The sequence below is a fragment of the Sphaeramia orbicularis genome, chromosome 14, assembly GCF_902148855.1.
Source record: "Sphaeramia orbicularis chromosome 14, fSphaOr1.1, whole genome shotgun sequence".
NCBI classification, from domain to species: domain Eukaryota; kingdom Metazoa; phylum Chordata; class Actinopteri; order Kurtiformes; family Apogonidae; genus Sphaeramia; species Sphaeramia orbicularis.
In genome coordinates, this window is record NC_043970.1 from 12,120,498 (window position 1) to 12,264,676 (window position 144,179).

Sequence of the window (144,179 nt, forward strand, 5' to 3'; positions counted from 1 at the left end):
TGCTGAAGGGACAGCTCCTCTTCACTTCTGATTGGCTGAATGACTTCCGGGTGCAGCCTTACGTATCTACGCAGCTATCTAACACCTGCTACAAACTGAACCTATTTTGAAATTGAATGCACCATTAAGTTGGTAAATTTCCAAGTAAACATTTTAGCCAAACCTAGGACAATACAAATAAAAGGAGGGGTGAGTCTGATCATTCAGGGTGCTCCACTACATCTTCACACTGTCTTTATAAAAGTACATTAAAGCAGCATCTGTAGTCTGTAGTTCCCAAAGTTGGATCATTTTAACCGGTGAAGTGGAAGACACTGTTACCTCTGCTACTTGTGTGCCTCACTGTACCGCACACACACTCCAGCACACACACCCCCCCTCTGCCCCATTAGTTCACCGTCTCCCTCAGTCACTTCAGCCGGAGTCCACCACCATGGCACAGCGCACCGGGAACTACCGGGACCAGGCGGAGGACGACCTGCCCGTGTACCTGTCCAGACCCCGCTCGGCAGACCAGGTTCCGCGGCAGAAACGCGGCGGCTTGTTTTGCAGCGTCCAGGACGCGTTTGAGAGTAAGACCATAGACTTTGACGCCCTGAGTGTGGGGCAGAGGGGCTCCCGGACCCCGAGGACTGCCAAACGGGAGACCGGGCAGGAAGCGAAGAGCCCGGCAAGTGACCACGGGAGCTCCTCCGGTGTGGAAAGGGAAGGAATAAAGGCTGAGGTCAGAAGCAGCGACGGAGGAGAGGTTCTGCAGGAGCAGGGAGAGGAGAAGGTAAGGAGAGGGAACTTTAAACCACTGCTGCAGCCTGTGGAAATGACACGAGTGGGGTGGACATTGTGTCACTGTGGTACCTGTTTTATTATACCAGTTCTAATCTTGTGGGGCCATCCTCTGTCCTTTTCTTGTTTCTAGATCACTTACCTGTTTTTATGTGTGAGGAAGCACCAAGTACATGACACAATGACCTGCTGTGGATTTAGTTATGATGTCATAAGCAACTGTAATTTCCCTTCAGAAATAAACAGATTTCAGTCTTCCTCCTGATAGATTGCTGCCATCATATATTCAGTTTTCGATCCAACACTATCTCAACCTAGAAGAGATATAAGCTTCTTATTTTACTTGTGCACATGTACATACTTTCGCCTCCATTCTGTTTGGTTGGACAAATGAAAGGCTGCCGGTATCTTCAGTTGCAATGGTTTTCTGTGTTTTTGTAGTGATTCTCTGTGGTTGTATAGTACAGGGTGTCCCATAAGTCTCCATACATAGGAGACATAATACATTCCATACATATATGGTTCTAACGTGTATTTCTTTATATTTCTTCTTTATAGCTCTTCAGCAGTGGAGGACACGCATTGAAATGTGTTCCCGACAAAATGGCAGTCATATAGGGCATATTATATAAATAAAAATGGTTTATGTCAAGAAACGTTTATTTTTCCTATGTATGGAGACTTATGGGACACCCTGTAGAAACTGCATAGCTGTCAGGTGGTGCTTTGTGTTGTTGGTAGTCACAGTGCTAACAGTAAGGGGTGGAAGCAGCAGTGGAAGCATTAACAGTAATGTTATAGGCCTGAGGAGGGTCTGGATCAGTATACAGTGGCCACTGACTGGTTCAGGATATCAGGTCTGTAACACTTTCACCAACAGAGTATTCTTTCCAAATGTTTTCTAAAATATTTAATATAAAATTTAACTGCTAGAGAGTGACAAAGTAAAACTAAACTGATTTTTTTTCCTGCTGGTCACCTTCAGACATGCTGTAATTTCACCAACAATGAAATGGAGACAAACAAAATAGGATATGATTCATCAAAAACCCTTCCCAAAAATGTTTATATTATTATTATTATAACACATGCTTTTCAGTCTTTACTTAGACTTTTGCTAAGCATGCATAGTTTTTAAAATAATACACTAGAACTACTGCATGAGCACACATCATTTTACAAGTGGTTTCATATAAAGGTCAGTCTTCTTTTTCCTGGAATCATTCTAGTCTTAGTCATTTTATTTGGAACTTCTGATAAGTGACTGAGTGTTTCATCTTCATTTTTTTCATTAATTAGATTTCTGGTCAAAAAGAAGACACTAATATCTGCCAAACTGGGCTTTGATTGACATGTCCGACAGGTCACTCACCTTCAGAATTAGACATTCAGAGCTTCTTTTTAATTCAATTAATAAAACACATTATCCTGACACACAGCTAAACTGTCGTTGTAGTCAGTTACACTAACAAGACTATAAAATTACATTGTTAGACAGTGCTTTGTGAAGTTGACCAAGCTACTGCGTCAGTAAACTAGCATTAGCATTAGCTCACCCATGAGGCCCCCAGACATCTCTGACCCCTTGTGCTACTGTAGCTCAGCCCCTTTTATCCAAATATGGATGAGTTTGGGCTCCAAAAGGCCAACATGGCTATAGCCAATGAAAGATGGAATTCAAAATGGTCGTTCAGAAACCCAGTAGGTGAAGTCACAGTTCCTCAGTCCACAATTTATATACAGTATATGGGAGGATCATATACATATGCTCATAAATATATATATGAATATGTTCAGAAATATGTTTTTATTAGTTGTCCTGCTCATTTTTTGCTCAAAGTGGCTTTTCATGTGAACAAAGAGTCATGTTTTTACAGTCTACATCTGTCTGTTGCAGGTTGCATCCAGTGATAAGGTACTTTACCATCACCTGCTATGTCAGAGTGTAAAGCAGGATTAATATCCACATAACAAAAAAATCTAAGATGAAACAGAGTGTAACAGGGTGAGGATGAGGGGGTCAGTGGGCTACAGTCTGCAGCTGCACCTCTCAGTAAATATCACACACTGAACCTTTAAGTGTGGGCTTTTCTTCCCACACTGCCTACAACAATACCCACTGTTTACACCTGTGAGTTTGTATCTTTATTGGTATTATTTACTATAATGTTTGGTCAGTTGATACTGTTTGGAGCAGGAATACTGGACCGATATCACTCTCTTGGCAACAAAAATGATGATTCATATCTATCTGACTTCCTCCATGTTCCTCTCACAGAATTTTGGCTCAGAGAGGAAAATAACTAGACCCATTAGACAAAGTAAAAGGACATAATAGTGTGCACTTATTGACTGTATGCATCCTCAAGCTCTTTACCCAAACTTGAACCATGTCAAATAAATGCTAATGTTCAGCGTAAACCTAATACTAACCCTAAATATAAAGGCAAGTCTGAAGCCTCAAACAGTCTTTGATAGTCTCTCTGAAGGTGAGGACGGGCCAAAATGTCCTCACTTTGCAGACCAGGTCTTTACTTTGCTGATTCGATGAATGATTTATCAACTGATTTTTGAAAAGCAGGAAATGGTTATGAATTTGTTTGAGGTCATACAATTTCATCTGATACAACGTGATTATCAGAATTAGAAAAGTTACTTTATGTAATCCATTCATGTGCATGGTTGACTGAAGGTGAAATAGTTTTTGTTTTGATAATGTTTAGAATATCACATCATTAGGTAACAGCAGAATGACGACACAAAGCGGGAATCTGTGAAATTCTCTTTTCATCATTTTATTACTATCAGTGTAATGTCCTAATTGCTGTATCGAGTTTTTCAAACCAATTCTGACACTTCTAAAATTATTTTCTTTAAATAGGAAACTATGCCCTAATGTGACAGCTTTGACTTTCTTTTGCCTTTATCTTTTGAGCCTATAAATCTATAAATTCCCAGGGGTACAAAATGTGATATAAGTATTTTTTTATAGGTTAATATTCATACCAAACTTGCTGTATGGAAATGAAAAATGGGGTTTTCATTTTATTATCTGAAACTTGTCCAAACATTTAGATTATGTGTTGAAAATAGCAGCTTTAGTTTTTTTGTAAATTGAATAAATAAGCAAACTCTTGTTGTGCTACGGTGGCAGTCGTTGTCTCCCAACATTAATTCAGAGGTGACACAGCAGTAAACAGAAGTGACAGACCTGCTGTGAGACACAAACACTAAAACTAGACAACTGTCTGAACTCATAAAAAGCTGTTCACATCAGCAGTTGATAAAATGTTGCTTAATAGTCATAAATTTTACAAAATAAACATAAACCCATTTTACTTTTTTATTCATTTTTCTTATGATAAAACAGTCTGTGTCATTTGTGCCTTGATTACTCCTGAGCTGTTATTGATTTACTGTTACAGCTGTATTCACCCCAAAGAAAGAAGTGTTTTTAACTTTACATCATCCTAATAATATAATGAACTCCCAGGTCTAAAATGAACATGTTGTCTTTGACTGCCTTCATGTAACAGGTCATTATACGGTGATGTAGATGTAGGATGTGCTCCCCCTCTGTGTGGCAGGCAGCCAGTTTTTCCCCCCTGTGGTCTGATATTGAACTGCAATATTGCGTTTCCTGAAGCTCAGATGACTCAGCATAAATGAGACAGAGGTTTAGGCAGTGTGAGTCTGCATGAGGACGTCAGTGTGACAACACACACTGGCAGTGCTCATTCCTCTGATATTAACCAGTACGCTGTGGATACTTTCCAGCTCTAAGGGCAGTGGCAAACAGTCCTGTCCATTCCATCTGATCATCAGTGTCTATTCTGTGCATCAGATAGAAGAGCATCTGTTTAACTTTGTATTAGGGTCAATGTCACTATAAGGTGCCTTTCAGACTTCAAAATGTAAAAAAAAAAAAAAAAAAAAAACTTTCCATTTAACTTTATGTTCAATGTGTTAAATCAACTGTAGGCTGTTAGAAATGCATGTTTGTCAAGCTCCTATATTTTCAACAATTTTTTAGCAAGCACACAAAGTACAAGCAGACCACAAAATATGAAACAAATATGTCCACCCTGTCACCGTTAAATACAAAAATAAGTGACAGATGGACAGTTTTGGCTAAAGTTAGCATTTAATGATAACTACATGTTGGACCTTGAGTTGGCAAAATAGGTCATCTTTAAAGACAACTGTGTTATGTTCAACAAATATATTTTGAATTTCTGAAAAGTTTTATATTAAACAATGTTTTATGGTGACAGGGTGACCGTGTTTACATACAAAATCAGGGTTCCCGCAGGGTTTTAAAACGTCTTAAAAGTCTTGAATTTACAAATCTGCATTTAATACTTTAAAAAAGTTTTTAAAAGATATTAAATTTAATGTGGTAGCCTAGGTCTTAAGTTACGTTGCCCTAAACTTGTTGTCTGTAATATGTTTAAATGTGTCTGTTAAATGTCGTGGAACAGTGGGAATCAAGGCGTTGGAGTGAATAAGTATGTCTTCCTAAACTCTAGGAGTCACAAATTTTTGCCAGTATGGCTATGAAATGGGCATTAAATTTTGTTCTAAGTGTTCTCAAGAAGGTCTTAGATAGACTTAAATTTAACTTGTAGAACCCTGTAGGAACCCTGTTAAATGTAAATGTAAATAGTAAATGCTCTCATAGACTACGTTTTCTCCTCCAATGAAGACACTGAAAATGGTGAGATTATTAAAGGAACGATTCCCCTAAAGTGACAGGCTGGACAGCAATTTCAAAGACGCACATAGAATGTTAAATATTATTATGAAAATAAAATATAAATGATTAAAATGACTTGTTTATAATGACAACATCTAAAAAGTATATATATTTTTTTATTCAAACACTCATCAATCTCACTAAAGTTAGAAAGGCAGTGTGAGGGACATGCACAAATCATGAACATTCCCTCAAAGAAAACTATGAAGTAATAAAATTACATTCAAGAGGTTTAAAATTGTATTGTTATATGTTTAACCTAAGAGTTTATCCATTCATAATAAAACCTCAGAATTTCATTTTTTTGCAACGTGTTCATGGTGACAGTTAGATTCTGCTGTGGGACACCAAAGGTTCCTTATAGTGATATTGACCCATTACATTGATTCAGAATGCAAATATGATCCAATGCTTCCCTCCTGTGTGTCTAATTAATTCAATCAGCTGCTCTAGTGGAGTGACGGATGGGGGCGTGGTTCACCAGATGTCCACGGGACCGGGTTTAAGGAGCGGCCAGGCTCTTTGTTCCTCTGCGCTCACACTGAAACAAACCCTTCACACACAGACACACTGATAAACACAGATATGATCACTTCATGTAACTTCTGTAAACTGAAGTGGACATTTTTCAGTCCGTCATGTGGATCCACCAGGCTGCCAGGTTTTCTGGTGCAGCTTCAATGACCTGACAGAATCCTTTCTGCATCCCTGATCTGTCGGCCCCCCTGTCTGTCTGTCACTGTCAGCTGGGTAATATGGTCTGCAGAGGCAGCAGGCCTGCAAACTCCAAGTGTTGTTGATGCATTCTCTGATGTAGGAGAGTGCTGAGGTAATGCCTTAGTGCCTCACTGCCATGAAAGGACATGTCAGCACACTACCGCTGTGTTCTTTTGTAGCTTGAGGCAGCAGGAAAACAGTTTGTGTCCATTCAAGTATTTTATTTGACTAATAAGTATGTGGTTATACATGTGTTGAATGGTCTATTATTATATATTATTTTAATTTAGTTATATATGAAATTCAATCTTCCAAATATGTTTAAAAGATCAATAGATTTTTTTATTGTAATTTATTGATATTTTATGTTGTGTGGTTGAAAGTATTCATTTTGTCTCTCTAAATTAAATTATCTCTTGAACAAAATACTCTTTGCCTCTTCCTGAAGTACAACTCAGCTTTTTCATTATCATCTCGAAGAAACAAATCAGTGTAAACAGTGAATAATTTACTAAATAACGGCCCCTGTCCCTTTACACAGAACAGTAAAATGTGGATGTTTAACCTCCTAAGACCCAGCTATGGGTTTTCTGTCCACATTTGTGGACAAGAATTTCACGACTTTATACAAAAAAAGAAAAGAAAACTGTCCATCACAAAGGACATTCCATAAAAATTTTAAAAAACTGCATCTGAAAAAACTGTTGCGTCATGATGTTTCCAATATAGGCACTTATTTAATAAAAAACAAAAAAAGCTTGTACTTTGCTGACATTTCCTGGGTCTCAGAAGGTTAAGTGAACGTATCCAGATGAAGTATCGATATAATATATTAAAAGTGAGAGTTCACAGTTGATGCAGGTAGTGCATACACACACTGACACACCCTCTGGGGGTCATGTGCATGTTTGATGGCCTCAGAGCCTCATTATGGGTGCATTAGTGAGGAAGGAGAGGGGTGGAGGGGCGACTGGTTGAGTGGAGGGGGGTCCACTCAAGCTCAGACAATAGAGACACATGGCTGGGTGTGTGTGTGTGTGTGTGTGTGTGTGTGTGTGGACTGACATGTAGGGTGTGTAATGCTGTGGACAGTCCCTAACAGCTGCTCCTTTACCCCCCCCCACGCCCCCCGTTCACAAAAACAAAAACCCATAAACTACAGTCCACGCTAATGATTTGCAGTGTAATTATAATTACAAATGTACTCATTGACAATTTATGTGGTTTAATAACTTTCCCAACTTCATTGTAGTTACATTAAATGCATTACAGTGAGGTGTTTTGGTGGCTTGATGACTTTAAAAACTACCAGAATTTCCTAAATGTCTATCCATACACATGGTATCCATTAAGATTGCTGCCGAGCAATAGGATTTCAAATAACAATGTATTAGATTTAATCAAAATAAATGTAAATACTTTGTGTTGATAATCAGATAATCAGATGACAGTAATGAGCGTCTGGTTTCTGGTTTGTATCATATAGAGTTTACAAAGTCATGCTTCTCCTTTTTCCGGTTAGCTACATGATGTCACATCATACAAATCATTACTGGTGTTCTGCCCTGATAATGGGAAATGTAATACATGCCAGATATTCTCTGATCAAGGCCGATTTGGTTATATGTTACATGTAGACTAATAAATGATTATGTATGTACAAGAATAAGTTACGTTATTCTTGTATATAGTTGGTACATTGTCTTTACAAATGTTTATTCCTTGTTGTTAGCTATTCCTTGAGGTTTCCTTGAGGGTTTTAAGGGCATAAATAAGATGTATTATTATTATCATTATTATTATTATTAGTAGTAGTAGTAGTAATAGTAGTAGTAGTAGTAGTAGCAGTAGTAGTAGTAGTAGTAGTAGTAGCAGTAGTAGTAGTGTTGTTATTACATATACATTGTCTAGATATATGAAGGCCTATGTCTAAAATGCATGAAATAAATAAAACAGGGCCGTTCAATTTGGTGAGAAGAAGTCACATAGCAATTGTTATTGTCAATATTACAATACCAAATCAAATTTTATTTACATTGTGCCAAATCATAAAAAAGTCTCATTACACTTTACATTTAGAGCTGGTTAAGACCAGACTGTTGATATTGATATGCAGTTGTGATTTGAGTCTGGTTATCGAGGAAAATGCACAGATTACTCTTCCCAAACAAAACAAACAACAGTGACTTATATTTGTACAGATTCCTTAATCTCACCAGGCATGTATTGGATTATTAAAGTGCAGCCTTTATGGATAATGCAACTGCACTGATACTTGATTGTGATTAATTATAGAGATGTAACTTATTGTTCCGTTTCTTAAATGTGCCATGAACTGTTTGTATAGCTATGTACAGTCATGGTAAAAAAATATTAGACCATCAAAAGTCATCAAAAACAATGGTTATGCAATCAAGTACTAACTCCTGTGTGTATCATGTGACTAACACAGACAGAAAAGAAAACACAGAATGCCTAAAAGCACTGTTTTTGACAGTACAATGCTATAGCTATGGATGTAAGAATTGAAGTGATTTGGGTTATTATAAAACAAAACATGGAAAATGGCTGGATATCAGCTCTGAAATTAAACTCCTATGAGCTATTTTTGTTGTTCTCATTATATTTGTCCAAACAAATGCACCTTTAGTTGTACCAGGCATTAAAATGAACAAGAAACTGAAGAAAACAAGGGGTGGTCTAATAATTTTGGTATATTTTCAGATGTACATGTTTTTGGGGCAGCTGTGGCCTAGAAGGCTGGAGTCGGCTTGTGACCGAAGGGTTACTGGTTCGATTCCCCGGACTGGCAGAAAATAGCTGGTGGCGGATGTGCCCTTGAGCAAGGCACTTAACCCTCCCGACTGCTCCCCAGGCGCTTGATATGGCAAACCCACTGCCCCTTCTATCTGCATGTTCCAGTGGTGGTTAAAAGCAGAAGGTTTATTGAAAGTCTTACTCGTAATAGTAAAGAAAATGATCCCAATGAACTGGCTGAAGCCCCCCCCCCCCCCCCAACATAACGCAATGGATAGACAAAGCAAAAAAGGTTGTTATTATGGAAAAAACTACTGCAAGATTACAACTGAAACTAGAAAAATTTGAGAGAAGATGGAAACCAATAATTCAAGCAATACAAGAGCTCTAAATACCTCTTTTTGTTTTTAATATTGCTTTTTTTTTTTTTTTTTTTTTTTTTTTTTACTTACACATGCTGCTTTTTGGTAGCTCAATTATTTTATTCTATTTCTTTTCCTGGGTAGCACCTGTTTTGGTTTTGCAAATACACTTATCTGTGCTGGTGGAATATTAGAAGTCAGATTTCAAGAATGTTGTTGGTATCTGTGTAAATTATATATGACCTTGACATGTTTTTGACCTGTATGTAAAAGGTGTAGTATAAGTAGTTATGAGTGAAAGTAATTTGACATGGATCGAGTGATTTGTAGACTCAGGCTGGTGTGATTTTTGTACATCTTCATGTGTTTTATATTGGTGGAATAAATAAAAAAGTAAAAAAAAAAAAAAAAAGCAGAAAGTTAATTCTGGTATGTGGTGCATGTCTACGCGTGTCTATATACTGACAAATAAAGAATCTGAATTTTAAATACCATCTTTATTCGGACGACACAGTAATTTACTCTATTGCACCCTCTGTTGTTTAGGCTCTGGATGAGCTTCAGACTGCCTGTAATCAGCTCCAGGTTTCCATGTGCCATTTGAAGTTGGCCCTAAATGCATAGAGGACAAATTTTATGACTTTTACAAAAGCTTGTTCTCAAAACGTAGAGCATAACAGCATTAAGACCCTGGTAGGGGAAACCATTGAAAAAGTGCCACACTACAAATACCTGGGTATCTGGATTGATGATAAACTGTCTTTTACACCCTATGTGGAACATCTGTTAAAAAAGCTTAAAGCTCTGCTTGGCTTTTTTTTACCGTCATAAATGCTGTTTTAAGACTGATGTTAGAAAAAAGCTTGTACAAACCACATTTCTAAGTGAGTTGGATTATGGGGACGTCATTTACAGGAATGCAGCAGCAACAACTCTCCAGTGTCTGGACACAGTCTATCACAGTGCTTTACGTTTCATTACAAATGCTGCATTCAGGACCTATCACTGTGAACTGTACGCTCTGGTCTCATGGCCTTCGCTAAGGCTCAGGAGGCAGCAGCACTGGCTTAGATTTATCTCCAAGGCTGTACTGGGCAAACTACCCCCATATCTTTGTCACCTCCTGTCTCAATTCACCAGTGGATACAACTCCCGTTCATCACATCGGCTCCTCCTCAGAGTCCCCAGAGTCCACTCTGAACGTGTAAAACAGCTTTTTCTTACGATGGACCTTGCTCATGGAACAATTTGCAAAACTCACTTCAGCTTCAGCATTTCATAACCTAGCGTGAATTCAAATCTTTTCTGTCAAACTGTCTAACAGAAGTGTGTGTCTGCTATTCTTAAACTGGTTTTAGCTTTTATGTTTTTAGTCATTTTATGTTGTCTTAATTGTATGTAGCTTTATGTTCTGTTACTTCATTTGTATTGTACTGATGTGCCTCTTGGTCAGGTCTCCCTCGAAAAAGAGATTCCATCTCAAGGGACTTCCTGGTTAAATAAAGGTTAAATAAAAAATAAATAAATAATTTCATACAAAAATATAGCTTATATTACATTTGTGTATGTCGTGGCATGGGTCTACAAACATACAAACCATTATAAAAGTACATGTGCATGCTGCAGACAATCTTAAACATGTCTATAAATGTTTTACAATGAATGTGATATGTGCAAGTAAAAATGTGTGACAGCTCAGTAATGCAGACAACTGGATACTGGCTGCAGACCTCCAGCTCAGCAGCTGCGCCCTCTGGTGGAAAGATTTCTCCACTGCTGCTTTTTTTTTTTTTTTTTTTTTTTTTTTCTAATGGAGCCGGCTGAGGGAGGGGCCGAGTGCCTGACTGGACCATAGACGCTCCTATAGCACTCTGCAAAGCACTTTACATCGCACCGACAGAGGGGCGACCATTCCCTGAAGCTTCCATCCAGGCGAAGGCCGTCGCAGCATCCTTTACAGAGGGAATAGCATTTTTTTCTATCAAAGACCAAGCTCGGTTTGAAGGTGGAATCTTACTAAAAAAAAATGTCTTATCAAGGAAAAAAGAACATCCCAAAGATCACAGTGAGTACAAGAGCAGGCTCTGGGAACTTTGATGCAAATCACTGCATTAGGTTTGAGTTTAATGCTGTCGTTTCACATCCAGGATTCTTTTACGTGTGGTTGTTGTTTTTTTTATTGTCAGGCTTGATTGCAGGAAGCCGCTGAAGGGGAGAAAAAAAAAAAAAAAAATCCGCACAATGAGACGGCATGACCGGCTACCATAGTGACAGTCAGGCAGAGAGCTAAGGCGTTTTCTTAAAGGTGTCCTGCATCTTCTTTGTTGAAGGACTCGGTGCATGTGGTGAACCGGCTCGCCCATTAAAAAAAAAAAAAAAAAAAAAAAAAAAATCACTGATATTTCTGCCAGGGCCAGTCCTGTCAGCAGCACATACTCACCACTATAGAATGATCTGACCGCACTCACATGTTTATTGTGACTTTAGTGTATATTTAATATTTAACATTTATTTTCTTCTTATTTATTTTTATATTTTTGACAGAAATGCAGAGATAAATCCAGACCCAACTGATCTTGATCTTAAAGTGATATTTCTTTTATTTTCCAGGCTGCTTGTTGTAATTTATTTCTAGTAAAAGTACTTAGATGAGGATGTTGACTACTACTATTCCAAATACTAGCCTATTATTTCTTAAAATGCCCATTCCTTTTGGTTCCAAGCAGCATGAAATGGTTCTCCTGCAGACTCCAGGCTGGTGCAGAGGAGAGTGAAAGGGAGAGGGAGTGGTGATGGTGGTGGTGGTGGTGGTGGTGATGGTGGTTGGGAGGGGGAGAGAAATACACGCCCCATTCCTGATGAGCTGTGATAAAAACCCAGCCTTGAAACAGGGCACTACTTTCTGCATCAGTAAGGAGAAAGATTCAGACTCCCTGTCAGAGCATCTAGGGTGGAGGTTGAATTCAGGGCAGAGTGGTGTTACACACAGCCAGCTGGATGATGGTGTGTGTTACAGCTGCAGAGACACTAGCAGCCCTGCCTTTCTCACTCCCCCTCTCTCTATGTGTGTGTGTGTGTGTGTGTGTGTGTGTGTGTGTGTGTGTGTGTGTGTGTGTGTGTGTGTGTGAGCCTGAAAAGCCTGGCTGCCAGCTTTCATTGTTGCAGCTCCGGCTGCAGTCGGGGTGTGTTACTTGGGCTGTGGGAGACACAGCCTTTGTCTCGTCTCCGCCACTGATATTACACCAATAAGGGGCAATTTGGGGGGAAGAGCCCTCAGTCATGGAGGTCTAGTATCCCCTATCTGAATCCTGGCCATGTCAGTATTGTTAAACTAGGACATGTTTCTATATTATGCTAAAGTAGGCCACAGTTTTCCACCTCGTGTTTTCAGTCATTAACAGAATGGGAAATTTCATTTGTTGCTAACCCCCTATGGAGAGGGTGGGATGGTGCTTCTTTGGTGGTGCTATTTTTACACATTCAGAAAATGTGCATCTATGACACTGCAACAAAAAAGTCCAGGACTCATCTAGATGAGATCCTCGGCTTCTCTTAGTTTGATTATGAGGCAAGAATTCACACATTGAAAAGATTAAGAGAAGTGAGCTGTGTACAGTTTGTTAGCCTCAAGATACATGATATCTGAAGTTAAATATTTCACTTGTGGCAGTGTTGTAATCCCCCAAGACAAGCTCCATCCGTTTGTAACCACTAGACTAACATACAGCTGTTACCACAGAACAAAATATGTTACTGATGCCTTGACCAAGAACAGAGTTTAGCCTTCCACTGATTTATCTCACAGCAGATAAAGTAATTGACGTTTAACTGTGATGTAGCACAGATTAGACACAGCTTAATCAGTTATTCAGTATTTGTTTTTAATGTGTTACAGCTGTTAAGTTTATTTTCTTGAGATTTCTAGTTTCTGGTTTTAGTACTTACTATTGGTGAGCTCTGTACGTTTCAGAAGGTTCATTCAAAATGACAAATAGACTGCAGCTACTGCCTGTTGCTTTTTTAATCAAGAAAAGTAAAAGAAAGGTCAGCTGACACAGTCGTTTTTATCACATAAGTACATACAGTGTCTGAATCACCCTGTTCCAAATCTGGGCTCCATCCATACCAATAAATACAGTTAAGTGATTGCAAAATATTGGCACACAGATTAAATTAGTAGTCCTGCTAAAGGTTCATCATAAATCTTGGTATAAGTGTAATATTGTGAAAATCTTTAGGATTTTAACTTGATTTTGTGATTCTGCCTTGTTACAGCAAATGCAGCCACTACAACATACCATAATGCAGGTGGCTTTTTAACTCTGTCACCAGAAAAAAAAAAGTCATTGTATATTGTACACTATCCAGGACTTTGACGTAGGTAGTTTTTAAGCCCAAAAAATGCTTTGGATAAGGTTAAGAAAAGATCATAGCTCAGTGTGTGACCTTTAGTGACACCTACTGACAGTGACAGAGTTTCAGATGGAACCAGTCTGCCCCCACCTCTCCCTCCCCTATGGTGGCCACTAAAAACAACATTTCTTTGTTAGAACCATTGTTTGCTTTGTCCGTTCTGGGTTTTTTAGCTAGGTGATTGTAATACATCTTAACACTAGATACTATCTGTTCTAAAAGTCTGGCTTGAGCTACTATAGAAACATGACAGACTCTGAATGGTGACCCACTCCATCTGCAGATAGAAACATCTCATTAAAGTAAGAAAAACACAAGAGTTCATAATTTCAGGTGATTATACACTAACATAAACAGAACTAATTTCTGTAATTAGATCCACATATTTTTTTACACACTGCACATTGATGAATTAATGAATACACTGTGAGTCATTTTTTTCATATCTCTAATGTTTCTCCCTAAACCTAACTAAATGCAGGTGTCATTGTGTAAACGTAACCATAAAAATTCTTCAATAGTTACATGTGACTGTTTCTGACACAGATGAAAAAAGACAGACATTTTCAAAGCACTATGAAGCGTAGCGTATGATGGGGTTCAGAGACACAGAGATTGTTGCAGAGAAGCAATGGCAGGATTTTATTTTTGTGGTTTTGGCTTGTAAAATTAGATCCAGGAATGCTTGACCAAAAATCTATCTTTTTTAGTATTAAATAGTCCATGTAATCTGTAGAACTGAAAGGCAGTTGTTAAAGGTATGCAGCTTGCCTTTCATGAAGTTGCATTTCTTTACCTTTGTACTAGTAATATTTGAATACAACACTAGAGTAGTATTTTTACTCCTACATGAACAGTATTCAACAACCATTTTAGTTTCATTATCACCACTGATAGTTGACAACTTCCAAACACTTCAAAACAGGGTCTAACTAAAGGACCTACATACCTGCTTCTATCTCCCCCTCCCCTCCCAGACTTTCCCACTGTATTTCCATACTACTCCAGTCCTATTCCAGCTGTTTCCTTATGTCTACACTCAGCTAGAGTGGCTCTGTCAGATTTCTAGGTGTGGTTCTTCCCTTCCCTCATACCCCGCTCACAGTAGCCTCAGTGTTGTTCCAGGCTGGTACATGTCATCAGTAATCCCCTCCAGCTGGAATAAGCATATGTGGGCGTGAAACAGGGGAGTCAGACGGTGGCTTCATCCGGGAAATGAAACCCATTCCCCCCTTGTGCCACAAAAAACGGGGTCTGCCACACTAGACCACCAGACCGTGCCATTGCCATGCAGGATGCAGCGAAGCAGGGCTCGAGAACAAAACAAACAAACAAAATACCCTGTGGCCACCCAGACGTTCCTGTGCAGCTCACCATGGCAACCAAAAATACAACTGAGATGGAAGGAAAACACACGACTCTTTGGATTGTCATGTGGTGATTTGACACTTGAATTCAGTCACAAACAGACGCTTCTCAGTCTTCTTGAAGGAGAAAGTTTTTAATTCAACCTTTCTGGCCCAATCACATCCAGATTTGTGTGTTTATTAGTGTTTCCGTGGTTACATCAGGACTTTGCCACCCATAGGTTTATAGGTTTAGCCAACAAAAGCACTTTAGTCAGAGTTACGAAAGATTGTGGTTTGAATTGCTGTAGAAATTAAAGGTTTGATATAGAAGATTCACATGTCTGTTTGATGCTGCAAGCATCTAATGTTAGCTCCATTTCTAAGGCACCAGCGATTTTGGTTGCCTACATCAATGATACCAAACAGACAGAATACTGAGATAAATATAGAGGCTTTAGATAGTTTCTTCCACAAAAATCCAAAGGCTTGCGCCCTAGTTCTTTATTGCCTCTCTCGTGTGACTTTACAGCTGAAAGACTAGCTATCAGCACCTAAACCGAACCACTAAAGTAGTTATATGTTTGCATATGGTATAATTTCATGGGAAACATGCTCGAAAAATGTTATTATTGTGCCAGATATGCTAAGATTGTACACTTCTATCATTTCCAGAAATGCACATTGGCAACTTTATTTTGGGTTAGGCCTGTAGGAACAAAATCAGTCCTTTGAGTATGAAATGGTCCAAGTGAAGGTCAGGTCAGTCTCAGGAGGTTTAAACAGGTTTAAAAAGGACAGTTTATGGTGAACCCTAGCCCATGAGTTTTACGTTTAGGCCCGTGTTTCCAAAAGATAGGCTAGTGTTGGGATCCAAAATGGATGGTGGGGCAGTTTTTGTTGGTTTGCCAACTGGTGATGGAAAATGTATATCATTATTATGGATTATCTCAACAAAGCCACATGAAATGTGGAGGAAAATGATGATAGATACAAAAACACAAGAAAATAAAAGAGACGTTCAGTTCCGTAGTGTTTTGACGGTAGAAGAGTCAGTAAAATGCAGCTCTAATGCAATTCGTGATCCATTACTGTAAGATTTGGGTCCCGAGGAAGCATCAAATTTGTCTCTTGGTTCTTGTATTTAAAAAGTTTCTGTTGACACTAGTTTAAGCAATAAAAGTGCTTTGGCTAGACTTCAGAAAGTATGATTGAGCTTTGAGTGTATTATAATATTGTAATTGTAATAAATTTACAACATGTCTATATTAGACCAAGCTCTTGTGTTTTTTCAAACCCCTGCTTTTGGTTCAGATACACTGACATTATACAGGGCTAGGCTCATGTAATTAATAGGGGTGCTTGACCAAAAATCAGTCCTCTGTGGAACAAATGGTCCGGTGACCTGGTGGTCTGGTCCGGTTCACAAGGTTTAAGCAGGTTTAAAAAGGAGGGTTTATTATTCATCCTGTCTGGACAAACCCTAACCCGTAGGTTTTTAGGTTTAGGCAATAAAAGCACTTTGGAAAGGGATGGGAAAATATTGTGGTTTGGTTTGAATAGTAATAAATTTATCCATATTAAACTGCTAGCTTTCCCGAATCCCTACTTTTGGTTCAGATACACTGACATTATATGTGGTCTATAGAAACTGGTGACTGGACTGAACTTGTAAAATTAGATCCAGCATTGCAGCAACCAGAGATCTCTCCTCTGAGTATCAATGGTCTACGTAACATGTATGTTCTAAAAGGCAGTTCTTATTAAAGGTTTAAATGGATTTCAGAAGTAGGGTTTATTATTCAACCTGTCTTGCCCGATCAGATCCAGATTTGGATGTTTCTTGGTGGTTCCATGGTTACTGCAGTTGCTACAGCCTATCAGAAGATCAACATTCCAGCCAAGCAGGACCTCTCTATACGACTTTGGCTGGCAGGGCCCCCGTAATTAATTTAGATTGATACATCTCATTGTTTTCATTTTCCAGATTGTGAAAAAAAACCTGTGCAGTTTTCAGTTAAGAGTAAATATTTTTGCTCACTAGGCAACAGGGCTGAAGCAGAGGCACTGGTGCACATTCAGGATGACTTCCCTCTTCCACTGGTGGCTGCCTGCCTCCCCTGCTTTTTCTACCCACCCACACAAGGGTCTCTGTCATAGCTAATGGAGGTCCCTCCTTTCACGTCCTCCTGGCGGACATTGGCCTGTTTTGTAATCGTGGACTTTTCCAGGATGAACATGGAACCGATTTTTAACACCAACAAAGTGCCTATTAATAATCCGCATCCCCGTTTATGAGCACTTTCCCCTTCAGTCTAGTCGGTGGAAAATAGTTGTCACTGGATATCAGCATAGTAGTACAAGAACAACATCCTGCCGTCTATTTTTGATTACTGCTGGCTTGTGTAACAGAAAATGACAGTTTCCTTTGCAGTGAGAAGTGCTTTATTTTTAGAGATGAATGACAAGATATATTTTCCCCCTTTTGAATTTTACTCTAGTCTATGAGAGGCGCTTGTCAAAGATGTCGTCGAGGCAGGAAAAGGAGCTCCATTACTTTTCCAATTCCTACAAGATCCCAAAATAGCTCTTTGGGGTCAAGTGGCTAAATAAGAACACTTCTTTAAATCATATCAGTCTGACATTCACAAGTTCTGACAATCCACTTTTTTCACATATTGTGGCTGACCTGAGACAGCTGTGAACTTTTAAGAGCTCAATCCTCTTTTTGACTTGAATCCTTCTGTCTTCTACTTGGAAACATCAAATTCTCCGCTTCATTCAGTCAGTGTTGATAGTAGGTCACAGTCATGAATGCACACATGTGGAAATATAAAGTAGGAATCATTTTAAGTCCCAAGAGTCATAAATAACTCAATTATTTCTCAGGTAATTGGATTTTTATGTGACATATCTTAAACTCCGTCGACTATATGGAATGTTTTGTTTAGTTTTATAGATATGTTTGGTTAAGGCTGCTACACAATATCTCAGTGAACTCATACTTGCCGTGTGGTCATTTGACAGGGTTGTAACACGTTCCATTAGAATTTTATGACAGTGATACAGTTAATTATTCCCAGCAGTTGCTATGTAAACTTCAGCAACTGAGTATTTTTCCCCTCTTAAAAGTGAATTGACTGTGATTGACATGTGAGGACATGCTCTGTGACCCTGAGAAGGTCAGGATAAATCAGGATCAACATCGTAATTGATTTCTCTGCTCTGTCTTGCTTTCTCATGTCTGTGTAGTCAGTGACTTCAAGAAAGTCAGTGCTTTCCATCTATTATGAGAAAGATGATGCCATTGAATGGATCAGAAATATCAAAGGCAGTTACAGAGCATTGTGCATGAATGGTTAAATAGTCTCACACTACAGTCAGGCCTACACTGAACCAACAGACAGACCCATTTTACTGTGGGTAATGAAGTAAACATTACAATAAGAACCAGCTGGAATCAGTGACCAACAAGTTTCAGATGAAAGTGTCTGGTGTTAAAGCTGCAGTATGTAGGAATTATGTTCTAAGTAATTATACAATTGCCTTGACTGTCACCAGACATTAAGGAATCATGTTCATTTCAAATACTGATATCACTGACAGTAGTTGTCCAGCCAGAATATTTGCTTTTGAAAAGCTCAGTGTCAGCCCCGAAATGATGTTTATGTTGACATCGTGTGTTTTGGTCTGATGCCCCGCCCATCACCTGTCTGCCAATCAGAGTCAGAAGCCTTTCAGCATCCAGGTTGCCAGTTCCCAGTGGGCTGCAGCTGGAGCATTTCTGATCACAAATGTCTGACGTTATTAAACCTAAAAGGACTCTTATTCCCAAATACATCGTGACAAAGTGAGAAATAAAACAAGGAGATGTAGGAGATGACTTTGAAACATGGAGACTGCTGAAAGAGGCGAAGGATTTGAAGACCGACGGCGGCTCTGCCTTAGTCTGACCACCGGTAAAAGCCACTCAGAGCCGGGGTCGCGGCCTCTTCACCCGGTCCCTTCTCCCGGGGCCGGGCTGCAGTCTCTTCTCCTGGCCCCGGTGAAGAGACTGCCGGTCCGGGACTGGTGAACAGACCGGGTACCGCTGTAGGACTTGTCTCTTGCCATGGTAGCTCCTTGTAGTTCAGTGTTTTCTGTGGAAGTGACCTGTGCATTTAGCGGTGTGTAATCCCAACGGGGGGGGGGGGGGGGGGGCGGTTCAGTCAGGGGTGGGTCGGTAGCTTGGCGTCCGTGGTTCGGTCGGCGGGGGGGGGGGGGGGGGGGGTGGTCTGGTGTCCGTGGTTCGCTGGTGGTGGTGGGGGGTTAGAGCGATCGTGCGGCTTGTAGTAAAAGTGAAACTTAAGACTCATTTCCCTTTTCTCTATCTCCTGAATCTTCACAAAGTTTCATTTGAGTGTGCAGGACGTTTGTTCTGGCCTGTTATATATTAGACTGATGTAGAATAAGTCTGGTGATGATTTTTTTGTATGAAATTTATGGTGTGGTGGCAAGGATTAGTGGAAACGCTAGTAGTAGATGCTCATGTGGGATCTGGCAACCCCTAGCCTGGGGGGAGGAGGAGAGGATACCACGTTCTACAGTATTGTGAATGTGATTGCAGTACCAGTTTTGGCCACAATCCTACATACTGCAGCTTTAAGTTAATTTCCAGACCATTGCACTTTCAAATGTGGTTTGAGCTCACAGACCAGTACCCACGACTGGACCAGTGGTGAGAATGGATTAGATTGTATTGATAAGCATACAGTGATTCTGTGTCAATATCAGTCCAATTCTTTATTGATTCCCTTACAGAATACTGATCAATTTTCCATGTGGAGAAAAAAATTGGCCTACTTTGGTTCATATTTCTCTGTGTACACAATGACAGGGGTGTGACAAACATGAACTCCACCCTTCCACTCTGCATTTGCTCAGTTGCTAAGATGAATTTTGAGAAAAGGGCTGGTGTCTCTGCTGCTTTAAATGGTAAAAAAAAAAAAAAAACCTCACTGTGTGCATCTCTAACCCTTTGATGGCTTTTTGGCAGAAGAATCATTAAGAAGAAAAATCATAAGTGCATCCACTACTGTTGAGTCATGGCCAAAAACATGATTTGAGAGGCCACAGCAATTCAGATCAATTCATTTCTGTGTTTAAGTGATCATTTGTACCAAACTTGAAAACATTTCCTCAAGGTGTTTCTGAAATATCCTGTTGTAAATGAGATTGAAACTAGTGAACCTACACATAGAAATGTGTCAACAGATCTATAAAAAAAGAATGAGACGAAAGCCCCCCTTATACATGCTGTCAGTGTAGAGTAGTGGTATTAGACCAATGTGTAACTTATTGTATGTCACTCCATATCAGTAAACTAATCAAAGATCATGGTCAGTCTGACCCATTGAATCAGTGAAGACTCAAAAGTCAACCTGATACACTTGCAGCAAGAACCAACCAAAACAGCACTGATTTTGTGTTCTTTATGTTGGAAATATTGCTAGTAGGGAAGGCAGATGCAAGCCTTCAGTAATCATGGTTTTATGAAATGCTAAGCAAATGTAAAGAGAAGTTTAGAAAGCTAACGAGAAAATAAATGTCATGCATTTCCACAAACTGGTTTGCAGTGAATGAATTGGGATGTGTAATGTTGTTGGAAGATGATAGTGTAGGCTGGGGGTTCCCAAAGTTAGGTGCGCGTACGCCCAGGTGTACTTGGAAGAAACCCAGGGGGTGCTTGAAATTTTTGGGGAAAAATACATTAAATAAGGCATCATGTACCAAATACAAAATTAATAATAAATTAATGCCGAAATATAAAACACTATAAATATATTCATAGAATAGTTTTATTGCCAGTCATCTTGTTTAAGCTTTGGCAACATTTTAAGAACATTTCTATTTCATATTATTCAAAATGAGTTTATTTGAGTAGCTAAGTAATTAATTTTTGTTGATGAAAGGTTCATTTATTAATTAATGACCTTTTTTATCAATGAAAAGGGGCACTTTTCAGTTTATATTTTGCAGACAAAATTTACTTTAAAATTGTTTTTATTTTTTTATATATTACAGTTAAATTTATGCCGTTGGTTTACAAAGTTTTGAAAATATAAACAGACACCTTTGGCACAGGAACAAATTTTGCCAATTTTTTTTCAATCAAAAATGCTGAAGCCAGAGTTGGGGGTACTTGGATAAAAAAGTATATTTCAGGGGGTACTCCACTATAAAAAGTGTGAGAACCACTGGTGAAGGCTATGTTACACATGGTTCTATTAAACAGAGTAGCTGTTTTCCATCCACACTGAGGAATAATGTGGCCATCTCATCAGTCCACACTACCTGTTGTTCTACAAAGCAAATTTTAGCTTTTTAGCTCACCGGCTGACAGGCCAAGAGTTACTGTGAAGACGTTGTGTCCAGCGTTATCTTCATCATTGTCCTAGTTTTCGTTGTCATCATCATCTTCATTAGCAGTTTTTTCTAACATCCTCTCTGAAAAGGTTGAAAGGTTAAAGGTTGGATTCATTTCAAGTTTTGTATGGAACTTCCTTGGGGCAAGGTCTACAAAGCCTTTTCACATTTTTGAGATATTGTTATTTTTGAATTTTTTACCATTTTTTAAAAATATTAAACATTTGCTTTAATTATAATGGGCTATATTTTGATGGCTTATAACATGGAAATGGTTACAGATGTCAATATAGTTACTATTGAACACTTATAGGAAGTCATATATGGACTTCAATTTAGTTAGTTGAGTTCTCCTCCAGTGAAAGGACTACCCACTTCTGTTGGGAGATTGTCATCAATACCACAGGACTCTAACATAGTAGCAAAACCTGACAACCTCACAAATTCAACTTATTTATTCTTGGTAGAACATGCTGGTGAGATACAGGGACATTCATCCTATTTTTATTGTAGCATCTGGTAAACAGATCAGTCACCTGATCAGTCACAAGTTTACCAAGTCAGAAATAATTTGAAAATGATGCTTCTCCTGTATGTGTATATTCTTTTGAAAAAACAAACAATAAAAAACAAAACTAGCTCAAGCTTTTTTTTTTTTTGTGTGTGAAATTTTGATATTTTTATAATCATTTCTTTGTGTCAAATTTCAGTATGTGCATTAAATCCAAACCTGGTGTTTCAAACATTCATCACAACTTCTAAATCTGTACCATAGCAATGGCTTAATAAAACCTGGAACCATATTTTACCTGAAGCAGTCGTTTAAAACAGTGTTTTCTGTCCCTTCTCAGATTTAGGATTCAAAATTACCACAATAGCCACTGAAATCATTCTCTCCACAGCATGTCAAAAAGGATGCCAAGCCAAAACCAGAGCTGCAACAAAAGTGAAAGTAGCATCGTGACTGTTCTGTTCATTATGTGAATAATACTGTCTTGTTAATGTTTTAACAAAGGCTGAGGTTTATTCCTATGACCACATAATAATACAGACCAGCAGTATCCATGTCACACAGACCAGACATCTTAGCAATGCATCAGATTATATGGAAAAGTAAATCGCTACAGTGGATGATGATGAACCATACCACTTGTCATATACATCACATTCTTGTAGGAAAAGACAAAATAATGCTGGGGAATCAGTTTTGTAAATGAAAAACTCATGATGTTTCAGATGGTACCATGTCACTGGCACACAGTGATTGCATAGTTGTGGCAACACTGCGAACCAGCATACTGCCACATTTTATATTCTCTATGAAGCGTTGAAGTCTACCATATTGCCATTTGTGGCCAGATTACATGAGTGCTGGTTACTGGAATAGTTTGTGGCAAATTCAAGTAAAAAACCACCTTAAATGTCAGTTTGCGGTTAGATTTATGAAGAATGATTAAGAAATGTTACATAAAAACGCTCTGTTCTCAGATTAGGTGTTTATGAAAAACCTTGACAGTTTGCATCCACCATGTTGCCAAACAGCAGCTCTACTTGTACTTATGCTTTGTGTTGTTGTTGAAAAGCTTTCACATCTTCTCCTTGTTGCAGTTGAAACAATCTGTAACATTTAATTTGTTGTCATTTAACTTCTTTTTTTTTATCTTATTTTCCGTTGAGGAAACAACTGGGCTATGTAACATCAAATCCAGTCCGCAGTCATAAATTCTATTACGCATTTCATTGGTAAATGTACTGTGGACTCAGCAGGACTCAGCAGGCTGACAGCTGATGAGTTATAATGGAAATGGAAGGCTATTGATTGTAAAATGACTGTGGTCTCTTGAACGCAGTTATAGGCCAGTGGGGAGATAGGAATCAAAGGGAAAGGCAAATATCAGTGTGTGGACAGAGACCGTTAACACACTACAGTAGGCAACCCACAGAACAAACAGCCAAAGAAATAAAAGTTTTAGTGTTGGTAATCTTTAGATTGGAGCAGCTGGAACTGAAAAAAATGATGTATCACATATCTGTTTTAAGATATCTAAAAATGACGAGATGTGTTATGTATTTTGTTCACATGTTGGTTAAACAGTGTCAAATATGTCCAACATTGTGCCATTCTATAATTGTATTTAGTGTAAAGTAGAGCCCGACCGACTAATTGGCCTGCTGACTGATTATAGCACATCACCAGTTAATCAACTTTGGACAATATGTAACCGATTGGTAACTTTTTTTTCTGCATGGAGTAGGGATGTAACGATTACTGGAATAATGATAAACCGCAGTAAAATTGCTGACAGTTAGTATTACCGTTTAAATTCTAATTATCATGATAACTGTGTTTGATTACCGCACTTTTCTGGAGAAAACACCTATGTAAAGATCTGCTTTTATGTCAAATATCTGAGTATAGTTTTAATTTATTACAATTTTGATTTTATATTCTGAGTATTTGGAACCAATATTCACTTTTAAAGTCTTTGAAAAGGTTTCGTTAAGCATCTTTGTGTTATTTATGCAATAAATTATATACATTTTTCAAATCAAATTTTATATTTTTTTGTGTTTTTTGTCCTTTTATGTTTTTTATAGTGCGTTAAAGTGAAAAAATAATAGACAGATGACACAGATGAAGTTGTGCTGAAAAAACAGATACCAAACATGGGTATAGTAAACATTTGTTGATACAGTATATAAAGGCAAAATCAAAAGGACTGAAAAACGGACAAAATAGGCTCAGACCACTAAGGGTTAATATTTGAATGTTTCTGCAACAGAAGGTACATTGTGCCAATTATTTTATTTGTTTTTTTTGTTTGTTTTTTTTTTCCAAAATACAACTTGGTTAAATTATTTCACTGTGTGTATAAGTACTTTTTGAATATTTTGAGCCCATTTCAACAATACCGCGATAATAATGATAACCGTGAAAATTTTGGTCACAATATGATATGAAATTTTCATACCGTTACATCCCTAGCATGGAGATTCTGTTGCTTGCCATGTGTGTGTCTGTGCTGCCTGGAGAGTTAGAGGAATAGTTTAGCACTGTCACTACCTCAATCACGGACCGCTATCCCCACATACACACACACACACACACACACACACACAATCACGGACCACTACCCCACTAAGACTCCGACACTATTCACCCTCCACCCGTCCGTGCGCTTCCTGTGTACCTCACAATTTCACTCTGCTGGTGCATCTGGGTATTAATACTGTATATTAATTGTTGCTTTCATTTTAAAGAATGATTTACCAAACAATTTTATGTCACTACTTATAAAATATAGACACATCTTTTCCCAAAAGTCTGCTCTCCCCAGCATAAAAACTACCACATCTACAACTCATGGTTCCCCACAGGTCACATACTAGTCTAATATAAGACTGTTATGCTGCATTTTAAAGTTGTGTAAATTATCTTTGTGAGATAAACAAAGATGCAGCTGTTAATTCACAGGTCTACCATTATCTAATATAAGACTATTATATCATGTGTATATCAATGTTCTTTTTTCATAAATCGGCTGATATATTGGTTATCGGCCAATATATCGGATATTGGCTTTTTTTTTTAGCCAGTACTGGTATCGGCATGGGCCCCAAAAATCCCATGTCACTTGGGCTCTAGTATGAAGGTCTGAGTTTTTGGATGTTTGTCATTACTTCTGTTGACAAGTGTCGATGAAGCGAAATTAATCCTAATAATAACTAGAAGCAGTTGGAGAGCGCAGACCTCCGCCAAGGCTGATCAGTGGCCCCCCCCCCGTGGGCCCCCCCACCCCCGATCACCACCAAAATTTTATCATTTCTTCCTTATCCCATTTCCAACAAACCCTGAAAATTTCATCCAAATCTGTCCATAACTTTTTGAGTTATGTTGCACACTAATGATCAGTGGCCCCCCCCGTGGGCCCCCCCACCCTCGATCACCACCAAAATTTAATCAGTTCTTCCTTATCCCATTTCCAACAAACCCTGAAAATTTCATCCAAATCTGTCCATAACTTTTTGAGTTATGTTGCACACTAACGGACAGACAAACAAACAGACAGACAAACAAACAAACAAACAAACAAACCCTGGCAAAAACATAACCTCCTTGGCGGAGGTAATAATAAGTAAAGCAGATCTCATGTGGTGTTTGTGTTACTGTGTTACTTGGACAGTAAATTACATACAGCTCATCAGACTTCAGACTCTAACTATGTTAGACTGTTTTTCACAGTGTAATACATGACATTGCTGTCAGGTTGCACGATGACAAAGCCAGGTGAATCGATCAGACTAGTTTAAGCTCCTACACTGGACCAGAAAAACTGCTAATTGAACGCTACTGCATTTGCCTACTTATGTCACTATTTGCATTGCAATATATTAATCCAATAGAGAGCTAATTTACTGATGTATATCATTATCTGTCAAGTTTATGTGTGACCTGTGGCTAATTCTAGCCGTCAAACTAATATGTAGCATAATATCAAGCACTACCTAATGTGACTCATGCTACATCGTAATGTGAATAGGATCAATATTAAAAAGATGTTGATTGTTTTGGAGTCCTTTATGTTCTGGAAGCAGCTCATTTGTTGGCATTAGCTAATTCCATTTCCATGCACAAAACAGCTCACGATAACAGACTGTACACTGATTACTTTGTAAAACTTCTCTGTGAAAATTCTTGTGCTCACTCAGAAATTTTTCAGGGCTTCTCTTCTGCTCTTCTACAGTAGCAACAATCTATAACACAAGCTACCATTAGCATAGAATTGGATGTTACAGATTGAACCTTTAATACACTGCCTCACCTATAATTATTATTTCTGTTTTAGTCATAGGTTTTCAGTGCTGGTGAAAACATTTCCTTGACGACACAAACAAACTTCATTTGACTGAAAGACCTTTGTTTGCAGAAATAATATACAATGTGTAACAGAGTTAAAACTGGCACTGCTTGGGTTTTAAGGAGGTTTCTTTTTTGGTTCAGAAAAAAAGTTCTTTGTGTTCTTATTTCACTTTCTCTTCAGATTTTAGATTGTGCTTTGTGTGTCTTGGATCTGAATGACAGATATAGGGCACCATGGTCCACAGTATGATCTGTACTGGAGCTGTGTTGCAGCCACTGATGACTGTGTGTTGTAATGTGTTGTTTCAGGGTGTGGTTGCCTGTGAAGACTCTGGGCTCTGTTTCACACTACTCCATCACCATCTCTGTACACAGACATGAACGAGAACACATTTGGAATACACACACAAATGAAGAAGCCGTCCAACTCCGCAGCCCATCCCATTTGTTGCGTGTGTTTGTGAGCTCAGCAGTTACTGGGCTCACTATTATTACATACATATCCCTTTTTTTCCTAAGGTGTAAAGGAGGGGCTGCACTTCTTTCTAGTGATGAAATACTGGGTGAACGGCCAGGGGTATAAATCACTTCACACACATGTGCTCATGGGAGTATTTGAAAGTTTGCTGCTTCTAGCAAGGATAGGAAATCTGCACGGATGAGGTCATACTTATTTAGTGTTTCATGTCTTTGTGCGGTCAGTAGATAAACCAGTAACTCATAAATCAACTGCCTAGTCACCTAAACTACCCAACAACAGCTCCTGTCCACCGTGTCACCCTCCACCATTACACATACTCTGTACTTCAGTCCGTTATCTATCCAACAAGTCAGCAAAGCCATGCGCTCAGATTCCCTTCCTCCCCAGTCTCCCACTCCCTGCAGTCAACCTGTCACCATGGCAACGGCCTGATAGAGTCAGTCTATGGTGCAGCAGCAGCAGCAGCGGATTTGATGTCTGACTGTGTGGCGTCATGGCAACGCCCTGATCAGACCACATTACGAGATGCAAGGTTGATGGGTTCCTCAGATCTATCGGGGCTTTGTAGTTATTTTCTGAAGCAACAAAACATAGTGAATGTGTAAAATTCAGTGACACGTGATTTATTTCCTCATCCTCATAAGAGAAATCTTACTCCATTAAAATCAATACTGCTGACTCATACTGTTTTATGTTTTATGTATATGCTTATTTTGCATGTAGATGTTGATAAGGGCAGTGCTTTGGTCACACTGGTGGACTATATTGATCCCAGTGTGTGTGTTTTTGTGTGTTGGGACATTAATACTGGAATTATACAAGTTTAAGGTGTTTGATGTTTGAATATTACATCCAAACATTACATTTTTAATTAAGATACCTGTGGACTTTGAATAAAATTGTTATTTTTGACTTTGACTTTTATTTTTGCTTTTTTGTTCCGAAACCTTATTTATGAACTTATTTTATTACATATTAAGCATATTTATATGGGTACAAATTTTGGCTGCTCTGCTTGAAATTGTTGTCTGTTGGATGAGTCGTAGGTTTACCATACGCACTGAGTAACATTGCATAACAAGATCCAGATAAACATGGCTTATGTAAATCCTTGATCAATCTGAAAGCTGCTTTTGTGTGACAACACACGACTGTCACTGAATTCAAGGAAATTTTAAAGGGAATCATGTGGAATGTAGGCCTCAGTCAAAGGACCTCTGTTTCTCTGTGTTTTATATGTTTTCCAGTTCTACATCTTTTTGTCTCTAATTGCCTTTGTTTGTTGCTTGAGTTAATACAGGGGTTGGACAAAATAATGGAAACACCTTAAAAAATCAACAAAATATAATTTAATATGGTGTAGGTCCGCATTTTGCGGCAATTACAGCCTCAATTCTCCGAGGTATTGATTCATACAACTTGTGAATTGTTTCCAAAGGAATTTGAAGCCATTCTTCAGTTAGAATACCCTCCAACTCTTTTAGAGATGTTGGCGGTGGAAATCAACGTCTTACTTGAATCTCTAAAACTGACCATAAATGCTCAATAATGTTGAGGTCTGGGGACTGTGCCGGCCATACGAGATGCTCAACTTCATTAGAATGTTCCTCATGCCATTCTTTAACAATTCTAGCTGTATGGACTGGGGCATTATCATCTTGAGGTGAAGGTGTTTCCATTATTTTGTCCAACCCCTGTATTTGCATGTTCTTATGATTAAAAAATAAAGAAATAAATAGATACTTAGTCATTTTCATTTATTGAAGACTCTAGCTGAGGCTAAATTGCAAATCCAAATGTATTTTTAGACTGTATTATAAGACATTGTGTTTACTACAATTGGTTCCTTAATTTGTTGCTGAATTTCTCAGTGAGTATACTTACATCATATGATGTTTTGATTTTTGCTTTTGTTATGAAATAGACAACGTTTCTAATAAGCATAATCTAATTTTACTAAAATTAAACCTAGTGTTTTTTCAAAGTTTTCGACTGGTGGCAGATTTTCCACTGTGTGATTTCAGCCTCCATCCTTTGTTAATTCAAATACCATCTTGAAAAGGTCAGCTTTTCCATATGGAATATTTCCATTTAGATAATTTGCTCAAAAACGTAATATCCTCTGTCACCATGTTTATACTAGTGATGTAGAATTTTCTTTGGAGCGTCCATCTCTCATCTTTACCACTGCTTAGTGTAAACGCTAACTGTGCAACCTGCAGGAAAACACGCAAATTATATTCATTTTCCAAATGTGCTTCATACAAGCCCAAAGAAACCTCATAAGATCAGAGCAATTTCAGCATATCCCACATGTCTGAATCAGGAAATGCTCTTTTTTTTTTTTTTTTTTTTAGAAAAAAAAGCCTAATTCAGAATATCTAAATTCAATATGCTTTTTACATGACACTGGTATGAGTATATTAACAATATGCCATATTGACAGTGATAGTTTAATGCTTATGGTTTTATAAACATCCTCACTGAAGCATCCACTACTCAGCACAGACACACCCACAGAAGGAATGTTTAGGAAATGTACATACATTACCGTATGTCTTGCTGTAGTTACACCTTTTGAGTCAGTATTAAATAAAATTGTGTTGGTAGGTTTTTAGAATGTGCATAGTAAAAGATAGCACATAACGCATGTGTTAATACTACACAAACAATGTGCTAATGTTCACATATTTTGTGTTAACCTCCGTGACAACTTTTTTTTTTTTTTTAATCTCATGACAAACGTCCCAGATCTCACACACTGATGTGTGAGAATTTTGCACCGTTTATGTCCTTCATACCAGAGAATTACTAGGACTGTAGGTATCATATGTGTTTTATTGTGATTATGCATATCTGTGGTTTGTAGAGACCTACAGTGGAAATATTATGTTATGGTGAATGGGTCAGCCTTGTAGAATGAGATTGAAAACCTTTTACCAACAATCATTCCTTTAAATATCAAGTGGTTGTGTAGGTTTATGTAAGTTTAATAATGATAAACTGAACATTTACATTTACGGTTAACATTTTTACAATATGGAAAATATTATCAACTGAGATCCACTTTTTGTTGAAATAAAACATAATGCAGTAAGAATATTTGCAGTTCTTACAGTTACACTGGAATGTGCAGTATAAGGGGTATGTAACCACTTTGTTCTGCTTTTAGAGAAAGAGTCGCACAGCTTTGTCTCAGCAACGCAGTGTCACTGGGATAGATAGACCCACAGACAGACAGACAGGCTGGTCAACGCTTCAGCTGTGACTGACATGTTTATGTAGGAAATGAGTGACAAACAAACCCGTTCACTTCCTCACTGTGAATGAATCACTGAATGCAACATTGTTCTGCTCCTGTGAGTGGAAAAAGAATGACTAAAATTAAATTCAGCAGAAATTAAGACACATTGTCCTGTTCTAATAACTGTATAACACACAAGCGATCTGAAAAACTATATGTATGTTCCTCTAGTTGAACATTTCCACCACAGAATTTCATCTGGAACTCTAATGAACTTCACCGTTTGTTTTCCTGTTTCTCTTTGTCTCTGCAGAGCGACAGGCTTCTGATCAAAGGCGGCAGGATTGTGAATGATGACCAGTCCTTCCATGCGGATATCTACATGGAGGATGGCCTCATTAAGTAAGTCCTGGACTGTCCTGGTTTATGTTCTGCTTTTATCTACTCCCAAGTCCTTTCATCCTTTGACTCTTTCTCTGGGTCATCATCCTTATTATTTTTTTTTTAGTAAGGCGTATGTTTTCTATCCAGTCCCTTTTCTGTTTCCTTTAATCACATTTTGAAGGTATTTTATGTCATTTTAGTTACTTTAACAAATTTGATATTTTATCTTCTCTTTATCTTTCTATTGTATTTATACCTTTTTTTTCTTGTACTGCTGTACATTTGAATTTCACCCTTTGGGGATCAATAAAGTCAGTCTTATCTCAGTGTTTCCCAACCAGTGTGCCGCGACACATAAGTGTGCCGTTAGAAGTCATCAGGTATGCCGGGGAAAATGATCCAATTTCACTTCATTGGTACTGTAAGCAACGGTGTGATATAGATACATACGACTGCACGCACCAGTGATCCGCTCTGCAATGACAGTCTCCTGTTTCCTTTTTGCAAAATAAAAGTGAAAGTGAACCGTCCCCGATGTGGTGCATTCTGTTAATAAAGCCCCCCTCACTAGTGATGTGCGAATTAGCGAGTTACCCACAAACCCCGGGTTGGGATGGGGGGGTGGAGTATGCCTCGCATACTATTATACGACAAACCTCAATCCAGGGGGATCATCCGAGGGGACACTGACACACCACTCTCAGCTTTCTTGTTCTAAACCCCACCCCCCCTGAAAAAATAGAGAGACTCAGAGGTGTTGAGGAAGATTCATGTGCATTTTTCTTCAATTCCTGCAAGAATATTAGCTTTGAGTTCAACTAAACAGGCCCAGGTTTCACTCTGAGTAAGTAAATAGAGACTAGATTTACATTATATTTCAATAAATACATTTTTTGTGACGTTTTTGTTTGTTGGTGTGCCTTGTGATTTTTTTAATGTAAAATATGTGCCATGGCTCAAAAAGGTTGGGAAACACTGTCTTATCTTATCTTATCTTATCTTATCTTATCTTATCTTATCTTATCTTATCTTATCTTATCTTATCTTATCTTATCTTACCTTATTGTACCTGATGCCAAAACAACAGCATTCAATCAAATGGAGCTGAAGTGATAACATGCTCTGACCTCTATTTTAATGTGTTAGAAGGAGCATGTCCTTGTCCCATCAGACTGATAGTGGGTGTTAAATCCCCTCCCTGTAGCCCTCTCCATCGGTCTATCCTCGCACTCGCTTCCCCTCCTGTCCTGTCCCCACTTGATTTTCCAGTTATATTGTCTTTGTCCCTACTGCCCCTTTAGTGAGGCAGCTCAGGCAGAGGCGCCCACACGAAGCCTGTTGCATAATAAACACCCAGATGCCTATTGGGCCAAAGCACTACACTGGCAAACTCCCAGAGCCGCTGGCCTCTGCCTGTCTGCAGTCTGTCCCCTCTAGGAAATCTGAAGGGCAAAATGTTCAAGCGTTGACACGGTGACAATGTGCAGCTTCAAGCTTGTCTGCCTGTCTGACATTATTTTGGGGTTAGTTTAAGGTGAGAAGTGTGTTTTCAGAAAGAGGTCACTCTACAGATAAAATCATGGCTCAAACCAGCTCTGGAATCTGTGGCCCATGAAATAAAAGATAAGGCACAAGGTTATTTAGAAGCTCAGCTCATGAATCCATCTGCAGTCGATGCAGTTTCATAAAAGTGCTAAACTGTTAAACTGTTAAGCCGTGTGAAACTGCTTAGACCACTTTCAATAGAATAGAATAGAACAAAACAGAACAGATTAGACTAGACTAGACTAGACTAGAATAGAATAGAACAGAATAGAATAGACAAGAGTAGAGTAGACTAGAATAGAACAGAACAGAACTGAGTAGAGTAGAATAGAGTAGAGTACAATAGAATAGAATAGAATAGAATAGAATAGAATATCTTTATTTGTTATTGTAACACACACTATGAAATAAGTGCCGTCCAGTCTGTTCATCATATTTAAAACCTACCATAAAAACACAAACAAAAGCAGCTAAATAAAAGGTTCAGATAAAATAAATAGGTAAAAAAACAAAAATAGGACCAATGGCCCTGTGGCTTACTGGCCAAATTAAAAGCTTTAGGAAATGTATCCAGATGCCATTTATTATCACCCAGTTCTGCGTATTTATTATATGACAGAAATAGCCCATGTTTTGGTCATATTCCAATCAGATCTGTAAAAATTCAAATTCCAACTTGATATCATTGATACTTACTGATTTATTGGATCAATCCACTTCCTATCTCTTATAATGGGAACATTTTTCAAAGTTGCACCAAATCCAGAATCAGATCTGGACTGAAATAATTTCAATACCTGGTGCTGACATCATCATACAGAAGCTGTATACCAAGTTTGAAGTCAATCAGAACCGTAGTTGGGGAGAAAAAGACGATTGAAATGTTTTCCCCATAAGAGCCCATGTTAAATTTTCCGTAAGTTCCCGGATCCAGAAGAAGATCCTGATCAGTATGTGGCCATTATGTTTTGGTCATATCCCCATCAGGTCTGTAGTGTAGAAATTTTAAGTTGATATCATTTATATTTACTGAGTTATTGCATCGATCTACTTCCTATCGCTTATAATAGGGACATTTTTCAAAGTCGCACCAAATCTAGAATCAGATCCGGATCCAAGTAATTTCACTAACTTTTGTTGACATCATCATAAAGAAGCTGTATACCAGGTTTGAAGTCAATCGGAATTGTAGTTTCGGAGAAGAAGACGATTGAAATTTTTGTAACGGACGACAGACTATGACGACAACGACAGAGGCCTCATGACGACAATAGCTTACGGCCTGTCGCCCATTAAGCTAAAAACACACCCGAAAACCCATCACTCACACACGTAAACATTCTGTTATTGTACTGATTCCTTAAAGAACATATTGCACATCATATGTGTTTTTCTGTATTGAGTGTGTTGATTGCTGTTGGGTAAAAACTGTTTTGAAATCTGTTTGTCCTTGTCTTTATTGTTCTGTATCGTCTGCCTGATGGCTTGTCCAGGGTGTGACTTGTCCTTTATAATGTCCTGTGCTTTTTTGAGGCAGCAGGAACTGTGTAGTGTGTGTAGTCTGTTTGAAAAGGAAGACTTAGTTTTATTTTTATCTACCACCTAGCTAGGTGTACACATTACATAATTAACATACATCTATTGAGGGACGTACCGATGTAGGAGCCTGAGGGGACATGAAGTAACAAATAGTTGTGAATCACATTTTTACTTGTGATAAACAATGAGAGACAGGCAGACCATAATGTCCTCGCTGTATGTGTATGTGTCTTGTCTGGTCATGATTTTGTCAGACCAGTTGCAATTACATTAGTCTAGTGAAGGTTTTATAAAGATAAACTCATTAACTTATTTTAGTCAGTAAAAGTACCATCCTTACAACTAAAATAATTTAATGGTACCAACACTTAACAGTATTTCACCGTGAGGGAAGTGATCCAGGTGTATAATCACGGAAAGACTAACGGATTCGTGATATTTTGGCTTTCACTCAAGTTTTACGAATTTGATGAAAAATTGGTGACAAACGTCATACGCAGCTTTAAATCTAAATAACACAATACAATAAGTAATGTTTTTTGAAAATGAATTCTAAAAGATATCTTAAAGTGATTGCATTTGAGTATTTGCTTCTTTTATTTTTTGTGCTAGACAGCACAAAAGTACCCAAATGACAAAAAGTATTTCCTTAAAGCATGTGATTTGTAACACAAACAAACATAGAATAAAGTCATACTGCGTCCTACCTGCAAACCAGTGACACTGTGACTAAAAAGAGGAAACTGTAGCTCTTTATTTGTGGTTTAATGATACTGTGGAAGGAGAAATGCTCGTGTTAGGTACTATGTCAAAGGTAACTATTCCGGGAGATACTGATATTGGGGGCTAAAACAAGCTGATGTCCAATATATTGGCTGATATATGAAATAAGAACATTGATATATACATGATATAATAGTCTTATATTAGGTAATGGGGGACATGTGAATTAACAGTTGTATCTTTGTTTATCTCACAAAGATAATTTACACAACTTTAAAACACTATATAATGCTTTTATAGTAGACCAGTATGTGACCTGTGGGGAACCAGGGGTTGTAGATGTGGTAGTTTTTATGCTGGGGAGAGCAGACTTTTGGGAAAAGATGTGAGTCTATATTTCATAAGTAGTGACATAAAAATGGTTTGGTAAAGCATTCTTTAAAATGTAAACAACAACTAAGACACAGTATTAACACCCAGGCGCCTGCTTAATGAAATAGTGAGGTACAGTGGAAGCGCATGGACAGGGATGGGGGGTGAATAATTTGTAAGATGGGTGGGGGGGTAGCGGTCCAGGATTGTCAGAGCAGGGGATAGCGGTCCATGATTGTCAGAGCAGGGGATAGCGGTCCATGATTGTGTGTGTGGAGTGGGGGGTGCGTGATTGTCAAAGTGAAACTGAAACTGAACACGCTTTACTATTCCTCTAACTCCCGATACGGACTCACAGGAGCAGAGCGAATCTCCGCGCAGCAAAAAAGTTAATAAATTGGTTACATATTGACCGATGTTGATTAATCGGTGATACACTATAATCGGCCCCGTCGGGCTCTCGTGACTTTTTCCAAATTACTTTCTGGTCATTATTTAACTCAGTTCTCAGAACAGTTTCCTGTAGGACTAAACTGGACTGAGTGGTTTAGAGGGTTGAATTTACCCAGAATTCAACGTACTACATATGATATTCAGTAAGTAAAGCCCTACAGAGTGGACGCATGTATCTGACCTCTGAGTCACTGCTCTGGTTCTGTGTTTCTGCATCATACTGTACATCTGACAGTGTCATGTTCCCTTCTCAGGCAGATCGGTGACAACCTGATTGTTCCCGGTGGGGTGAAGACCATCGAGGCCAATGGGAAGATGGTGGTTCCTGGTGGCATTGACATCCACACCCACTTCCAGATGCCGTACCGTGGGACCACGACTGTGGATGACTTTGCCCAGGGATCGAAAGCTGCTCTTGCTGGAGGCACAACCATGATCGGTAAGACCACGGAGGAAGGAAACCGAGGACGTTTACTAAAGTTTGGTAGATGAGGGTTAAGTACTTGGTAGCTCTTCTACGTTATCTCTCTATTTCACTACATATCAGAGGCAAATTATTACTCCAAAACATCTATAGCTTTAGTTAGTTTCCACTCACAGTTTTCCATTCCCCTCATGCCCAGTGGAAAACTCTGATGCATAAAGTAGTTCAGTTGAACTCAACCTTAACCCTTTATAGGGCACTCATAGAAATACTCTGAAATTCAGAATTTCAACCTTTATGTGTTATGGGAGGACATAACAAGACTTTAGTACTTATGTGAAATTTGTCCAAATTTTTTATTGTTATGTAGAAAATCAAGGTCAATGAAGTTACCATATTCGATTCCTTACCTGTAAGTAGCAAAAATAAATAAAGCCAACAAATGAATATAAAAAAATACAAGAATAACACATATTAGGTGAAAGGAACATGTATTTTAGAACATTAGAACATCACTTTTAGAGCATTACAACAACATAAGTGCTGATCCAGACCCCTGTCCACATCCACATTCTCCCTTTGAACATCATTCCTTACATTAGTACCATTACTTCATGGTACCTAACAAAGCAGGTACACTCACTGTTCATGCAGAGGTGGACCTTACAGACCCTGGAGACCACACTGGACCTGAGATTGTTCCCTCACTGTCCTCACTGTAACTGTTGCTGTCACTGTCTTGTAATGTATTCGGAAATTACCAAAAATAGTCACTTGCCCGATAAAGGGTTAAACATATACAGCAGTGAAATATAACATTAATGCAATGGTAAAATGAATCAGAATCATCCAACGTAATAGTAGAATACTGGCAGAGACCAGATGACTGTTGAGACTTTCAGTACTTTTTGCTGAAAATAAGGGTGTGAATGTATTAAACATATTTCCACAATGCGGTATCTGTTTTTGTACTTAGGCAAACATCTGAATACTTCTTCCACATTGCTAGAGCGTCATCTGTGAAGTTGAATGAATGGTCTAAAGCCAAGAATAAAAGAAAAAAACAGGCGAGGTGGGAGGGTAGGGAGGGCAGAGACACTGACAGGATAAAAGAGAGAGGGATGAGGAGCAGTTCTGGCTTCAGCGGGTTTCATCGCGGGCAGTTGTCCAAGAAAAAGACGATACAAAAGCCTGCGTTTTGAGGGGAGGGGGTTGAATTGGGGAAGTGGAGTAAAATGGTGCCACGGAAACAGAGCCCCAGTCTGTGTGTCTGTTTTCATGTTTGTCTGTACAGTAGGAGCTTAGTATGAGCTTGTTTGTGAACTTTGTGTCGCTCACAGACCAGGCGCGATCACAGCTAACAGCTGGTAGATACCCCCGCCTCATTAATGCCATTAAGTTCTTTAGAGCTACCCGCTACTCTGCTGCTAGTCCCAGTGTGTCCTTGTATTCACACACACACACATTCACTAACAGGCGTGCTACTGTAGTAAGCTCTATTCACTGCCCCATTCATAAAGGGAATTACATTCCACTAGGGTACGTGAGAGAGAAAGTGAATAAGTCCACTATGGTTTGAATCTTCCTGTGGGTAATAAACACTGTCTTATAGCTTTAGTTTCTCGCAGATGTTGTTGTGTATGAGCGACAGTAAACAAAAATCAGCTCAGACGGTTGGCATAGTAAACAATAATGTTTTTTTCATGAGTAGTGTTTCCAGCATTATCCTATTAACATGCAAAGAACAGCATAAGCAGATTGGGTCGTCTTTAATGAGATTAAGAAAGGCGGTCAGGTGGCGAGGCAGCGGGACGCGTTGTTTTATTACAGCTGAGTAAGATGGGGCAGGATGTAGTCATGGCTCTTACAGTGGAGATTTACTTAGATCGTTTCAGAGAAAACAAACTTACAGTCGCTGCATTATTATTAAAAACCATGCATAATTAAATATCAAAATTCACTTTCTCTTTATTTTGTTGTTCATTGTGTAACTATTCACTAGGATTTTATGTAAACTTATCACTATTAGTATTGCTTACTGACAAAGAGTTTGCATTGTATGTGTAACAGTTTATTTTGAATGGTTTTCAGTGTCATCACATTCTGAATCATAACAATAATCTTTTAAAAATCTGAATATTTTTTTCTCTTAATTCATGCAGCAAACAATGATTTTCAACAGATCATCACTAGAGTACATGTAACAGTACAACTAGGAGAAAAAAAACACCAGAACTGATGTTAAATTGTTGAATCTCAGATAATAGTATGATGAAATAGGAATAGATTACATAAACATTTAATGTGGGTGGACTGTCTGAATAAAGTGTTATCTTCAGAAATCACATATCACATTCTATAGGAGCTTTGTGTGTGTTTTTTAACACCCCTGATCAACAATTATATATTATTGTCTTGTTTTATATGTTCTCACCCTTTAAAGACAGTCTGTGGTGGCTTTTCCATTGGACATCTGTGCAAAACTTTACCGATATTTACTAAATGTTGAAAAAACAGAAGTACGTACTGTCGGTTTTTTCATTAAATCACAAATGTGATGATTTGTTTATTTATTATCGCAAGATGACACGAGATGTCATTCTATAAACATGGTGATGAACATAAATATCACATTGATTTACAGATATATTTATTATTGTATATTACCCCTTTATCCCGTACTAAATTCAAAAATGTTTCAGTTTCCTGGTATGTCCACATATACCATGCCATGTTTCTAAAACTCTTCTTCTTCACTTGTAACATCTGTCAATATCTGCTTTTTTTTTGTTCACGTGGCTCTAGTTACAGAAAAAGTTCTTTCCATTGCAGTTTTACGCGATATACCAATTTTGCTACACTCGAAAACCACCTCTTGCCAGCCTAAAAACTTTTCATCAAAAAATGAGAGTTTTGGCGAAATTGTCATTTTCCATTAGGCAAATTTTTATGCACAAGTTATATTCGCACAATTTGAGGGTCAATGGAAAAGCGACTTGTTATGCAAAGATTCCAAATTGTTTGTGCCATTAATAAGTAATAATAATCAAAGTTAGGGACAGGAATTGAAAAATGGAAAATAGAACTGGTTTCAAATTGTCCAGTTTGTCCAAATTATATGTCTCTGAGCATCAATGTTGGCTGTTTTTTTTTTTGACAAACTCATCTGCACAACTGGAAACTTGCATTAATATTTTTGTCAGAGATGAAGACATGGTCTGAAGCATGGCGTCAATTTATAAAGAAAAGTGAGAACAGTTAATTAATGCCCAATTTTCAGTAATCAGGTAGGAAACACTAACATTGTGTAAAAATATTTTATGCATAACAAGAGCTTAGAGATGATAAACACTTGTGTTGACATTTAAAATGACTTTTTTCCACAAAAAATATTGATCAGAAAGGAAATCGATACAGAATGAATCCAATAAGCAGAATCAGTAATGTACTGGTATCGATAACATTCCAGTCCAAATTACACTGAGTACCTGTGCCTTTAATGTCAGGTGTAGTCAGCTGAGAATTAACAACAATCCATCATCATTCTTACATAATCAAATAAAAAACAATGGTGTGATCATTTCTGCTGTTGAACAGGCCTTAAAGTTTTCAGTGACGAGGCACATTCTCATTCAGAATGTGACATGGCATGACTGGACACCAGCAGCAGACGACTGCAGAAACCCAGACAGACAAACGGTTATGTAAGACAAGACAAAGTGGAAACAGCAGCAGAAACATCCTGACAGCTCCTTGTCTTCTGTGTCTGTCCTTTTTATGTCACCTGACTTTTCTTATTTGTTTTTCCTCCTCTCTCACATTTTTCACTTTCTTGCTCCCTGTGTGAAATCTTTTTGACCTGTTTTTTTTCTCTTCTTTCTCCTTTGTGTGCCTCTTTCCCATATGACCCATGTTCTCCAGTGGACCATGTGATCCCTGAGCCTGGGAGCAGCCTGATGGAGGCCTACGACCAGTGGAGGCAGTGGGCAGATGAGAAGGCCTGCTGCGACTACTCTCTCCACGTAGACGTCACCCACTGGAATGACAGTGTCAAACAGGAGGTGGACACCCTCATCAAGGAAAAAGGTGGGTGGTGTTGATGTATATAACTAGATTTCCTGTGCACTGTCCCACCTTTTCACTTGTTAACAATGAAATGACAAGAAAACTGTTATTTCACTGACACAACATAGTAACGTTACAGTTATTGGTTTGGCCATATCAGTATTTGGAAAACCTTCGTACCATAATCTCCTGTCTGTGTAGCTGGTCTTGTCAACTCATCAGACTTGATACAATCTGGTCTTGGGGCTGAACTGGTCTTGGTTTACAGTGGTCTTGGTTACAATACTAATTGCAAGGCCAATGCTGACACAAAAACACAAAAGTCTGGGACTTGTATCATGAGATTTCGATAAAAAAATTAATTTCCTCTAATCGTAGGTGAGGTGTGCAGTCCTCCTACCCAGGACACACCCCTGAGTCTGTCATATCATAAACATACTAATCAAGACTCACCATTCTCTGATGTTAATGTTTGCTAACATTAGCCCTCAGACTAATGTTACATTAACACGGCACACATTTCACTTCCCTTTTGCTCTTGCATTGCATCAGATCCAGGCATTAGCAGGGATGTTAATGGCTCAGATCAATATTGTTGAGGGGACCCTGGAGGGGAAAGTCCTCCACCTTAAAAAACAACAAAACAAAAACCAACTCAAAAATGTTGCTTTAACTCATGTGAATATTTAATGATGTAAAAAGGCCCACTGAAATATACAAGTCATTTAAGTGTACACTAGATGTAGAATATTTTCGCTGCTTTACCTTGCTCTTCGACAGCTCTTTGTGATGGGAATTGAAGCGCTGAAGTTCTCTTCAAAGCCACCACATTCTCTTAACAATAACAGTCATTTTATACACAGACCGTATCTGCTTTGATTGTTTAGTTTCTTTTTTGCTGCTGTGTGAATTTTAGTGATTGGTTTGGATCCAAATTAACATACTAACCATCTGAGGCTGAGGCTCTACAGTGTAATATAACAGCTTCAGTTCCCTGTGGAAAAGAGAGTGTGGTTTCACATGTTCCCAGTCAAGGGCAGATTTTATGTATCTCCCAGTTTTTATACGTCTCATAACAGTGAAGTCCAGCTGAGTCTGCATCACTTTAAGCTTTGTTTTGGGCCATTTTCAACCCAAGAAATGCCCGTCTTTATAACTTTATTGACTATTTTTGGGCACCACAGTGGTGTAATAGTAATTACTTCCCTGTCAAAGGTAGAAAATTCCATGATCCATTTCCAGTCTTTCTGGACTCTTTATGTGTTGAATTTGCTTGTTCTTTCTGGGTATGGCTATGTGGCTTTCATCTTGTTACTCCCATCATCAAAAATAAGTGCATGTAGGTTAATTTTCTGTGGCTGCAATCAAGGTACTGATGAAGATCTGGAGTTGGTCCCTGAACGCCTTCAGTGGCAGCACACTGCTCCTAATGTGTTAATGATAGGAACTGTGTGTATTTAGATGGGTTAAATGCAGAGGCTGAATTTACCTTAACCTGTAAGACACTAATAAAAGTTAAAATCAGAACTGACAGAGTCATGTAATTCATTTTACAGTTAAAAACTTGTTAAAGTATGCAATACCTTTTTCAAAAACGATTATGATTTTTAAGGAGCCACTCATTGTCTAAGTTCACCAGATTCTCAAAACTTGTAAAAGTGTCTCCCAAAGAAAATAGAGTTCTGCAGATTGAATTTACCTATTTAGGTGGGTGCTGAACAAATCCTAAAAAGCAGCATTTCAATCAAAATTAGAATTTAGTTATTAACTTTCGTCTTAATCTATTTTTTGTTCCTTTTTCTTAGGTGTGAACTCATTCCAGGTCTACATGGCTTACAAGGACTACTACCAGATGAGCAACAGTGAGGTACAGTAACTTCAGTTCAGTTTAGATGTCACCAGTAAAGGTCCACATCTGTCTGAGCGAAATAAAATACAATTATATTATTTACACCATTCATCTCACATCAGTTACGATGAATATAAATCTGTAGAACTGGTCACTGATACAAGGTACAAGATTTCTTCTGAACTGTGGATACGTAAGTGAGGAAAAAATGAATAATTATGACATCCAGTTGGAGGTGAAAAATCATATGTAAAAACCTGTGACCTAAAATAGACTTTCAGAGCAGCATAAATCTTTTTGCTTTATCCTTATGTAACTTATAACCTATGATGTACTGAGTGAGTTCATGGTGGAAAAACAAAGTGAAAGTCCAGACAGAGAGGCAGGACTCTTCATGTTTCTCATGCAGCCTTAGCTAATTCAGTTTGTCAGAGGAGCACATGAGGCAACTGAAATAGTCTAGCTTGAAAAACTGATGTCATGCCGCCCGTTAAAGAACTGCGGTGCAGCGGCGTTACAGCTGCAGCTCATCCCACATGAGGTGAACGTTAATTTCTGTAGGCCACACAGAATAATTGTAGTGTGTCGTGGTACACATCATGTAAACTGTGGACTTCTTTTACTTTATGGCTTAAGGTCAACCTCTAAAAAAAAAGGAGTGTAGGATTCATGTGTAAACAGTGGAACAACTGTGTAATCTGAATGTGTTTCTGTGCGTTCTCTCCAGCTCTATGAGGTCTTCACCTTCTTGGCAGAGAGAGGAGGCATTGCTCAGGTCCATGCTGAAAACGGCGAGATCATCGCTGAGGTAAAAAAAAAAGAAAAGAAAAGAGAAAGAAAACACTTCCTCTTCTGACTTTCCTTTGCCCCCCCCGTTGCTCTCTGTAATTACTTGTCTCATGTCCTTCTCTTTGAACTGCTGTTTTAACTCTGTGTGATTTATTTCGGTTTAGTTCATCTTCATAGTCAAACCTTATCGCATTGTATCTCCACTACCTTCAGACTAAACACACTGTCACTGATGAGAGGGAGGGTGTGTTTCCCGTAGGACAGTAATATAAGGGTGCAGTTTATACAGGGCTGCCCTGCGTTACAGACAAAGCAAAGTGAATGAAGTGTAATAGGTGGTGGATTTAGAGGAGTGGAGCTCTCCAGACCATGCCTGGACTCTGTCACTGTGCGTGTGCATTATGTGCTAAATGTGTGTTTTTGATGAATGTGGTTCATCTCTGATCCCAGCCATCATTTCTGGGAGTCTGATTTCTATCAGTTAATTTAAAGTTCAAAAAGTCAAAGTTTATTGTAGCCGAACAGCCATAGAAAGTATGTCTCTAAGGGCTGTTCATAAAAGTCAAATAATAAACATCTGCAAAATATAAAAGGTGGCGTAAAATACAATGATGCAAAACATGCACATAAAATGCCAGTGCAACCCAACCTGGACACAGATGAACACATGCACAAAGATTAGTAACATGACACACATAAAAACCAAAATCAGACGGTTAATTTGGCTGAATATGAGTACCTGATGGTATTTTTGACTTAAATTTAGACTAAGGCTATGTTCAGACTGGAGGCAAATGTGGACGAAATCCAATTTTTTGCCCATATGTGACCTGTATGCAATCTGTTAAACACAGTTTGAACAGCACAAATCCAATTTTTTCAAATCCAACCATCCATCATATGTGGTCCTAAATCTGATATGTGTCTGATACTTTGTAATGCGACTTCAGTCTGAACAGCCAGGTCACATTTATCTGACCTTTACGTCATTGAAATGCGACAAACATCACAGTTCAGCAGTTGGAACTAGAAGCACTCGGAGAGCGCAGACCTCCGCCAAGGCTGATCAGTGCCCCCCCCCCGTGGGCCCCCCCACCCCCGATCACCACCAAAATTTAATCATTTCTTCCTTATCCCATTTCCAACAAACCCTGAAAATTTCATCAAAATCTGTCCATAACTTTTTGAGTTATGTTGCACACTAACGGACAGACAGACAAACAAACCCTGGCAAAAACATAACCTCCTTGGCGGAGGTAAAAATATATTTACTTCTGTAAACACACTGCATGCCTGTGTGGTCACGTATTACATCAGGACCTCTTTTGCGCATGGTTCGCATTCAGTTTATACTCAAAACTGATAGAAGTCACATTTAATGTGAAATATGAACAAGCACACAAAAAAAAACGGATTTCACCAAAAAATCCGAGTTGTGCATTAAACGCTGCTGTCTGAACGTAGACTTAGACTTAGACAAACTTTATTAATCCACAAGGGAAATGACTCGGTCACAATAGCTCAGTTGCATACAAAAACACTCTTGAAAAAGCACTAACAAAAAAGTAAAGTAAGTGTGAGGCGATAAAAGCAATGAGTAATATAAATAGAATAGACTAGTAACGCAGAAAAAAGTCAACTATGCTAGCTACATTTCTCTGGATAAAGTAGACAGTTCTAGAAAAAACAGGGTGAATAAGAACAAGCCCTGTCACCTACTCGTGCTTTACTTTACTTTGTTTCTGGAATAGTCAGAGGAGCGGCATTTTACAATCATAGAGCCCTACCAGTACATTAAAATAAAGCTCAGTTTAAGTTAAAGGTTTAATCTTGCAATTACATCTAGTGTTTACAAGGAGCCAGTGTAATGATATGATCAAACATGTCTCAGGTTCTAGATTATATCATGACTTGTTCAAAAGCTCAGACAGAGAGCGATTGTTTAGACTGGTGTGTGATAAATGTTAGTGGTAACTTCCAGTAATACTGTTAGTGATGAAAGAAAAGCCAAATTGACTTCACATGTTAATCTTATTCTCTTGTTATATTTAATTCAAAGGCTCTAACTTCTCTACAGTAATAAGTAAAGTCTTCATTTTTCAAAGCAAGAAGGACAAATTATGAAGTTGTGTTTCTTGCCAGTTATTCTATCAGTATGTTCCAATTGCAGATGGATGTGTAAGTGTTCTTTTAGAGTTTGGGTACTGACTAGCACACCTCAGCTGTTCACAAATAGTCCAAAAACCTACCTCTTATTTCCTTCTCTGAATCACTTTTCCTTGACCACATGACAAGGAAAAATGGAGGAAATAGTCTGTAAATTTTTACACGACTAGAACTTTTCCTCGTAACACACTATGTCTGCGTTATAATGAATGACACTCTGGACTGATTACACAAGGAGGTGGATTTGGACGACTTCAGAACATGTTCCATAGCTATAACCAGCTACAACCAAAAACCTACTGACATCCATTCACAGCTGTGGCTCAACCACAAAACATAAACACAGATCTACATGTAATCTACACAGATACTCGACAGGTTTTGGATTCTCACAGCTTTCCCTCTTCAGCTTGGCCTGATAAAACTGCACACATCCTCACACATTCTTTAAAGCCAGAAAAATAGAGGTAGAATGATTTTGGAGAGTTATTAAAATTCAATAAATCAGCTTTAACTCACTGTTGGAACTTGTGCTATGTAAGTGTTCATATGGGTCATACGTACAGGGTTACCGTGGTGTCTTAAAAAGTCTTGAAAGTCTTGAATTTACAAATCTGTATTTAAAAGAAGTCTTCAAAAGGTATTACATTTGGTATGGTAGGTCTTGAGTTGTGTTGCCATAAATTGGTTTGCTGGATTGTGTTTAAATGTGTCTGTGAAATGTCCAAGCTGTAAAGAGAGTAACACTAGACTACTCAGTTCCACTTGTTTAAAACTGACAATTTATTTTGAAATTAGGAATCAATTATCGCTAACTTTGCAGCCCCTGGTGAGAAATGATCACAGAACATTCAGCCCGACAAACACACAGCTGTTCATGCACACACCACCTGAGAAAGCTGACTTTGGCAACTTTAAGGGATGAGTCACAAGCAAAAAGTAAGCATGAGGAAATGCAAATGTAATAATTCCTGGATGGACAAAAAAATCATTCTTGATGTGGTTGACACAAGTTTCCCTAAATTCTTGGACTCATGACTTTTTGCCAGTGTGGCCGTGACATAGGCTGTGAAATAGCCATTAAATTCTGTTCTAAGTAGTCTTAAAAAGGTCTTAAAAAGACTTGTAGAAACTTTAACTTGTAGAAACCTGTAGGAACCCTGTGCCAACATGTTGCTATAAACTAAACAGGCTAACAGTTTGTTTGATGTGTGTTTTTCAGGAGCAGGCTCGGATGCTGCAGATGGGTATTACTGGACCTGAGGGACACGTGCTGAGCAGGCCCGAGGAGGTACATAAATATTACTGTAGATAGACAGTATTTGTAAATAAGTTATTTTAAATGATCTGATTTCACTCAATTTTGTTCCGATTTTCCACTGTAGTGATAATGTGTTGAACATAAACATGCTGCCTGTTTGGCCAGTGCTCTCAAGAGCCCACTGCGGTCAGATAATTAAAAGACATATGCAAACAGGCCACACATAAACACACTGCTACGGTCCGCTCTGATGTTACTGGACTGCTTTCCAAACACACATTGTTCTTGTTACACACATGTGGTCTCTGTACGTAAGCATACAGTGAAAATTCTTACATTCCACCCAAAATCTTCCTGCTAATGTTTCTTCAGCAAACAGTGAAATGAAAGCCATGCTTCCAACTCAGCGTCTTGTCTGTCTTCGGTCTGAGTGGGACTTTCCACTCAGAGTGAAGTGGTCCCGCCGGTGTCGTAGTGTCATGCAGTAAAACAGAGTCTTAAGAATCAAAAGCCTGGAAACATAATCTAACTGAGCGGAGGCCAACGTGGATTAGTGCTTTATCTGTGCCTGGCGTCCTGTTTGGTTTCAATTTATTGGTTATTGGACTCATGTTGTGTTTGAGGACTAGAGCAAAACAATCTGTGTTTGCGTCACCTTTCAAACTACAAAAACTTGTATGGACAATTGTTTCATGTGTCAGCCTGTTTGACTTTTTATGAGAATCTTTTAACTATTCCTGAATGAAAACATATTGCTGTTGACAAAATGGATATTTTAGCAACTAGCCCACAGGTGCCAAACATGTGGCCTGTGGGCCAAAACTGGCCCGCCAATGGGTCCAATGCAGAAATGACCCTTAACAGATAAAGGTGTCAGAATCACTGTAGTTCAGGTTCCACATACACACCAATTCAATGTGAAGTGGATCAGACCAGTAAAATACTATCATAAGAACCTATAAATCAGTGTTTTTCAACCTTGGGGTCAGGACCCCATGTGGGGTCACCTGGAATTCAAATGGGGTCACCTGAAATTTCTAGAAATTGATTAAAAAAAAAAAAAAACCTTACTAATAAAAAATATATGGTGAGTTGAGAGAGACAATCCCAGTCCATAAAAGACATGATAAACTGTGAAGCTGAAACTGAAGCACTGTGGTACTGTTTATCTTTCAAATGTTCATTGTGGTCAGTTTTAAATGCTGCAGCTCTTTCATAATTCATAGTTTGAGTTCTTGTTTGTTCAGTATTAATTGTCAGCCTTGTAAATCCAAGCTGGACTGACTGTACATATCCTGACCAAGGAAAATCAAATTCTCACTTTGTGCAGTAATCTACACCTGGCTTTTCTGCCTCCATCCATGATAATATACATTATATAGACTAAATGTTGCCTAAAATGAACGTTTATTTGCAACATAGTATAACAAACTATTACATGATCAAAAACAAATTAATTTTGGCAAAAAAAAATGTCTCTGTTTTGAATGTCTGGGGTCGCCAGAAATGTATGATGTTAAAATGGGGTCATGAGCCAAAAAAGGTTGGAAACTACTGCTATAAATAATGAAAACTGCAAATTTTCTTATGTTTTGGTGTAAAAAAAGTAAAATTACATAAAAATGCTCACATCTACAAATTATCCTTTTACAATCAATGTGAATAACCTGAACAAATATGAACAACCTGAATTGTCTTAAGTATAAATTTAACAATATTCTGCCTGTTATTGAATGTTTTGTGTATTTGTAAATCCACTGTGATCTGTAAGTCATAATGCACATGTGTAAATGATGAACTGAGACATAATATTGTTAAAATTGCACTTATTTTTCTTAAAATGTTTCAGCTTGTTCATGTTATTCAGATCATTAAGGAACCTTTATACATATAAATATTTTTGTTACATATTTTTTACTTTTTCACTGTTATTATTTTAATGATCCAGCCCACTTCAGATCATATTGGGCTGAATGTGGCCCCTGAACTAAAATGAGTTTGACACCCCTGAATTAGACTATAGATGTCTTTAGAAGTTTGTCTTTAATCCATATAGTGGACTACAACATGTAAGAGAACTCAGCGTGTACTGTTTATTTTCACACTATTTTGCTCATGTGAATACACTTGCAAACCCACCATGAATAAAACCATAACTGAATAAAACTCTATAATCACCAGTTTATGAAGTAAAAATTATAAGCTTCCACTTGTCGAATTGGTCAAAAATGATTTATTGAAATAAAACAGCTTCAAAAATACTTAATGTTCAGTGGGTAAGATATTTTAGGAGCTTTATTTAAGAAATTTGTAATGGGAAAAACATTTCCAAGTTGACCACAATATCCTTTTTCCCGTGTAGCTAGAGGCGGAGGCGGTGTTTCGTGCCATCACCATCGCCAGCCAAACCAACTGTCCTCTCTACGTGACCCGTGTCATGAGCAAGAGCGCCGCTGACATCATTTCACTGGCCCGGAAAAAAGGTAAAAGCCTCTGATTTCTGAGACCGCGTTCATGCAGATATAGTACCTGCTGCAATATATTATTGACCTCATAAGGTGATATTTCTGGCTTTTGCACACACGCACACACACGCGCGCGCGCACACACACACATACACTGCTGTTCATAGAAGAAGATTTTTGTGTCTTCTCGGTCAGATCTCATACAAATCGCTGCTCAACAATAAACACTCAGGTGAAAGGATTCCTTATGTTTGCATAGGTAATGTTTGTAATAGGGCTGCACGATATTGGAAAAAACTGACATTGCGATGTTTTTTAACACTGCGATTTATATTGCAATATGAAAAAATACTCAGGAGGATATAACAGCTGAGTTGTGTCGACGTAAAAGGCCAGAGAAATTAGTTCCAATCCAATTCAACTTTCTTTGTAAAGCACTTTAAAACAACCACAGTGGACCAAAGTACTGTACAGAAAAATAAATAAAAAACAAAGTAACAGAGTAAAATACAAGACTAGATTAAAGGACATAGAACAACTGTAAAAATAAAATTAAAACTTAGAAAATTAAAAAACCAAATAAATACATAAAATACAGAAGAATAGATAAAACCTACATAAAAGAATAGAATACAAGAATAGATTAAAACATAAAAAGCTGTACAATTAAAAACAACAACAAATAAGAACAATAAACCAATACCAAATAAAACAACTGAATAGAAATAATACATTCAAACATCTCACATGGTTTGTTACTTGTGTTACCTCTTGTTGCGGCAATAGGCGCAAGACACTGTCGCCACAGAACATGCGTTTCAGTGTCATCCTTCTTGTAGCTGAAATATTTCTAGATAACTGACGTTGCTTTTCTTTTTGGCACCAAGTCTTCATTTTTGGTTATTTTTTTCTTTTGTTCTTGTTTTCTTTGTTCTGTTGTTACCAGTGACTCACTCCATGTGTAGGGACGTGGTCTGCTTCAGCAAACTGATTAAGAATGATTGTGACGCAGTGTGTGTCAGGTACCCAGGTTGAAATTAGATGAGAACATGTTGAGTTCATTTATCTCCTACATCGCAGAACCTGCAGTGTGACTATTGCACATACGTACATTGCGATGACGATGCTCAAACGATATATTGTGCAGCTCTAGTTTGCAATGTAGGTAATGTTAGTGGATGAAAACAAAAAAAAAACAAAAACAAAAAAAACGCAACGTGTCATTACTGTCACAACGGGGAAAATGAGAGGACTCAAATGCACAGTACTGAAGGGAAAAAAACACAAGTTTATTAAACATAAATGAAAACTAAACAGACACACAAAACCTGGGTCAGAGTCTGTAGAGGAAGATGGATAAATGTCAGGGTTATGGAGTGGGTAATGGAGAGGAATGGACCAGCACTGCATGGCTGCAAACCTAAGCCTTAAATAGGCTGGGAGGTGATTGGCCACAGCCACGCAACGCCAGCAGGTGAGTCCAATAATGAGGAGATGAGGAGAGGGAGGAGCTGAGGGCCACACAGGTACAGATCATGACAATTACAATATAACAGGTGGATGCTCCTCTTCCATGTAAAGTCAGTCATTGATTAAAATGTGTTCTGAATATTGCATTACTAACCACTGAATTTCCACATTTAAAACTTCTGTGAAGAACTCCAAAGTAAAATTACTAGAGATGGTAAATGTTGGAGGGATTGTGGGTACACTCCAGCAGACCACTTCCATATTTTTTGGGAATGTCCTAAAATCGCCCCCTACTGGACAGACTTGATGGAGAGCACTAAACTGATGACTGGGTTACAACTGGACTGAGGAAACAGGACAGATACCTACTGCAAATATTACTGGCTGCTGGCAAGAGGTATCTAACCCATGAATGAATGAAGAACCACTGACACTTTTGGAATGGACAGAAATAAAAAAAAAAAAATTAAGTTTACCATATGGAGAGTATAATTTTTTTTTTTTTTTTTTTTGAGACATTGTTCTGAAAAATGTGAAATATACTGGAAAAACTAGAAACAGTCCCCGAATCAGAGTTTACAGTAACTGCTGGTCCTTTCCCACTCCTAATGGCCAATCTAATTATTCATTTTATACTTTGGATCTGGTGAAAACTGTCTCACCTCGAACAAGAATTTATTTATTTTTTTTTTAATCCAATGCTTTAGTTGGTGTGTTGTTGTTGTGTTATTGTTTCTCTGTGCTGTTAAAATTAAAAATATCCAATTAATAAAATTGCCTTCAAAACATAAACAGTATTTGCTCTGAAACACTTGAGGTTGTGTTCGCTGAAGGAAGAGAAGCCAACAGGAATACTAACTAATGTACTACTGCGGAAGGAAATCTGTGTAAGTGTACGCAATATTTACAGTAATTTCACCACATTATTATAACATCAGGCAGCTTTTTCCCAATCTCACCTGATGTCTTTGACAAAAACAGTAATTTTACCACACAGAACACAGGAGTTTTTAATAAGTTTGAATAACAAACAAGGCGTTGACTCTAAAGATGTTTACTTTTGTGTTGGAAGCTAAGTACCATACCTAGAGGTGGGTGATATTTATCACCTACAATAATATCGTGAATGTTGATTTGACAATGTGCAATTTTACATGATCGAATATTCATACTGTCTCGAAAAGAAAACAATCGGACGGTAAAGGGGAGGTGCATGAAAGTCCTCATTGGCCGAATGCGTGCTTCAGAAGCCAATCAGTGGACAGGATTCAGTCTGGTGGGGACTCGGCAGCACCCTAAACACAGCATCGTCTCACATGGAGGAAATATGCAGGAGTCTCTGTCTCAGCGGATGATTTCATAGCAGACGTGGGTCCACATCACTAGCCTGGAAATTGTTCGGTTTTGACCAGACTGATGTCGGTCAAAATAATGTTATATGCAAGACCTGGGGTGTCATAAAGGGGATGTAAATGTAACAAATTCATGTGGAGGGGGTCCAGTGGATACAGGTTAGAAGTTGTGAAAATTTCATGTAAGATCGGCTGTATAATAGAGGAACAGAAGGTTGGAGTTGGACACTGAAAGCATGTTAGGTTTCACTTTTGTTTCACCCCAGCGTTAGTTATGTTAGTTATGGACCGCACATCCATGTATATAACTACTGCCCCTACCCCACGTACATAACCCCCCCCACACACACATGTTTTGCAGAAGATGTATGAAGCAGAATAGAATAGAAAATAGAATAGAAGCTTTATTTGTCATTGCATAATAAATACAACAAAATAGCACATGCCACCCATACAAAAAAAAACACAAATACTTTTCATGCTACATTCTTCTCACTCATAAATACATTCAACAAGCACAACAAACACACCGAAACATATCAATATTAAAATACTACTATATAAAAGTGCAATTATATAAAAAAGTGCATCTATATAAAAGTCCTCTGGCTTGGATTTTAATGTGCTGGTGACTATAGTGTGTGTTGGTGGTTGAGGGTGTGGATGGCTTTTGGAAAAAAACTGTTAATGAGTCTGGTGGAATGTGATCTGAGTGACCTGTATGGCCTTTAAAAACTAACAAGAACTGTTGTTCTGAAATGCTTTGTCTATCCATGGATGTCCTGGTAAGCAAGTAGAATTTTACAGCATTTTTTTGAATTAAAAAAAAAAAAAAAAAAAAAAAGGGAAGAAAGAAAGAAAGAAAGAAAGAAAGAAAGAAAGAAAGAAAGAAAGAAAGAAAGAAAGAAATTCACATTTTAAAGGATATTGTCAGATTATCGTTATCGGGAAAAAATTTTAAAAATAATTGAGATTAATGCATGTTAGCACTCTGTTTTAGCAATTGAGTAGGAGAAGTATAGTAATGTTATAGTTAAAGGGGAGGCCTTATGTTATATATGACTCCACCACTGCCCAAAAAATGTCATAGTTTAACACAAATAAACATGTTTAGAGACAAATTTCTATTTTCTTGAAGTGTCCCTTTGCACCCTTCATGGATATGCTGCTGTCTTTGGCTGTGTTCCTCGACTCTAGTATCTAAACCACAAAAAAAGACATCAGATGGAACGTAGACCAGACAGGAATCATACTTTGTTTTGTTACATATGAAGGAAGAAAACGAAGCCACATTCAAGCCACAGTAACAAATGACAACTTAATGTTTGACGTTTCAGAGGTCAGGGATGTTGTAATCACTGTTAGATAAATGATAAAAGCCTTTTAGTGAGAATTAACTGTCAACAAATTAATCAGGCTTGACTGGAGCAACATATTGTTTAAATTAAAGCCAATAATCAGTGAATTAAAACAGTCTGATATGCTGTACAGTTGACACTCTGGTTCTTTCTTTTCCAGGAAATGTTGTGTTTGGAGAGCCGATCACTGCCAGTCTGGGCACTGATGGGACACATTACTGGAGCAAGAACTGGGCCAAGGCGGCTTCGTTTGTAACATCACCCCCTCTTAGCCCTGATCCCACCACTCCAGATTATCTGAACACCCTGCTGTCCAGGTAATTCACATTTTTTAGAATCATATGTTTTTATAAAATGGCATGCATAGATTTTAATGACCAAGGAAATGCAGTTTGTGTGTAAATAAACTGGTTGTTTGTCCTTTCATTCGTCAGTAACACATCGTAAAATACATAGTAACAGTAAGTAGTGGCAAAGTACTAATAATGAGCTATCTAATCTAATCTAATTTAATCTGTTCTAATCTATTCTAATCCAATCCAGTCCAATCAAATCCAACCCAGTCAATTCTAATCTAATCTAAACCAAACCAATCCAATCTAATCCAGTCCAATCCAATCAAATTTAATCTAGAATAATCCAATCCAATTTAATCCAATCTAATCTAATCTAATCTAATGTATTCTGATCTAATCTAATCTAATCTAATCTAATGTATTCTGATCCAATCCAGTCCAGTCCAATCAAGTCCAGTGTAATCTAATCTAATCTAATCTAATCTAATCTAATCTAATGTATTCTGATCCAATCCAGTCCAGTCCAATCAAGTCCAGTCTAATCTAATCTAATCTAATCTAATCTAATCTAATCTAATCTAATCTAATCTAATCTAATCTAATGTATTCTGATCCAATCCAGTCCAGTCCAGTCCAATCAAGTCCAGTCTAATCTAATCTAAATTTATCTAATCTAATCTAATCTCTTCTAATCTAAATAAATCACGATTGGTTTATTTACATGCTTAAATTACATGAAAAAGGAAAAACACAAACACAATATTTCAGAATAAATGTTATACATGGACTTAAAGTGTTATTGTATTGTGTGTATTGTTATTGTAAATATGAAAACATGACCCATGCAGTGGTGTAAAACTGTTCAAATACAGGATGAAACTCAGGAGTTTTGCTCTGTTACAACTCATCAGCACTGGTTACACAACTGCTGTTTGGAAAGTCAGTTAGAAGGAAAAGCATTAGTAACAGTTTGTACTGCAAGAACAAACTTTGGCATGGGACATAATTCACTTCATTCCAGTCCTGGTTGTCTTTTTTCCTGACTGCAGGACAATAACAGATCGTGCTCCTGTGCTGTGTCGATTCTATCATTGCTCGGCCTTTTCATAATTTTCCTCTTTTATTTTGTCCCAGTGGAGACCTTAGTGTGACTGGCAGCGCTCACTGTACCTTCAGCGTGGCCCAGAAGGCGATTGGCAAAGATGATTTCACTCAGATCCCAGAAGGTGTCAACGGAGTGGAGGAGAGGATGGCTCTCATCTGGGATAAAGCTGTGGTAAGAACTAGTTTTCTTTAAACTTTGGATGAACAGATGGATGTGGGAAAAAAAAAAAAAAAAAGACTTAGCGATTTTCTTTCTAGTCTCTAGGCTTTTTTTTTTTTTTTTTTTTTTTTTTACATCTGCGGCCTGTTTTCTGTTCTTCAATATGCACTTTGAACTGTTTGTTATTTTGCAGTCAAATCAGCATCTTGTTCATCTCTGTGGTCTCTATTTTTGAAGGTCTTCTTCTCTGCCTGTCTTTTATCTCCCATCACTGTTTCTCCTACAGTTCTCCTCTGAGCCTGTGCTTTCTTTTCCCTCCAGTTTGAGTTCTTTGGCTTGTCTCTGCGTCAGGTCTACTTTATCCTTTTAACATCTGTCCTCCTTTTCACCCTCGGACTCAACACACTGCTTATATTTATTTTCCTTTCCTTTTTTCTTTTTACCACTGTGTCTGTGTACTGATAATAAAGACAGAGTTTGCCGTGGTAGACAGCTGTGGACCTTTATACAGACGTTTTAAAGTAAAACAGACTTAGTACCTTCCTGAGGGCAGTTACTGGAAATCTCAGGTCGCACCAAACTTGGACTGAATTCTTATATAATTTTGTAAGATCAATGCAGTATGTTGATTCTATGAAGAACCCTTTGGATGTAGATTCAAAAATGTTAGTATACTGAAATAGTGGACAAGTGGAAAAGTTTATGGACTGGAATATGTAGTTAATCTAGAGCAGGGGTGTCAAACTCATTTTAGTTCAGGGGCCACATTCAGCCCAATTTGATCTCAAGTGGGTCGGACCAGTAAAATAATAATTGAAAAAAGTAAAATTATATTATGATCAGGTTTACATCTACAAAGTATCCTTAAAAATTTAAATAACAAGAACAACTTGAATTGTCTTGAGAAAAACAAGTGCAATTTTAACAATATTATGCTTCGGTTTATCAGTTTATCATTTACACATGTGCATTACAATCACACAAAACATTTAGTAACAGGCAGAATATTGGTAAAATTGCATTTACTTTTCTTAAGACATTTCCGTTTGTTCATATTTGTTCAGGTTATTCACGTTTTTTGTACAAGTATAGTTTGGTGATGTGAACATTTTCATGTAATTTCACTTTTTTACACCAAAAAAAACAAAGAGAGAATTTGGGGTTGTCATTATTTGTAGGTTATTATGATAATATTTTATTGGTCTGACCCACTTGAAATCTAATCGGACTGTATGTGTCTGTATGTGGGACCTGAATTAAAATGATTTTGACACCATTGATTGTTAATATCTTCAGTGTAATTTTTGCATTTCACAAATTTAATCCGCAGGCCAGATTGGACCCTTTGGCGGGCCGGATTTGGCCCCCGGGCCGCATGTTTGACACCTGTGATCTAGAGAGTGGAGAAACCATGTGACACTGAAACAGGAAGTCACTTTTCATTTAACCATCTCATTCTTAAGGGTCTTTGCTTGAGTCTGGCACTTTTTCTGTCACCATCTTGGGGTTTTTTTGGAAACAGAATTGCCCACATTTATTCAAAACACGTTAGAGGTGGAGCAAGGGAAGAAACTTGCAAATGCTAATTTACTGACACCAACCAGACTGACTACACTTTCATGTTAAACTTCCCCACGCAACATTTCAGTTATTTGTTAAATGTTGGTCAGTTGAGGTTCAATTACATGTAATGTATGAATACACTGATTAGAATGAGATGGCAGATGACAGAACATATAATGCAACACCACATTAACCCAGAAAGACCCAAACATCCACTGATCTAAACACTTTAATATCTGTTGATCCACTAATCCTATCAATACATGTCAATAATTGGTGTAAAATACAGTTTGTCGTCTTGTCATGGTCATCAGCTATGACCCATTTGGATGTTCAGAGGCTCCATCGTTACTGTGAAAACACTGTCATCTTCTACAACATTGATTCATTAGTACAACCCATAGAGATGGATCAATGACAGTGGATGGACACACTGGATTTATGCTTGGTTAATGAAATATTTTGCTTAAAAGATGAATTTTTATTCAGTTTTCTGTGTTTCTGATGTTATAATGATCAACTTTAATTTGAGCTAACATGAGCATCTACATGGTCAGAAAATGAAATATGAGAAAATACCTGATTTTCACTGAAAAAATACAAAATACAGAGGATGATATTATAATAAATGGGGATAAATCACTTAAGAAAGATTAAATAGAGAAAAATTCATCAGGGAACTGCCACAAAAGTAGCTCTGGGTCTTTATGGATTAAAACTAACATTCACCACTATAGTCAAGTTACGTTAATGGGTACAGTTTTCAGATTAAGTACTGATAAATGACATAATCTTTTGATGTTTTGTTATTGGAACCTTTCAACCACATCTATATACTATTTGTTAGCAAAAAGAATGCTAAATTAACAGCGGCTCTGGAAGTCTGACTCCGTAGCCTAGTGAGCTGTCAATCAAAGTCAACACCCATCTATAATTCACAGCAACCACATCCTTAATTTTTCAAAACATAGATTTTTAATATATAAAAAAGTGAGTATAAAGAATATATAGAATGAAAATTCACCCCTGTACAGTTATCATAAATGGAGAAATTAAGTGCAAAGACCAGGCTATAAACAAGTTTATTTCATGCTGTTTTAAAATGGAGGTCTACAGGGGTTGGTTCACTTTTGGAGGTCTGGAGGTCTACAGGGGTTGGTTCACTTTTGGAGGTCTGGAGGTCTACAGGGGTTGGTTCACTTTTGGAGGTCTGGAGGTCTACAGGGGTTGGTTCACTTTTGGAGCCAACAGTTTCATTTTTCAGCCGTGGAGGCTTCTTGGTCTTTGGTAGTGGGCAACTACCAACAACAGTTGTTGAATAAATGTGGGCAATTCTGTTTCCAAAAAAACAAGATGGTGACAGAAAAAACGCCCCTTATGAATAAGACAGTGTTTGAGTGTCACATGGTTTGTCCACCCCCCCCTCTTTAGGAGACTAGGTACCCTTATTCTGTCCCTTTCATTCCAATAGTAAAAGTGAATGTGATTTGCAGATTCAAACAGATTTTTTCACCCTTAATGCATGCACCGCTCCATCCTTGTATATAGAGGATCTTTGACTGAAGGCTTCAAACCACTGGTCCATAAACTTGTCCACTATTTAATTTTATGAATATTTTGGGATCTACATCCAACAGTTTCCTCATAGGCTCAACATACTGCTATACTATATATAGTTACTATGTAATTAATACAGTTATGACTTACTGTTTACCTTTTTTTGCTTGTTTCTTTCTAGACTACAGGGAAGATGGATGAGAACATGTTTGTGGCAGTCACCAGCACCAACGCAGCTAAGATCCTGAACCTGTACCCACGTAAGGGCCGGATTGCTGTGGGCTCTGACGCCGACCTGGTTATCTGGGATACAGACGCCATTCGCACCATCACTGCCAAGACACACAACTCGGTATGTTCACTATGCACAGGTTCTTTTATTTTTTTGTTTGTTAACACTCTAGCAACAAAACCATTGGTTGAATTCGTACCAAATTGGGTTTATAGTTTGCCTTTGACCCTGAATAGATGTGGTTACATTTTGGGAAAAGTAGGTCAAAGTTCAAATTTGTTATGAATTTTTTAAAATCTTTTTTTCCTATCCCATTTGCTTATAAAAGCTGAAATTTCAGATGTCTGTAAAAACATCAATTTAGTTTCAATTTACTTCAAACATGGCACATATATAGAGGCAACCGATATGATGACTCAAACCACATGCATAGACATGATGACATCAGCTGGATTGATGCCAAAATAAGCTACAATACGTGTGAGGGGCGGGGTTTATTGTGCCTGGAACCACTTGTTCTTTCTACAAACAATTTGAGAGAAGAAGTACTTGAAGATAATTAAGGCCTCTTCAGACTTGATTATGTAATCTTTACATTATCAAACTGAGCAGGGGTGTCAAACATAAGGGTCCAGTCCAGTCTGTGGGAGGAATTTGTGAAATGCAAAATTTACACCAAAGATATAATCAATTAAAGGTGTCAAAATTATTTTAGTTCAGGTTCCACATTCCATCTCAACTTGGTCAGACCAATAAAATACTATAATAGTAACCTATAAATAATGACAACCCCAATTTTTTTTTACTTTACTACTTTAGAGTAAAAAAGTTAAATTACGTGAAAATGCTTACATTTACAAACTATCCTTTCACCAAAAAAGTGGAATAACCTGAACAAATATGAACAACCTGAAATGTCTTAAGAGAAGTTATGAGAACTAAATGTTTTGTGCATTTGTTGTAATGCACATGTGTATATGATAAACTGAGGCATAATATCGTTGAAATTGCACTTATTTTTCTAAGAAAAATTTTAGGTTTTTCTTGCTATTCACATGCTATTTTTTTAAAGGATAGTTTGTAGATAATCAGTTTGTAAACATTTTCATCATGTAATTTTACTTTTTTTGTGCTGTTATTAATTTACTGGTCCGGCCCACTTTAGATCATGTTCAGCTGTCTGTGACCCCCTGAACTGACCTGAGTTTGACACCCCTGGTCCAGAGTAATGAACAGGGTCTGGACAGTTTAAGTATGTTTAGTTGTAAGAACTGAGATCAAATCAGTTTGATGAAAAGGCAGATAAAGGGTCTGACTAGAGGACTAGAGTAGAATGAGTAGTACTTGTGTAATTGTGTCTCCATCTGTTAGTGTGTGTGAGAGAGAGAGACAGATAAACAGAGGCACAGAGAGAGAGAGAGCGAGAGAGAGAGAGAGCACATTTTTGAGCAGCTTCCAGAGAGCTCTACGTTCCCCAGAACGGAAATGAAGTCTCAGTGGATGTTTGCTGCTAATACGACTCTCACTGTATTTGCCCCATGATCAGCTCTCGATGTAAAGTCAAACATCACTTAATCCAAAAACCCTTAGAAATGCATGAAATAAGGATTTGTAAAAGTATGGATTAAGCAGATACACGGGATAATCCCATCACAAACTACATACTATGAATGTCATGGATGCAAATATTTTCCAAAATGCCGTCCAACTACAGTTACTCATGCTGTGTATAATCAGGAGGCATTTCCTCATACACCATGGATTTCATATCCGATGTCACATATTTTACTTGTACATAACCACATTTTTCTTGTGATTGCAGCTGTAATGGGTTGACAGAATGACATTCAATGAGCAGGATTTTGTTAAATACTAACTTTTCAAATACCTTAAGATCCCCAGAGATCTGGAACATCTGCTGAGATCAGCGTCTTAAGAAAGGCCCAGTTTCATAAGAAGAAAACAGTTGAGGTCATGAGATGTTGGATTTCATGGGAAATATCTTGTTCTGCTGGCCTTTTGAATCTAACCTGTCAGTGCAACATCAACTCCTCTGTTTTCCTGAAGTCTCTGCTCTTTTGGGATTTAATCTGTGTTACAGTGGTGACGCTGTAGTGCTGCAGTGTGTTCATTTTAAATAACTGAATATTAACATTTTGGTATGCAATGTGACAACCGAATCCACATCTTGGTTTTGTCATAGATGCACATGTAAAATCTGATTTATTTGAAATACTTAATTACTTAAAGTACTTAAACAGTAGTGACAAGTAGTTTTCAAATAACTGAAAGCCTAGAATATTAATTCCCAGAAAACATAGGCCTGTCATGTTTTTTTTAGCATACTGTAGAAAATTTTAAGTTATTTGAAGGTTTTTACTTGAGTCAGTCTTCTAGTTTAGTTTTACAAATACATAAGTCTTCACATTTTTCTACAATAATTTAATTTTTCCACATTAAATTTAAAGTGTGAGATCTCAGGAATGACTGACAATTTCCTCTAATTTGCCCAAAAGTTACTTTCGATATATGGATAAACAGAAGAATATTTTGTGAGCCAGAGGTCAAAAGTCAAGGTTGGTGTGACCCAACCTTTGTACAAGCCGGTACAGCCCATAGTGTTCCACAGATGAACTCCACAGTGTTCCACAGATGTAGTCCACAGTGTTCGACAGATGTGGTCCACAGTGTTCCACAGATGAAGTCCACAGTGTTCCACAGATGAAGTCCACAGTGTTCCACAGATGTAGTCCACAGTGTTCCACAGATGAACTCCACAGTGTTCCACAGATGTAGTCCACAGTGTTCCACAGATGACGTCCATAGTGTTCCACAGATGAAGTCCACAGTGTTCCACAGATGAACTCCACAGTGTTCCACAGATGTAGTCCACAGTGTTCCACAGATGACGTCCATAGTGTTCCACAGATGTAGTCCACAGTGTTCCACAGATGTAGTCCACAGTGTTCGACAGATGTGGTCCACAGTGTTCCACAGATGAAGTCCACAGTGTTCCACAGATGAAGTCCACAGTGTTCCACAGATGTAGTCCACAGTGTTCCACAGATGACGTCCATAGTGTTCCACAGATGTAGTCCACAGTGTTCCACAGATGAAGTCCACAGTGTTCCACAGATGAAGTCCATAGTTTTCCAAAGATGAAGTCCACAGTGTTCCACAGATGTAGTCCACAGTGTTCCTCAGATGAAGTCCACAGTGTTCCACAGATGAAGTCCACAGTGTTCCACAGATGTAGTCCACAGTGTTCCACAGATGAAGTCCACAGTGTTCCACAGATGAAGTCCACAGTGTTCCACAGATGTAGTCCACAGTGTTCCACAGATGACGTCCATAGTGTTCCACAGATGAAGTCCACAGTGTTCCACAGATGAAGTCCACAGTGTTCCACAGATGTAGTCCACAGTGTTCCACAGATGACGTCCATAGTGTTCCACAGATGTAGTCCACAGTGTTCCACAGATGTAGTCCACAGTGTTCCACAGATGAAGTCCATAGTTTTCCACAGATGAAGTCCACAGTGTTCCACAGATGTAGTCCACAGTGTTCCACAGATGAAGTCCACAGTGTTCCACAGATGTAGTCCACAGTGTTCCACAGATGAAGTCCACAGTGTTCCACAGATGTAGTCCACAGTGTTCCACAGATGAAGTCCACAGTGTTCCACAGATGTAGTCCACAGTGTTCCACAGATGAAGTCCACAGTGTTCCACAGATGTAGTCCACAGTGTTCCACAGATGAAGTTCGTAGTGTTCCACAGATGAAATCCACAGTGTTCCACAGATGTAGTCCACAGTGTTCCACAGATGTAGTCCACAGTGTTCCACAGATGAAATCCGTAGTGTTCCACAGATGAAGTCCACAGTGTTCCACAGATGAAGTCCACAGTGTTCCACAGATGAAGTCCACAGTGTTCCACAGATGAAATCCACAGTGTTCCACAGATGAAGTCCATAGTGTTCCACAGATGAAGTCCACAGTGTTCCACAGATGAAGTCCACAGTGTTCCACAGATGAAGTCCATAGTGATCCACAGATGAAGTCCATAGTGATCCACAGATGAAGTCCACAGTGTTCCACAGATGTAGTCCATAGTGATCCACAGATGAAGTCCATAGTGTTCCACGGATGAAGTCCATAGTGATCCACAGATGAAGTCCATAGTGATCCACAGATGAAGTCCACAGTGTTCCACAGATGTAGTCCGTAGTGTTCCACAGATGAAGTTCGTAGTATTCCACAGATGAAATCCATAGTGTTAACCAGAGGCCAGAAGAGCTGAGATGGACCAATTAACAAGGAAGTCACATTGGGAATGTACCTGGAAAGATACTGTTTATTTCACAAACATTTGCTGAACTATGCTTGGATTAGTGCAGATTTTAGTAGTCATAGTAGAAGTAGTGCCTAGTTTTCAGACAGAAACATCTACCTTATGATGGTTCCTGGAGCAAGATCTAGAAGTAATGCAAGTACAGCATGTTATTTATACATGTCACACACACACACACACAGATGCTGGATGTACAGGTTAGTGTACCTGGCATATGTGGGTAATCAGGTCTCTGTCCTGACACCAACCCCTCAGCAGCAGAGGAAGTGTCCACACAGGCTATTAAGGCTTCACCAGCCCAGTGCACTTCCTGTTTATTCAGAAATAGACCAGTTAGCCCAGAAGATGACAGGCAGCTGTGGGAGATGGGGGAGGGTAAAAACACTGAAAATAACCTAACAGAACAAGAGGAAAAGGATGACAGCAGCATTTGCTCACTTACATCAAAAATATTTTACTTACAATATAGATGATGTTTTTGATAAGCATTGTGCGTCATAAACAGATGATCTGACAGCGGTGTCAGAGAGTTGTCCAAGATCATGATAGTGTTGGATAATTCCACTCACCCACTCCATTTGGTGCTGGTCAGGACAGGAACATATTAAGTGAGAGTCTGATTCCACCCAAATGCATCACTGAACCACACAGGAAATCAGCCTGTGGCCATCAGACTGTTTAATGCCTCATTATAACCACTTAATTGGAATTCAATTTAATTCAATACTTTATTGTCATTGTATAAGAAAAAGAACATGAGATAGTAGTTCAGGCACCTTTCAGGCAGACATAGCAAGACAAATACAAAAACAAAATTAAAGTACATCTCCAAAGTGCAATGAACTAGCATCAAACATAGAACAATGAATGTAACAGTGCAGCAGTTCAAGTGAAAGTACAGGTGGGTGGGTGGGGGATTATGGAAGGAGTGGGGTGTATGAAGGGTGCTGCATCTACAAGTCCAGTTCACAGATATTGTAGTTATGTGGGAGATGTGGTGTGAGGGGGTTGGCTGGGGGTGAGACTGAGGGTAAAGTGTTCAATCAACAGCCTCACTATGTGGGGGTATAGGCTGTGACCCAGTCTGCTGGTTCTGGTCTGGATGGATTTGTATCTTCTACACACAACAATATTTTTGCTCACTTATTTTTTTTTTGTTCAAAGTGTTTTTATTACATATTGAGTCATCCAGAAAAGCCTAATACAGTCATTATTATTATTATTATTATTTATTTTTTTTTTTTTTTTTTATACCCAAACCCATGAACATTCCCACCCTGTTGCACCATAAAAAATGATAATTAACAATAATAATAAATAAATAAAAAAATAAGGAACCCAGATATTAGTCACAGACTTGTATTAATAAGACTATTCGGCAATAAGTGAGGGATCTACCTCTTTTATGTGATTCAGAACAGGTTGCCAGGTACTGAAAAACTTATTGGCACATCCTCTTATAGAATATTAAATTTTTTTTTCCAATGTTAAATGATGTAAAAGATCCAGAAACCAAGATTTAAATGTTGGAGGTTGTTTATCTTTCCATTTAAGTAGTATTAGTCTATGAGCTAGAAGAGTGGCGAAGGCAATTAGATTTTTAGATTTTTGGTTAAAATGAAAAGAATGTAATGTAATGCCAAATATTGCAATTGTTGCCTCAGGTTCAACATGAGACCCTGTTACATTAGGAAGAAATTTAAATATAGACTGCCAAAAGTTTTTCAGTTTTGAACAAAACCAGAGCATATGAGACAGTCTGGCCAGTTCAGCTTCACAGCAATCACAAGTATACAGTATAGAAAGAAATATACACTTCTTTATGTATATTTCTTTCTATACTGTATATATATCGCTATACCCTAAACCCTATATTCAGACTTATATAGCTATATATGTATGTTTGTATATTTAGAGCTTTATATATATGTATATGCTTTTCTTTTTTGTTGTATTGATAATTTCTTTCCAGCTACTTTTTTTTATTATACTTGAATGGAGCAACTGTAACACCCAATAATTTCCCCCTGGGATTAATAAAGTATTCTGATTCTGATCCTCAGTGTAAAGGTACTATGGCAGCAGCTTCAAACTCTGTCTCCAGATGGAGCAACAGAAAGAACTGGACTAATAATATGCTTTCTCCAAATGTGGAGTAGATCCGTTGAGGATCCGTGGGTTCTTACATAATGATGTCACCCCTTCATTTCCTGCTTGACATCCATCCAGATAAAATAACAGCAGAGGACCAGAAAATAGCAGCTCCCAGCTCCAATAAATCCACCTTAATGGATAGTCTGATGCAAGGCCAAACAGGAGCAGTTGTTTTTACCAGTGCTCTGTGCTGCCTGTCCTCTTTAAAGTAACTCTGTGTCTTCGTTTGTTATCAGTTTAATCCTCCATCTGGTCTGCATTGCTTGTTGTTGTAAACACAGAAATACATATTCGGAGACATAAGCAGGAACACACACTCCAAGACACACACTGCTCAGCCATGACATCATGTTTGGCACACACTAGGTCTTAGTTATGTCCTGTTCTGGCCTGAATTTGGACGGCAACAGAAAACAGGGCCGTGTGCAGAGGAAATAAGCAACAATGGAATGAGGGGAGGGGGCCATCACAGATCACAAACACATAGAGAAAGGAAAGTAGCAGCAGGGAAAACTGGAAGAGGATGAATAGTTTATGAGGATGAGAAAAATGAAAGGGACGAGATAAATCAACTGAGAACGTGTGAGGTAAAGAAATAAAGAAGCTAGAGGTAGAGAGACGATTTAACGGCAGCTGTTTGTACACGTCAGAGAGTAAGAAATAGGATGAATGAAGAAGAGTGATGTTTTTTCTTCCATTTGCTTTGTTTTTTTCCCAACTTTATCTGATCTGTTCTTAGAAGGAGCATTCAGGAGGTTTTATATAGCTGTTTTTATTTTACTGTTTATATATATATGTATATGCCAAATACACATCTATCTATCTATCTATCTATCTATCTATCTATCTATCTACAGATTCACTGAAAACTCCTCTGTACATTTTTTTTCCAAAAGCAAATTATTTCATTTGGTTCTTTCTGTATCTCTAGGTAATAGGTCATATTGTCATGCTTTTAGCATTCTCTCATATTTAAGTTTTTTGTACTACATATTGGTTAAGCTCAGTGGCTCAAAAATGCTAATCATGAAAAATTTGAAAACAGAGAGAACAGGAAAAAACAAAAACATTTGCTGTCCAAAGTGTTCTAAGTATTCCAGACATCTGTTTAAATTCCTGGAAATGGTCTTAGTGGAATTGTCTTTTTTGTAAACTAACAAAGTAAATCTTAACATCAACCACATAAAGTCCAAAGACATGCAACAAAACTAAAATGGATAGCATATGATAGTAAATTTATGCCATCCAAAATTGACCAAAACTATAAATATTGGGTAACCAAGGGAGTTACAGCTTGGTGTGTTCTGGAAAATAGGCTGGAGAGTTTCCAAACTTTGGCACAAAAATATCAATTTGAGAAACATGATTTTTTCCGTTATCTTCAAATGAGAGACTGTTATAAAGGGGAAATACAGGTGGGACCCTCCATGGAAGAGAGCGATGTGATTCAAATCATGACTAAAGCATATAAACATAGTAATATTAGGATAATCTCAGCATTATATAAAGCTTAAATAAATCTCCATAAGCAAACAACTTACTATGTAAAAGTGAAATGGGAAAGAGAATTTGACATAGAAATTGATGATATAGATTGGCTAAACATGTGGAAATTGCATCGTACAACTACTAGCTCTCAGACATGGAGGGAATTTGCCTGGAAAAATCTTATAAGATTTTTTATTTCACCCAAGTTTAAAAGTAAACAGTTCCAGAGGCATCAGGAATGTTGGAGAGAATGCGGGGAGATGGATGTTGACCATTCTCATGTTTTTTGGAAATGTTCAAAACTTTCAGAATATTGGGAAATGATCTGCAATGTCCTATGTCAAGTATTAGGGTACACAATTCCAAAGAAACCTGAAATTCTTTATTTATGCAACTTTGGTGATGGCACTATACGTGAATACGATAAATATTTGGTAAAGGGGATGTTGATAGCTGCAAAAAAATGTATAACAAGGAATTGGGGGAAGATGAACGTACCATCAAAGGATCATTGGATAACTACGATCGAGGACATATTTCTAATGGAAAAACTAACACACAGATTGAGACTACAAGAACCACAAATGAACAAAAAGTGGAAAAAATGGACATTATATAAGCAAAATAGTTGATAAGACTGCGCTACCCAGACTTATTTATGTTGTCATGTTTTTTTTTTGTTGTTCTTTTAAAGCTAATAAAATATAAGTTAAAAGAAAAAAAAAAAATCTTAACATCAACACAAAAATGAAGAGGAAATGGTATCAACTAGCTAATTTCCCTTGATTTAAATGTGTGTTTAGAGGCAGTTTAAGCTCTTCTGTAACATAATTAAAGAATATTCTTAGGTGTCATCATTCCATGTTTGAGTTCTTGTGGATGTTAAGATGGGCACAGGATAAAATCTACTGTGTACATCATTAACCCAATAAAGACCCAGTACTACTTTTGTGGCAGTCCCTATATGATTTTTTTTCCTCTATTTTTAACTTTTCTTAAGTGATTTGTCACCATTCATTCAAATACTAGCGCGTTGACCCATGGCGATCCATGGGTTTTAGATGTAATAGTTTTTATGCTGTTGTGTATTCGTGCATGCTGTACTGTATTTGTCCAGCAGTCCTGAGTTCTGGGTATAGCAATGTGATTGTAAGGCCATTGTATTCCAAAATTACTAATATCTCCCAAAATTTTGGTCCTATCAACTTGCTGTTTTGCTGCTGTCTTCCTTGACAAAAAATACATGTTTGCCAGACTGCAGCAGTCAGCTCTTTTTGGATTTTGTGTGAATCCCAAGGCACACACACACATGCACACAGAGGCCACTTTGCTTTTATAATATAGATTATGCTCAGTATTTTGCATTCTTAAGTGAAAATCAGGTATTTTCCAACATTTAATTAACTGATCGTGATTGATGACCATAAAAGCTCAAATTAAAGTTGAGGGTTATTGTATCAGAAACAAAGAAAATGGAGTAAAAGTGACTTTTCTGGTAAAATATATCATTAACTGAACATAAAAACAAGTGTGTCCATCCACTGTCATTGATCCAACTCCATGGGTTTTACTGGTGAATCAATATTGTAGAAGATGACGGTGTTTCCATGTTCACTATGGAGCCTCTGAACGTCCAAATGGGTCATATCTGATGACCATGAAAAGATGAAAAACTGCATTTTACACCAATTATTTACATGGATTGAAAGGATTAGTGGATTAGCAGGTGTTTAACTTTTTATATCAGTAAATGATTTTGGTCATTGGTGTATGTTTGGGTCTGTATGGGTTAAAAAGGTGATTAATATACAAAAAGAATCCTTAATGTCTCTTGTCTGTCCTCAGGTCATGAAGAACACTTAAATATATCATCAGTTATATATATCTGTAATTCGTTTTATAGAAATATATGAATCAGTAAATCACCCATTTACCCGTATTAAAGCTGTTCATGGTTCTCTTGGTGAACTGTGTGCCCCTTTGTTGTGTTTCGCTCCTTAGGCTGCTGAGTACAATGTGTTTGAGGGCATGGAGCTGCGTGGAGCCCCACTGGTGGTGATCTGTCAGGGGAAGATTGTCCTGGAAGACGGAAACCTGCACGTCACCTCTGGCGTGGGGCGCTTTATTCCTTGCTCTTCCTTCCCGGACTTTGCTTACAAACGTGTTAAAGCCAGAAAGCAGGTAAGACTTTAGTGCATTTATTTATAATTTTTTTTTAGTTCACAGACAAGTCTTTGTCCTTTGCATGAATTTCCAGAAACTTCGAATTTCGGACTATTCGTTTGGGGTTCTTTGGCTTTAACGTACAAAAGGACTACATGGACAAATCATTAAAAAGTATTACTGTTTTTCAGGTATTTGAGTATTCATTTTTCAGACAGCATTTTACTTTTACTTCTGTTTTCTGTTTTATACGTCTGAAAATCTTCATAACGTGTAGTTTGTGTCGTCTTTGTCGTCGTCTTAGCAATTTCTTCAAACATCTTCTCTCACAAAACTACTGCTTGGATTCATTTCAAATTTTATATGTAAATTCCTTGGGACAATGTCTACAAAGTTTCTTCACAGTTTTGAGAAATTTGGATTTTTGACTAATTTTGAAATATTAAAATTTGCCTTTACTTATAATGGTCCATACTTTGATGGCTTTTAACAGAAATGGTTAGAGATATCAATATAGTTAATATTGAGCTCTGATAGGAAGTCATTTATGGACTTTCATTTGGGTCCATGATCTTTGACCTTGACTGACATTGAAGGGTCAAACTCAAGGTCACCAATGGCTACATTTCAACAGTCTTTTTCTCCAAAACTACTGGTTGGATTAATTTCAAATGGGCCATATTTTTATGGTGTATAACATGGAAATTATTATATATATACATCAATATAGTTACTATTGAGCACTGATAGGAAGTTATATATGGACTTTCATTTAATTAGTTGAGTTCTCCAGTGAAAGTACCACCCACTTCTACTGGGAGATTAATCTTCTGCATCAAGACCACGGGACTCTAACATAGCGGCAGAACCTGACAACCTCACATATTCAACTTGTTATTGATTCTTGATAGAACATGCCGGTGAGATACAGGGACATTGGTCTTATTTTTTTACTGACAGTATTATCTCATCTCTCCATAATTTGGTACAGCTTCTTGGCATTTCTCTTACGTGAGAAGAGGGACCACCAGGTACTATCAGAGATCATTTCTATTATCACTGTCACTGAGGTTTTAATTGAACTTAAGCCACTAAACATGATACTTACAAATCACAGAGCAGTTGGTCCACAGTCATCGCTCTGTCAGTGTGTATGTGTATCATCATGATGTGACACAGTGCACTGAGCTTCACTTTAAGAATATTTCTGAATCAACTTTGCAGATTTTCATATCAGCTCTGCCTTGATAAACTAACCACAGATTTGAGTCGATATTCTGTATTCTATGTACTACTTTATTCAAGGCTAAAAAGATCTTACTACAATGTTTATACCCTTCCCTCCCCCTTTGGGGGTATGGTTTTTGGTTTGGTTTGTTTCTTTGTTTGTTTGTTGACACTTAAGTAGAAAAACTATTGGTTCAATTCATACCAAATTGAGTTTATAGATTGCCAGTGACCCAGAATAGATGTCATTACATTTTGGGAAAGGTAGGTCACAGTTAAAATTTTTTATGATTTTTAAAAAATCTTCCCATTTACTTATAATGGGTGAAATACGTGCAAGAGGTGGGGTTTGTTGTGCATGGCACCACTTGTTTCACAAATTATATTCAATTTCATTCTTTCCTTCATTGTTGCATCACTTATGGCTGCAGTGATAATGAAAACAACATCGCAGTAGTTTACACAGTGTTGCTGTGACAACCAAACATGCTGAGGGAGTATCATACCTGCAGTGGAAATGCAATACACTGGACAAACTGAGACAAATTGTTCCAAATCAAGCTCATACTGGCAGTGGAAAAACTGCAAAAGGCTTAATGCATTTTGAGCTGAATTATCATTTATTTCTGATCCATATCACTGTGTAATTTCCAAAATTAAGGTCCAGATAGACAGGACACAAAAAGACTGTCAATGAAACAGTCAAACATGACTAATGTAACAGGATGAAAACAACTTAACAACAGGATCAAGATGAGTAAAGGAGACTGGACTGTGAGGAAAAGGCGCCATAATGTCACATAACTGTTTACTAAAATTTTTTATTGTATTTGAAATTAGAATGTTGTAATAGCCTTGACATTATTTGCTATCACATGAAGATCAGTTTGCTTTGCCTTAGGCCTATTTATTACTGTAATGCTATACTGTCCTGTACCGTACAGTACTATACTATACTATACTATACTATACTATACTATACTATACTATACTATACTATACTGTTATATGTATTTCAGAGTTTTCTCCACTTTTATTGCAGTAAATTGGAAGCAGTGGCTATACTTTTTTCAGTATCTTTTAATAAGTATCTAGAGTAAAGAACTTCTTCCACATTTGTTGTTTTTAAAAAGCTGCATTGAAGGTTACAGCAAAATACACAAAATGACATCTATGTCGGGCAGAAACCTCGTAAGGCTATTTTTGGTGGTTTTGTTTTTGTTCTTGTTGTTTTTTTGGGTTTTTTTGTCATAAAATGATTCTACTGGTCAGTCTTCACATTGTCCTGACAGTTTTTGAAATATTTAACCAATCAAAAGTGTTGAAAACGGCTTGTGACTTTCCTGAAAAATAACCCTTTTGGACATAAGAGGTTTCCACCCAACAGCAGCAATGAGCACCTTAGAAGTGGTCGCTCAGTACCATAATTGTTGCCAAACTATAAACAAACTAAATGGAAGGAAGCATATTTGTAGCTTTAGAGAATCATTCTTCTTAGGTGACACACTCCAGTCAGTGAAGAGAGATAAGAACTGAGAGGATCAGGAGTGTTGGGAGGCAGGTGTCAGGTGTCAGGACTTTTTGGACAGTGAGTTAGAAGGTTCTGGAGGTCAAGATGAACTGGAAGTAACTGTGTGATGATGGAAAGAAAACAGGGAGGCAGCAAAGTGGGATGTGGGGGAGATAGACTAAGTCTGACATCAGCCTCCAAGGTTCAGCCGCAGGGTGCTGGCTACGGTTACAAGCTGTAATGTGAAAAGGGTCCATGCAGCCAGGGTGGTCCGAGCTTTGTCATCATAGTTTTATAAAGGATGCAGCCACCTTCTTAGACCTACCACACACTTAGTTCAAATCAGTGCCAGGTCGGTGAATTGTTAGAGTCACAACACTGATTGAATTGTGCTGGAGGTTTAAAGTAAAGACAGATCAAACATAATTAAAATATAAATATTTTTATAGAATGTGATATTATATTCTAGTGCAGAGTGGTGGTGCACAGCTGCTTACCCACCACGTCCCAGATCTGGCATCATTAAACATTTTCCACAGTATCAAAGGTCAATGAAACATATGAAAAGTGGCCACATTTAACAGTTTCATTTATAACACTTTAAAACAGACATTACTTTTGGCTTGTCGCCTTCTTTCATATGGTCATGGAGATTTCCTCATTTCCTAATTCACCGCTGGCTGATGATGAGATGCTGGAGCTGTAGTAACAGTGTGCTGTTTATCTTGGTAGAAGTTGCTGTTATGCCTTCTTCATTTCACAGATGTCTCTTTTCAAAGCAGGACAGAGCTTCCAAAGTTCCACTGAGTCATGGTACTGACAGACTGATGGACAGACACACTCAGTTACAGCAAAATATTCAGATCTTGCTTTGGAAATATGCAAATACTGCCTTTTGAGCTCCATTGTTTTTGAAGGTTTTGCTTTCTTTGTGTATAATGTGTCCCTTCTAACCAACTGATAGACCATGAGCTATTGTGAAGGCCAGTGTCAACTGCGTCGTAGTCGTGGTCTTCATTAGCAGTTTCTTCAAACATCTTCTCCGGCACAACTATTGGTCGGATTCATTTCAAATTTTATATATAGCTTCCATGGGACAATGTCTACAAAGTTTGTTCACAGTTTTGAAAAATTTAGATTTTTGATTAGTTTTTGAAATCTTCAAATTTTGCCTTTACTTATAATGGGCCATATTTTGATGGTTTATAACATGGTAATGGTTCGAGATATCAATATAGTTACTATTGAGCACTGATTGGAAGTCATATATGGACTTTCATTTGTGTTCATGACCTTTGACCTTGAGTGACATTGAAGGGTCTAACTAAAGGTCACCAATGTCTACATTTCAAAAATTTTCTTCTCCAAAACTATTGGTCAAGTTTCATTTTGTATGTAGCTCCTTATGTAGGAAATCATATATGGACTTTTCATTGAATGTCTTGAGTTCTCCTCCAGTGAAGGTACCACCCACTTCTATTGGTTGACTGATCTCCTGCATCAAGACCACAGGACAACCTCACAAATTCAAGTTTTTATTGATTGTTGATAGAACATGCCATTACAGGGCCACTGGTCCTATTTTTTATGTTAATGTAAATGTGTACATCTGGTTCTAAGCATAAAAACTGAATAAGTTCCACAGTGACACAAGAAACCATATAATACATAACTCGTTTTGTGTCCGAGTCCGAGGCCAAAAGGGTACCCTCTCCCGGATTGGAGAAGAGTCACTGCCCCAAGTGGAGGAGTTTAAGTATCTTAGGGTCTTGTTTGCAGGTGAGGGAAGATTGGAATGAGAGCTCAACAGGAGGATCAGGGCAGCGTGGGCAGTATTGCAGATGCTGTACCGGTCTGTTGGTCGATCTGCGTTCCTACCCTCACCTATGGTCATGAGCTGTTGTGACTAACATGACAAGATCGTGGATCAAAGTGATGGAAATGAGTTTCCTTCGCAGGGTGGATGGCCTCTCCCTTAGAGATAGGGTGAGGAGTTTGGCCATCAGGGAGGGGCTCAGAGTAGAGCCACTGCTCCTCCACATCCAGAGAAGCCAGCTGAGGTGGTTTGGGCATCTGCTCAGGATGTCTGACGGATGCCTCCTTGGTGAGGTATTCCGAGTGTGTCCAACCAGGAGGAGACCCCAGGGCAGACCCAGGACACACTGGAGGGACTACGTCTCTCGGCTGGCCTGGGAATGCCTGGGAATCCCCCTGGAGGAAATAGTAGAGGTGGCTGGGGAGGGGGAAGTCTGGGCCTCTACTCAGGCTGACCCAGATAAAGCGGAAGAAGATGGATGGATGGATGGATGGATGTTTTGTGTTACTAAATACTACGTGTCAGTCTGTGTTTTCACCTCTGTCTTCTGTCTCTGTCCGTCTGTCCTGCAGCTGGCCGTCCTGAGGGCAGTACCCAGGGGAATGTACGACGGCCCTGTGTCTGAATTCTCCATGTCCCGTGGTGGTACCCCCTCAGCCTCAGCGCGGACCTCTCCCACCAAACAGCCTGTCAGAAACCTGCACCAGTCTGGATTTAGTCTAGCAGGTAACCCTGCACCCTGCGGTGAGCCCAGCTTCTTAATACAACCCCCCACTCTCTGTCACCCAGTCCTACATTTCATCCACTTTGGTTTGCTCTGATTTATGCTGTGTGCAGTCGGATCAAAAGGAGTGTGTACACCACCACCGGTACTTGTCCATGCTGTGATGTAAAACATGTCGTGTGGTCTCAGCATGTTGTTGCTCTCCATGAACGGTCTGTTTTACAGTGCTTATCTCTGAGGGTCTGCGGAGACAAAACAAGCATGTGAACAAACCTAATCTCTCATTATTGTGTTTCATAATTTATTTCATGGACAGTTTGACATGCCTTTTCCTGTGGTTTATCATGCCTCTTTTAAATACATGATCCAGTGTTTATATGGCAGTTTGTTTGTGCATGTCATTAATTTGTCTAGTTAAGTTTAATTAGGATTAATGTGTCATACTGAATTTATTATGTACAGTTTGTCAAAGTTGTCTGTTTTTGAATCAGCATGATTAGAGGTTAAGGCAAAGTGAAACTTCAGACTGCAATTTTAGCTGCTCTCATTTATACTGTGCCTAATCTTCTTAACTCTGTTACATCAGTCACCCTTCACTGACTCACCTCTTAAATATTTCCCTTCAGTCTCCAACAAAACTCTAACATCTAACTTGTTCCAGTATTTCACACTCCCCTTATAATTGCTCTAGAGGACTTTTAGATCTGGACCGGCAGCTCCGTTGGAATATAATCTGTGGTTACATTTCTCTATTTAAATCATGTTTTGACCTAAGGCCCAACATGGTACCCTACACATAACTTCACTCCAAACATCTGGACACGGTCTATTAGGAATCCTATTGTATTTGAGAGATCACATCTGTTCGATTATGCAGAGCTGCTGAATGACACTCTGATTATGTCCATATGTAAAGGTCAACACTGGATTAGCTGAGATTTAGAAAACAAGTGTGCAAAATTGTTTTTGTCAGGCTACCAAACAGTGAAACTGTGTGTACACAGTGAAATCACAAACCAGATCGTCAGTGTTTCCACTGTTATCACCAGAGCAGCAAAAACTGTTAGCTCGTCATTCTGTCCCTTCCTGACACAGTACATGTGGAACCTTATAACAATGAGAGCAACCACGTAGAACAGATGCACATACTGTACGTACAACATCTGAAAGAAACAGAAACACAGTAACTCGAAGAATGACTGTGACTTCCTTCAGGGTCATGACTTGGTTAAATTAACTCATAAAGACCCAGTGCTACTTCTGTGACAGTTCCCAAATGGATCTTTCCTTCTATTTAACCTTTCTATCATCTGTATTTTGAATTTTTTTCAGTGAAAATCAGGTACATTACTATATTTAATTTACTGATCATGTAGATGTTCATAAAAGCTGAGGGTTATTATATTGGAAACAGGGAAAACTGAAGCAAAGATATCAATAACTGAACATAAAAACAAGTGTCTCCATCCACCGTCATTATCAAAATCTGTAGGTTTTACTGGTGAATCAACATTGTAGATGATGACGGTGTTTCCACGGTAACTACAGAGCCTCTGAATGTCCAAATGGGTCATATTCGATGACCATGAAAAGATGACACATTGATAGGATTAGTGGATCAAAAGGTATTAAACATTTTAGATCAGGAGATGGTTTTGGTTGATGGTGGATGTTTGGGTCTTTATGGGTTAAATTTATTTCTGTTATTTTAAAATGAAAGTTTATAGAATGATGTTTAGCCTGGGGCTTTGTTGCAACCTGTCTTTACAAGCATAATTGATGTGTGGTTCCACATGGATGTAAAAAAGATGATGACTTCCACTGGAAAGAATTTCTACAATGAGGTACATAAATTAGAAGGGAGTTGGACTGCTCCTGGTTTCCCAGGCTTGTAATGGTCGTGTGTGTGTTAAAGAACGTGACTATTTGTGCATGGGGGTTCTTGTGTATATGTACAGTATGAATGTCCTCCCTCAGAATGACTCACTCTTCTATATACAGTATTTGTGTTTTTTCTCCAGGGCCACCACCTGCAGAGTAGATTTACTTGTCTGGAAGGAGATGGGATGGTTTACTTAGATCCAGTTTATCATGGCCTGACATCATTGGACTTTCCATTTATATACTCAGTGGTAATTTGTTGCAGCAGACACCCTGGCTCATCCTTTGGAAACACCGTGCTTTATGTCAAACCGGAGCTTCTTTTGTTAATATTTCAGCAGCACTTTTTCAGCACATGGTTTGTTCAAAATGTGACACATACCATACATCACAGACAATAATAATGTGTCTTGCAGAAACTGCTACCACCTGGAAAGTAATAAAGTAATAATAATTATTTGTGCTGTGTGACAGCCCAAACACTGTTCTTCACAGCACAAGCCTGAAGAGAATGACACACAGCTACTATATATTACAGTAAAGTAAAAACAGCAAATGAATATTTAATTCTACAAATAACTCGATGTATTTAGACTTGTGATGTCGAGTTCTCTAATTTAGCAAATGGGAAAAGAGCAGAAGGAAAGACTCTAAATCCTTTTTGCATCTGTTTTATCTTCCCTCAACAGAAAGCACCAGCACAAGACTAATAACAGAAATAAATAAAAAGTATTAAACCAATTTCCACTGTAACAGCACTTCTGCTTCATGTGGATTCCTGGAAACTAGTCTTATGTGTTGGGGGGAATAAAATGTAGATTCACATCTACATTGATTGAGCATCGGGTGGAAATTAATCAAATCAGAAGTTAAATTAAATGAAATATTTTCTTTCCTGTAAATTTTTTGGTTTAAATATCTGAGAAAAGCCTATTTTTAACACAAGTTTAAAGGTGCAGGAGCCCAAATCAAGAGGGAAAACTCCAGAATCTGAGAATATAAACATTTCTTCTGCAGCCATATGTATAAACTAGTGCATTGGCCCATGGGAATCCCTGGGTTTTGGAAGCAGTAGAGTTGATAAAATGGGGAGCAGAGTTTTTGTAGAAGTTGGTCCTAAGTTATGCAACGTTTGTATAAGCTTAGTGGTGTAACATGCAGATTAAGAAGGAATAGAAAGGCCCTCATTTTGTTATGTATTGAAATCCCAAGTAACCGAAAAGAATGCATTCATAGTGATGTTAAATATGTCTTTGAAAAGGTTTTACATCATTAGTTTGACTTCATCACATTCACATTACTTGATGACTTGACTAAGTTTGCTGGTGTAACACACAGATTAGAAGAAATAGAATGGCCCTCATTTAGTTTAGTATTGACATGGACGTGGACCACAGACTTTTACACAGGACTGAAGATGACGATTTATTGTGACTCACTTCCGGTCCTGTGAGTGGATCTGAACTCCGGTTCGTCTGAGTCTGTGTAGAAAGGTCTGTCACCGTGTAATGGCAAGGGGGGGGGGGGTCCGCAGGGGATGTTAATGGGTCAGCTGTGACCGGGGACTGGTGGAGTGGAACCTGGCCACAATGAACTTGTTAGTGTGTGTGTGGTGTCCGGATGTAGATCCGCTGAAGTCAGGTCCATTTGATTGGAGTTGGTGCAGAAAGGTCTGTCACCGTGTTACAGTGGGGTGGGGGGTCCGGAGGAGGATGTTAAGGGGTCGGGTCTGACCAGCACAGTGGAACCGGGCCAGAGTAAGAACCAGGCTAACCCCCCTCTCCTTTGCTGCTGTGAATGGACTCTTCTACAGGCCGCCTGTAAACCCACTGTACTTTTCAAAAGTAATAACTCCATAAGTATTGGTCGAATCAATATGCAGTTTTCGCCTGTCTGATCCTTGACCCAAAATACATTAGTACTCCAAAAGGCACAGGTTAGTTCTGTCCAGTTTTCAGTTATAAAGCTGATACACATGCACACACGCACACAGAGGCTACTTGGCTTCTATAATATAGATGTAGATGAGCTGCCACTGTGACATGATGTAATGGAAAAGTGAAGCCTCTTTTCCAAATATCCAGGTTGAGACACAGAGTAGAGCCGTGGAATAGTTGTGCAGTAGCAGTAGAAGTGTCCAGGTGGCATTTGACAGATTTTGACCAGATTTAACCTCCCTACTTGTCTGGAAATTGCTGTGATTTGACCAAATTAGGGCATCACAAGGTAAATTTGAACATAGGCAAGTAGTACATGCAGAAGTGATTTGGAATACAATACGCTGATAAGAAATTATTGTGCCTTAATGATGCTAAAATACTAGTAAGCACTATAGCTCTAAGAGATTTTCACATTTTTGCTCTATAAATTGCACTAAATTTGCAAGTACTGCATCTGTTAGTGAATGTTGAGGCCTTTATGTCATTAAAAGTGGCTTAATGAGAGGTTGTCATGGACGTTGAACTTCATCATACTGAACATGAACACTCATCCTCTCCACAGTAATAAACTATTCCCAGTAATAATCTTTTCAGGAACATGGAATAGGTACTGGTGCATGCATGCAGAATCTGAAGTGTTTGAACGTTTTACAGAAAAACATACCTTGGTCCAGAACCTGTCAAGACCAAAAAATTTTCCCTTGACCTGATGTGTGTTGTGTGTCATATTTTACAAGCTGAAAAGAGAGGATAGAAAAGTTTCTAACAATGGAGACATCTGGGAAACTTCTGGACAAATAATAATAATATGCAGTAGTTTTCCAACAAAAATTAGTGTGTGCTGGTGATTTGGTCATCCAATGAGTTTCAGAAATGCTAGAAAAGAGCACAAGAAAGTGGAGGCAGACAGGGATGATCCTTTTCATTGTGCATCTACCTCTGTTGATAACACATTCATGACTATAATATTTTTCTCAACCTTGGTGTAAAAGGGGGCTGACTTAATGGAAATGTTTCTAGAGATAGAGTTAATTTGGTGGGAAGGTCATACGATGAAAGAAGAGCTGAGTTTGAAATCTCACTACAATATGTGAGACTAGTGGTGTTGACCTTCAAGTCATGTGACTGTGGTTTAGTTTAAGAGTTTTAGGGTCTAATGTTAGTGTTTAGTTTTTACAGGTTGCATTTAAGGCTCAGAAATCATATTGGTTTCATTTGTGAAAATTATTTAGCCAAACAAAACATGAGTGAATTAGACTTTTTATTTATTTATTTATTTATTTATTTATTTAGCTACTGAGCTTAGTTTCAGTGATAATCCAAAAGCCATTGGAACAATCCACTTGGCCTTTGCTGCAGGGAACTGGGACAATACTAGCTTCAAGTTGGGCCTATAAAAATACCTCACCCTTCTGTAGTCTCTTATAGTCAGATCTATCTCTACATTCCATAAGCTCCACAACTGTAGATGCATCTGACACCCTTCACTATCCTTCTACAGGGTGTCCCATAAGTCTCCATACATAGGAAAAATAAACATTTCTTAACATAAACCATTTTTATTTATATAATATGCTCTATATGACTGCCATTTTGTCGGGAACACATTTCAATGCGTGTCCTCCACTGCTGAAGAACTATAAAGAAGAAATATAAAGAAATACATGTTAGAACCATATATGTATGGAATGTATTATGTCTCCTATGTATGGAGACTTATGGGACACCCTGTAGAATAGGGGTCCAAGTTATGTGGGTTGTTTGGTTAGTTCTTGCTAGTTTAGTGCAGGATCCTGTGACATTGTCCTGTATTTTTTTTTTTGTATCTTGGAAGTTGTGGTTCTTTCGTGCAGAGCTGTGAACTGTCAAAGCAACAATACACAGATCACTGAAGGAAGATGAATGACAGGCCTGACACTGTACACAGGATGTACTCACTGTTACTCCAGAGGAATACTTCCATCAGACCAGACTATCCCTGCAGCACCTTAGGACCTTATTACCTGAAATCAGCTCAAAATGACACAGTAAAATGTATTGGCTCATACATGAGGTTGTCCTGACTACAGACTTGCATAAGCTTTTACTGTATGAAGGCAGATATTCAAGCTTTCTTTTACAAAGGCAACCTGGTCAAGAGGTCAAGCAGCACGCACTATACCATAATGAAAAACAGTTTAAAAGATCAGTGATATCAATACATTTAGAAATGAAAAAACAGGCAATAATTTAGTAACAACACAAAATAATAAGAGTTTTTTTTTTTTTTAATTAGCCCTATCAGCCCTCCCGCGGGCCGAAAAAATTACATTAATATTCATCTACTATAAAAATATAATAAATCAGGACAATGGATGTTTTTTTCAACTTTTGCTCAAAGTTTAGACCCTAATGTTAATAAAAGTACATCAAAAGTGTATTTTAGTGCAAACTTTAATGTTCAAACATAATTTTTAATCTTTGTGGGATGAAATATACGCTATTAAAAATCTCCGACACAAACAGTTAATTTATGCATATCATCGTCAATCCAGCCGAAAAAAAAACAGGCGAGGATAAAAATTCTAATTTCTCTTTTAGTTTGTTGCAGTTTACTCAGGCATAGTAATAGATACAATATTTTAGACAATGGGAATAGATTCTGTGAGGTCTCTAAATGTCCATAGACACCAAGAACATCCATATGAACCTTATTATTACAAGTATTATAAGTAATTCTTCATTTACTTTGGGTATGTCTTTTTAGGCATTTTTCCCCTGAAAATATGGTCAGGGTTAAACAGGTTAAACTACATTACACTTTAAAAGTTTTGTCAAAGTACAAGATTTGGTTGAGGTCAGCAAACAATTGAAAGACATAACAACTGTCCAAAGGATTCTCGCTTTCTATTCAATAAGACAATATGAAAAGTTTGAATTGAGATGAGTTCTGGTATTTTCAGTTCCGATTGAAGAGTATTCCAGGTAGAGGGGCTTCCTTATTTCAGTTTGAACCCTGGAAACATTCAGATGATAAATATCACATTTCTGTAGGGCTTAAGGGCTGTTGGTTCTTTGAAGAAGACAAGATAGGTATGATGGAACTAATCCAAGAAGAGCCTTGTAGGTCAGTGACAACCTATTTTCATGGATATTTCCCCACTTCTTTTCATTTTCCACTTTAAGATTCAAAATTCAAAGCATTTTATTGCCATGTATACGGTAAAGAAACAGGTTTCCCAGTACAATGAAAATCTTACTTTGCTGTCCACACTGAATGCCAAGAGAATTTAAAATGTATAAAAATTGAAATAGAATAATTTAACCAGGAAATTAAAACAAACAGAACAAAGTGGCATTTAAGAATGGCATTCAAAAGAAAATGAGGATAAAAATATAGAGAGAGAAAAAAAGAGAAAAACATATTTTTACATAAATGTGTAATATGTGGGTAATGGTGCAAACTGTTAGAGGTAAATAGTATATAACATGTGCAAAACTGCCTGAGATAAATAAGATGTTCAATGTGCTAGACTGTCAGAAATGAACAGTATGATATAGATATGAGGTGCAACACTTCGATTATACTTGAGGTGGTCATTAAAGATTTACCTTTCTATATGTTCCTCCTGGTTTGTCCACTGGTGCAGCAGTACAAACCCCGAAAATCTTCTTAAATGTGTCTCCATTGTTGTTCTGGTTTGCATTTCTCCTTTCCATTCCTTACCCAATGATGTCATTACTTCCTTTCCATGTAACTCCTTATATCTTTCTCTCCTTTTCTCCTCTCCAGGTCCCCCCACCCCAGACGACATCCCCATCAGGCCTGCTGGCCGGCGTATCGTAGTGCCCCCTGGTGGTCGCTCCAACATCACATCCCTCAGTTAAATTGCCTGGAAGGAGAAGAAGGGGAATGGGAAGGGGAGGGGGAGGGGTTGTGCATCCAGAACACGACAGCAGCCAGAGTGCAGGAGTAAAGGAGGAGGGGAAGCGAAAGGATGCAGAAGACCATGATTAGTTAAAAAAAAATAAAAAGAGCAAAACACTGAATCCTCATGCCTTACCTGTCACAATGCTACCTTGCTCAGATGAGAACAGTGTCCCTTTTCCTGGGGAATTGAATCCTTGGACCAGAATGGAGTGTTTAAAGGTGTTGTGTTGCTATTAGAGTGTGATTTACATCAGAGTACAATACACAAAAACAATGTTCACCTCATCTCCTCTAAGTAAAAAATACACACAAATATGTTCAGTTTAGCTTCAAGGTCCAGCCATACCACAACGCTGAATAAGAAGTAAAAGTGCATACTCTTACATCAATTCAAAACAGAAAATAAAACTTGTCCTTGAAGGAAAACGGATACTGCTTTTCTCAGAATGATGCTATGGTTGGTTCATCCTGTTTGGCTTTCAATGTCACCCTGTTTTTCAGTAGCCTGCTCTCTCCATAGTCAGCAAAACATAAACACTAGATCCCACACTAGTCATGTAATACCATGCAGTACCATTGGTTAGCTCTAGGTGGCATTGTATATATGGTAGATGTGATGTAGCTTTGTGAATGATGTTGTTGCAGCCTGTTTGGGTTTACTGGACCAAGCTGAAGGTATTCATCAGACCTGAGAGAAAGGAGGTGATGTGGGACGTGGAGCTGCATGGGCCGCTTTGACAACGGTGACGTGATCCATGATCCTGTTGCACCCCCTCCCCTTCTCTGAGATGCTTGATGAATACCGTCCCCATGATGTACTGATTGCATATTTATTCATGTTTTTAAAAAAAAGGAAAGATAAAGGCAAATCTGCTTAAGAAGATTTTGAGACAAAATAGTAAAAAAAAATAAATGTGAAAGAGTTTTTTTTTTATGATTTATCCCTGTAATCAGTTTTTATTTCCTGCACTCTATCAGAGCTGTACAAAGAGTCCATTTGCATTGGCTTGTAGTGTATCGCCTTTTCATGTCATTTTAAAATCATCTTGATGAGGAGAACGGTGGAAGACGAAGGAAACCTTTTTCAAGACTAAACTCAGCTGTCACCCGCAGCTTAAGTGTAACTTGTAACGATAAGCTTTGCGATAAAGGGCAAGTACTAAAAAAAAACAAAACAAAACAAAAAAAACAGATGCAATGAGATGATGATGTAACAAAAACCTGCTTACAGATAACAGTATTTTTACCTCAGGCTTTGGTTTGTCATTCCTCATCATGGGCTCTAATTTAAGAAAAGGAACAGACCACGTTTCCCTTACCAACCCAATTTAGTCATATGAAACCAGAACTAATACAATGTGTCTCTGAAACACTCTGGATCTGACTGTGTTTGGGAAGGCGGTGCTCTTATTTTTTAGATAAATTCATATCTCTGCTGTTTTCTGATAAGGCAGAGGATTAAAGGTGCAGCAAGGGAAGCTTTTATTTTGTCACATTTGTAGGCATGAGAGGGAGGGAGTTGGCATTTTTACTGAGGCAGTGTTGGGTCAGATTCTGTGATGGGCACACTGGTGGTTTGTTGTATTTATGTTAGTTTGACAACCTTGTTATTTTTTTATGTTGTTTCTTTTTTTTTTTTTTTTTTTACTGTTGTATCAAAACCCAGAGATGGCAGGTCAAATGTGAGGTGTGTTGTGGAGGTATGATTTGTTTCCTGAATAAACATGAGTTGCAACTGACTGACGACTCTTTCATTCTTCAGTTTTACAATAACAAATGGCTTAGGGCAGGAGTGTCATACTTGTTTTAATTCAGGGGCCACATGCAGACCAACATGATCCCAAATAGGCCATTCATTTATTCATTATCTGAACTCACTTTATCCTCACTAGGGTCGCTGGAGCCTATCCCAGCTACTTATGGGCGAAGGCAAGGTACACCCTGGACATGTCGCCAGTTTATCGCAGGGCTGACATATAGAGACAAACAATCACTCTAATATTCACACCTATGGGCAATTTAGATTAACTAATTAACCTATCAGTGCATGCTTTTGGATGGTGGGAGGAGGGCAGACTACCCAGAGAGAACCCACGCAGACACGGGGAGAACATGCAAACTCCACACAGAAAGGTCCCACCCCCATCGACTGGTGTTGGAATCAAACCCAGGACCTTCTTGCTGTGAGGCACGAGTGCTAACCACTGCACCACCGTGTCGTCCAAATAGGCCAAACTAGTAAAATAATAACAGTGAAAAAAGTCCAATTACATTATGAAAATGTTTACACCTACAAACTAACCTTTATAAATGTGAACATGAGCAACCTGAAATTTCTTAAAATAGTTGCAATTTTAACAATATTCTGTCTCAGTTGATCATTTACACGTGCATTACAACTTACAGATCACAGTGGATCTACAAATACACAAAACATTTAGTAACAGGCAGAATATTATTACAATTACACTTAGTTGTCTTAAGCCCAAAAAGAATGAAGACAATGAGACAGAAAATAGGTCGATCTAAAGTACTAAAGACATTTAGTTCTGTAGATAATACTTTGGCCTAAGATGCAGTTGACTGGGTTTTGACTCCTGGCTCTGGCATTTTTTTTCCTGCACATTTTTAACTGGGGGAGGGCATTGCGCCAAGGATATGGGCCAGTATGTACATAAATCCACCGTTGAGTATTAGTATCATTACTGCCTCCGCCAAGGAGGTTATGTTTTTGCCAGGGTGGGTGGGTGGGTGGGTGGGTTGGTTAGCAAAAGATAACTCAAAAAGTCATGAATGGATTTTCATGAAATTTCAAGGAAATTACAAGGAACAAATTATTACATTTTGGTGCTGATGGGGCAGGGGGGGGGGGGGGGGCAGATCTGCCTTGGTGGAGGTCTGCACTCTCTGAGTGCTTTTCTAATTAATATTAGTATTAGTATTCATATTAGTATTTTTGATCCTCTTAATAAATTACATGATGAAAATGTTTACATCAACAAAGTATTCTGAAAAATGTGGATAACACAACCTGAAATGTCATAAGATAAATAATCATTTTAACCATATTCTGTTTATCATATACACATGTGCACATCTACAAAGACACAAAACATCCATGCAGAGAACAGTGATGTTAGATGGGTCCCAATAAAAAAAACCAAAAACAACATGAGATGAAGTCTATGCCTTTAAAGGATGTTCCATTTACAATAAAATGTTTAGCTACACTCACAAACAGTTCAATAATACTGAATACATTTGCTGCTTGGTGAGAATCTCACTCACTTCTGGATACAAATATTTCTTTTCTTAGAAGGACACCTTTGTGCGGTATTCCCAACCCCTCACACCACATTGCTGACTCAGCATTACAGAGGTGGAAAGAAAGAAAAATCCAAACAGTTGCTGATTTGTACATTAATGATACATTTGCTAACTTCTAACAACTAAATGAAAAATTCAATCTTCCCTAGTATAGTCTCCTCAGATTTCTACAAATTAGGGACTGGGTTAAGGAGAAATCTAAAGAAACATTCCCAGATATCCCAAAAGAAACTCCTCTTGAAATCCATTTACGTAACAAATTATGCAGTTCAACAAAAATGATAGCATCTTCTATATATGGTATCATCAATTAAAAGTTACCTGTTTATGAGAAAACATCTACAAAAGGAAAATAGTAAACAGACCTAGACTGCGTTTATGAGGAGGTAGATTGGCAGGATTTATTGGAACAGGCACAGACTGTGTTAATCTCCACAAAACATAGGCCAATTCAATTTAGTATATTTCACAAGACATACTACACTTCTTACAGATTACATAAAGTTGACAGGAACATTTCCTCCAGATGTCAGAGATGTAAAGTGTAAATCTTCTAAACATGCGATGGAATTTCCCAGTGATAGAAGAATTTTGGAAACTTGCCACTGAATTAACTTCAAGGGTAAAAGGAATTCAAATTGAAAAAGATCCAGAACTGTAGATTCTAGGGGAAACAAGCTCTGTTTATGTGACCTATTATAAGAAATACTTTATTTTATTTGTAAGCACTGCAGTGAAAAAAATGTATTTAAATGTATGTTGGTTAAACATGTTAAAAACTGTTGCATCATGCTGTTTCCAATTAAGGCAATTATTGAAAGTAAAATGGCCAAAATGTTTACTTACTGGGTCCCAGGAGGATATTTATGGAACTGATTAGAAACCGTAGTTTAAAAAGATGTACTTGCATTAATCAAACACTAGGTGTCCCCCTGAGACCATGTTATGTCCATAGGGGGCGCTAACTGTTCAAACTGACCTGGAAACATGGAAGACACAATAAGGCAACTAATAGACATTGAAGGTTAAAAATGACACCCAATGTATTCGAAAATTCATTTAAATGTTAAATATCATGTATTTTTATTCTCTATCAAATATTTTAAATCTAAAAGTTATTTAAAAATACCGTCCAAATGTGATTCTAGTTCCAATTTCTATAATAATATATCAAGTGAAATTTAGTAGTTAAAGCTCTAAAATGGCAGATGTGGTTGCATCCATTTTTAATTAATTAAATCATCAAACATCATTGGAACCACAAGTCTGGGTCTGTATTAATATACATAAATTTTTTGTTTAAATTTTTGTTAAATCTGGATCCATGGATCAAAGGACGAGATAGTAATTTATTCTTTGGAATATATCATCCTGATAAGATTTCTGGAATAAATATGTATGATTAATGTTGATGTAAAGAACTTCCTCTAATTATAAAATTCATTTTAATATAAAAACACATGAAAGTATGAGGACAAACAAGATAAAACTATTTATTATTAAATAAGTGTACTTGCCACCTAATGAGACAACTGGTTGTTAGCACCATTAGGTTACCCAGGTTATGCTAATCAGGTTCTGGGTAATAAAGACTCGTTTGTGGAGTGAGGGTTAGGGTTAGGTGGTTTGTTTTTTTTTGCTTTTGGTCACTGGTGGATGTTTGGATCTTTATGTGTTAATGTTCTTTAAAGGTCTATCATGACATTTGTCATTATTGTTTTGTATCCCAGACCTCTGTTAGAAAAGAAACACCTGAATTCAATGTGTCCCAATACTTTTGTCCATATAGTGTTTGACAGAGGCAATTGTGAGGCTATGAGGCTAATGTTGTGTCACTTCTCTCACAAAAACCCCTAATGCAGTTTTACACAGGAGGTATTCCTGAAAGACTAACACTGTTTCTCAAGTTGAATTCCATTGGTATATATCAGTGTTTTTCAACCTTGGGTCGAGACCCCACATGGGGTCGCCTGGAATTCAAATAGGGTCCCCTGAAATTTGTAGTAATTGATTAAAAAAAAAAAAAAAAAACTACAACTTTCTAATAAAAAAATATATGTTGAGTTAACTCACTCAAACTCTGAAGCTGAAACTGAAGCACTGTGGTTCTGTTTATCTTTCAAATGTTCATTGTGGTCAGTTTCAGATGCTGCAGCTCTTTCATAATTCATAGTTTGAGTTATTGTTTGTTCAGTATTAATTGTCAGCCTTGTAAATCCAAATTGGACTGACTATACAAAAGGAAAACAAAACTCTCACTTTGTGCAGTAATCTCCACCTGGCTTTTCTGCCTCCGTCAATAATAATATACATTATATAGACTAAATGTCATCTAAAATTAATGTTTATTTGCAACATAGTATAGCAAACTATCACATGATCAAAATCAAATTAATTTTTCTAAAAAGAATGTCTCTGTTTTGAATGTCTGGGGTCACCAGAAGTTTGTGATGTTAAAATGGGGTCACGAGCCAAAAAAGGTTGGGAACCACTGGTATATAAACTAAACTGCACTGGCTTTCAGCAGTTTAGCATTGTCTGAAATCAGTATGTACATACCACAGCCCAAAAAGATGAGAGCTTTTGTACTGCTTTCTAATGGTTAATCAGCAGAGCAGTGGATTATCTGCTATTGAACTGAACCCATAAAGACCCAGAACTACTTTTGTGTCGGTTCCCAACTGAATTCTTCTCTTGATTTAACCTTTCTTAAACAATTTATCACCATTTATTATCTGATTTTCCCCTATATTTTGCATTTTTCACTCTAAATCATGTATATTTCTATATTTAACTTAGATGTTCAGGAAAACTCAGAGTAAATTCAAAGGTTATCATATCAAAACAGAGAAAACTGAAGAAAAAGTGACGTTTTTGGCAAAGATCAGATTCAGACTCATTTTGTCTTTTCCTTTTTGTAACTGACTGAAAACTAGTTAAAACCAGTCAAAATTTAGATGACAAAAAAAAGAAAGATAACATTAACTGAACATAAACCAAGTGTCTCCATCCACTGTCATTGATCCAGCCCCATGGGTTTTACTGGTGAATCAGTGTAGAAGATGATGGTGTTTCCACGTTCACTACAAAGCCTCTGAACGTCCAAATGGGTCATATCTGATGACCATGAAAAGATGAATAACTGCATTTTATACCAATTATTTACATGTATTGATAGGATTAGTGGATCAGCAGGTATTAAATAGTTCCTCACCACAACTGATTCTCTGTCACATTTCTTCAGACACTTCGTAAAGAGGCAGCTTATAACTTGGTATAAAGTAAAGTATAAAGACATGTCCTTTTACTGTTTGTCCATATGTGTTGGTACAGATAAACACTGATTGTTTTTGCATCTGCAAATATTAAAAGTATTTGATAATCATGAAATATAGGTTTTATCTTTTTAAGAAGGATTCAAAATGCTCCAATGGATGAATGCAAAATATATTACAGATGTTTGTACGCACTAAACTACATAATACAACACACGACTATTATTCATCATTCCTCCAAAAATTATTTATATATAGTAGGTTATTATTATGAAGCTTAAAATAAAGTATTAGAGATCAATATAGTAAATTTCAATCAAAGTCCAATGGCTGTGCAGCTTTAGGAGATGCCTTTCTCCTGCATCAATCACATATGAAATAGTTATTCACAAACTAATGCAATGAAGGAAAAAGCCTTTTGCATCTTCTGCAGATCGGCAAAACAAGATGTAACACTTTATGTCAAGGTGATTTAATTCACTTTTTGTTATTAAGTAATCAGACCATTATTAGTCCTTATAAGATGTTTATTAACAGGCTTAGGTATTCAAGAGACTACAAAAGTGTGAATAAAGCACCATAAAAATATTTATTGTTGGATTATTAGACATTTACAAGCACTTATAATAGACTTTAACATTTACTTCTATTACAAATAAACTTTTCTTATATTTGTTTATTAGTGTTATAAATATATCACATAATTCATAGCTTTAACCAGTTCATCTGCAATGTCATTGGTAAACCTTAACTAGTCTTAACTTGACTGGTTGAGAGGGATTGAAAGAAATATCTGATATTTTTACAACTGCAAAGACTTAAGTATGAAAATATGGAATGCTTTATGGACATGGGCACCTGCCTCTGGTAAAAATATCCATACTTTACAGAAAACATATACAGAAATTACTACAAAATGTGTGCATTTTAGAGCCCAATTATAGCCTATCACCGATTAATCAACATCGGTCAATATGTGGCCGATACATTAATTTCATTTTTTTGCTGCACGGAGATTCTGTGGCTCCGTTCCTGTGTCTGTGCTGCACACTGCCTGAATACCGGCACACAGACCAGTGAATGCACCTCTCACACTCACTCGGCTGCAGCAGAGAAGGAGAGAAAACGGCGAAAGAAAAACTGCACTTATTTTGACTTTGTAAAACAATGTAACACTACACTTTAGTGCCCCATGAGAAAAACGTCCTTGTGGAAACACACTGCCTGGGCCAAAGAGAACATTCTAGTTTTTTTTCACGCAAGTTTTAGAGAGCGTATGACAGCGTTTTAACGTTGTGTAAGTTGCATCTCGGAGAAATAAACAAAGACATATGCAACTGTTAATCAACATGTCCACCATTATCTAATATCAGACTATTATACAGTGTTTTAAAGTTATGTAAGTTGCATCTTTGTGAAATACACATATATGCAACTGTTAACTCCCATGTCCATCATTAATATCAGACTACTATGCAGCGTCCCACTTCACTTCATACTGTCACGCAGGATTTACCGGGGCTCATAAATTCATAAGTTAATGTCTTCATTAAAATAATTTTGAAAAGGTTCCAAGTAATGTATTTAGTTGTAATTTTATGTATTGCATGTTTTGAAAGCAGCTACATTGTTACATAAAATGTAGTTTAGTCGCTTGTATTAAGTCTGATAACGTGATACATGTTTTGATTATTTCTTATTTTGTTTGTAGACAACTTTTTTTCACTTTTTAATGTTTGCTTCAGCATTTATTTTTGAGCTGTTTGCAAATACCCAGTGGCTGCTGATGGAACTTTTCATTAGCGAGTAAATATGACTAACTGATATTGGTAAGATGTTTTTGTGTGTGAATAAGCCTTTTAAAAACACATAATGTATTAGTTTAAAAACACCTCACATTAGCCTATGTATTATCACTTTTAGCTAAATGTAGCCGCTTGATTTTACTTTAAAATGGCCAACTATAGAATCAAATCCTATGCTAATAACCAAAATGCATTAAATGTATATATTTTCATTTCTCAGGCAGAGGGGAAGAGTAAAGTGTGGAGCCACTTTACTAAAGATTCCACAGGTGCGAGATGCAAAATATGCAGTGTGCAAGTTAGCCAGGGCTCCAGCACCTGCAAATCAAAGAATACCACACATTTGTGGCAACACCTAAAACAAAATCACAAAGAGGCATTTGATGATGCACAGGCAAAAATGGCACAGGCAAAAGCACCAAACCACAGCCAGCACAGTGCACGATTGTGCAAGCATCTGACAAGAGCACAAAGTGGGCACCAAATGACAAGAGGTCAAAGGACATGGACAAACTCATCATGGAGATGATTGCAACACATATTCTCCCTTATTCAGTTGTGGAGGGCATTGGATTTAAAAGATTGCTGGCAAAAGCAGAGCAGAGGTATCAAATGAAAAGTGAAAAGTATTTAAAAACACCTCAGCTCATGTCTAAAATATACACAAAAGTTGTAGGGAAGATCAAAGAACTTCTCTCAGAGGACAATGCTGGAAACTGCATTTCCTTCACAACTGACTGCTGGTCTGGATCCACCAAAATACTCATGAGCTTGACTGCTCATTTCATAGATCAACCCTGGAAGAGCATTCAACTTGGATTAATGTAAAGGCCATGTCAGGGTCCCACACAGGGGAGTACATCAGCCAGGTCTTTCTAACCATGCTCCAAGAATGGGATATTGACACAGAGCGTGTCCACTTGGTACTGAGGGACAGTGGTGCCAATGTTGTGAAAGGCATGAGGATGGCACAGATTCCTGATCTGAGATGCACTGCCCACACGCTTCAACTGTGCATCAACGATGGGCTCAATGCACAGAGGATGGTAAGACACATGTTGGCCAAAATGAAAAAGATTGCCACACATTGCAACCACTCGGTTGTTGCACAGCAACGGCTCTCTGCCATCCAAGGAGGAGGTTGGGGTCCCCCAGCATTCAATACTCCAGGCTGTGTCAACCAGATGGAACTCTATGTTGCACATGCTCAGCAGGATGTTGGAGCAAAAAAGAGCCATCACCACCTATTCCAGTGACCATGGGCATTTTGTGTGTCCAACAGCAGAGGAGTGGGATGTGGCAGCCAATCTGTTTGAGACCCTGACACGACTGGAGGAAGTCAGCAATGAACTGAGCAAAGCAGGTGCCTCTGCCTCCTGCATTATACCAAACAGCAGTGTGCTGAAGCAGCCACTCATGTCAGAGGAACCCACCAGTTGAGGAATTCAAACCCTCTGCAAGACCATGCTGGAGAGCCTGGTGAAACGGTTTGCAAAGGTGATGGGATCCAAACAGGTGGTACTCGCACGTCTGCTCGACCCACAGTAAGAGGAATGCCCTTTGACATCAGAGACTCTAGCCCAGGCCAAAGCATGGCTAACTGAAGATGCAGGCACGCCAGCACAAAACACACCACAAGACCGTGACACCAGCGAGGATGAAGGAAGCCCCAAAAGAAAGCGAACTGGTCGTGTGCTGGACAATCTCTTCAATGAAATGCTCAGCCCATCTGGTAAGGAAGAGGCTCCAAAGGGTATCCTGGAGGAACTGGACACATACCTGCAGGAGCCTGTCCTAGATAGAAGAAGAGGGGACCCACTGAAGTGGTGGAATGAAAACTCCAAGTGATTCCAGGGATTGTCTGTTCAGGCCAGGAGATACCTCTCATGCCCTCCTTCCTCTGTGCCAAGCCAGAGGGTGTTCAGCACAACTGGCAACATTTATGATAAGAGGAGCTCCGTCAAAGGAGAGAATGCAGAAAAACTGTACTTTTTGCATTACAACTTGCCGCTTTTAAATTGGCAGTACTGATTACAAAACTGCAACACTGGGAGAAGTGGACTAGTTCATTGTTTACAGTTACAATTTTGCCTTTTTTAAATTTATCCATGTTTATGGTTTGAGATTTGAGCAACTTTATTTTTTTTTATATTTATTTACACTGTATTCTGGAAATACAGTTTGCATTAGTTTGCCTTTTGTTATTTATCTTTGTTTACAGTTTGCCTTTTGTTACTAATTATTGTGTTTACAGTTTGCCATTTCTTATTTATCAATGGGTTTACAGTTGACAGTGTTACTAATTAAAGTTCATTATTTTAATTTAGTAGTCATCTGCTTCTTTGTGTTCAATCATATTTTGAGTATTATAAGAATTTATGTTCATGTACATCAGGGGTGTCCAATCCTGGTCCTCGAGAGCTACTATACTGCATGTTTTAGATGTTTCCCTATTCCAGCACACCTGATGGTCGTTATCAGATTTCTGCAGAGTTTGATGATAGGCTTATCATTTGAATCCGGTGTGTTGGAAGAGGGATACATCTAAAACATACAGGATAGTAGCTCTCGAGGACCAGGATTGGACACCCCTGATGTACAGTATATATCCTATGTATATCAAGATATCGGCTTTTCTTTTGCCCCCAATATCGGTATCGGCCCCAAAAATCCCATATTAGTCGGGCTCTAGTGGATTTGGCCATTTTTATCATAGCTGACAGTTGATAGTAAAGGATCCAAAATGGGGTACAAATGATCAGAGTGAAATAGTGCAAATAACGATATGACAAATGACGTCCTTTATAATTCAAATGGTCAAATAGTGTTCTCTGGAAGAGTTTGTAAATATTGACCTATGTGAAATGCAGAGGCCTTACAGAATATGATGCACCGCTGCAGAGTGAACTACCAGGCAGTAGAGAAAGGAGTTCAAAGGAGTTCAACATAATGCAAAAACAAAATAAACCTAAAATTTACTATTTAACAAACAGCATGCTTTGAAAATACATTAAATATATTATATCTTTGAGTTGAATTGAATTTCAGTCTGTTTAAGTTATACCACAAACTAACGAGAAATAATCTCTTGGAGTAACTCAGTTAAGCTTTTCAGTTTGGTTGCTTCCACAAATGAGTCAAGTTTTCTGTTTTGTAAAAGCATCAGTAGTGAAACAGAACAATGTACTATCATACATAACGACAGCATAACTGTAACAGAACATATCACATACCATATATTTTTCAGTTTTTTGAGTATTTCCATTGTATATATGTGGCCGAGTGGCGAATTAAAAGAATGTCAAAACTGACTAAAATTGTTAAAAATGCTGACAACGCCATCTAGTAGTGGGACTAGGACAAACTTAAAACCACAGGTTCAATAACAAGGGGTGAGCAGTGAATTAAAACCAAGAGAATAAAAGTGTACAATAAAATGTATCACATAAAAAGATAAAAATGCAATAAACCCTAAAAATTTAAAGGAGGCAGAGCTAACAAATAATTCAAACATTCATGAAAAAAAAACATAGCAGGCGACATGGAGGTTAAACTGGAGATCAGTCTTATCTTAGGCAGGGGATGAGGCTCTCCGTCTTCTGCGTCAGTCGATCCAGAAGCTTATACCGATGGCCTCCTGCTCGTCGCTGCCGCTGGCTCCTGTTCCCCGGTCCGTGCCTCGATCCTGTCTGTCTGTCCTACTTCCTGCGCTCGCATCTCCATCCAAGCTCCGTATGGACCCGACTGCGTCCGCAGCTCTGCCCGTCGTCCACAGCTCTGTCCGTCGTCCACAGCTCTGTCCGTCGTCCACAGCTCTGCCCGTCGTCCACAGCTCTCTGGGAGTCTCCTTCTGTGGTCTTTTTATTCCTTTGTGTGCCCCACTTTCGTTTCCACACTGCTGTATTAATTGGCAGCAGGTGTGTTTAACCAGTTGTCCAGTCTCTCCTTCATTGACTCCCAGGTAGTGGGTGTGGCCTCCCCTTCACTTATGAACTGGAACACACACTTTACACAGCAAAACAAAGACAACAAACTAAACACATGCAACGGAATAAATCAGAGCAAAAATAATAAGAGCAATCACACTAAACATGCAAATAAGGGATAAAGAAAAACAAATTCACCTGCCATCCAATCCACATTGCACCCGGCACCTATGGTTTCCATGAAGAGTGGTGAGTCCACCGGAGGACGGGCCCACGTCGCTCCTTTGGGCTGGGCCCGGCTGGGCCCCGTGGGCAAAGGCCCGGCCACCAGGCGCTCGCTTTCGAGCCGCAACCCCGGGCCTGGCTCCAGGGTGGGGCCCCGGCTGCGCCACGCTGGGCAGTATCACAGTCCTTTCTTCTTGATTCTTCATAGGGGCTTTTGAACTGCTCTTAGTCTGGCCCGTCACCCAGGACCTGTTTGCCATGGGAGACCCTACCAGGGGCATAAAGCCCCTGACAACATAGCTCCTGGGATCATTCGGGCGCTCAAACTCCCCCACCACGGTAAGGTGGCAGTTCAAGGGGGAGGTTTTTTTTTGTTGGTTTTTTTTAAATTATTTAATAAAAAACAAAAAAAGCTTGTACTTTGCTGACATTTCCTTGTGAGCCTTAGGAGGTTAAAGGTGCGGGAGACTTTCGTCACCAGTTTTTCATCAAGTCTGTCAAACCCCAGTCACATCCTCAGTATCACGAATCCGTAAGTCTTTCTGTGACTAGTCACCCGAATCTCTTGCATCACGGTGAACAATTTCGAAGTGCCATCCACCATAAACAAACCATTTGTTTACATTCAGAGGCAGGAGGTAACTCGGGCATCTTTGGAATTTTGTCGCAACGTGCATTGTGGGAAGTGAAGGTTTGGCTGGAGGGAAGCGGAGCTCAAACCGTTTCCTCGTCGGGTTTGTTGCAGCTGCCGCTGCCAGGCGGAGCTCCAATTGCTCCGCTTCCCTCCAGCCGTTTCTGCGTTTCAGCGGTTGGACGGCCGCTGCCGCTGCTAGGCGGTTGCACGATCCTTCGCTTCCCACAATGCACGTCGCAACAAAATTCCAAAGATGCCCGAGTTACCTCCTGGCTCTGATTGTAAACAAATGGTTTGTTTATGGTGGATGGCACTTCGAAATTGTTCACCGTGATGCAAGAGATTCAGGTGAGTAATTGCAGAAAGACTTGCGGATTCGTGATGCTGAGGATATGACTGGGGTTTGACAGATTTGATGAAAAATTGATGACAAAAGTCTCCCACAGCTTTAACCTCCTAAGACCCAGGAAATATCAGCAGAGTACAAGCTTTTTTTGTAGCTTTAAGCCAAATCAATTCGAATCAAACCAAATCAGATCAAATCACTTTAAATTTTGAGCTGGTCTAAACCAGACTCTGAAGCCAAATCAATTCGAATCAAACCAAATCAGATCAAATCACTTTAAATTTTGAGCTGGTCTAAACCAGACTCTGAAGCCAATTTACAGAAACCCAACAGAATCCTCCAGGAGCAAACACTTTGTGCGACTGTGGCGAGATAAAAAACTCCCTTTAAGTGGAAGAAAAACCTCGAGCAGACCCAGACTCTTGGAGGATGGTCGTCTGCCGTGACCAGTTGGGGGGGGGCAGAGAGGGAGAAAGAGGGGAGAGAGAAGGAGAGATGGGGGGGGGGGGGGGGGGGGGCAGAGAGGGAGAAAGAGGGGAGAGAGAAGGAGAGATGGGGGGGGGGCAAGGAAGACACAGACAGAGAGAGAGAGAGGGAGAGACAGGAGGGAGAGGGGAGTCAGACAAAGAGAGAGAGAGAGAGAGAGAAAGAGGGGGAGAGGGACAGAAAGAGAGAGGGAGAGAAAGAGAAAGAGTGAGAGGGGAGAGAAAGAGAGAGAGAGAGAGAGAGAGAGAGAGAAATGGAGAGAGAAAGAGAGGGAAAGAGGAGAAAGAAAGAGAGGGAGGAAGAGAGAAGGAGAGAGAGGGAGGGAGAGAGAGGGTGAGAGAGGAGAGACAGAGTGAGAAGGAGAGTGGGAGAGACAGAGACAGAGAGAGAGAGGGAGAGACGGGGGACAGAGTAGGGTGGGGAGGGGGACAGAAAGAGAGAGAGAGATACAGGAGGAGGGGGTCAGAGAGAGAGAGGGAGAGAGAGGGGGAGAGAGACAGAAAGAGAGAGGGAGAGACAGAGAAACGAGGGGGAGAGAAAGAGAGAAAGACGAGAGAGAAAGGGAGGAAGAGAGAGGGAGAGAAGGAGAGAGAGGGAGGGAGAGAGAGTGGGAGAGAGAGGGAGAGAGAGAAGAGAGAGAGTGAGAGGGAGAGACACAGAGAGAGAAAGTTACAGAAATAGAGAGGGGAGGAGAGAGGGAGAAACAAAGAGAGACAGAGAGAGGGAGAGAGGGAGAGAGAAAGAGAGGGGAGAAGAAAGAGAGGGAGAGATGGAGAGAGAGGTGAGAGAAGGGTTACCCGGATAACCGGAGGCGGAGGGTGGGGGGTGGACCTCTGCTCCAGCGTGGTCGGGGCCCCTGGTCAGCCGGAGGTGAAAGGTGGGGGGATGGCCCTGCGCTCTGGCTCGTTGATGGCAACTCTCCGCCTCTGCTTAAAACTGGCCAGTTGGGGCACTGGGGGCAGTCGGGCCAGTCGGACAGCCAACGGCGGAGGGCGAGGGGGTGCCACTGCCCTCCGGTTACACAGACGCGGAGGACAGGGTGCTGCGACTCCTCTACAGTGTGTCGGACGCAGAGGGCATGGGGCTGTCACTCCACTCTGTATCATCAAACGTGGAGGACAGCGTGTTGCCCGTCCGGACACTCTGGGCACTGCGTGCAGTCCGGGCAGTCGAGACAGTCGGACAGGCACAAGAGGGCAGGGGGGTTCCCATCCTCTCAACACAGGGCGTGGAGGGTAGTAGCCACCCATTTGAGAAAATCGGGGCACCGGGGGCAGTCGGGAGGGCCGGACCTCTGGACGTGGAGGGCAAGGGACTGCCACTCCCCTCCGAAAAGTTCGGCGCGGAGGTCGGGGGCGTGGCCCTCCACTCTGGCCCGTCAGGGGTCCCTGGACAGCCGGGGGGTGGGGGAGGGGCCCTCCGCTCTGACCAGGCCCTCCATTACGGCCAGTCGAGGGTCCCCGGACAGCCGGTGGGCGGGGGTGCGGCCCTCCACTCTGGCCCGCCAGGGGTTCCTGGACAGCCGGGGGGTGAGGGAGTGGCCCTCCACTCCGGCTAGTTGGAGGCCCCTGGACAGCCGGCGGGCAGGGGGCTGCCACTCCGGACAGCCGGGGAAGTCGGGAGGGTCTGACAGGCGGAGGCAGAGGGGGGAGGGGCCCTCCACTCCGGCCAGGCCCTCCGCTCTGGCCAGTTGGTGATCCCTGGATAGCTGGAGGTGGAGGGCGGGGGTGTGGCCCTCCTCTCCGGCCAGGCCCTCCGCTCCGACCAGTTCGGGGTCCTCGGACAGCTGGAGGAAGGGGGCGGGGAGGTGGCCCTCCGCTCTGGCCAGGCCCTCCGCTCCGACCGGTTCGGCGTCCCCGGAAGGCTGGGGGAAGGGGGCGAGGGGGTGGCCCTCCGCTCCGGCTATTTGGAGGCCCCTGTACAGCTGGAGGTGGGGGGTGGGGGTGGTGGCCCTCTGCTCTGGCCAGTTGGGGGTCTGCGGACAGCCGGAGGACGGGGCAGGGGTGCGGTCCTCCGCTTTGACAAGTCGGAGGTTCCCGTAGAGCCGGAGGCGCTAGACGGGGGTGTGGCCCTCTGCTCCTGCCAGTTGGGGGTCCCCGGACAGCCGGAGGAGGAGAGCAGGGGTGCGGCCCTCTGCTTCGGCTGGTTGGAGGTCCCCGTACAGCCGGAAGGGGGGGACGGGGATGTGGCCCTCCGCTTCCACCAGGCCCTCTGCTCTGGCCAGTTAGGGGTCCCCGGACAGCTGGAGGACGGGGACGGAGGGGTGGCCCACTGCTCCAGGCAGTTGAAGGGCCCTGTACAGCCGGAGGCGGGGGACGGGGGTGTAGCCCTCCATTCCGGCTAGTCGGAGGTCCCCGGACAGCCGGAAGCGGAGGGCGGGGGTGTGGCCCTCTGCTCCAGCCAATCGGGGTTCCCTGGACAATCAGAGACGGAGGGTGGCGGGATGGCCCCCCGCTCTGGCCACTTGGGGGACCCCTGAGGTGGAGGGGAGCCTCAGGCGGTGGAGGACTGCCGCTCATCTCTGGAAGCTGAGGGGTGGGAAAAAGGCAGAGTTAGTAATTAGTCATTCTGATATTAATCAGGGCAGAGTGATTTCTTTGGTCTTATGTGTTGAAAACAGTGTCAATAATTCAGAATAGAGTAAAAGACTAAAACAGAATAGAAGTAAAAGACAATAAATAGAACAAAACATTCCTGACACATGCTTCATGTGTTAAAATATGAAAACAATAAAAATAAACAGTAAGACAATCATTTTAAACTCTAAGATAACAGTAAAATGTCCAGCTAAGCTCATATTAAAAGCCACTGCAAAAAAAGTCAGTTGTAAGCAGCAATTTGAAACTCTCAACAGAAGTAGCAGCTCTAATGTTCAGGGGGGACACAATTCCAAACTTTAGGGCCAGCAACCAGAGTGGAATAAATAAGTTGGACATAAAAATGCAATGTGGAACAACATAACTTTCATGGGCACATTGCACCTAGCTACAAGTATTCTACAAGTCACCTAGCTACAAGTTTTGATGTTCAGTTTATCTAAACCAGCTGAAAAAAGGTAAACCAGTCAGAAACACATATAAACCAGCTCAACAACAATAAACCAAATTTAAAAAAATTATCTAAACCAGCTCAACAATAGTAAACCAGACAAAAACATTATCTAAACCAGCTAAACCAACAGTAAACCAGATAAAAACACATATAAACCAGCTCAACAATAGCAAACCAGAGTGAAACATATATCGAAACCTGCTGAAAAAAAGGAAACCAGATAGAAACACATAAACACCAGCTCAGAAACAGTCAGTCAGATAGAAACATATGAACTGAACACCAAAAGAAACTTATCACATATTCTATGTCATGTCATTTCACACCATTTTATTAAATATGAAAACAAATTCTTTCGTGTTCTTAAAAAACATTTAATTCGCAAACAAAATACAACAAACAACAAAACAGTGGATGGGTATCCAGAGGATAATGTCAAATATGACAAAGGGTAGTTCAGCCAACTTCACATTTAGCAACAAGCAAAAGTATTAATCCACAGCAAGTCAAAGATTGACCAAATGGTCCAGATCAATGTCCTCAGTACTGGGTATGTCCTCCCTGAGCCCTAACACAGGCTGTGCACCTTTTGACCATTTGGTCAATCTTTGACTTGCTGTGGATTAATACTGCTGCTTGTTGCTAAATTTAAACTTGGTTGAACTACGCTTTGTCATTTTTGACATTATCCTCTGGACACTCATCCACTGTTTTGTTGTATTTTGTTTGTTAATGAAATGTTTTTTAAGAACAAGAAAGAATTTGTTTTCATAATTAATAAAATGGTGTGAAATGGCAGCACATAGAATATGTGATCAGTTTCTTTTGATGTTCAGTTTATCTAAACCTGCTGAACAACAGTAAACCAGACAGAAACATATATAGACCAGCTCAACAACAATAAACCAGATAAAAAAAAACATTATCTAAACCAGCTAAACGAACAGTAAACCAGACAGAAACATATATCTAAACCAGCAGAACAACAGTAAACCAGACAGAAACATATATAGACCAGCTCAACAACAATAAACCAGATAAAAAAAAACATATATCTAAACCAGCAGAACAACAGTAAACCAGACAGAAACATATATCTAAACCAGCAGAACAACAGTAAACCAGACAGGCCTATATGACCTATGCCACTGACTGGCCCTGTAGATGCTAATGCTAACACATCAGACTGTATTACACGGAGCCGGCTACATGCCATCAGCTGTTCACACACTTAGCAGCACCACTGTTTTGGATGTCCTTGAAAATTCTACATTAACTCTCAGAACAAAGTGCATTTTTCAAACTGATACTCACTGCCTGAAAGAAGCGGCTTAACCTGCATGATAAGGCTTCAGTAATGCAACAATCTGACCAGGTTTCCATTGGTTTTCATGTTTTAGTCCTGCTCTAAGTGGTATTTACATGAAATGATCAGTTGAAAATGATTCTTACCCTCCTGGCGCAAAGGCCTGGCCGGGCTTGTGCTCCGGTGGTCTTTGTCCTGGTCCTTGCTGGTCTTCTTTCTTCCGTGGGTTGACAGGAGTCCTCAGGTGTTCTTCCTTCTTCTTTCCTCGCTGGTTTTCCTTGGTTTGGATGGGGTTTGCTCAAATATGTGGCTGCGATCAGATACACGCTTTTCTCGCTCGAGAAGAGTTCGAAAAGTGACGGTTGATAGCTGCCCAGTCTGAATATATGTACTCCGTAACCTGGCAACAGTAGAATTCCAATGTAGAGTTTTCATGCTGGTCTATATTTCTATTTAAACATAAACAGTTTCTGACTATTGTAAAGGGCTGCTTCAGTGCCAGTTGTACTGCGCATGCGTTAGTCTGTAGTCTATCTGACCCTGTTTTTGGTTCATGCGCAGTACCCATACCTTCATAGAGCTGGGCTTCTCTGCACACAAGGACCGGTGTTGTGCCGAGGTACGGGTCCGCTGGTAAGTGTTTCCCCTGGCCATGGCAGCAGAATGACCTCCGCCAAGGAGGTTATGTTTTTACAGCGTTGGTTTGTCTGTCTGTCGGTCCGTGTGCAAGAAAACTCAAAAAGTTATGGACAGATTTGGATGAAAATTTCAGGAAATGTTGATACTGGCACAAGGAACGAATGATTACATTTTTTTTGGTGGGGGGCACTGATCTGCCTTGGCGGAGGTCTGCGCTCTCCAGTGCTTTTCTAGTTTCAACTTTTAATCTCATAATTGTGACTTTCCATGCGGATTTTTTTTTTTTTAGGTGGCGGAAATACATACATAGGAAGCCTGTTTCTGCCACTGAAAAAAAAATCCCCACGGTAAGTCATAATTATGATATAAAAAGTCAGAATTATGAGATTAAAAAGTCAAATTTATGAGATAAAAAGCCATAATTATGACAAAAAGTTAAAATGAGATAAGAAGTCCTAATTATGAGATAAAAAGCTAAAAATTATGAGACAAAAAGTCCTAATTATGATAAAAATTGAAATTATGATACAAAGCTTAAATTATGATAAAAACTGAAACTGAGATAAAAAGTCATAATTATAAGAAGTTGAAATTATGACATAAAAAGTTGTAATTATGAGATTAAAAAGCCACATTTATGAGATAAAAAAGTTGAAATTATGAGATAAAAAGTCTTAATTATGAGATAAATGTAAATTCCACTCCCGTGGCCAGGGGAAACACTTCTCAGAGGGGATATGTTCCTTGGCACAACGCTGGCTGTCCCTGGACGTGGAGAACAGCCCCACTATATGCCATTTTCACCCATGGCATGAAGCCGAGGTTCTGGGAGGCCCTCCCCGGCCTCCACGCCCAGGGACAGTCGGTCCTTGTCCACGGAGGACAGTCCAGGGGGTGGTCCGGTTCGGTCTCTGAGGGGCTTTTCCAGCCCCGGCCGCTCCAAGACTCTGTGTCGCTGCTCACCGCATCCGTGGACGGTTGGTTCTCCTCAGAGGCCCAGTCCGACAACTGGGAGCTGCTGTGGGTGAGGGACAGCTAACCTGGGGCGCAGCCGGAGTCCTTGGACAGCTCGTCGGATCCAATACTGGCGTCCGACACCTTCCTCCGCCTGCTGGCTCCTTTGACCTCCTTCCCAGCGTGGAGGAGAGGACAATATTGCAGTTTTGTATCTGTTTAATATTAAAGAATGTGCAAACTGTACGCTATATAAAACTTTAAAAAGTTCAATCTTAGATACACAACACACTCAATCTATCACCAAAAAAAATAAATAAATAGATACAGCCAACAACTCCATCACCTGCTGCTGGGAATGCAGTTTTCAGCAGGGAGCAGAATTCTGCACATCAGACAGGACGTGTGTGTAAATTTAAAATATGACTCAAAAATGGACGGTGTGGACATCCTCTTGATGTCTTACATGGACCAAATTTGAATGTCACTGATATACACAAGATTATTTAAAATGTGACCAAATTAATATGAATGAAAATGTTTAAATACAGCATTCAAAATACATATTAATAATGGTCTTGCACTGTGAGAGCATACAATACCATTATTAAAACGTATTTTGGATGCTGTATTAAACATTTTCATACATAGTCATTTGGTCAAAATTTTCAATAAACTCGTATATATAAATCACGTTCAAATTTGGTCCACATAAGACATTGAGAGGACATCCATGCCATTCTTGAAACATAATTAAACCTTAAACAGACGTCCTGCTCTAATCACAATCATAGTTTGACATTTACATTATTCCTTACAAAGAGCATTATTCAGAAATGTTACTGAAATACAACTGGATGTAGAGTACATACTCAGTGACAGCAGATAATACTTAATAATATTGGAAAGTTTAGGATCAGTTTATGATTTGTAATAAACAGAAGCGTAGTCTATTTGGCACGCTGAAAGAAATGAATTTATTTCAGGGTAACAGTAACAGCAGAAGGAAGTTAAGACCGGTCTTGGGTATCTGTGCCCGTCCACTCTTGAAGGAGCATGCTGGAGGTGCTCTCCAGCGTTTCCATGGACCACATCCTCGGTTCCCTCCTTAAAGCTTCAGCAGAGCGACTGAAAAAGTTTGAAGACAGTTCTTATCCATCTGTATTGTATTTAGATTCGACACTAGGCTATTCAGTCTGTACTGTAGCTATAATAAAAATCAATGCCGTTATGTAGCTTAATAAAATAAACCAAAATATAGAATGACATCAGGTGATTATAAACTACTTATTTTTTCACATCTTAATATCTTGTTAACCGAGCCCCTGAGGCAGCTGATCTTCTTCCCAGTACACGTGGAGCTTACCTTTACATTCAGACAAACTAATATGGCTGCCACAATTAATCTAAGACCTACATTTGTCCTCTAAAAGAAATGATTCATTATCTGTTAGGAGCCCTAATATGCTCATTTCAGAGGCTTTTAAAATGATATTGGACCACAGTGGGACACTATTGAAAATTCTAATCAATAAAAAACTCCATAACTATGGCCTATGAGCTGTCTGTGCACTCCTCCATTCTGTGTCTTTCCTGCTTGGCTCTGAAACACTGGGCTTCACACATGCCTATATGACACTTACATCCTGTAGAACAAGTACCCACCATTTTAAATATATTTATATGTCTGAAAAGCATATTAGGTCTCCTTTAAGCTCTGCACCCCCCCCCAGTGGTTATTAAATCATCTGGCCTGATTTACCACTAGTGGGCGGAACTTAAGACTTACAACAATCAAAGGCGGTACTATCCCATAATATGTAATACAATGACCTCCACAATATTACCTGATACCAGCTGAGTTAAGCAGTTAGTTGAAACTCATACAGAAACTAGAAAAGCACTCAGAGTGCAGACCTCCGCCAAGGCAGATCAGTGTTCCCGCGATCACCATCAAGATTTAATCATTTGTTCCTTGCGCCAGTATCAACATTTCCTGAAATTTTCATCCAAATCCATCCATAACCTTTTGAGTTATCTTGCACACGAACAGACAGACAGACAAACCAACTCCAGCAAGAACATAACCTCCTTAGCAGAGGTAATAACAGACCTTGCCTCAGAAGAGCCTTAATAAATATTAAAATCATCATGTACAGTACAGGTGACATTTTGTAATATCTAAATGTAGAATTTGTTCATAGATTTACATTTTCAAATGAAAACTGAAAAAGATGAAATAACATTCAACATACATACAATTCAACCCTGTGAGCTACAGATCTTCTCTGGCAACTTAGCTGGGCAATATGACATGAACTCATTAAAAGGAGGAAGAAGGTGAACGTTACAAAACACTGAATGTAGCGTCTTTAACCTTAAAGGTGCGGGAGACTTTAGTGACCAATTTTTCATCAAATCTGTAAAACCCCAGTCATAGCCTAAGTATCATGAATCTGAAAGTTTTTCTGTGATTACTCACCTGAATCTCTTGCATTGCAGTGAAAAATCTCAGCACCAAAAGGAACCAGACTACCATTCTGCTGTTAGGACGCTGGACAAGACAAGTAGGGGAAAAAAAAGTAGTGCGAGATACTCCCTGATAAAATGTCCAAATAAAAGAGGATACACAAGCAAAGGTGTTAGAAAAATGAGCGATGACTGGGAGTACAGTTGGTGTCGGCTGCTGCCTTATCGGTACAGACAGCTGCCTGTCAGCCAGCTGAGCCCATTAAAAAAAAGAAAAAAAAAAAAGAAAAAAAAAAAGAGATTCAGGTGAGTAATCACAGAAAGACTTACAGATTCGTGATACTAAGGCTGTGACTAAGGTTTGACAGATATGATGAAAAACTGGTCACGAAAGTCTCCCGCACCTTTAATGGAAGAAAGCAAACCACAATTCGCCTTGGTTCACAGTTGGACTCTGACTGGAAGATGAACAGTGATCAATTATTGCCTCCCAAAGCAATTATTTTGCAGTGGATGGAATTAAGGAAAAAACAAAACAAAGAGAGCTCTTTCAAGTAAAGATAAAAGTTCCATGAAAATGTTCTGTCTTCTGTATGAGAAGATGAAGTTCAGTCCTGTGTTGGGTGTATGTGTGTGTATAGTTCTGGAAAAAATAAGAGACCACTGCACGATTATCACTTTCTCTGATTTTACAATTTATAGGTATGTGTTTGCGTAAAATGAACATTTTTGTTGTATTCTCTAAACTACCGACAACATTTCTCCCAAATTCCAAATAAAATTATTATTTAGAGCATGACACATAGTCAAAAGAACAAAAAGATGCAAATATTTTCAGACCTCAAGTAATGCAAACAAAACCAGTTCATATTCATTTCTAAACAACACAATTAGGGATGTAATGATATGAAAATTTCATATCACGGTTACTGTGACCAAATTATCACGGTTATCATTATTATCGCGGTATTTATACTTATACACACACTGAAATAATGTAACCAAGTTGTATTTTGAAAAACAAAACAAAAAAAACCAAATAAAATAATAGGCACAATGTACTTTCTGTTGGCAGAAACATTCAAAAATTAACATGTAAACATCAGACATGCAAATGTGCATTAAACATGGAACCTTATGGCCATAGTTTGACCATTTTCCATATCAAGTTTGAGGTGTTTTAGTTTCTTTTTCATAGATAGACAGATAGATCGATGTAAACAAACTTAATAAAAATGGTGAATATAAACAACAAATGAACAAAATAAGGGAAAAATTGGACAAAAATGCACAAACATAAGCAGCAAAATCAATGAAAAATGAACAAAAAATTGGATACAATGAATAAAAACTGACCAAAATTGGCAAGAAAATGAATAAAAATAAATGTAAACTAGAAGCACTCGGAGAGCGCAGACCTCCGCCAAGGCTGATCAGTGGCCCCCCCCCATGGGCCCCCCCACCCCCGATCACCACCAAAATGTAATCATTTCTTCCTTATCCCATTTCCAACAAACCCTGAAAATTTCATCCAAATCTGTCCATAACTTTTTGAGTTATGTTGCACACTGACGATCAGTGGCCCCCCCCGTGGGCCCCCCCACCCCCGATCACCACCAAAATTTAATCATTTCTTCCTTATCCCATTTCCAACAAACCCTGAAAATTTCATCCAAATCTCTCCATAACTTTTTGAGTTATGTTGCACACTAACGGACAGACAAACAAACAAACAGACAGACAAACAAACAAACAAACCCTGGCAAAAACATAACCTCCTTGGCGGAGGTAATAAGTAGCTCAATGATCCAGGAAATGTGCAGTACTGTGACTTTTCAAAGTGCGATAATCAAACACGGTTATCATGATAATTAGTATTTAAACGGTAATACTAACCATTAGGAATTTCACCACGGTTTATCATTATACCGGTAATCATTACATCCCTAAACTCAATACTAATATTGTAACTAAATGCTGAACTTAAGTTCACACATCAATATTTGATGGAACAACCCTGATTTTCAACGACAGCCTTCACGTGCCTTGTCTCTCCACCGTTGTATGACTTTATGCAGCTCCTGGCATAGAAATTCAAGAAGCTCAGCAAAGTTCCAAGGCTTGTGACCATCCATCTTCCTCCTGAAGTTTTCAAAGTGGGTTCAGGTCTGGAGATTGGGCTGGCCATGATAGGGTCTTCATCTGGTGGTCCGCCGTCCACACCTTTATTGACCTAGCTGAGGCCAGGAGCATTGTCCTGGCAGAAAAAACAATCCTCAGAGTTTGGGAAAATTGTCAGAGCAGAAGTCCAGTAGTTTTCAATAGTTATTTTTAGATTCCAGTAACTTTTGCGATACTAATAGCACTGTTTTTGCCTACTGTAAGAAGATAGTGATGGCCACAGTAGTGGGTTTTATACTTCTCCCTCTTAAAGCTTTACCTACTGATGTGGCATTTCTCACAGCACTTTGTAAAAATTTCAACATGGACCACCCGCCTCCCTCCAAAGCCCCGCCCGCTTCCCCCTGCCTGAGCTCTGACGCTCTCCTCCTCTCACCTGATAGGCACAGTGGAAGCAGAGGTGGAGGTGGAGGTCCGGACCGCTTCAGCGTGTCCACGGACCCCTCCCTCAGCAATGACATACATCATCCACCTGCCGCAGCTCCTGCTTCATCAGTAGACCCTGTATTTAAAGGTCTGGTCTGTGCAGCGCTGGGTCAGTGTCTTCACTGCGCCTCATCAGCAGGGAGATGAGGTGCCCGGGCGATGTGCGTGCGCACTGTGAACGTGTGGCCTCCGTGAATTTTCCGTGGACTTTTGAGATTTCATAGTCATGCATTTATCATCCTGCATAATCCTACATTGTGTGACACCATGTACATGTACGTGTATGAGTCCTGCGGTCATAAAAGCTGAGCTTTGTGCAGACCTGTCTGTGGAGTCAAGTACACTCGACTCCCGGACTGTATCTCCATCCTTCATTCATCAGACTCCTGTTTGGTTGTTGTTTCTATTAATGAATTTTTTCCCTTCATGTGCATTTGAGTTCTATCCATTCACATCCTAGACAGAAGACTGTGGTCAGTGACAGGAGGAACAGTGCGAATGAAGCGTCAGATCCAGACGTACCCATATTGGATGCGAAACGGCGGTAATGGATCGGATGTGGGACAGCAGTAATAAGTGATTGACAGGAGGCTCCGCCAGGCTCAGCCAGTTATTTCATTTGGACCGAATAAAATGATTGATTAGAATTTTATCAGAAATATGAGCAATATATGAGAATTAAACATTTTTGAGTTTCAATACCTGGTGGATTTCTGTTAACATTTTAGTTTGGCCCACACTTATTAGGAGCATTTTAAGATGGCAAAAGAAAAGTGTAAAAATGCCACATCATACAGTATCGCTTTAAATAAGACATTAACCAGGTGCTTACTAAGTAGAATAAGTTGTGCTTGTATTGGAATTCACCAGACACAGAAATGGAATGGCTGTCATACATGCAGACATACTGATTTTACAGGAAACTGCAGTGGTCTCTTAATTTTTTCCAGAGCTGTATATGTTCGTTCTACTATCTGGGTAGGTTTTGAGTGTTCTTATCTGTGTTTATGAGTGGAGTGAGTAGAGGTTCTTCTCCAGGTGGATTCCGCACGTGGCCACAACGTGCTTCTGCCCGGCCTGTTCTGTTCTCCTGGCTTGCCACTGAAGTGCTCAGGGTTCAGACTCAATTTCTATCCAGCAGAAAAACCAGTCTACACCTGTAGTGCAGAAAACCTCACAATTACTATTGTCTCTCAACATGTCATACTACTTTAGCTCTGAACTTCTTCAATATATACCCAATTGCTGGATACACCTTATGTCAATTATTGTAAATGAAGTGGAACACATTTACAGTATTTTAACATGATACAGTTCTTTAGATAAATGTACAAATTGTAAACATAAATTAACTTGTTTATCTTGGTAAGTGCCATTTAGCTCTTTTAATCGATATTGACCGTTTAAACATCAGCATTTATCTTTATAATCACAGCTTACATCTCTTTTTTAACATGTTTTTAACTGTAGATCGCCTGTAATAAATCATTATTATCTTCATTTTAAACCTAGAACTTTTTTTTTTTTTTTTTTAAAAACATCAATCAAACAAATCACATTTTGTACATTACATTCAGCAAGGCAAGGCAAGTTTATTTGTATAGCACATTTCAGCAACAAGGCAATTCAAGGTGCTTCACATAGGACATTGAAATAAAAGAAACAAAAAGAAACACATTTAAAACATTACAAAAGAAACATATGAAAGGTGATCAAAAACAGCAAGCAAGAAAACAACACATAAAATCAAATAAATAAATAAATAAATAAAATAGAATAAAATAAAATAAAAAATCTGGGAACATTTTTTTTTAAAATCACAAACTAGTACCATATTAACAGATATGTGCATCATGTACCATCTCTGTCTCCATCACTAAATACAGTAATGACAAGCTAGCACCTTTGTTAGCTTCCCTATCCAATGCTACACTTAATATTTGAGCTAACGTAGTGGCGGAAGACACTGGCGATTAGCATTAGCATTGGGCTAACGTGGTGAACAATCTTTCAGCATTCAATTTACTCAGTATACAATGATACTGATAATACCTCGGTAAGCCCAAACACCCACAAACACATCAGTGACTCCGACTGGTTTCATGAAATCATCACAATGAAATCCTTTTTTCATGACAGTTCACAAAAATAAGCTAACTTCGAGGCCTAGCCTTTAGCATGTAGCTTACCGGAGTTCAGACAGAGAGCTCAGAACATGAAGCAGCTCCTCTCATCACTATAACACACATACCTCGTTCCTAACAAGCAAGCCACCGGTTAGTTATATGAGTCAAAGGGATTTCTAATCCTGTTGCGGCTTCTACACCATATTTTCTCACCAGGGCTCGTCAGCTTGTTTTTCTGTGGGTACTCTGGTCAGTGGCTCAGCTCAGATTGTGCACGCGCTGCGTGATCATGGTAATGAGCATAAAGTTAGTGTGCCATCTAGTGGCAGAGCAGTGGTAACTACATTTAAAATCACAGAAGTGGGTCTAGTGACCATGTGGGTTACACAAACATTAAAGATGTGGGAGATTCTTGTGACCAATTTTTCATCAAATCTGTAAAACCTCATTGTGGGAAGCGAAGGCTCACGTAGCCACCTTACAGCTGGAATAGACATGATCGGAAACGGCATGCGCTCCCTTCCCTCTATGCGTATTCCTCCAGCTGTTTCCGCATTTCCGTGTGTTTGTTCCATCCATATGACACCATATGGTTGCGCTGCCGCTGTCAGGTGTCTGCGCGAACCTCCGTTTCCCACAATGCACGTCACGACAAAATTCCGAAGATGCCCGAGTGACCTCCCGGGTCGGTTTGTAAACACACGGTTTGTTTATAGTGGATGGCACTAAGAAGTTGTTCACCGTAATGCAAGAGATTCAGGTGAGTAATCACAAAGACTTACACATTCATGATACTGAGGATACGACTGAGGTTTTACAGATCTGATGAAAAATTGGTCACGCAAGTCTCCCGCACTTTTACATAAAAGGTCATTCACATAATCTAAATATAACTACTGTAAGTGCCGGATAATATTTTCTTTGTCACATCCGGGGAGGAGTTATGTGAGGGTGGTGCTTATGTCACCGACGTAGTAAAATCAGCTGTTTGTACCTGTTTGAATGAATGAACTGAGGGGGTGAGGGGGGAAGGTCATACTTTTGCTGACCGCCGCCGAAGTATATTGTCTTGGGTGTTTTTTTTTAAATATTATTGGATTATTTCACTGTTTGTTTTTTTTACCTTTAATAAATGTATGGACATTACTCTGGAGCTCACTTCCCTTTTTTTTATTGTTTAGCAGCGCGTCCGGCAAATAAAGATTTTTTCCCTCGCTTAGCCTCTCGGCGACATTGTTTTTTAAAAGTCGCCCCAACAACTACTTACCTTCAACACCATGTTCACTCCAGTGGTGTAGTCTAGTTTATTCTAGTGGGTATACTCAGATTTTTCCCCTCTCAGAGGCGTACACCCCCGTCCTAGAGCAACAGCTACCCCCCAGCACCTCTACCAGAGCAGCAGCTGCTCCAAAACAGCCCCACACAAGAACCACCATGCTCATTAACTCATAAAGTATGAATCCACACATAATTGAGATCATGAAAGACTGGTTATGTATTATCTAAATGTAAATGTACTGTAAGCAACACAAGATGTATAACAGTCATTAACAGCTGGACAAGACAAATAAGGTTCAAATAAAGAAGTCTGCTCCTCAGATGTACACATCCTTTTCTCTGTAAGGACGCCAGTTGATTTTGTTGCACTGCAGATAGCACGACCTGGAGGTAAACAAAAACAACAGTAATTGACATTGTAATACAAGTGGTCCTTTTTGTATCTATATTAGCATTAAAACCTGCTGAACAGGGCCAAAACCTATTGACCCATAAAGACCCAGCACTACTTTTATGTCAGTTCTCAAATGTCATTTTCTCTATATCTAACCTTTCCTAAGTGATCTATCACCATTAATTCATAATATTATCTTCTGTATTTTGTATTTTATCAGTGTAAATCAGGTATTTTCCAATATTTAATTTACTGGTCATGTAGATGTTTATAAAAGCTCAGACTAAAGTTGATGGTTATTACATCAAAAACAGAGAAAACTGAAGAAAAAGTGACTTTTTCAGTAAAATACATCATTAACTGAACATAAAACAAGCGTCTCCATCCAGTGTCATGATTTTACAAGTGAATCGATGTTGTAGAAGATGATGGCGTTTCCACAGTAACTACAGAGCCTCTGAACGTCCAAATGGGTCATATCTGATGACCATGAAAAGATGAATAACTGAATTTTACACCAATTACTTACATGTATTGATAGCTTTAATGTATCAACAGTTAGTAAACAGTTTAAATCAGTAGATGGTTTGGTCGGTGATGGATGTTTGGGTGTTTATAGGTTAATGAACTTTTTACAATATTCAGCCATGGCTAAGAAAAAAAGACAAACGGAAGCAAAAATTCCACTCTTTCAATAGCTCGAATTATGTGACTGTATCTAACCTATGTCGTGGAAATTTACCGTTCAACTGATAACCCACACAAAGAAAAAGGGAGAAAGTTAGAGTTAAAATAATAAATGCATTTATTGAGAAATCAATCACAGACAAAGCTCTGTAAATGAAGTCTGATTAAACAAGAGAAAACTAAAGATTATATAGAACCAAATCCAACCCCCTCAAACTATGATGTCATTCCTTACGTACATCGTACCACCCCATACTACTCCTTCTCTGCTCCGTGAAGAGGTCATGAGGACCTCTTCACTCTAACCTTGCTTGAATCCTATCTGAAATACAGGCGCCATCCTCTGTCTACACATTCAGACATTTAGGTGTTTGGGTTTTAACTCAAGGTAAGAACTTCGTCCCCAAGTCGGGGTTGCGACAGAGTGGTAAACATCACACATAACAATGACTCAGCATGCACTTAACAGTATAACATATTAAAAGAGTATAAAATATAAAAAGTAAATTTTTCCACCACATTTCCTCCCTTTTGATTATTTATCCAAATCAATCATGTAAAAACATAAAATTTACGTAAATGTTTACGAATGATATATAAAGATTATAAATGATCATCAAACCATAAGGATTACAGGATTACACATTGCTTTCTTCGTCATCCTCAAAATCATCTAAGTCATCAAAATCACAACCATCATTATCATCATCAATCACTTCATGCAGTACCATACTAAAAGTACCAATCACATTGCTGATCATTGACCGTATTATTGGAATGATGCAACAGGATAATACAAGGAGTAATACAAACACACCAAAAATCATAGCAACAATTTTCATCAACATTGTCTTCCATCCCCCAGACATCAGCCAGCCCCAAAAATCCCAACCTGTTGTAGTGTATGCAGTGTTTTCCTCATGTAGGACCCGTCTAAGGTGATCAGGCTGATTGTGGACATCTGACATGTTAGCAGTAACATCAGGTACATAGGTACAGCACTGATCGCCAATAAGATGACAGACACCTCCCTTTTCAGCCAATAGGAGATCTAAAGCTGCCCTATTCTGTAACGTGACAGTGCGGAGAGCCTTCATCTCACTGGTAAGAGCATCAAATCCTCTTTCAACCGATGCAGTGAGATTCTCTAGCTCCACTGAAAGCTCCTCTATGTACCAAGATAAACGAGCAGGGCCGTACATGGGAATAATACTGATTGCAAACTTATGGCCACCTGAAATCCGATCCCGTTTTACACGGGTGTGAGGCGGTGACATAACTGGGCTGATGGTCAATTTGGAGATAGCTGGAACCAAATACGAGAGGTGACATGTACCTGCCCATTGTGCTGGGAGATACAGATAAGAGTGTTGACCACACGTCCACACCATATCTGTGGGACAGCCATACCCATAATCAGAAGGAGTTAGAGCTAGTACGGCATTATATGTAGTAGTAACATTAGTCTTAGAATCATAACGTATCAGTGGGGACTTACCTAATAATGCAGTGAGATTATAAACGACGATAAATGGAGAAGGAAAGAGTGTCCCTGCAGTTGGAAAAGTGTATTTATCAGTCCTGTTTTCACAATTTGCTAACCCACATGCTACCTTGAGAGTAATGTTACACCCAGTCTGTGACTGGGGAATGGAAACACAATTGTGGAATGAAAAAAGGATTAGACATGTCTCTCAGCCAAAAAACAACATTTTTCTGTACCATAGTAGTATTAGTATCTCTAGAGAAATTTCTGGGGTTTCTGAAGGTCATGTTGGGTTTCCACCCCAGCCAGGGATACTCTTTGACAGACGGCCAATCACCCACTGTCCACTTTATCATTGTCAACAGTGTGTGATTGATCGAGAGAGGATAAGGAGCGAACAGAGTATCTTCATGTGAGCTGTGTGGCATCAAACTACACACATAGCACGATTGGTTAGTGACACGTCGTGTCAGATCACGTGTCACTCGCCACCATGTGTTATCACTATAGTCGTGGTGATCAATGAGGTGGAGGTCACGGCCGTGACGTCTCCGAAGCTCTTCTGACCCTAACTGTCCTCCGACAGACCAGGGCGCAACAGGAATGTGATGCGTTGGTGAAGGATCAGATACCTGATAGAATGTGTCCATGTACCACATGTACAGGCACAGGAGGGTGATGCAGGTGACAGCTGACCCTTTGATCACCTCCATCGTCGTCAAATCAGTGTATGTGTGGGGCAGGGGGTCTTCAGTCACTCGCCAGCGACCAGGCAAAGGATAAGTGTATATGAGACGTCACTGGGGTCGTTACCACCGCTAGGTTTCAACCAGTGAGTCTTGTGTGTGTGTGGGTGCGTGATGCAGCTGTGTCCAGCTCTGGTGTCCAGTCGTCCAGTCTACGCTGTCGATCGATGCTCCGGCCCGTCCTTGGCCGCAGCAGTTGGCGGTTCTCCCAGAAACCGCTTACAGTGGGTCGCGTGGATCCACGTGGCACGTTCAGCAACCTTGACCGCTGTGTGCATCGTCAGGAACACCTGGAAAGGTCCTCGCCCCCTGCGCTGCTTCCAGTGCTTTCGCCTGAAGTCCCGGACCAGGATCCAATCCCCCGGCCGCAGCAGATGGAGCGGCCCCTCTGCAGGAACCGGTAATGCTGATTTCACCAATACCTGTACTTGAGATAATTCAGAGGAGAGTTTCCTACAATAAGACAACATGTCATGCTCCAACAATGATGTCATCCCGGTGCTTGGTTGGGGGGCCTGGAGACCTGTATATGGGGGTCTCCCAAACATAATCTCAAACGGACTCAGCCCACTTCGAGTCCTACGTCTCATTCTCATTTGCATGAGAACCAGAGGTAGGGCCTTGACCCAGTTAAGGCCTGTTTCCTCACAGCGTTTAGCCAGTTTTGATTTTAGGGTGCTATTTTCCCTTTCAACAGCCCCCCCTGATTGTGGATGGTATGCACAGTGTGTTTTGAGATCAAAACCTAGCATTTTCCCTAACTCAGTTAGTGCTGTGTTCACAAAGTGAGTACCGTTGTCTGATGAGATCCTTTTAGGGATCCCCCAATGAGGCAAAATTTCAGTTAACAAAGCCTTAGCCACTGTGGAGCTGTCTGCATGTTTTGCAGGAAAACATTCAACCCATTTGGACCACATGTCTACCATCACCAGACAATACTTTTTACCCTGAGCTGGAGACAGCTGCACAAAATCCATCATAAGGTGGTCAAAGGGGAGGTGTGGTTGCTCGTGACCTGCTGAGCGACACGGGAAAGACTTTGTAGTGTTATGAGCAGCACAGATAAGACATTTCTTGCAAAATTTCTCTGCAACCACTGTAAACCCCTTTGTGAACCAATGCTGTGCTATAGCATCTAACATTCCTCCCTTAGACACATGATCTACGCCATGTGTCAACTTAGCAAACCAGGGGAAGAAATGTTTGGGCAGACAAGGTCGCCCATCAGCAGCACGCCACACAGAAGAAGAATCCAGTGCACAACCACACGAGGCCCAAACACGCCTTTCATCAGGAGTGGCAAAGGACTGTGTGTCAGACAGCGACGCGGGAGGGGCCCCCTCTGACTGCTGAGACAAGAAGGAGGAGGCGGCCTCCAAGGACGCAGCAGCCCTGGCAGCTGCGTCTGCTCGGGAGTTCCCCTGCGTGACGTCAGTGTCTTCCTTCTGATGCGCCTGACATTTCACAACTGCAATAGCAGAAGGGAGAAGAACAGCATCCAACAAATGTGCCACAAGAGATGCATTCAGAATCGGCTTACCATCAGACTTCAAAAATTTACAGTGTTTCCACAGGGCCCCAAAGTCATGCACCACACCAAAGGCATACCTGGAATCAGTAAAGATAGTGACAGACTGGCCCTCAGCCAACTTACAGGCCTCCGTCAAAGCGACGAGCTCAGCCGCCTGTGCTGAATAGTGTGAGGGCAAGGGGCCTGAGGAGACCGTGTCGACGGACGTGCACACCGCAAAACCAACCCTGTTCGTGCCAGACGCGTCCCTAAAAGAAGAACCATCTGTGAAGAAAACAAAGTCAGGGTTTGACAAGGGCACATCAGAGCTGTCCGGGCGAGGGGAACATGTCTGCTCCAACGCGGCCTCACAACAATGAGGTTCTCCATCCTCAGCAGTCGGAAGTAGTGTGGCGGGGTTAAGCGTCGTAAAGCGCTTCACAGTGACATTTGGCATGTCCAGCAGAACGGTGGTATATCTGCGCCACCGGGCTGCGGACAGATGTGAGGTCTTCTGCTCTAAAAGAATGACAGAGACAGAATGTGGAACCAACACAGTCAAAGGGTTATACCCAACAATGTCACATGATGCAGCCACAGCCTTTTCACATGCAGCGACGGCACGGAGGCAAGAAGGAAGACCCGCAGCCACAGAGTCAAGTTTAGTGGAGAAATACGCCACCGGGCGTAATCTGTCACCGTGAGCCTGCAACAAAACAGAAGACATAAACCCACGTTTCTCATCCACAGTCTGTGTGAATGGTTTGGCCAGGTCAGGGAGGGCCAAAGCAGGGGCAGAACACAAGGCCATTTTGAGAGACGTGAACGCCTGTTCAGCCTCAGGTGTCCACACAACTTGATCATGTGCATTCAGGCCCTTACCATGAATACATGATGACAGACGGTGCTCGAGCTCAGAATAATCAGGAATGAACGCCCTGCAATAACCAGTCATACCTAAAAATGACATCATCTGCTTTTTTGTGACCGGCCTAGCAATGTTCTGAATGGCTTGAATCCGTTTAGGATTGATGAGCCTTTGGTTCTGAGAGATCAGGTGCCCCAGAAACACAACCTGCTGTTTACAAAACTGGAGCTTTTTGGCGCTGACCTTATGACCCTCCTCCCCCAGGTGAAGCAGCAACGACCTTGTGGCCTCGACACAAGCCTGTGAAGAAGGACAACAAAGGAGAAGGTCATCAACATACTGCAAAAGAGCAACACCTGGTGGGAGGTCAAGGTGGGACAGCGACTCAGCCAAAATGGAAATGTAAATGGTTGGGGCCTCACAATACCCCTGAGGCATGCGTATCCATGTGTACATTTTGTTTTTGAACTGAAACGCGAACCAATATTGGCTATCTGCATGCACAGGCACAGATGTGAACGCGTTCGACAGGTCAATAACAGAAAAGTGAGATGCAGATGGCGGAATTTGTGACAAAATCGTGTGTGGATTTGGAACCGTGGGCACGCGTGGAACCACGGCTTTGTTTACTGCCTGCAGGTCTTGAATAAACCGCCATGTGTCTGGGTCAGGGGGGGTCCGCGCCTTTTTCAAAGGAAAAATTGGGGTCCTGACCGGTGAATCAGGACATGGGACTATAATTCCCGCATTCAAATAAGCTTCGAACACGGGAGTTATGCCATCGATTGCTTCCTGCTTCAGAGGATACTGTTTCTGACATGGCCTGTAGTCAGATCGCGGGGTGACGATGACCGGTGGGCAATTTCGGACGAGACCCACATCATGAGGACCCGCAGCCCAGACACCAGGCGGGATATCAGCCAGTTCGGGTGGCACAGAGGCGGGAGGGGGATCTGTGGGAGATGTAGACACACATATGAGCGTTTCATCATCTACTAACTGTACAGTTTTCTGACAGTGAAACACTGATGTCATGTTCTGCCTGAATCCCCCCAGCCGGGGGGAGAACATGACGGTGGGGTCAGCAGTGGCACGCCAATCAGACACCCACAAGGCCTTTTCCATCCATGAGCCCACGTGTTTCCAATCCATACCACGTGGCTTGGAAAGTGCAATGTGCGGTGTGTCATCAAGCCTGTAGAAAAGACGCTGGTCATCAGTCAGAGACACAGACAAAGCACAACACTCTGAATCCCAAAACATATACCCAGCTCTGAGCTTATCAGAAGCTGTGTGGAAAAACTTTTCCTCGTATGTGGAATCAGGGCCACCAGGACTAAAATGAGAGGCACAATATAAGTCATCAGGGGGTGAAACATGGGCGCCAGGCTGAACTCTGTTGGTGCACAGTTCGACCCATTTTTGCGTAATTTGGGGAGAACAGACCCTCCACTGGTATACGTAGTCTGGAGCCCCAGCCGCATACCTAAGCATTGTGTGTGCATACACAGAATGCGAGTGGAGGCCTGTGCCCGCGACTGTGTTTCCCTGAGTTATCATTAACCCCTCTGGACCCGATTCAAGTTTTACCCCCAGTTTACACATCAAATCCCGGCCGCACAAATTAATGGGACAGATGGGTGAGAGTAAAAACGAATGTTGGAAAGAACATTCCTGTGAAACACATGTCAACGGAACAGTAAAGCTCTCTCTGTCCTGTTTACCCCCAGCCGACACAGAAACAATAGTTTTTCCACTCAACTGTGGTGTAGGTGTTAGATCTGCATGTCTGATAACAGAATATGTAGCCCCACTATCTACTAAAAATGGCAAATTGACACCATTAACAGTAAAATCAATCACTGGGAGTTTCTTAAAGGAGTCAGTAGTTAGCTGAGCGTATGTGTGTGTGTGTGTGTGTCTGCTATCATTGCATGTGTGTGTGTGTCACCTCCTCCTCCCTGAGGCAGAGCTGCAGACCCAGCAGTGGGCGTGGAATCCGAGTCTGGAGGTCCGTCCCTCAAGGCCGCAAGTCAATCCCCGCCCCTGTTCCCTCTTCGTGGCTGTCTCCTCCTCTTCCTCTGTGGGCAGTCCCGCTTCCAATGTCCTTGCTGGCCACAGAGTTGACACGCCCCCTCATGTGACGGTGGACCACCCCTTCCTCCGGCAGCAGGCGGGCCACGGCTGGTTTCCGGTCCCTTCCCCCATCCACGCCGCTCTCCGTTGTTACGCGGCATGGTAAGCTGAGTCAAAGCAGAGGAGACAGGTTTAGCTTGTTTGTCATCTTTGTCTTTCTGTCTCTGCCTGACGACATCCTGGGCATGATGTGCGTGTCTCACCGGCTCTTCCAGACGACAAACTTGCGCCATGCCCACGTAGTGGGAGCGAATGACAGTCCCAATGTCTTTCAGAAAGCCGTCCATCATGGTCTGGCAAAGCAGTTTCTCCCATGGGCCTGCGCTGTCTCCCAGGGGGAAGGGCGGGCCAAGCCGGAGTTTTTGGTGAACTCCTCTTCGGCCCTGCACACGAAATCTTCCACTGTCTCATCAGGCCGCTGTTTCAGGGCTCTCAAGGCCGTCAGTGAGCCCCGGGAGGGAAAAACCTCTGGCAGTGCGGTACACAGCTTTTCTACCGCCTCCCTGTAGACAGCGTTCTCGGCATGCGCCCACTCGGTCTGTCGAACCCTCAGGTCGTCCCTGGGGATCTTGTCCCGGATCTTTGCCAAGTCACTAGGGCCCATCTTACCCCCTAGAAGATGCCTGAGTTCGACCCCGGTGGGCCTGTGTTCTTGGCAGAATGTCCGCAGCTCAGTGGCGAACTTCGCACCGTCATCAACTGGATTAGGCAGAAAAGCAGCGTTCTCCTTTAGGTCAGCAAATGTCCATGGTCTGAACACCAAGATGGGCCCGTCTGGCCCGCTGACTTCCACCATGGGCATCTGTGAGGTCGAAGGCCCCGCCGGGCCTCCCTCATGGTGGTATGCTTTTCCGCTTCTGGTCTTAGACGTCAGACTTTCATCAGCAGCCCCACCCATCAGGGCGGGGTCAGTCGAGTCAGGCATGCGCAGTGGAGAAGATGGGAGGACCCCGGCCCTGGGGGCCCGTGGTGTCGGTACCGGATGGGAGGTATCGACCGAGGAGACCTGGAGGGGATGTGGGTTGATGGGGCAGCGCGGCGGGCAGACGTCCAGATCCTGGTCCACTTTTGCAGCCTGCACAGAGACACAAGGGGGAGGGGAAAGCAGTGTATTGTAAAGCGGCGGCGGAGCCGAGGCATTGTCTGTTCTACCTATCACGGCACCCCCCTTCATCTCCCGCTCCTGCCAATTGTTTACCATTCTTTCTCCGATCTCTACACTCAGCCTCCTCCAACCACATTCCAACACATTTGCTACAAGACTCCCATTGTTTATAATCCTTAACCTTGATTCGCTTATCTTTTTTCTTAGCCTCCCACTGTTTCTCTAATTTTTCCTTCATCTCATTCAACTTCTGTATGCTTAAAGTCCCCGTTTTAGGAAAAATGCCCATGCTTACCCAATAATCAGCACAGTCAAGCCCAATTTCCCCTAATTTTTTACTCATCATTTTTGGAATTGGGGCCTCCCTGTCCACACCCCCGCCACTTTTCACCAGCTGGTTTCCCATGTTTACACTTAGAACGTCTCCTGAGCGGTTTTTGTTCCTTGGCGAACAAAATACTAAAAAACCCTTTTGATTTTTCTTTTCAGTTGTCAGCGAAAAAAATCACATAAAACGCTTTCAAGTTTGCTATAAACTTTACTCTACTGTATTTACATACAGTAGCAACCTTGTACGATTTTTCTTTTTGGTTGAAGGCAGGCAAAAAAATCTCCCAAAAATGCCTGTACTCTATTGCATTTGCATACAATAGCAACCTTATACGATTTTCTTTTTGGTTGATGGTGAAAAAATCTCCCAAAAACGCCTGTACCCTATTGTATTTGCATACAATAGCAACCCGACTCAGGTCTTTTTATTTATTTATTCATTTATTTATTTATTTATATATATATATAAACCCGAATCACACACCACTATTGTTTCAGTGACGTGCCCAGTGACATGAGTTTGGAACACAGGGAGTGCCCCACAACCCCCAGCTGTAACTTTCTCAACGTGTGTGTCGTTGAACTCAGTCTAGATTCCAGTGGTGAGACGGCCGGGGCTCGGAGCTGGTCCCCCGTCCGCGGTGTCGTTTTACCACGGGGCTACAGCCGCTTTTTTGGCCCGTAGGATGATCGGTCCACCAATCTCCGTTCCCCGTCCGAACACACTCACGGAATCCTGCCGACAACGCCAATTTGTCGTGGAAATTTACCGTTCAACTGATAACCCACACAAAGAAAAAGGGAGAAAGTTAGAGTTAAAATAATAAATGCATTTATTGAGAAATCAATCACAGACAAAGTTCTGTAAATGAAGTCTGATTAAACAAGAGAAAACTAAAGATTATATAGAACCAAATCCAACCCCTTCAACCTATGATGTCATTCCTTACGTACATCGTACCACCCCATACTACTCCTTCTCTGCTCCGTGAAGAGGTCATGAGGACCTCTTCACTCTAACCTTGCTTGAATCCTATCTGAAATACAGGCGCCATCCTCTATCTACACATTCAGACATTTAGGTGTTTGGGTTTTAACTCAAGGTAAGAACTTCGTCCCCAAGTCGGGGTTGTGACAGAGTGGTAAACATCACACATAACAATGACTCAGCATGCACTTAACAGTATAACATATTAAAAGAGTATAAAATATAAAAAGTACATTTTTCCACCACACCTATCATTTAGTCATTTAATGGTGTACATGGTGTCTTAACCTCCTAAGACCCAGAAAATGTCAGCAAAGTACGAGCTTTTTTCTTTTTTATTAAATAAGTGCCTATATTGGAAACTTCATGATGCAACAGTTTTTTTCAGATGCAGTTTTTTCCATTTTTATGGAATGTCCTTTGTGCTGGACAGTTTTCTTTTCTTTTTGTATAAAGTTGTGAAACTCTTGTCCACAAATGTGGACAGAAAACCCATAGCTGGGTCTCAGGAGGTTAATTAATGGCCCTTTAAGATGACAATGAATTAATTTCATTTTGATTACCAATTTTATGAATGACCTATATTAACATTTGAATATAGCATTAACTTTGTACATTTAAATTGTTTCTATCAGCTTTAAATACTGTCTAGTATTTACCTAAGTTTCTGTTTCTGCACTCTAAGGATGCCTGTTTTTAAATTCCCTCGTCTGACTCTCCACAAGGCTGGTCAGGTCCAGTTCTCATCTACAATGCACACACACATACAGAGCAGCAGCAGCAGCAGCAGCAGCAGCACCTCCTTCATTTCAACCAAACCACCAGTTAGCTAGTTTTAGATATAATTCAATGTGCTATCACCTGCTGTTCCAATTGCGGTTACTGTACAACGTAGCGTCAGCAGGCTCCCCTTCCCTACCATCAGGTAAAGCTGCTGTGTATGGCCTTAGATTGGATTTTTTAGTAAAGAGAGCGCAGATACAGGAAACAAATGCGTAAAATGCTGTTGGACCAATTCAAGTTGTTGACTCATGTCCGCCATACACATTCACTGATTCCTCATTAGTTAACCTCGGGCCCACGTCACACCTGACAGAAGCCCCTATGGTCCAAAATTGTCCACTTCGTAACACAGTAGGAAAATTTATGAATGGGAAAGTGAAAGTATGTCATAAAACCATGCTGATATACACATCTTTGCACAATTTTCAGTGGTTATCCAGAAATTTGGGACCTATTCTAGTGGGTATACTGTGTATACCTGCGTATCACGTAGACTTCACCACTGCTTTTACTAGTGAACTAGTGAAGGGTTTTGGCTGCACTAGTAAAATAGTAAGGTCAAATATGCATCCACTAGTTAACTAGTGAACATCTTGGCCTTCACTAGTAAACTAGTGTGACGTTTTGCCTTACTAGCGTAGCAAAACATTACTGGATATCAAGAATATGTAATAAATGCTCCATTGGCTTACCATACTCCAAAAAGTTTTAAAAACAGAACCAAATTGTAATAGTGGCCAAAGATGTATTACATCTGTAGTGTTTTAGCACTAGCATTGGAAATGAATGGAAATGGTTTTAGGGCAGTTTGGGTAAAGAATATAAAGTGCCAAAATGCCAAAAAAAAAAAAGAAAGAAAACAATCACCATGAAGGACAAGTAAACAAGAAGGGAAGTTAAGTTTTCCCCTGCACCTAAATGCCACACAGATCAAACTAGGCTGTGATAATGCCACAGTTTAATCTACTTAAGCTTTATATCACATATTCATTCATTCATCTTCTGAACCCGCTTTATCCTCACTAGGGTTGCAGGGGATTCTGGAGCCTATCCCAGCTACCTATGGGTGAAGGTGGGGTACATCACATGTATAGGAAAAATGTCTCTAAACGTGTGTTTTCTGCAGTTTTTCTTCTGATGAACCTCCTCACATCATCTATGAGATCCGGATGAGGAGACCAGTTCAGAAGAACATATATACTCTGGATTGAAGAACCCCGTCTGCACCAAAACCTGCTAACGCTGCCAACACAAACACACCGCTGGTTCCATAAAGCAAAAGTAAAAAGCACCAAGTTTCAAGTCAAGGTAAAAAGAGAACATGCTGAAAGACAAAACATCATTTCTGCTGCTGAAATTCATCTACACTGCTTTCTTTCTGTGATTATAATCTGCCTGCATTTTCTGAAAACGCTGAATAAAAGTTTATTAACTTAGTCCACACTATTTTCTTAATGTTGTTCCAACCTGACTGGTGTGAAAATCCTGATTAATTGTCTTTTGGGGCTCAATTAGGTCAAATGACCCCTTCTACTTAATTATCACATTCATTGGACTATTTTGTCCAGTTCATCCTGAGCACCACATCTAATCATTTGATATAGTACTTCTTCCTGTAAAAGCCGATGATCCTCTCACTGCACCGACTCATCTTAGTCTAAGCCATAAACTTCTGTCATGTGTGATCGTCACATAACCTGTATTCACAATCACACACACAATATTTGGAGATAAATGTATGTAAATATACTGAATATTACAACACAGGGTTAAATGTGTTCTTGTCCAAATAAGATAAAATGACTCTTTTGATGAAACAATGTAACAGACTGAAGTAACATCAACTTAAGGAATACATTTCATACATCTTTCTCATGAGAGATGTAACCTTTCACTTCGATAATGGATTGCTGATTAATTAACAGAAGTACTTTGTAAGGCTTCAGGTCCATAGTTTTAGAAAGCCTGTGGCACCCTCTTGAAGCTGTTAATTACAGGCTATTCTTTTGTACATAACAGATTGGAGTTCATTTCTTCAATGTTTTACTGTTAACTTTCAGCAAGTCTCTAAGGCCCAATCCCAATTCACTGATTGGCCCTTGCACTTGGCAGTACCCTTTGAGGGGTAGGGGTTGAAATATTCCCCTACGAAATGGGACAACCCTTCCAGACCTGTTATGTCATCAGCAGTCATCGATGCTGCTATAAACAGATGCGATAATTTTGTTTGTGAAAGAATTCCCCATGCCGTCAGCAGCTGTAACCATCTCTGTTGAATGGGCTTTGGGCATCTTTTTGCAGTGATCAACCCTCAAAACGCAGAAATGTGGTCTATATTACATTGAAACGGCATTAAACGGATAATCAAGTTACTTATGAAGAAAATACATACATTTGTGTGTTTCTTTCATCACACTGCTGCACTTTCTAGCTGTATTTACTTCCATCTTGCCGGTGATTCAAACAGAATTACGGGAAATTTCTCATACCTCGGGCGCAGCAGGTCCCTGGTTCAAAACCAGGTGAAAACATTCTGTTTACTCTGCTGTCATTTACGGTAATTACAAATGTTAATCATGACTGATAAATCTGACAAAGCCAACTACTTTCATGTAAAATTTATCCTAACCCTTCCATGCACGAGTGACTGGACCCTCCACTCTTCCATAATTGGGTCTAAAATGACCCTTGTTGAAATAAATGTATTTTATGGCCCGTCTGACATTTTGTCAGGTTAAAAATAATCATTTTTATTTCATTTTTATCCACAAAAGAATGATTTCATGTTTTAAAAAAACGTATTGGTTCTATCTGTTCACTTAACACAGGTGATTCCACTAATTATCCCGTCTACCTGGATGAAGAGTTGTGCTCATCCAAATGGGCTGGTTCAGTGAGTGGTTGGAACAAATACATGGCAGGACTTTTACTCTATGGAGCTGGGATTACCCACCTCTGCCCATATCCATATATTAATTTAAAGTTAAGAGTTTAATATTAAAACATTAATGAAACTTGTTAAAATAAATCTTTTTCACTAATCTAATTATCTATTTGTTTTTCTTGAACTGATTATGTTAATATCTTAACTGAAAAGGTGTATCACTTATTGTTATTGTCCCGATAATTGCTTGATGGGATGATACATTTAAAATCCTAAAGGTACAAAATTAATCTAACAAAATGTTTTGTTTTTCTTTTTGTTCAAGTTCACGGAAAAATAGATCATATTAATTTTGTTGTGAGTCTAATGACTACCATATCCTCCTGAGACCCAGCAATGCACTTTTGTCCTCTGTAGTGGACAAGAGTTTCACAGCTTTACTTTAAAATTAATAATTAAAAATAGCCACTGAAAAGGATATTATATGATTTTTTTTAATGTGTCTGTAAAAACTGTTGCATCATGCTGTTTCCAATTAAGGCAATTATTTAAAGTAAAATGGCCAAAATGTTTACTTACTGGGTCCCAGGAGGATATTTATGGAACTGATTAGAAACCGTAGTTTAAAAAGATGTACTTTCATAAATCAAACACTAGGTGTCCCCCTGAGACCATGTTATGTCCATAGGGGGCGCTAACTGTTCAAACTGACCTGGAAACATGGAGGACACAATAAGGAAACTTACAGACATTGAAGATTAAAAATGAAACCCAGTGCATTCGAAAATTTATTTAAATGTTAAATATCATGTATTTTTACTCTCTCTCAAATATGTTAAATCTAAAAGATATTTAAAAACACCGTCCAAATGTGATTCTAGTTCCAATTTCTATAATAATATATCAAGTGAAATTTAGTAGTTAAAGCTCTGAAATGGCAGATGTGGTTGCATCCATTAACCATAAATAAAGCTTTTAAATCAGTTGAGCTTGGGCTTACAATTGTAATCCCTAACCTTGTGTGGTTGTTAATTATTCGTATTGTTGTTTATTTACTTCAGAACACATCATCAGTAGTGGACCCTGGAGCCATCGGGTGTTTCGGCCATTATCACTACACATCCTCATCCAAGGAAGGCTCTGCCAGGGATGATCAGACCTCAGAGTGTGTCATTTTAATATTAACTGTGTTTCTGTTAGTTTGTAGAATTTATTTAATAACATAGTTGGTTTGTCTTTTATATTAATACTTATTTATATGTGGCAAATTAATTTAAACACAGGATATTTGTTTATTTAATTTTGTGTGTATATGTTAAATAATTTGTTAGCTTTAGTACAGTCATAGTTGATTAATTTCTTATTTTTGATAATTAAATAATAAAACATCACTGGAACCACAAGTCGGGGTCTGTATTAATATACATAAATTTTATGTTTAAATTTTTGTTAAATCTGGATCCATGGATCAAAGGACGAGATACTAATTAATTTTTTTGGAACATATCATCCTGATAAGATTTCTGGAATAAATATGTATGATTAATGTTGATGTAAAGAACTTCCTCTAATTATAAAATTCATTTTCATATAAAAACACATGAAAGTATGAGGACAAACAAGATAAAACTATTTATTACTAAATAAGTGTACTTGCCACCTAATTAGACAACTTTGTGGAGTGAGGGTAAGGGTAAGGTGTTTTGTTTTTTTTTTTTGCTTTTGGTCACTGGTGGATGTTTGGATCTTTATGGGTTAATGTTCTTTAAAGGTCTTTCATGACATTTGTCATTATTGTTTTGTATCCCAGACCTCTGTTAGAAAAGAAACACCTGAATTCAATGTGTCCCAATACTTTTGTCCATATAGTGTTTGACAGAGGCAATTGTGCTATGAGGCTAATGTGTCACTTCTCTCACAAAAACCCCTAATGCAGTTTTACACAGGAGGTATTCCTGAAAGACTAATACTGTTTCTCAGGTTGAATTCCATTGGTATATATCAGTGTTTTTCAACCTTGGGTCGAGACCCCACATGGGGTCGCCTGGAATTCAAATAGGGTCCCCTGAAATTTGTAGTAATTGATAAAAAAAACAAAAAACAAACTACAACTTCCTAATAAAAAATATATGTTGAGTTAACTCACTCAAACTCTGAAGCTGAAACTGAAGCACTGTGGTTCTGTTTATCTTTCAAATGTTCATTGTGGTCAGTTTCAGATGCTGCAGCTCTTTCATAATTCATAGTTTGAGTCATTGTTTGTTCAGTATTAATTGTCAGCCTTGTAAATCCAAATTGGACTGACTATACAAAAGGAAAACAAAACTCTCACTTTGTGCAGTAATCTCCACCTGGCTTTTCTGCCTCCGTCAATAATAATATACATTATATAGACTAAATGTCATCTAAAATTAATGTTTATTTGCAACATAGTATAGCAAACTATCACATGATCAAAATCAAATTAATTTTTCTAAAAAGAATGTCTCTGTTTTGAATGTCTGGGGTCACCAGAAGTTTGTGATGTTAAAATGGGGTCACGAGCCAAAAAAGGTTGGGAACCACTGGTATATAAACTAAACTGCACTGGCTTTCAGCAGTTTAGCATTGTCTGAAATCAGTATGTACATACCACAGCCCAAAAAGATGAGAGCTTTTGTACTGCTTTCTAATGGTTAATCAGCAGAGCAGTGGATTATCTGCTATTGAACTGAACCCATAAAGACCCAGAACTACTTTTGTGTCGGTTCCCAACTGAATTCTTCTCTTGATTTAACCTTTCTTAAACAATTTATCACCATTTATTATCTGATTTTCCCCTGTATTTTGCATTTTTCACTCTAAATCATGTATATTTCTATATTTAACTTAGATGTTCAGGAAAACTCAGAGTAAATTCAAAGGTTATCATATCAAAACAGAGAAAACTGAAGAAAAAGTGACGTTTTTGGCAAAAATCAGATTCAGACTCATTTTGTCTTTTCCTTTTTGTAACTGACTGAAAACTAGTTAAAACCAGTCAAAATTTAGATGACAAAAAAAAGAAAGATAACATTAACTGAACATAAACCAAGTGTCTCCATCCACTGTCACTGATCCAACCCCATGGGTTTTACTGGTGAATCAGTGTAGAAGATGATGGTGTTTCCACGTTCACTACAAAGCCTCTGAACGTCCAAATGGGTCATATCTGATGACCATGAAAAGATGACAAACTGCATTTTACACCAGTTATTTACATGTATTGATAGGATTAGTGGATCAGCAGGTATTAAATAGTTCCTCACCACAACTGATTCTCTGTCACATTTCTTCAAACACTTCGTAAAGAGGCAGCTTATAACTCGGTATAAAGTAAAGTATAAAGACATGTCCTTTTACTGTTTGTCCATATGTGTTGGTACAGATAAACACTGATTGTTTTTGCATCTGCAAATATTAAAAGTATTTGATAATCATGAAATATAGGTTTTATCTTTTTAAGAAGGATTCAAAATGCTCCAATGGATGAATGCAAAATATATTACAGATGTTTGTACGCACTAAACTACATAATACAACACACGACTATTATTCATCATTCCTCCAAAAATTATTTATATATAGTAGGTTATTATTATGAAGCTTAAAATAAAGTATTAGAGATCAATATAGTAAATTTCAATCAAAGTCCAATAGCGGTGGAGCTTTAGGAGATGCCTTTCTCCTGCATCAATCACATATGAAATAGTTATTCACAAACTAATGCAGTGAAGGAAAAAGCCTTTTGCATCTTCTGCAGATCGGCAAAACAAGATGTAACACTTTATGTCAAGGTGATTTAATTCACTTTTTGTTATTAAGTAATCAGACCATTATTAGTCCTTATAAGATGTTTATTAACAGGCTTAGGTATTCAAGAGACTACAAAAGTGTGAATAAAGCCCTGACACGACTGGAGGAAGTCAGCAATGAACTGAGCAAAGCAGGTGCCTCTCTCTCCTGCATTATACCAAACAGCAGTGTGCTGAAGCAGCCACTCATGTCAGAGGGACCCACCAGTCGAGGAATTCAAACCCTCTGCAAGACCATGCTGGAGAGCCTGGTGAAGCGGTTTGCAAAGGTGATGGGATCCAAACAGGTGGTACTCACACGTCTGCTCGACCCACAGTAAGAGGAACGCCCTTTGTCATCAGAGACTCTAGCCCAGGCCAAAGCATGGCTAACTGAAGATGCAGGCACGCCAGCACAAAACACACCACAAGACCGTGACACCAGCGAGGATGAAGGAAGCCCCAAAAGAAAGCGAACTGGTCGTGTGCTGGACAATCTCTTCAATGAAATGCTCAGCCCATCTGGTAAGGAAGAGGCTCCAAAGGGTATCCTGGAGGAACTGGACACATACCTGCAGGAGCCTGTCCTAGATAGAAGAAGAGGGGACCCACTGAAGTGGTGGAATGAAAACTCCAAGTGATTCCAGGGATTGTCTGTTCAGGCCAGGAGATACCTCTCATGCCCTCCTTCCTCTGTGCCAAGCCAGAGGGTGTTCAGCACAACTGGCAACATTTATGATAAGAGGAGCTCCGTCAAAGGAGAGAATGCAGAAAAACTGTACTTTTTGCATTACAACTTGCCGCTTTTAAATTGGCAGTACTGATTACAAAACTGCAACACTGGGAGAAGTGGACTAGTTCATTGTTTACAGTTACAATTTTGCCTTTTTTAAATTTATCCATGTTTATGGTTTGAGATTTGAGCAACTTTATTTTTTTTAATATTTATTTACATTGTATTCTGGAAATACAGTTTGCATTAGTTTGCCTTTTGTTATTTATCTTTGTTTACAGTTTGCCTTTTGTTACTAATTATTGTGTTTACAGTTTGCCATTTCTTACTTATCAATGGGTTTACAGTTGACAGTGTTACTAATTAAAGTTCCTTATTTTAATTTAGTAGTCATCTGCTTCTTTGTGTTCAATCATATTTTGAGTATTATAAGAATTTATGTTCATGTACATCAGGGGTGTCCAATCCTGGTCCTCGAGAGCTACTATACTGCATGTTTTAGTTGTTTCCCTATTCCAGCACACCTGATGGTCGTTATCAGGCTTCTGCAGAGTTTGATGATAGGCTTATCATTTGAATCCGGTGTGTTGGAAGAGGAATACATCTAAAACATACAGGATAGTAGCTCTCGAGGACCAGGATTGGACACCCCTGATGTACAGTATATATCCTATGTATATCAAGATATCGGCTTTTCTTTTGCCCCCAATATCGGTATCGGCCCCAAAAATCCCATATTAGTCGGGCTCTAGTGGATTTGGCCATTTTTATCATAGCTGACAGTTGATAGTAAAGGATCCAAAATGGGGTACAAATGATCAGAGTGAAATAGTGCAAATAACGATATGACAAATGACGTCCTTTATAATTCAAATGGTCAAATAGTGTTCTCTGGAAGAGTTTGTAAATATTGACCTATGTGAAATGCAGAGGCCTTACAGAATATGATGCACCGCTGCAGAGTGAACTACCAGGCAGTAGAGAAAGGAGTTCAAAGGAGTTCAACATAATGCAAAAACAAAATAAACCTAAAATTTACTATTTAACAAACAGCATGCTTTGAAAATACATTAAATATGTTATATCTTTGAGTTGAATTGAATTTCAGTCTGTTTAAGTTATACCACAAACTAAAGAGAAATAATCTCTTGGAATAACTCAGTTAAGCTTTTCAGTTTGGTTGCTTCCACAAATGAGTCAAGTTTTCTGTTTTGTAAAAGCATCAGTAGTGAAACAGAACAATGTACTATCATACATAGCGACAGCATAACTGTAACAGAACATATCACATACCATATATTTTTCAGTTTTTTGAGTATTTCCATTGTATATATGTGGCCGAGTGGCGAATTAAAAGAATATCAAAACTGACTAAAATTGTTAAAAATGCTGACAACGCCATCTAGTAGTGGGACTAGGACAAACTTAAAACCACAGGTTCAATAACAAGGGGTGAGCAGTGAATTAAAACCAAGAGAATAAAAGTTTATAATAAAATGTATCACATAAAAAGATAAAAATGCAATAAACCCTAAAAATTTAAAGGAGGCAGAGCAAACAAATAATTCAAACATTCATGAAAAAAAAACATAGCAGGCTACATGGAGGTTAAAACTGGAGATCAGTCTTATCTTAGGCAGGGGATGAGGCTCTCCGTCTTCTGCGTCAGTCGATCCAGAAGCTTATACCGATGGCCTCCTGCTCGTCGCTGCCGCTGGCTCCTGTTCCCCGGTCCGTGCCTCGATCCTGTCTGTCTGTCCTACTTCCTGCGCTCGCATCTCCATCCAAGCTCCGTATGGACCCGACTGCGTCCGCAGCTCTGCCCGTCGTCCACAGACTGTCCGTCGTCCACAGCTCTGTCCGTCGTCCACAGCTCTGTCCGTCGTCCACAGCTCTGCCCGTCGTCCACAGCTCTCTGGGAGTCTCCTTCTGTGGTCTTTTTATTCCTTTGTGTGCCCCACTTTCGTTTCCACACTGCTGTATTAATTGGCAGCAGGTGTGTTTAACCAGTTGTCCAGTCTCTCCTTCATTGACTCCCAGGTAGTGGGTGTGGCCTCCCCTTCACTTATGAACTGGAACACACACTTTACACAGCAAAACAAAGACAACAAACTAAACACATGCAACGGAATAAATCAGAGCAAAAATAATAAGAGCAATCACACTAAACATGCAAATAAGGGATAAAGAAAAACAAATTCACCTGCCATCCAATCCACATTGCACCCGGCACCTATGGTTTCCATGAAGAGTGGTGAGTCCACCGGAGGACGGGCCCACGTCGCTCCTTTGGGCTGGGCCCGGCTGGGCCCCGTGGGCAAAGGCCCGGCCACCAGGCGCTCGCTTTCGAGCCGCAACCCCGGGCCTGGCTCCAGGGTGGGGCCCCGGCTGCGCCACGCTGGGCAGTATCACAGTCCTTTGTTCTTGATTCTTCATAGGGGCTTTTGAACTGCTCTTAGTCTGGCCCGTCACCCAGGACCTGTTTGCCATGGGAGACCCTACCAGGGGCATAAAGCCCCTGACAACATAGCTCCTGGGATCATTCGGGCGCTCAAACTCCCCCACCACGGTAAGGTGGCAGTTCAAGGGGGAGGTTTTTTTTTTTTTGGTTTTTTTTTAATTATTTAATAAAAAACAAAAAAAGCTTGTACTTTGCTGACATTTCCTTGTGAGCCTTAGGAGGTTAAAGGTGCGGGAGACTTTCGTCACCAGTTTTTCATCAAGTCTGTCAAACCCCAGTCACATCCTCAGTATCACGAATCCGTAAGTCTTTCTGTGACTAGTCACCCGAATCTCTTGCATCACGGTGAACAATTTCGAAGTGCCATCCACCATAAACAAACCATTTGTTTACATTCAGAGGCAGGAGGTAACTCGGGCATCTTTGGAATTTTGTCGCAACGTGCATTGTGGGAAGTGAAGGTTTGGCTGGAGGGAAGCGGAGCTCAAACCGTTTCCTCGTCGGGTTTGTTGCAGCTGCCGTTGCCAGGCGGAGCTCCAATTGCTCCGCTTCCCTCCAGCCGTTTCTGCGTTTCAGCGGTTGGACGGCCGCTGCCGCTGCTAGGCGGTTTGCACGATCCTTCGCTTCCCACAATGCACATCGCAACAAAATTCCAAAGATGCCCGAGTTACCTCCTGGCTCTGATTGTAAACAAATGGTTTGTTTATGGTGGATGGCACTTCGAAATTGTTCACCGTGATGCAAGAGATTCAGGTGAGTAATTGCAGAAAGACTTGCGGATTCGTGATGCTGAGGATATGACTGGGGTTTGACAGATTTGATGAAAAATTGATGACAAAAGTCTCCCACAGCTTTAACCTCCTAAGACCCAGGAAATATCAGCAGAGTACAAGCTTTTTTTGTAGCTTTAAGCCAAATCAATTCGAATCAAACCAAATCAGATCAAATCACTTTAAATTTTGAGCTGGTCTAAACCAGACTCTGAAGCCAAATCAATTCGAATCAAACCAAATCAGATCAAATCACTTTAAATTTTGAGCTGGTCTAAACCAGACTCTGAAGCCAATTTACAGAAACCCAACAGAATCCTCCAGGAGCAAACACTTTGTGCGACTGTGGCGAGATAAAAAAACTCCCTTTTAAGTGGAAGAAAAACCTCGAGCAGACCCAGACTCCTGGAGGATGGTCGTCTGCCGTGACCAGTTGGGGGAGGGGGGGGGGGGGGGGGGGGCAGAGAGGGAGAAAGAGGGGAGAGAGAAGGAGAGATGGGGGGGGGGGCAAGGAAGAGACAGACAGAGAGAGAGAGAGGGAGAGACAGGAGGGAGAGGGAGAGACAGGAGGGAGAGGGGAGTCAGACAAAGAGAAAGAGAGAGAGAGAGAGAAAGAGGGGGAGAGGGACAGAAAGAGAGAGGGAGAGAAAGAGAAAGAGTGAGAGGGGAGAGAAAGAGAGAGAGAGAGAAATGGAGAGAGAAAGAGAGGGAAAGAGGAGAAAGAAAGAGAGGGAGGAAGAGAGAAGGAGAGAGAGGGAGGGAGAGAGAGGGTGAGAGAGGAGAGACAGAGTGAGAAGGAGAGTGGGAGAGACAGAGACAGAGAGAGAGAGGGAGAGACGGGGGACAGAGTAGGGTGGGGAGGGGGACAGAAAGAGAGAGAGAGATACAGGAGGAGGGGGTCAGAGAGAGAGAGGGAGAGAGAGGGGGAGAGAGACAGAAAGAGAGAGGGAGAGTCAGAGAAACGAGGGGGAGAGAAAGAGAGAAAGACGAGAGAGAAAGAGAGAAAGGGAGGGAGAGAGGGAGAGAAGGAGAGAGAGGGAGGGAGAGAGAGTGGGAGAGAGAGGGAGAGAGAAGAGAGAGAGTGAGAGGGAGAGACACAGAGAGAGAAAGTTACAGAAATAGAGAGGGGAGGAGAGAGGGAGAAACAAAGAGAGACAGAGAGAGGGAGAGAGAAAGAGAGGGGAGAAGAAAGAGAGGGAGAGATGGAGAGAGAGGTGAGAGAAGGGTTACCCGGAACACCGGAGGCGGAGGGTGGGGGGTGGCCATCTGCTCCAGCGTGGTCGGGGCCCCTGGTCAGCCGGAGGTGAAAGGTGGGGGGATGGCCCTGCGCTCTGGCTCGTTGATGGCAACTCTCCGCCTCTGCTTAAAACTGGCCAGTTGGGGCACTGGGGGCAGTCGGGCCAGTCGGAAAGCCAACGGCGGAGGGCGAGGGGGTGCCACTGCCCTCCGTTACACAGACGCGGAGGACAGGGTGCTGCGGACTCCTCTACAGTATGTCGGACGCAGAGGGCATGGGGCTGTCACTCCACTCTGTATCATCAAACGTGGAGGACAGCGTGTTGCCCGTCCGGACACTCTGGGCACTGCGTGCAGTCCGGGCAGTCGAGACAGTCGGACAGGCACAAGAGGGCAGGGGGGTTCCCATCCTCTCAACACAGGGCGTGGAGGGTAGTAGCCACCCCTTTGAGAGAATCGGGGGCACCGGGGGCAGTCGGGAGGGCCGGACCTCTGGACGTGGAGGGCAAGGGACTGCCACTCCACTCCGAAAAGTTGGGCGCGGAGGGCGGGGGGCAGTGGCCCTCCACTCTGGCCCGTCAGGGGTCCCTGGGACAGCCGGGAGGCGGGGGGAGGGGCCCTCCGCTCTGACCAGGCCCTCCATTACGGCCAGTCGAGGGTCCCCGGGACAGCCGGTGGGCGGGGTGGCGGCCCTCCACTCTGGCCCGCCAGGGGTTCCTGGACAGCCGGGGGGTGAGGGAGTGGCCCCTCCACTCCGGCTAGTTGGAGGGCCCCTGGACAGCCGGCGGGCAGGGGGCTGCCACTCCGGACAGCCGGGGAAGTCGGGAGGGTCTGACAGGCGGAGGCAGAGGGGGGAGGGGCCCTCCACTCCGGCCAGGCCCTCCGCTCTGGCCAGTTGGTGATCCCTGGATAGCTGGAGGTGGAGGGCGGGGGTGTGGCCCTCCTCTCCGGCCAGGCCCTCCGCTCCGACCAGTTCGGGGTCCTCGGACAGCTGGAGGAAGGGGGCGGGGAGGTGGCCCTCCGCTCTGGCCAGGCCCTCCGCTCCGACCGGTTCGGCGTCCCCGGAAGGCTGGGGGAAGGGGGCGAGGGGGTGGCCCTCCGCTTCGGCTAGTTGGAGGCCCCTGTACAGCTGGAGGTGGGGGGTGGGGGTGTGGCCCTCTGCTCTGGCCAGTGGGGGTCTGCGGACAGCCGGAGGACGGGGGCAGGGGTTGCGGTCCTCCGCTTTGACAAGTCGGAGGTTCCCGTACAGCCGGAGGCGCTGGACGGGGGTGTGGCCCTCTGCTCCTGCCAGTTGGGGGTCCCCGGACAGCCGGAGGAGGAGAGCAGGGGTGCGGCCCTCTGCTTCGGCTGGTTGGAGGTCCCCGTACAGCCGGAAGGGGGGGACGGGGATGTGGCCCTCCCGCTTCCACCAGGCCCTCTGCTCTGGCCAGTTAGGGGTCCCCGGACAGCTGGAGGACGGGGACGGAGGGGTGGCCCACTGCTCCAGGCAGTTGAAGGGCCCTGTACAGCGGAGGCGGGGGACGGGGGTGTAGCCCTCCATTCCGGCTAGTCGGAGGTCCCCGGACAGCCGGAAGCGGAGGGCGGGGGTGTGGCCCTCTGCTCCAGCCAATCGGGGTTCCCTGGACAATCAGAGACGGAGGGTGGCGGGGATGGCCCCCCCGCTCTGGCCACTTGGGGGACCCCTGAGGTGGAGGGGAGCCTCAGGCGGTGGAGGACTGCCGCTCATCTCTGGAAGCTGAGGGGTGGGAAAAAAGGCAGAGTTAGTAATTAGTCATTCTGATATTAATCAGGGCAGAGTGATTTCTTTGGTCTTATGTGTTGAAAACAGTGTCAATAATTCAGAATAGAGTAAAAGACTAAAACAGAATAGAAGTAAAAGACAATAATAGAACAAAACATTCCTGACACATGCTTCATGTGTTAAAATATGAAAACAATAAAAATAAACAGTAAGACAATCATTTTAAACTCTAAGATAACAGTAAAATGTCCAGCTAAGCTCATATTAAAAGCCACTGCAAAAAAAGTCAGTTGTAAGCAGCAATTTGAAACTCTCAACAGAAGTAGCAGCTCTAATGTTCAGGGGGGACACAATTCCAAACTTTAGGGCCAGCAACCAGAGTGGAATAAATAAGTTGGACATAAAAATGCAATGTGGAACAACATAACTTTCATGGGCACATTGCACCTAGCTACAAGTATTCTACAAGTCACCTAGCTACAAGTTTTGATGTTCAGTTTATCTAAACCAGCTGAAAAAAGGTAAACCAGTCAGAAACACATATAAACCAGCTCAACAACAATAAACCAAATTTTAAAAATTATCTAAACCAGCTCAACAATAGTAAACCAGACAAAAACATTATCTAAACCAGCTAAACCAACAGTAAACCAGATAAAAACACATAAACCAGCTCAACAATAGCAAACCAGAGTGAAACATATATCGAAACCTGCTGAAAAAAAGGAAACCAGATAGAAACACATAAACACCAGCTCAGAAACAGTCAGTCAGATAGAAACATATGAACTGAACACCAAAAGAAACTTATCACATATTCTATGTCATTTCACACCATTTTATTAAATATGAAAACAAATTCTTTCGTGTTCTTAAAAAACATTTAATTCGCAAACAAAATACAACAAACAACAAAACAGTGGATGGGTATCCAGAGGATAATGTCAAATATGACAAAGGGTAGTTCAGCCAACTTCACATTTAGCAACAAGCAAAAGTATTAATCCACAGCAAGTCAAAGATTGACCAAATGGTCCAGATCAATGTCCTCAGTACTGGGTATGTCCTCCCTGAGCCCTAACACAGGCTGTGCACCTTTTGACCATTTGGTCAATCTTTGACTTGCTGTGGATTAATACTGCTGCTTGTTGCTAAATTTAAACTTGGTTGAACTACGCTTTGTCATTTTTGACATTATCCTCTGGACACTCATCCACTGTTTTGTTGTATTTTGTTTGTTAATGAAATGTTTTTTAAGAACAAGAAAGAATTTGTTTTCATAATTAATAAAATGGTGTGAAATGGCAGCACATAGAATATGTGATCAGTTTCTTTTGATGTTCAGTTTATCTAAACCTGCTGAACAACAGTAAACCAGACAGAAACATATATAGACCAGCTCAACAACAATAAACCAGATAAAAAAAAACATTATCTAAACCAGCTAAACGAACAGTAAACCAGACAGAAACATATATCTAAACCAGCAGAACAACAGTAAACCAGACAGGCCTATATGACCTATGCCACTGACTGGCCCTGTAGATGCTAATGCTAACACATCAGACTGTATTACACGGAGCCGGCTACATGCCATCAGCTGTTCACACACTTAGCAGCACCACTGTTTTGGATGTCCTTGAAAATTCTACATTAACTCTCAGAACAAAGTGCATTTTTCAAACTGATACTCACTGCCTGAAAGAAGCGGCTTAACCTGCATGATAAGGCTTCAGTAATGCAACAATCTGACCAGGTTTCCATTGGTTTTCATGTTTTAGTCCTGCTCTAAGTGGTATTTACATGAAATGATCAGTTGAAAATGATTCTTACCCTCCTGGCGCAAAGGCCTGGCCGGGCTTGTGCTCCGGTGGTCTTTGTCCTGGTCCTTGCTGGTCTTCTTTCTTCCGTGGGTTGACAGGAGTCCTCAGGTGTTCTTCCTTCTTCTTTCCTCGCTGGTTTTCCTTGGTTTGGATGGGGTTTGCTCAAATATGTGGCTGCGATCAGATACAGGCTTTTCTCGCTCGAGAAGAGTTCGAAAAGTGACGGTTAATAGCTGCCCAGTCTGAATATATGTACTCCGTAACCTGGCAACAGTAGAATTCCAATGTAGAGTTTTCATGCTGGTCTATATTTCTATTTAAACATAAACACTTTCTGACTATTGTAAAGGGCTGCTTCAGTGCCAGTTGTACTGCGCATGCGTTAGTCTGTAGTCTGTCTGACCCTGTTTTTTGGTTCATGCGCAGTACCCATACCTTCATAGAGCTGGCTTCTCTGCACACAAGGACCGGTGCTGTGCCGAGGTACGGGTCCGCTGGTAAGTGTTTCCCCTGGCCACGGCAGCAGAGTGACCTCCGCCAAGGAGGTTATGTTTTACCGGCGTTGGTTTGTCTGTCTGTCGGTCCGTGTGCAAGAAAACTCAAAAAGTTATGGACGGATTTGGATGAAAATTTCAGGAAATGTTGATACTGGCACAAGGAACGAATGATTACATTTTTTTTGGTGGGGGGCACTGATCTGCCTTGGCGGAGGTCTGCGCTCTCCAGCGCTTTTCTAGTTTCAACTTTTAATCACATAATTGTGACTTTCCATGCAGATTTTTTTTTAGGTGGCGGAAAAACATACATAGGAAGCCTGTTTCTGCCACTGAAAAAACATAATCCCCATGGTAAATCATAATTATGATATAAAAAGTCATAATTATGAGATTAAAAAGTCAAATTTATGAGATAAAAAGCCATAATTATGACAAAAAGTTAAAATGAGATAAGAAGTCCTAATTATGAGATAAAAAGCTAAAAATTATGAGACAAAAAGTCCTAATTATGAGATAAAAATTGAAATTATGATACAAAGCTTAAATTATGATAAAAACTGAAACTGAGATAAAAAGTCATAATTATAAGAAGTTGAAATTATGACATAAAAAGTTGTAATTATGAGATTAAAAAGCCACAATTATGAGATAAAAAAGTTGAAATTATGAGATAAAAAGTCTTAATTATGAGATAAATGTAAATTCCACTCCCGTGGCCAGGGGAAACACTTCTCAGAGGGGATATGTTCCTTGGCACAACGCCGGCTGTCCCTGGACATGGAGGGCAGCATTTCCCCCGGCGAGGAGCGGTGGAGAACAGCCCCACTATATGCCATTTTCACCCATGGCATGAAGCCGAGGTTCTGGGAGGCCCTCCCCGGCCTCCACGCCCAGGGACAGTCGGTCCTTGTCCACGGAGGACAGTCCGGGGGGTGGTCCGGTTCGGTCTCTGAGGGGCTTTTCCAGCCCCGGCCGCTCCAGGACTCTGTGTCGCTGCTCACCGCATCCGTGGACGGTTGGTTCTCCTCAGAGGCCCAGTCCGACAACTGGGAGCTGCTGTGGGTGAGGGACAGTTAACCTGGGGCGCAGCCGGAGTCCTTGGACAGCTCGTCGGATCCAATACTGGCGTCCGACACCTTCCTCCGCCTGCTGGCTCCTTTGACCTCCTTCCCAGCGTGGAGGAGAGGACAATATTGCAGTTTTGTATCTGTTAATATTAAAGAATGTGCAAACTGTACGCTATATAAAACTTTAAAAAGTTCAATCTTAGATACACAACACACTCAATCTATCACCAAAAAAAATAAATAAATAGATACAGCCAACAACTCCATCACCTGCTGCTGGGAATGCAGTTTTCAGCAGGGAGCAGAATTCTGCACATCAGACAGGACGTGTGTGTAAATTTAAAATATGACTCAAAAATGGACGGTGTGGACATCCTCTTGATGTCTTACATGGACCAAATTTGAATGTCACTGATACACACAAGGTTATTTAAACCTTTCATGCATAGTGGTCACTACAGTGGACAGTTACTCTACAGCTGTTCTCTTGTATATTCATGGGTTTTGTTGTTTTAGTTCCATATCAACCAACACAGTGGACACTTATGCATTGTCTCATAAACGGCAATTCATACCATTAGTTGTAACTTTGCTGTTCTTGGTTGGGTCTTGAGTAGAAATCAATATTTATTTTTGCATATTATCTCTATGAAGTGAGTAATAACTAGTATTAGAATATGTTAAAATGTGAGAGAAACATCAGATTAGTTGCATTAAACATGGTTTCATTTCACTGTTTTCATATCACTTATGATATTGGGTTTTAAATACATGTTCTTTGCTTCAAGAATAAAATTCATGGTGTAGCTGAGTGGACATTTTTGTAAGTCCATGAAAAACAGGTTGATTTAAAAAAAAAAAAAAAAAAAAAAAAAAAAAAAAAATTCAATCACATTGTTTTTTTTTTCATGCCTAAAGAGGAATAAAAACACTCAGGAAAAAAAATCTTGATTAAGTTTCTCATAATTCATGCATGAAAGGGTTAAAATATGACCAAATTAATTGACCAAATTAATATGAATGAAACGTTTAAATACAGCATTCAAAATACATATTAATAATGGTCTTGCACTGTGAGAGCATACAATACCATTATTAAAACGTATTTTGAATGCTGTATTAAACATTTCATACATACAGTCATTTGGTCAAAATTTTCAATAAACTCGTATATATAAATCACGTTCAAATTTGGTCCACATAAGACATTGAGAGGACATCCATGCCATTCTTGAAACATAATTAAACCTTAAACAGACGTCCTGCTCTAATCACAATCATAGTTTGACATTTACATTATTCCTTACAAAGAGCATTATTCAGAAATGTTACTGAAATACAACTGGATGTAGAGTACATACTCAGTGACAGCAGATAATACTTAATATGGAAAGTTTAGGATCAGTCTATGATTTGTAATAAACAGAAGTGTAGTCTATTTGGCACGCTGAAAGAAATGAATTTATTTCAGGGTAACAGTAACAGCAGAAGGAAGTTAAGACCGGTCTTGGGTATTTGTGCCCGTCCACTCTTGAAGGAGCATGCTGGAGGTGCTCTCCAGCGTGTCCATGGACCACATCCTCGGTTCCCTCCTTAAAGCTTCAGCAGAGCGACTGAAAAAGTTTGAAGACAGTTCTTATCCATCTGTATTGTATTTAGATTCGACACTAGGCTATTCAGTCTGTACTGTAGCTATAATAAAAATCAATGCTGTTATGTGCTTAATAAAATAAACCAAAATATAGAATGACATCAGGTGATTATAAACGACTTATTTTTTCCACATCTTAATATCTTGTTAACCGAGCCCCTGAGGCAGCTGATCTTCTTCCCAGTACACGTGGAGCTTACCTTTACATTCAGACAAACTAATATGGCTGCCACAATTTATCTAAGACCTACATTTGTCCTCTAAAAGAAATGATCCATTATCTGTTAGGAGCCCTAATATGCTCATTTCAGAGGCTTTTAAAATGATATTGGACCACAGTGGGACACTATTGAAAGTTCTGATCATAAAAAACTCCATAACTATGGCCTATGAGCTGTCTGTGCACTCCTCCATTCTGTCTTTCCTGCTTGGCTCTGAAACACTGGGCTTCACACATGCCTATATGACACTTACATCCTGTAGAACAAGTACCCACCATTTTAAATATATTATATGTCTGAAAAGCATATTAGGTCTCCTTTAACCTCTGCCCCCCCACCCCCCCAGTGGTTATTAAATCATCTAGCCTGATTTACCACTAGTGGGCGGAACTTAAGACTTAGAACAATCAAAGGCAGTACTATCCCATAATATCTAATACAATGACCTCCACAATATTACCTGATACCAGCTGAGTTAAGCAGTTAGTTGAAACTCATACAGAAACTAGAAAAGCACTCAGAGTGCAGACCTCCGCCAAGGCAGATCAGTGTTCCCGCGATCACCACCAAGATTTAATCATTTGTTCCTTGCACCAGTATCAACATTTCCTGAAATTTTCATCCAAATCCGTCCATAACCTTTTGAGTTATCTTTCACACGAACAGACAGACAAACCAACTCCGGCAAGAACATAACCTCCTTAGCAGAGGTAATAACAGACCTTGCCTCAGAAGAGCCTTAATAAATATTAAAATCATCATGTACAGTACAGGTGACATTTTTTAATATCTAAATGTAGAACTTGTTCATAGATTTACATTTTCCAAGTGAAAAACTGAAAAGGATGAAATAACATTCAACATACATACAATTCAACCCTGTGAGCTACAGATCTTCTCAGGCAACTTAGCTGGGCAATATGACATGAATTCATTAAAAGGAGGAAGAAGGTGAACGTTACAAAACACTGAATGTAGCGTCTTTAACCTTAAAGGTGCGGGAGACTTTAGTGACCAATTTTTCATCAAATCTGTAAAACCCAGTCATAGCCTAAGTATCATGAATCTGTAAGTTTTTCTGTGATTACTCACCTGAATCTCTTGCATTGCAGTGAAAAATTTCAGCACCAAAAGGAACCAGACTACCATTCTGCTGTTAGGATGCTGGACAAGACAAGTAGGAAAAAAAAAAAAGTAGTGCGAGATACTCCCTGATAAAATGTCCAAATAAAAGAGGATACACAAGCAAAGGTGTTAGAAAAATGGGCAATGATGACTGGGAGTACAGTTGGTGTCGGCTGCTGCCTTATCGGTACAGACAGCTGCCTGTCAGCCAGCTGAGCCCATAAAAAAAAAAAAAAAAAAAAAGAAAAAAAGAGATTCAGGTGACTAATCACAGAAAGACTTACAGATTCGTGATACTAAGGCTGTGACTGAGGTTTGACAGATATGATGAAAAACTGGTCACGAAAGTCTCCCGCACCTTTAATGGAAGAAAGCAAACCACAATTCGCCTTGGTTCACAGTTGGACTCTGACTGGAAGTTGAACAGTGATCAATTATTGGCTCCCAAAGCAATTATTTTGCAGTGGATGGAATTAAGGAAAAAACAAAACAAACAGAGCTCTTTCAAGTAAAGATAAAAGTTCCATGAAAATGTTCTGTCTTCTGTATGAGAAGATGAAGTAAAGTCCTGTGTTGGGTGTATGTGTGTGTATAGTTCTGGAAAAAAATAAGAGACCACTGCACGATTATCACTTTCTCTGATTTTACCATTTATGTGTTTGCGTAAAATGAACATTTTTGTTGAATTCTCTAAACTACCGACAACATTTCTCCCAAATTCCAAATAAAATTATTATTTAGAGCATGACACATAGTCAAAAGAACAAAAAGATGCAAATATTTTCAGACCTCAAGTAATGCAAACAAAACCAGTTCATATTCATTTCTAAACAACACAATTAGGGATGTAATGATATGAAAATTTCATATCACGGTTACTGTGACCAAATTATCACGGTTATCATTATTATCGCGGTATTTATACTTATACACACACTGAAATAATGTAACCAAGTTGTATTTTCAAAAACAAAACAAAAAAAAAACCCAAATAAAATAATAGGCACAATGTACTTTCTGTTGGCAGAAACATTCAAATATTAACATGTAAACATCAAACATGCAAATGTGCATTAAACATGGAACCTTATGGCCATAGTTTGACCATTTTCCATATCAAGTTTGAGGTGTTTTAGTTTCTTTTTCATAGATAGACAGATAGATAGATGTAAACAAACTTAATAAAAATGGTGAATATAAACAACAAATGAACAAAATAAGGGACACATTGGACAAAAATGCACAAACATAAGCAGCAAAATCAATGAAAAATGAACAAAAAATGAGATAAAATGAATAAAAACTGACCAAATTGGCAAGAAAATGAATAAAAATAAATGTAAATAAGTAGCTCAATGATCCAGGAAATGTGCAGTACTGTGACTTTTCAAAGTGTGATAATCAAACACGGTTATCATGATAATTAGTATTTAAACGGTAATACTAACCATTGGGAATTTCACCACGGTTTATCATTATACCGGTAATCATTACATCCCTAAACTCAACACTAATATTGTAACTAAATGCTGAACTTAAGTTCACACATCAATATTTGATGGAACACCCTGATTTTCAATGACAGCCTTCACGTGCCTTGTCTCTCCACCGTTGTATGACTTTATGCAGCTCCTGGCATAGAAATTCAAGAAGCTCAGCAAAGTTCCAAGGCTTGTGACCATCCAACTTCCTCCTGAAGTTTTCAAAGTGGGTTCAGGTCTGGAGATTGGGCTGGCCATGATAGGGTCTTCATCTGGTGGTCCGCCGTCCACACCTTTATTGACCTAGCTGAGGCCAGGAGCATTGTCCTGGCAGAAAAAACAATCCTCAGAGTTTGGGAAAATTGTCAGAGCATACTAATACTAATACAGAGATACTAATAGCACTGTTTTTGCCTACTGTAAGAAGATAGTGATGGCCACAGTAGTGGTTTTTATACTTCTCCCTCTTAAAGCTATACCTACTGATGTGGCATTTCTCACAGTACTTTGTAAAAATTTCAACATGGACCACCCGCCTCCCTCCAAAGCCCCGCCGGCTTCCCCCTGCCTGAGCTCTGACGCTCTCCTCCTCTCACCTGATAGGCACAGTGGAAGCAGAGGTGGAGGTGGAGGTCCGGACCGCTTCAGCGTGTCCACGGACCCCTCCCTCAGCAATGACATACATCATCCACCTGCCGCAGCTCCTGCTTCATCAGTAGACCCTGTATTTAAAGGTCTGGTCTGTGCAGCGCTGGGTCAGTGTCTTCACTGCGCCTCATCAGCAGGGAGATGAGGTGCCCGGGCGATGTGCGTGCGCACTGTGAACGTGTGGCCTCCGTGAATTTTCCGTGGACTTTTGAGGTTTCATAGTCCATGCAGTTATCATCCTGCATAATCCTACATTGTGTGACACCATGTACATGTACGTGTATGAGTCCTGCGGTCATAAAAGCTGAGCTTTGTGCAGACCTGTCTGTGGAGTCAAGTACACTCGACTCCCGGACTGTATCTCCATCCTTCATTCATCAGACTCCTGTTTGGTTGTTGTTTCTATTAATGAATTTTTTCCCTTCATGTGCATTTGAGTTCTATCCATTCACATCCTAGACAGAAGACTGTGGTCAGTGACAGGAGGAACAGTGCGAATGAAGCGTCAGATCCAGACGTACCCATTGGGATGCGAAACGGCGGTAATGGAATCGGATGTGGGACCAGCAGTAATAAGTGATTGACAAGAGGCTCTGCCAGCTCAGCCAGTTATTTCATTTGGAGCCGAATAAAATGATTGATTAGAATTTATCAGAAATATGAGCAATATATGAGAATTAAACATTTTTGAGTTTCAATACCTGGGGATTTCTGTTAACATTTTAGTTTGGCCCACGCTTATTAGGAGCATTTTAAGATGGCAAAAGAAAAGTGTAAAAATGCCACATCATACAGTATCGCTTAAATAAGACATTAACCAGGTGCTTACTAAGTAGAATAAGATGTGCTTGTATTGGAATTCACCAGACACAGAAATGGAATGGCTGTCATACATCCAGACATACTGATTTACAGGAAACTGCAGTGGTCTCTTAATTTTTTCCAGAGCTGGATATGTTCGTTCTACTACCCGGGTAGGTTTTTGAGTGTTCTTATCTGTGTTTATGAGTGGAGTGAGTAGAGGTTCTTCTCCAGGTGGATTCCGCACGTGGCCACAACGTGCTTCTGCCCGGCCTGTTCTGTTCTCCTGGCTTGCCACTGAAGTGCTCAGGGTTCAGACTCAATTTCTATCCAGCAGAAAAACCAGTCTACACCTGTAGTGCAGAAAACCTCACAATTACTATTGTCTCTCAACATGTCATACTACTTTAGCTCTGAACTTCTTCAATATATACCCATTTGCTGGATACACCTTATGTCAATTATTGTAAATGAAGTGGAACACATTTACAGTATTTTAACATGATACAGTTCTTAGATAAATGTCAAATTGTAAACATAAAATTAACTTGTTATCTTGGTAAGTGCCATTTAGCTCTTTTACTCAATATTGACCATTTAAACATCAGCATTTATCTTTATAATCACAGCTTACATCTCTTTTTTAACATGTTTTTAACTGTAGATCGCCTGTAATAAATCATTATTATCTTCATTTTAAACCTAGAACTTTTTTTTTTTTTTAAACATCAATCAAACAATCACATTTGGTACATTACATTCAGCAAGGCAAGGCAAGGCAAGTTTATTTGTATAGCACATTCAGCAACAAGGCAATTCAAGGTGCTTCACACAGGACATTGAAATAAAAGAAACAAAAAGAAACACATTTAAAACATTACAAAAGAAACATATGAAAGGTGATCAAAAACAGCAAGCAAGAAAACAACACATAAACTCAAATAAATAAGTAAATAAAATAGAATAAAATAAAATAAAATAAAAAATCTGGGAACATTTTTTTTTTAAATCACAAACTAGTACCATATTAACAGATATGTGCATCATGTACCATCTCTGTCTCCATCACTAAATACAGTAATGACAAGCTAGCACCTTTGTTAGCTTCCCTATCCAATGCTACACTTAATATTTGAGCTAACGTAGTGGCGGAAGACACTGGCGATTAGCATTAGCATTGGGCTAACGTGGTGAACAATCTTTCAGCATTCAATTTACTCAGTATACAATGATACTGATAATACCTCGGTAAGCCCAAACACCCACAAACACATCAGTGACTCCGACTGGTTTCATGAAATCATCACAATGAAATCCTTTTTCA

The 144,179-nt window shown here is 40.0% G+C and overlaps 1 protein-coding gene, 2 long non-coding RNA genes and 1 pseudogene across 5 annotated transcripts; all 4 read left to right on the forward strand.

Moving 5' to 3' along the window:
• The first annotated feature begins 385 nt into the window (after positions 1–385).
• Positions 386–81,627, forward strand: dpysl3 (dihydropyrimidinase like 3). 3 transcript variants are annotated; one of them, XM_030153723.1, is made up of 14 exons: positions 386–775; positions 30,439–30,527; positions 35,396–35,580; positions 39,487–39,651; positions 41,436–41,497; positions 42,207–42,287; positions 45,657–45,725; positions 48,058–48,178; positions 52,501–52,657; positions 53,771–53,912; positions 57,202–57,372; positions 67,248–67,427; positions 72,535–72,706; positions 80,280–81,627. In XM_030153723.1, the coding sequence occupies exons 1-14, from the start codon at positions 434–436 to the stop codon at positions 80,372–80,374; spliced, it is 2,031 nt and encodes a 676-aa protein (XP_030009583.1). In that variant the 5' UTR covers positions 386–433; the 3' UTR covers positions 80,375–81,627. The 3 variants fall into 3 exon arrangements, with proteins under 3 accessions (XP_030009583.1, XP_030009584.1, XP_030009585.1); XM_030153724.1 differs by having other exon boundaries at positions 389–775; positions 72,535–72,688; XM_030153725.1 differs by lacking the exon at positions 386–775 and adding an exon at positions 11,225–11,440.
• Positions 76,317–78,722, forward strand: LOC115432758 (uncharacterized). Its single transcript, XR_003937243.1, has 2 exons — positions 76,317–78,009; positions 78,242–78,722. It is a non-coding gene; the product is annotated as an uncharacterized LOC115432758 (long non-coding RNA).
• LOC115432759 (uncharacterized) lies at positions 79,272–80,149 on the forward strand. Its single transcript, XR_003937244.1, has 2 exons — positions 79,272–79,471; positions 79,833–80,149. It is a non-coding gene; the product is annotated as an uncharacterized LOC115432759 (long non-coding RNA).
• Positions 81,628–88,972: 7,345 nt separating the features above from the next.
• Positions 88,973–90,855, forward strand: LOC115433263 (zinc finger BED domain-containing protein 4-like; annotated as a pseudogene).
• Positions 90,856–144,179: the final 53,324 nt, after the last annotated feature.

Coding starts and splice junctions, on each gene's coding strand:
- dpysl3 (XM_030153723.1), top strand. CDS start 434: ATGGCACAGCGCACCGGGAACTACCGGGACCAGGCGGAGGACGACCTG. Junction 48,179..52,500: donor TTCACTGGCCCGGAAAAAAG/GTAAAAGCCTCT, acceptor TTTCTTTTCCAG/GAAATGTTGTGTTTGGAGAG. Junction 57,373..67,247: donor CTGCCAAGACACACAACTCG/GTATGTTCACTA, acceptor TTCGCTCCTTAG/GCTGCTGAGTACAATGTGTT.